The sequence below is a fragment of the Aristolochia californica genome, unplaced genomic scaffold (assembly GCF_029961685.1).
Source record: "Aristolochia californica isolate CCGP_79_NKW_82.1479 unplaced genomic scaffold, dmAriCali1.0.hap1 SCAF_5, whole genome shotgun sequence".
Taxonomy (NCBI): Eukaryota; Viridiplantae; Streptophyta; class Magnoliopsida; order Piperales; family Aristolochiaceae; genus Aristolochia; species Aristolochia californica.
The window spans coordinates 988,081-1,114,642 of NW_027182214.1; the positions used below are offsets into that span (position 1 = coordinate 988,081).

A 126,562-nucleotide genomic window follows, 5' to 3' on the forward strand; every position below is an offset into this window, starting at 1 on the left:
CCTCGGCAATTCAGACTCTACCACAACAAAGCTCTCGGGTCTTTTACACAGGCTCAAAATCTTCTCTAGCAACCTTTCTAGACCCCTTTGTATTGAAGGCGACTAAAAAATGGTCATCAATTGGTGTACAAACCACGACCATCCCCCATGGCGTCATTGAGATATGTTCAATGAAATATATAATTTAATTTCTCCTTTAAACTGTAAGTGGAATCATATTCCACGATTTACTAATTACCTAGCAGACTCCCAGGCCAAGGCGGGCATCTCTCTCCAACACTTTGTTGTGGAGTCAAGTCCCCAACATTAGGTTTGTAATTTTCTTTCTTTTTCTTATCAATATATGCACCATTAATTCAAAAAAAGAAGTCATATCAGGACTCGCAGGACTCGCAAGTTTGGTGACCAGACTCGGTCTGAGTCAAGGGGTTGGCCCTTTATAGAAGGTTCGAATCTACCCCCCCACCCCAACCCCTATGCTCTGGTTTTGAGTCGACCCAATTGTGTCTCGGGTTGACTCAGCCATGGTAATAAAAACATTATCCACAGGTTCGTTTTTGTCCCAATTTTGGGTGGTTTGACTCAATCAAGTTTTCCATTTAACCCGCCCGGAGTGCACCCTGGTTGAACCCTCCCAAACGGGTCACTCGACCGGTCCGAGTGGAAGATCAAATACGAATAGGATAAGAAAAAAAAGAAAAAAAGAAAAAACGAGAAACGAAAGCAAATGAAAACGGCAACGCCTACTCCCCTCGTCCGCTCGCTCTCTCAGTGTGGCTTCCAGGATCGCCTTCGCTTCTCGTTTTACAGTTTTTGCACTTAACAGGCGAATCTTCGCTATCGAACACAACTCTCAGCGACGTAAAGTTTGATTCTTCGTTAACCTTCCTTTTCTGGATTTTTTTTCCTCTTCTAAGTCTATCATTGTTTTATATTTTTCCTTTTCTATCGAAGTTTACTTTCTCTGGATTATTCATTGTACCTGAAGATTCGAAAATGCAATTCTTTGATACCATTCAGGCTTGTAAGCTAATGCAATCACTTCACCTATGCTGTCATATGTTGTTTGAATGTGTGTAAAAAATTTCGTTTTATTTCTTGGAAAACTCATATTTTCCTGAGGAGTATTTTAATCGAAAATGACTTGTATATGAAAAGTTTACAGAATGGTCATGGAAGCATTTTTTTACGATTGAGGGGTGAACTCCTTGCAGGCGGAGCTCTAATGGGGGCTCTGAGGCTGCCTTCCCTGACTCACACTCTCTTCAGCTCTACTTCAATTTCTCTTCGCTCTCCGTCCTTGTCTATTTTCCGTTTCCCTCGAAAGCTGTCAGCTTCAGTTGCCAGCAATTTATCCACGCAGCATCAGACCCCAAAAGTCAAAGATGCCAACAAAGACAAGGAGGGATTTATAACTCCACGTTCGGAGGACTTCAATGCGTGGTATCTGGATGTAATTGCTTCAGCTGAACTTGCCGACTATGGTCCTGTCCGTGGGACCATGGTTATTCGCCCTTATGGTTATGCTATCTGGGAAGCTATACAGGTAGCTTTATGCACTACTTAGATTAGTTTTTTTCTGGAAGGATGTATTAACCAATTCAATTATTTGTTTCTTTGGTTTTTGCTCTTGTAGGAGTATTTGAATGTGAAGTTTAAGGAAACTGGTCACAGCAACATGTATTTCCCTCAGGTTTGGCTGCTTTATAGTTTTCATTTTCTAAGTTTTGACTTAAGGTAGGTTGGGTGCTTGGTAGACTATATTACCCTTTCTTCTTATTCAATACTGTAGTGAAATTTGAACAGGGAACCATGTTAAGCCCATTCTTCATGAGATTCTGAAGTTTGTGTTCTTGGAGCTACTTTGGAACTTTTTTAGTTTTTGATGAAGAGAGCAAAGGTGGACCTGGTTATAATGGGTCTTATAATCTCTTTTGCATCCCACATGCAGTTTATACCATATTCTTTCATAGAGAAAGAAGCCAGCCATGTTGAAGGTTTTAGTCCTGAATTAGCACTCGTCACTATTGGAGGTGGAAAGGAACTTGAAGAGAAACTTGTGGTAAGCACCTTTGGAGCTTCAAAATCTAATGCCTACCATCCCGATTGTTTTTATTAATGAAATAACACCTATCGATTTCTCTTATATGCTTGTGATTGCTGATTCTAATTCGTGAATGCTTCTATTCTTTTGCTATTTGAGGGAAACAGGTCCGACCTACCAGTGAAACAATTGTGAATCATATGTTCACTCAGTGGATCCATAGTTACCGTGATCTTCCACTCATGGTGAATCAGGTGAAATCACAGTATTGCACATTTCTGACTTTGCACCCTTTTTAAATGGTGAGTTATTTGGTAATTTGCAGTTTCATGTTTCTAGTGGGCAAATGTGACACGGTGGGAAATGCGTACAAAACCATTTGTGCGGACCCTTGAATTTCTGTGGCAGGAGGGCCACACAGCTCATGCAACTGCAGAAGAGGCAGAAAAAGAGGTTTCTGTGGCTATCATCAGACTTCATTGTTTGTTGTTATAACATTTTTTGGTCCGGAATCGTCATGAGAGACTTGTAAATTATGTTGGTGTTGCTTTGCTCCAGGCACTACAAATGATTGCTGTCTATGAGAAATTTGCTTATGAGCAAACTGCAATACCAGTTATTACTGGGCGAAAGTCGAGGGCAGAAACATTTGCTGGTGCTTCTAGAACATATACAATTGAAGCGATGATGGGTGATCGAAAGGCTTTACAAGCAGGAACTAGCCACAATCTTGGCCAAAATTTCTCTCAAGCATTTGGCACTCAGGTTGTCCCTTTACTTTGTTATTAATCTGTTTTATTTATTTTAGTTTTTGCTGGTTCAGAAAAATATTAAGTCATGATCTGCTTTTATTTTGAAATGGCAGGTTAGAGAACTATGGAATAAAACAGAGGAAAATAAAATCTATTTTGATTACAGGAGATAGGTGATTGTTTTTGTTTTTTTGTTTTATAAAGATGTATTTATATTAACAAGAGAAAATTACAAAGGAAGAGGGAGCAGATCCCTCACAACAAGAGATTGCAGGGACGCTCCCTGTTTGGCTAGCACATCTGCAGCCGAATTTGCAAATCTCGGAATGTGAGACCAAATACAAGAGAGTAGTGAGGCAATATAAAAAATCTCCCGAAAGATGTCCCAATGGCGCCACGGTGGAGGGGAAGTACGCTCACACCATCCAATGACCACCTTCAAGTCTCTTTCAATGTGAATGAGACCACTACAATTGTCTCTGAAAATGCGAAGCCCATTGAGGAGGCCATAGAGCTTAGCCGACGTAGAATCAGAAATGCCTAACGGGCCGGCATAAGAGAAACATTGATTGCCTGATAGATCCGAAATAACTCTCCCAAAACTAGCGATCCCCGGATTGCCGAGAGAAGAGCCTTCAAAATTCAACTTTAGGTAACCAACTTCAGGGGGGGGTCCACTCTTGCATTGCTGGAGCCTTGATCCCAAAGTGCATCCTTGCCAAAATACTCCAGTTATCACGGATAGAGGTTCCTTTGAATGAGGGAAAAAACTTCTTAGTTAAAAGCCAAGAGGATATTTGCCTTGACACCCTGTTCGCTACTCTTACTTCTGATTAACTTTTAGCATCGAACCTCCTTCGATTGCGCTCATTCCAAAGCCCCCACGGTACGAAACTGGCACAAGCGGAGATCATGAATTTTTCAAGACCAAGAAGGGGGAAGCCAACGGTCGACTTGCTGAAAGAGATCAGATCAGTTGATATACAAAATTGCAGCCCCAACTTGCATAGAACAAAGGTCCACACAATCCATGAGAATGAGCAATGTAGAAGAATATGACTGGAGTTTTCAGCTTCAGTGTTGCAAAAAGGATAGAGGGGGTCAATAGATGGGTGTCCCCTTCTACTAAGCACATCAGCCGTGAGAATCTTACTCTGGCAAGCGCTCCACATGGAAGAATTTTATCTTTGGAGGTGTGCAAAGACACCCTACAAAGTGGATATCATGCTCCCTTTACGTTGAATCCCAGCCATTAATGTAACTGTATGCAGATGAAACGGAAAATGTGCCGTTTTTGTCAGGTCACCAAATAAGCTTGTCCGCATCGGAAGGTCTCATTTTGACAGAATTCGAGTCCAATAAACTACTCGCTTCCAAGGCCTTGAGTCTGAAAGGCCCCTTCGAGGGTGCAGGTTTAGGCCCCCCTCCCCCCCTCAAAAGCATCGGCAACTGACATCTCCCTTTGTGTAAAAAGGAGGAATAGATTCCTGAAGGAATTCCGCAAAGGCTCTTGCCTTGTCCACAAATCATTCCAAAATTTAAGTGATCTACCATTTCCAACATAGAATGTACTGGTTGAGGAATTTTTTTGGAGAAGTGGGTACAATGATCTCCATATTGAGGACAGTCATCTCCGATTTCCACCAGACATCCACCTTGGAGAGTTCCAACCCAGCTTGACACGAATCATATCTTTCCATATATTAGAAGAATTAGTGTTGAACTTCCATAACCATTTAAAGAGCAAAACTTGGTTCATTTATTTTGTTTTCCGAATCCCCAGTCCACCCAATCTCTTTGGTAGACAAACTTCATCCCATCTGACCAGGTGATATTTAAATGTATCACTTGATCCCCTCCATAGATACCTTCTTTTCATCTTATTCAATGCTTTACATACAAAAGTAGGGCAAGGCAAAAAGGACAAAACATAATTTGGGATGTTAGGTGATTGTTTTTGTTAAAATTGTGTTCAGGTCAACCCCAAATAAGTAGATATCTCTTCTCAAGTAATAAGCATGTGATCTTTATAATCCTAGATCTATGTTGAATGTTTTAACAATTTTCATCATTAGTATCTTTCAAGAATGTATGGTGTGTTGTTTAATTTGTTGGTTTCAAGTCAGTTTAAAGAGTCTGTTGTCTTGCATTAAAAGGCGCTGTTTCATTTGTTTTGAATGTTTTGATTTTTGTGTTAGCTAACTAATATCTGATTCTTTCTCTGCAACTGACCAGTATACTGATGAAAACGGACAAAGACAACATGTGTGGCAGACATCATGGGCTATCAGCACCCGTTTTATTGGAGGTATTATCATGACACATGGAGATGATAGTGGCTTAATGCTACCTCCAAGGATAGCCCCTGTTCAGGTAGAGATGCTGTTATCTATGTTTGGTAGACTATAGAGAAAATGATTGTTTCAGTCTGGCAATAACTGTTATCTTGTTCCAAATAGATGCTAGTCTAACCTACAGCTTGTTATGCATAGTTAAAGTCTGTTTTCATGTCAATAATTGAGTTGTATGAGGCAAATAACCATTGTAACAAAGTTGGTGTGTTCTGGATTTCTAATTGATTCAATATGATAGTTTATGTGGATTCAGGTTACTTATTGTATATTTTGGAACTCCTCAAATTTTGATTTATGTTTTAGTCACTGTTGTTTTAAGTGTAAGGAAAGAAACAGTTGGTCAACTCTTCATTCCATTTTGTTAAATTGCAATTTAAAAGTGACAGGCTTTTTTTTATTTTTTATTCTTATTAGGAATCATAGTCATTTTTTTCTTCGTTGATTGTGAATGCTTGTTGTATTTCATTAGTTGAAATTGGATGGATTGCGAACTTGCACCCTAGGTTTATTACACTTATTGATGTGTTTATCAATGTTTATTTTTTAAATGAATTTGTCAATGTTTATGAAAATAGAATGGAGTATACTTTGTTAAACACGTATCTTCTGGTTGGATCTATTATAAGGTGGTAGTAGTGCCAATCTGGAAGACTGATGAGGAGAAGACAGGGGTTCTAGATGCTGCAGCATTAGTTGAAAGAGTACTGAAAGGAGCTAGTTTCAAAGTAAAAATTGACAACTCAGAACAGAGGACTCCAGGATGGAAATTTAATTTCTGGGAGATGAAAGTATGTCATTCTCTCTATTTTTTTTCCTTTTTTTGTTTTTGTTTTTGTTTGTGTTTTCTTTCCTTGTGAGATAACAGCAGTTAACCAAAGAACTACATTACTCACACTCAATTGCTAGATTAGTTCGTAAGTTTGTCCATAAGCTAACTGTTATTTCTCTAGGGTGTTCCTTTGAGAATTGAAATTGGACCACGTGATGTTTCTAGTGGAACTGTTGTTCTTTCTAGGAGAGATATTCCTGGAAAGCAAGGAAAGGTTTTTGGAATTTCAATGGAGCCCTCAATTTTAGAAGTTGAAGTTCGACAAAAGTTGGATGATATCCAGTCAGCTCTTTTAGATAAGGCTACTTCATTTCGAGACAGGTACATATTCTATGTCAAAGACCTTGATACTATCAGATTAACAAACTTTTTATAAAGCTAGAAATAAATTTATGGTAGTTAAAATCTGAGTAGCTGGTTCAATATACACATCCTTGAATATTTGGTTGGCTTAACTGTTAAACATATAGGCTTTTGAATGAAAACTGCACCTATTACCTTGAAAAGGATCATTGTTATTTATTGTGTGAAATGAAAAAAACCTCATTGCTGATATTAATGGGGTTTCTTGATACAGTAACATTGTGGATGTGAGCTCTTATGATGAGCTTAAGGCAGCAATCTCTGAAGGAAAGTGGGCAAGAGGTCCTTGGTCTGCGAGGTATTTCAATCTCCACCTTTATTGTTTCTGTTCAAACCAAACTTCAACTGAAGGCACTTTTGATGGTACAGTGATGCAGACGAGTTAAAGGTGAAGGAAGAGACTGGTGCAACTATCAGGTGTTTTCCTTTCGAACAGCCACCAGGGCCCAAAAGATGCTTGATGACAGGAAATGCAGCTGATGAAGTTGCAATATTTGCAAAATCTTACTAACTAGGAAGTTGTACATGATTTCTTCTTCTGTAGGATATTTATCTGATTCTTTGGAGCTGAAGATCTACGTTTCTCTTTTTTCTTGGCTCCACATCCAAAAGACTTTCTTTTGTAATTTTAGTCATTGTCAATTAGTGTTATTAGAAGAACATGTTGTATTTCACTCAAAAAATTATTTAGTGTCACTGAGAAAATTTAATATATATGCACTGTATAATCAGAAAAAGAAAATAAAAGTTTAGTTGTGCTCTATATATGTGCTACAAGAAAGAGCCCCTTCATTTGACAACAGTTCTAGACAAGAACAATTACTATAGTTTCCTTGTTATCCATGAGTTATTTGATTGCAATGCTGTAGCAAGTAACCGGATAATTGAGGCTAATGTTTTATATCCTTCTTAGTTATTGCTGAAAGGGGTCTAAGAACATTTGGCTTGAAATGGGTTTTACTTTATGTCATTATTTTTTTTGCAAGCAAGGTATTTACAGCTTACCGTGTGTGTGTGCCAATAGGAAACTAGAAGAAAATAGTCCAAACTATTTTTTTTTAGTATTTGTGCTGCTTTTAGGGGCTAAAAAATAATTTTCACCTGAGTTTCTCTTGTTCCAAAAAAGTTTGGGAGTAGGAGAAAATAAGTTTCTTATTCTTCAAATAAGAAACAGTAGGAAAATAAACCAAGAAGGTACAAATTTAAGAAAACCTATCAAAAGATAAGTTTTTAAACAGAAATTTTTTTAATGAAAAAATACATCAAAGTGAGAATGAGTTTTCTATTATTTTGTTTTCTTATAGCAGTACAAATGGTTCCTTAAGAACCATAAAAAGGATAGATGATTTCATTTACAAAACATCATTCTGGCTAGTTATTCCCTAATTAGTCATCCCCATGATCAAATCCAGTCCCAGAATCTCTCTTGGCATGTACCCGATTTATTTATTTTTTTAGGGGGGGGGGGGAGACTTTAGAAGAAGTCCATTTGATTACTTTGAAGTCCCTTTGATAATTGTGTGTATGGGGCAGTCAAGAAAGGCTGAAAAGACCCTGTATGGGAGCTGCTTCTTTAACATGGGTCACATCTATGTCATCAGCAGGTTGATGGAAATTTCTCAAGACAGAGGATGGTTTTTCTATGCCTTCGCCCCAAACCCACTTGCTTTTGGAGATGCAGTTATCACATGACTTTTCAAGCAGGTTGGAAGGGGAAGGCCAGGTAAGGAATGGGTGGCTTAGTCTTAAAAGTTTTGTCTCCACCTTGTGGAAGAAGTTCTACCTAATCTTGGTCTGAATTTCTTCTGTGATGCTTTCAGAATTCTATTTTATTAACTCTGATATTAAAATAATTGATATATTTAAGAAAAAAAAAAGTTTTTAGGTATTTTTCTATTTTTTTCAATTATAAAATAATTATTAAAAAATATTATTAAGCTCTTTTAAAACTGCTTGCTGGTGCCAAACATGAAGTGGTCACTTGAGCTCCCAATATGCTTTATATGTGAAGGTACACAAGCTATATTTGATAGCTATCTTCTTTTGTCGGCAAAAAATGGAGGCAAACAAGATCAAAAGCATTTGATTTGTGGGAATGGTAGACATGAATGATTTTAGGTTTGAAATTTGTGTACTAGTGCCCTTTTTTGCTTTTCTCTTTAAAATTTACAATTTATTGCTTCCTTAGCTTTAGCTTTTGTCATTCTAATGGTTTTTCCTAACGATTGGATTAGTGAAGAAATAGGTAACAAACACCTTTGCAACATCTTTGACAATTTTAAAAGGCTATGTTGCCATTTGAAGTTTTAACCTAATTCAAAATTATTATCATTTCATAAAAATGGAATTTTTTTATTAGTTTAATAATAAATGTATACCATCATTAGCTACAAAATAAATATATATTATATTTATAAATGAAAATAGTTTAAGCAAAAAAATTATAAATATATAGTATAGAGAATGACAAAACTTCTCCAAACTTTTAAGGAGCGAAAATGTTATTATTAATTGTTGTTACGTCTTAATTACCATAACCAGCTACTCTAATATCGATTTTTCTTTTGTAAAGGTAACTTGAACGGAGGTAACATTGCGGCGGCCTTTTTTAGTTTCTTTTTGAAAAAAAAAAGTTACCTTTTTTCGTTCGTTCTAGCGTTTGAGTGCCTCAGATGATGTTTTAATTTCTGAAAAAAAATGATTTCAAAATTTTACACAATTAAGTTGCTTATCTAGGGTAAATTACTTCAAATTTTTAAATTTCAAAAGAAGATTGAAATGTTCGATTTAATCGAGTTTAATTTAACTAAGTCTCACTACTACTATTTTTCTACAAACCTTGTTACATACATTTTCTTCCACTCCCACTAACATTATTCCTAGGACAAACAATCTTTAGAGAAGATTCCTGATTTTTTTCCAAGTGGAGTGGCCTTTTTTCACTTGATTCACTCATGCACTTAGCCACCTACTTCCATTTATGACCAACCATGCATCACCCAATCTTATGGAGAAAATTAACCCCAAATTAGGGTAGGCAAGCACTGTCACAAATGTCCAATCATGGTCTTGCAAGTAGCACCCTCTTCACAAAAGTGGAGAGCCACTAAAGAATTTGAGTATGACATGGTTTGCTTTTTTATTGGATGATGGAATAAAATGGACCCTTTGATCCAATAACATTGGTTCCAACATGGGTACACAAAATGAATGGCCTAGATGAGAGTATAAAGCTCAAAAGTCTACCAACTTTTTAAAATGTGAAGTCCACCAATTTTACTCAAAATAATTATTTTTTAATGTCGAATATGGATGGATTTTGTATTTTATCAAGCCATTGACTCTTCTCATAGGTGGGACCTAATTAATATGTTTAGTGGTCAACTTTGATCACTCACATCATTCAAGAATTATGAAAAGGAGATTTTGTCTTAAGAAACTAAAAAATAATTTTTTTCATATCATTACTAGAGAGAAAAAAACTAAACTCAAGTCGATATAAGTTAGGTGCACCCGTTTTTTAATGTAACTGTTTAAATTTACGTAAAATAATTTTAAAAATTGAAAATTAATTCAAGTCCATAAAAACTGGGTCCTTCCTTCCAATTTTAGTTTAACTGTTAATTTACATAAAATAACTTAAATCCTATTTTTTATATTTTTTCCTAAACTTTTTATCCTTATATGAAAACATTAACCTATATTGCCCACATAATCGATGTTAACTATTTAAAAGAATAATTTTTATATAATATTGAAGCTTCCAATCCATACAACATGCCTTATATAGATAATATTCTATGATGCAACTCTATGGAGTTGGTCCCATATAATATTTTATTTCACCTAATCCCAGGGAAAGAAGGAGAGAGAGAGAGAGAGTGACCGAGTTTTCATGAATTATCCACATCAGTTGAGGTTCCTTGTCAAAGCAAATATTCTATGTATCATTGTGATAGTTTTTTTTTTTGAATGGATAGTGTGACTTGTAAGTGGAGCACCTGGTTTCCTTCAGTCTTCCCCACTACAAGCAATCCATTTCTCTCTTTCTTCTTTCTCTTGTATTATATGCATTTTTTTTCTCCTAATGCCACTTACTCAAGCTCACCATTCTCCCTATAAATGGATGACCCTTGTTCTAGGTTCATCCTCAAAGGCTCTTTGTAGTTTCACCTTCATAAACATATTATCGTCGCAGAGAAGTCATCGTCTTCTTGCCAACAACTTCCTCCTTTGCTACTTGGTCTCGACAATTGGTATATCTATTGAGTGTGTTTTTCTTCCTAAGCAATTCTTTTGAACTCATTTCTTTCCTCTCCTATTCTCTTTTAGAGTGTGTTTTTCTTCCTAAGCAATTCTTTTGAACTCATTTCTTTCCTCTCCTATTCTCTTTTAGAGTGTGTTTTTCTTCCTAAGCAATTCTTTTGAACTCATTTCTTTCCTCTTCTTTTCTCTTTTAGTCTTGCATTGAGCAATAGTTCATTCCATCAGTGTCAGATACCTAAAAACCGTATATTTATCTATTATAACGGGTCTATACTCCTCAATACATCACATGATATCATCTTAACATACTATATCACTATAGAACAAACATTTTTATTTTTATTGCATTAGCTAAGCTCTTATACACCTCATGATATCATCTTAACATACTATATCACTATAGAACAAACATTTTTATTGCATTAGCTAAGCTCCGCATGAGACTTTCTTCTTAAACCTAATCTCAATCGAGTCTCAACTAATGAGTTATTTGCATAAAACTATTGAGCGAGAGAAAGGAGAAAAGAAACCAAAAGAGAGGGTAACATCAGTTATTTTAAATACTTTTTTCTTCTAATAAAGGTATTCTCTTAGTGGATGTCTCAGTAGGATATGATCATCTTCCCAATAACCCTAGTCGGTTTTCCATGCAAGTTGGGAGAGGGGCCTGCCATGGAGAAAGATAAAGCAATCTTTGTGCATCAAAATGCATGTATCAATGGTATTGGAGTAGAGATAGTTGAGTGCTTAGTTGAAGAGTCTTACTACAAGATCTTTGGCATATTTGGCAAGTACATAAAGTTAGGGTTTGTTTGGGGTAGTGGGATTGGAAATGTGACCATTGATGGAATCCTATGCAATCTTCGATTTGTGGACATGAGTCCCCTAGCATGAACACTTCTATAGTCTCCATTCAAATAGTGTCTAGAGTGTTGGAGACAAGATTAAAAATAAAAATAAAAATTTAAATTTAAAAACAATGTTTTAAAATGAGGTTCGTTATTGTTGACCTGGGTCATTTGGAACTTGAGTCTTGTACTAGGGCTTTTGTGATCTATTTAATCGGTTTTAGAAATTGAAAAGGTTTATTCAAGTTATCGGTCCAACACTGAGGAAAATAAGTTGATTAGGGTTTTCTAGTTTTTTTTAGGAAAAGAAATTGAAAAAGGTGTTTTTAGGTTATTACTAACTTTATTTTTCTAATAAAAATATTACAATTAGATTAAGTAATTTTACTTAATTAGCATATGATAGTTTTCTCTACGAGTACTTAATTATTATTTTTGTATAAATGTAGAAGAACAGCTCAATTTTGAATTTTTAAAGATAAATTAATTAATTATATGATTTTTAATATTTTTATAGATTATAATTTTTTATGTCTTAAGTTTTCTATGATTATTTGATGATTTTAAGCAGTTATTTACTGATTTTTATGCACCCTTTTATTTATAAATAATATTTAAACAATAATACTTAGTCTGCTGGATACCAGGAACTGCAACTGAGAGTTCAATGTCTACATTGATGAGGTCAGTCTGGAAGGTGTTTCTGTTAATGTTCATATCAGTCTTCTCCAAGACTACGGAGGGCAGGCACGTTTCCAGGCCGAGCTTTCCCATCGAAGGCCACTGCTTGAGCTGGAGAGTGAGCGTGGAGGCCAACAACGTCCTTGCATGGCGCTCCGTCCCCATCCAGTGCTTCTTCTACGTCGAACACTACATGCTCGGTGGCCAGTACGATCAAGAAGTTAGCACGGTCGTCCAGCAGATTTACCAGTACATGGCGGGCATAGTTCCCGGCGACGACGGCAAGGATGTTTGGATTCTCGACGTCGACGACACCTGCCTCTCTAATCTCTGTTACTATCAAGGAAAAAGATATGGGTATTGCAGATCCGTCCCCGTTTCATTTTCCCTGCTTTCGTTCCAGGGCCTGTGTACAGGTGTTTGATGTATGGCCTATGAGAACATAAAAGTTTCTTTTGCAGGGTGGATCCGTTTGATTCCGTTGCTTTTAAAAATTGGGCGACGAGAGCGAGATGCCTTGCAATTCCAGCCGTCCTTGGCTTGTTTGAGAGATTGGTTGACAGTGGCTTCAAGGTCATTCTTCTCACAGGAAGAGATGATGAGACACTGGGCAAGCCAACCATTCAGAATCTAGAGAACCAGGGCTTTGTTGGGTATGAAAGAATCATACTAAGGTATGCAGCTACATTGCCACAATTCTTTTCTTCTCATGTAATCATTTGTTTCACAGCAAGTTTTTGTTGTGTATCAGGAAATCTGAATATAAAAGCAAGGGAGCTGTGTTCTTCAAATCTGAAATGAGGAAACAGTTGGCTGCAGAGGGGTATAGAATCAGGGGAAATGTGGGAGACCAGTGGAGTGACCTGCAGGGAGACTTTGTGGGTGATAGAACGTTTAAGCTTCCAAATGCCATGTATTTTGTTCCCTGAGCAGGGATACTGTTGAGGGCAACTCCATTGGTCAAAGGCCTTATTGGAGGGTTCTCACCAAATAAACGAGCTGATTCATATATTAGGACATATACATAAGATTCTGAAGTTGTTGATGCATGAAAGAAGGTGCTTCAACCAACACAATGGTCCATAGTGATTGTAACAGACAAATATGCAATGAATTTTCATGTATACCTTACCAAGGCAATACTGCACCTCACATGTCTGTATCTCTTGTAGGGGTATCCTCTCATGGGTAAATGTTATTTGACAGCCCATGATTAATAGTGATATAATGATAGTAAATATTTTTGTTGTGAATTTTGGGAAGTTGATTGGGATCTTCTGCAAGTTATCTTAAATTCTTTAGAATTTTGGCAGGAGATGAAAGGATTGGTACCAAGTTAGCAATCCTGTCCTCCTCCTCTATATGGTCTTTCTACATTAACAGGGAGCCCCCCTCCTCTATGTGATCTTTCTACATTAACAGGGAGCCCCCCTCCTCTATATGATCTTTCTACATTAACAGGGAGCCCCCCTCCTCTAAATGATCTTTCAACATTAACAGGGAGACCCCCTGCTCTATATGATCTTTCTACATTAACAGGGAGGCCCCCTCCTCTATATGATCTTTCTACATTAACAGGGAGCCCCCCTCCTCTATATGATCTTTCTACATTAACAGGGAGCCCCCCTCCTCTATATGATCTTTCAACATTAACAGGGAGACCCCCTGCTCTATATGATCTTTCTACATTAACAGGGAGCCCCCCTCCTCTATATGATCTTTCAACATTAACAAGGAGCCCCCCTCCTCTATATGATCTTTCAACATTAACAGGGAGCCCCCCTCCTCTATATGATCTTTCTGCAATTGAATCAGTTGAACTAAACCTTACCACCTTTTAACTTGCCAAACTAATTTTAATTATATTAGGTATTACTATAATGATATTAGATAAGATGGGCAATTGTTCATAATCTTTTTAAAAAATATAAATTGGAAGTCAGCTGAATTTAATCTACAATGTTTTGTTTATGAACTGAATGCTTTAAAGGTGGCAGACTTTGTCAATAGTGAAATATAGTGTTTTTTACAAGGTGTTGCCTGTAGTATCACTTTATCTAAAACTTTAAAAAATGGCCCATTGGGCCGAAACAGAATGCAGCCTACAATGGGCCCGACTTAAAAAGTGGGTCTTCAAGCTATGAAAAACCAGTGGGACCGTTTTATCAACGGCTGTGATCATCTTTAAAATCTCAAACTAAAAGCCACGTGCACGGCCACAAGTGGACAGAGTCACACGATTCCGTGCAGCTCTAGAATCATTTATTTTCCTAAACCTGTAGTAAGCTGGATTCGTGCTTGTTTGATTTGATTGTATGGTTGGTTTTTGTTTGCCTTCCCGATCTCTGTCTCTCGTATCCAAAACAGAGAACGGGAGAAGAAAGGGTAAAAAGGGTGCCTTGATTCCGACAAAAAATCTTTTGAGGTGCTCGTTTTGTTGGAGCGAAGATGAACGACGCCGATGTGTCGAAGCAGATCCAACAGATGGTCAGGTTCATCCGCCAGGAAGCGGAGGAGAAAGCTAGTGAGATCTCTGTTTCAGCTGAAGAGGTGATTGTTTGCTCTTCGTTCTTGGGTTTCTGTTTATTTTATAAATTTGGGTCGTTGCGTTTTTTTGTTGATGAACCGGTGTGATGCAGATCATGGTTGTTTTTCATTTCTGTTGTTATTGTATATAGGTAATTTTGTTTAATCCTAAAAACGGGGAAGTTTGCGTTTTCCTTTGTTTTTGCCTAATTGTTTGGGTTACTGACTCGAACCCACATTTTATGGGTTCTGTCCTCCGGTTATGGTCTTGTTACTGGTACGATTTCCTTTTTGGAGCAGCTAAGCTTATATTGCTGAAGTGTATTTCCTTGTTCGTGTTCAAGGTTGGGATCCTTTACGACGAACTTATCTAATCATTTTGTGTCTTCTGTGATGTACTCATTTAGTATTGGACTGGTTCAATTTTTCTTAATTGACGTAAATAAACTAAGTGTTTAGAAGAAACACTTTGAAAATGTCTTTGCTTCCCGCTGAATTTCCACTCTTGGTTTATTCGAATCTCCGTTCAGTTAGAGTTCATTATTTTTGACGGAGGTTGGTGGACCAAACTCTTACTAAAGTTGATATTCAGTGGATATACGCTTGTTAGTATTGAATTTATTATCAAAGGACTCGACTGAGCCTACAGCCCTGTAATATGGTCTAGCTCTGATAGTTGTGATGAAAGAACCTGGTTTCCCTCATCTTGAACTATTTGGTAATTTCTGGTGAGTAATGACCTTGAAATTCATAGTATGGTTGAGTGCCAACTTTTTGGAGTCCTCAAACCTGACCACATTCAATAGATTGTACACGTGTATCGCTACATGGCTCATGTATGTGGTTGTGCATGAGGTGCCTGAGAAGTACAGTGTCTTCAATAAGTGGGTTTATCCATTCAATCCAAGACAGACTTGCTAAATCTTTCCACAAAAGGGTTCAGTTTCCAAATTTTTTTCTGAGATTACTGAGGTTCTTTGTTGCAGAATAACAGATCATTTGGGTCTGGAAATGAAACAGAATTAATAAGTTTTATTTTAGTCCCCAGTTTCCTTGTGATTGTGTACATACATCAAAGTCAAATTTGCTTTTTGAAATTCTTTTCTCAAAGGCAAGTCTTAGTTTCATGTTGAAGTTCATTTGAAAACATGATGATCTTATGTTTAAGGAAAAAAGATGTGTAAGGGTAAGGATGTGAATGTCATGTGACTGTTTATCCATATTTCTGAACCACTTTGCTTTCTCTGCAGGAATTCAACATTGAAAAATTGCAACTAGTTGAGGCTGAAAAGCGAAAGATCCGCCAAGAGTATGAACGGAAGGAAAAGCAGGTGGAAGTTCGCAAAAAGATGTTAGTGATTGTTCTCCTATTGTTGACATATTTTTTCCACCACTATAATGACAAAAGCAGTAGTTGGAATCTTGAAATCCAGTAAGAGAATCAAATTTGAGAATATTTTACAGAAAATCATAGCATAGTATCTATATTAGGGCTTTGCACAGTATTTTTTAGAGAACGTCCTTTTAGATTCGGTAAAACGTTCTTTTGATTAATTTGACTATGGTTACTTGACCATTTTACTGCAATCTTTTATGTATGTTGCTTCCTTTTGGATATGTATTTCTCAAACATTCTATTATTCAATTTTCAAGGAGGTTTGGTGGGGACCCCAGTATACCCTTCAGGCCCTAGTATGGTTGAAATTACTTTTAGAAATTATTTTATTTTATTTTATTTTTAATTTATCTTTCTTGATTTTATAGATTTGATCAGATAGTGATCTTATCTATTTTGAATTTTAAATTTTAAAATTTCTCATTCCCAACTCTTCTCTCTTTCTCTCTACTTTCTTCCTTCTCTTTCTAATTCCGGCAATTAACCGACATTTGCATATGTCTATTAAAATTTGCTCCTTGTCCCGCATTAAGGTTGACTGTCAACACTTTCTGTAAGATGCATATGAAAGTAGTTTTATTGCCTCTGAAGGCTGGCAGATCGAATTGAGCGGTTGTAAGACTCTCAATAAATGATAGTCCCACATACATGATGAGGCAAATGCTGAAGAGCTCACCAATGAGAGTTCTGTGAATAACAGCTCTCTATGGGGTAGGAAAAAAATGATTCTATTTTTAGAGTATGAACTACATGGATACATTTATCAATCCGTCAGATCGTTCTTGGATTATGTGCTTGAATCTTTAAATTCTTTGGTCTACAATTTCTTTCAAGTATTAATCCATCTGATTTGGTTTTGCAATATGAGAAATGAAAAAAAAAAATTGACTTAACTTGCTTTGCAGTGAGTATTCAATGCAGCTCAATGCATCCCGTCTTAAAGTTTTGCAAGCCCAAGATGATCTTGTGAATTCAATGAGGGAAGCTGCTGCAAAGGAACTTCTACATGTCTCAAAAGACTCAAAAGCATATGCAAAGCTTCTAAAGGATTTAATTGTTCAGGTAATGTTGTCTTGTGATGCTTTTAGTGGTAATGATAGATGTGGTCCTCCAAGCCAGACACCCACTAAGAATGTTATTGCTTAGAAATGACATTGTTGAAAATCTTTATCTGGGAATTGCTATTGTGGAGTTCTGCCTGTTCTGAATGTGATAATTCTACCTTATAAACATAAGTAATATGGTGGAAAGAGAATTCTTACCTAAAGGAAGCAAAATCCCATTGCACCCTACTTAGTGGAATTCTTTTTTTTTTCTTCCCTCCAATGGAGGATTTACATGCTATCTGCTATGGGGAAAACTCATTCCAAACATATCATTCGTATTTAACAGACTACCGATGTTGCAAAGCTGGTGGCCTGAGTACTTTATTTAGGAACAGCTTACAAGTATGAAATAAGTCTATCTTCTCAGTTCACAAAGATCTTGAATGTCAAAAGAGCCAGAAATTATTACTAGTACGAAGCTACTCAACAGCTCTATAAAATGTACTGGTTCCCAAGATAGCCATGGAGCCACCATCTTTGTGCACATTCAGGATACTGTAACAGCTGGACCCATCTCCCTAAAACATCATCCATGAGTTTGACTCCACCAAGTTTTACCCAACTCTTTTTATTGTTTTATTCTGCAAAAACTACGGAACTGAACTTCCAAGGCACATTGCTCTATGTGCTTCATTTTCAAAGTGATGATTAAAATTGGTACGATCTTTCACCATGGATTTGGTGAAATACACCCTATTTAGATAGTTCACCATGTGATGCAACGTCCTAGTAATTGTAGTCTTGAATGGGAATACAAGGATCTTCATCTCAAACAATAGGTTATTTATTCTAGTTGCACATAGTCATTAGGTAATTATCCATTTTCCATAACAACCAAGTCTTTTCAACTATATTACTTGAATTAAACAAGTCTGTTCAATTAGCAAGTTCATAGGTTCTGCCTACATCCAGTTCAAACATATGCATTTGCAGCTTTTTGTAGTCTTAAAGTTCTTTCATTCATGAAGACTGGTTTAGGAATTCAAGCCCATGATATTTGGCACAATAGAAAATTCAAGTTGCATACATGTATGCATTCAGTGCCCTTTAGATTTTTTCATGAATTGATACATTGGTGTTAGTGAAAATAGTCTCATATAGATAAGTGTTATGAAAAGTTGTTAGTTATAAGGATGAGCAACAGACTTCCTAAATAGCTAGTCATTTTGGGTTGGAACAAAGACTCACTTTTAACATGGTATAAGGGCCAGATGTTTACATGGACTTAGGCCCAAGTTTATGCTCTATTGAGTTTGTACCCTTTATATGTGTCCACGTCTCAGCCCGTGTCCATATATGTAAGCCTAGATGTGAAAATGAGTGTTAGTGGGAATAATCCCATGAAAATAAATGTTAAGAAAAAATGTTCGTTTGTAAGATTGAGCAATAAGTCTCTTAAATGGCTATTCATTTTGGGATAGAATTGAGCCCAATCTTAACGTAGTATCAGAGCAGGTCATTTGCTTGGACCTGAGCCCAGTTTGTGCTCCGTTGAGTTGTACCTATTTGTTTTTTCCACATATCAGACCCATCATCCATATGTGTTAGTCTGGATGTGAGGGGGAGTATTAGTGGGTTGTGAAAAGTGATTGGTTTATAAGGTTGAGAAATTAGCATCTTAAGCTGCTAGTTATTTTGGGATGGAACCGGGCTCAATCTTAACAAGCGGTTTGTTATGTCTTTCAAGTTTCTAGTAATTTTATTAAATATCTAGAAAATTAGATCAAAGTAAAAAATATTAGGTTGAAGACATGCATTTCAAATAAAAACAGTTTTCGTATACACAAGATGCAGATGACTTTAAACAAATCAATCCAAAAGAGCAAAAAAAGCTGCCTTTCATCTGGTATGAAATAGACACCCAAAGAAACTGATGATTCCAGCAACTCTGGAAGCCAAGACCTAAAGATGAGAGTCATTTTTGTGTTGCTTATAAATGCATTATGGAACTGTGTGTATACTTGTATAACCATGCGGTCTAATGTCTATCATGTTTGGATATCTGTGGATGATAACTAGAAGTAATAAGTAATGAGGACATGCACTCAACAACTGAAGATTAAAACCTGTATAACAATAAAGTTTTGAGATACCCTCGTTTGTAATATGCTCTTTTGAGCTTTTGTCTTTATAAAAATCAGCATCAGTTAAAAAAAAAATAAAGTTTTGAGATAAATTTACACAACTGTAATCATAGAGAACCTGCAAGTGCTGAAGTATATCGTTGTTTGGAATAATGATGAAAGATTAATTTATGGAGGATTTGTGCGTGTAGACTTAACGTTCAATAACTAGTTCAATCTTGAATACCTTCATTTCCTGATAAAGGTCTCTTATGGTTTTTTCCCCAGAGCCTGCTTCGTTTGAAAGAACCCTCAGTACTATTACGATGCAGAAAGGCTGATCTTGGTCTCATTGAGTCCATTTTGGAGGCAGCAAAGAATGAATATGCGGCAAAGGCAAAAGTTCATGCCCCACAAGTTACAATTGATACTCATACTTATCTTCCTCCTGCTCCAAGCCGTCAGGATGCTCATGGACTTTATTGGTAATTTCTAAGCTTAAGGAATTTTTATGGTGACTTTTAACTTTACATTGTTAAGTTCTTCGAAAATGGTATATTTCTGTCCTGAGAGATTTGTTAATCTTTAGAGTAGTCTTACCACATATTCATTAATCTTAGACTAGTCTTCAATGTTTTGTTTTCTGATTTCTTGAAACAAGTTAATCTTTATACATCTTCATTCAAAAAAAAAAAAAAAAACAAATTTGTCACTTTGATACATGTCAAACAAGTAAGATAACTGACATGATCGTGATTCTAACCATTAGAACTGGAACTTCAAGACTGCCTCTCCAGTGAAAGTTGCATTAGTGTTTTTTTTTTATAAAGATGTTTTAATAAAACAGGAGAAATTATAAAACTTTGGGGGAGTATTTCCCTTACAACCAGCGATTGTAGGGTAGCTCCCTGCCTGGCAAGTACATCAACCGCCGATAAAGTTGCATTAGTGTTGAACATGGATTTGTTCCTTTCATCTTTGTGTTCCTCAAAAATAGGATCTCAAAGTAGAAATAACAAGTTAATGAGGTGATGCATATCAGCATGTACTGGGTGGTACTTCTAGATTTTAACTTTCATATCAAATTTTTTATGGCTCCCAACTCTGAAAATAATTTTTTTGCTTTGTTTTGCTTTTACTAATAAATTATGGGACTTCTTACAACATAAAAAGAAGATATATGAAACATTAATTTCTGCGATGGGATCAGACCAGATTCAAGGAAACATACCTGACAAGAAATGTGCAGGCGTCTGTTCATTAAACTGTAATCTACTTACTGTACCAAGCCGGCTATCAGGGCTCTGAGTCGTGAGAAAGGCTTTTTTTGCCTGCTGTCAGCTACCTGGCAGTCTGCTTCCTTTATCCGGTTTTCTGTCTTTTAGTAATTGGAAACACCTTGCAATTCCCTTTATTTTCTTTAGGATATTGAAAAGCAAGGGATCTTGTTGTAATCAAGAATTCCTCATAGCAACTTACAAAGTAAAAGAAATTTGACAGCTTAAAATGGTGATCATTTTGGTCTTTTCCATCTCTGGAGTTTACTTTTAATTTCATTAGTAATGTATTTTCAATTTCAACCGGCTCTCGAGTTGCATTTCCACAACTGACAATCGTACCCTTTAACCATTTACAATGATTAAAGCTCCGGAGGAGTCGTGCTTGCTTCACAAGATGGGAAGATTGTTTGTGAAAACACCCTTGATGCAAGACTGGATGTTGTTTTCCGACAGAAGCTGCCCGAGGTACAAACTGCGTACACCTATTTCTAATTAGAGCTTCCCTTAATATTACCACAAATCAATTTACTGACACTGTTGATGATTTTTTGTTGTTGTGCAGATCCGAAAGAGCCTATTTGGGAAGCCAGGCTCATGATTGCTTGTGCGCTTTATGCTCCGTCTTCTGTAATAATAAATGATTAACTATTTTTCCCACATAGTTGATCAGATGTCTGCTGAAACTCTGATACCACCTTGCCATTTTTAGCAGTGAGATAGGCTTTATTATCTAAGGATGTAACTTTCTCTTGTATCAGCTTGTGCACATGTGGAGAGTGTTGGTGGTCCCCTTTCTCGATTTTTTTGCACTTCCAGCCAATGATGATTGGATTCAGAAAGCTTGCTGATTTAAATACTGATGAAAAATACTCAGTTGAACTTTCCTACTTGGGATGGATCATCATTACCTGTAATTAGGAACCTTAAGTTGACATTGGTTAACTGGGGTTTGGCAGTTTTACCTGGTTAATATGTTTTTGCAGTATGAACTGAATGAAGGGCATTGCCCTACCTGAAAGATTCAAATAACAGGTGAAATACTAAGTCTTGCTCCTTTTAAATTATGATGAAACTCCATTGTTAAAGAGTTAATAGCAGGTCCTAAGGAGGTCAGAGAAAGAACTTTCCTACTTGGGATGGATCATCATTACCTGTAATTAGGAACAAAGTTGACATTGGTTAACAGGGGTTTGGCAGTTTTACCTGGTTAATATGTTTTTGCAGTATGAACTGACTGAAGGGCATTGCCCTACCTGAAAGATTCAAATAACAGGTCAAAAACAAAGTCTTGCTCCTTTTAAATTTTGATGAAACTCGATTGTTTACAGAGTTAATAGCAGGGCCTAAGGAGGTCAGAGAAATAACTGACAAGAAAATTGTATGACAAGGGTTACACTATCAATGTTCACTCCCATAAACTCAACCTCAATTCAATTTAGATTGTGTTGAGTAGTAGGAATGACAAGGGTTTTCTGCACTGACTACAAACAGTTGTGATAATCTCATATTTAGTTCAGATAATGTGTAATTGAGTGAAGGTCTTGTAACTACATCTCTTCTATTCAGTGGAAAGCTATTCATCAACATCTTTCGAAGAAAATGATGGAAAATCATGTTTTATTAACATATAGGTTGATACTAATCAAATTTTGATGTGGGTCACATGATAGTATTACGGATCAGGTCTCAATATTTTTCATCATCAAGGTTTAATCTTCAACTTTACTTATTCTCATTAAGATTGAATTCGTTTTCATCCCAAAATAATTACTCACTTAAATACCCATTGTTTATCCTTCTAAATCAAAAACTTTTCTTAACACTATCCTTCACGTCTTTGATATCATGTTAAGATTGAGTCCAATTTCGTCCCAAAATTAATCAGTCGCTCAACCTTATACACTCATAATTTCAAATAAACGTTTTCATAACGTTTAATTGAAATTATAGTAAACAGCTTTGCCCTTTTCTTTGTATAACTTTTTCCAACCTTTTAATGCAGGAAGTAGAAGAAGAAATGTTGCTCATATATAAACGAAGAGAGAACAGTACTCTGCTAATACCCTTCAAGGATTCCGATTCTTAAGCAGCCCGCCCTTCTCTCTTCCCGACCTCCTCCTCTGCCCCCACCAGTCACCACTTCAGTGCTGCCCCGGGAAGTCGGCTACCTGCAACAGAGTTTCATCCATCTTCTCCGTCACTGACACAGGTAATTCTCTCTCCGCCATGTATTTTCCCCATCATCTTTCCTTCCAATTTCTGGGTTTTTCTGCCTACGCTTGCCTTTCTTTGCAATCATTAGCTCTATCGTATTTTCTTTCATGAATGTATCTGACCTTTATGCGTGCGTTAGCCTCTCACCATAAGCTTAGACAACAAAAACTCGGTTTTCTTACTTCTCCTGCTACTATCAATGTTTATAGATTCTCTCTTGTTTCTTGATGAGTGCAGATTGGAGGAACTGGTACTACTTGATAAATTAGACGTCAGGTTCCAACCTGTTATAAAGATTCATTGACTTACAAATCCTGTTGGGTTTTGAAATCCGAAATCACTACCTTTTAATTTTAGTTAATCCCAGGTGGAGCTTCTAGTTAATCGGAGTCCCCATCCAATGTTTTACTACAAGCATGATGGTTGTCTTTGTTATTTTATGATATTTCGATATCTAGATTACGAAAACAATTAGAACTTAGAAGATGTATTTCGATATCTACCACATATTTTCAAAATTTTATAGAAATTAGAAGTGATTGTTCATTGAATAGTTGGAAATGATAAATATATTCTTAACTCGTTCCTATTTATTTCAGGTAACCCAACGCCCCCTTCTATCATTCTGTCGCTCCTATCTCACAGCAATAGGACCAGCCTTATATTGCAGAATGCTCCTCAAGGTTCCCAAATTTCCACTCTACAAACTCCTCTCTGGCCGAACCTTTTCCCACTCCCTCTCCACCACTACTGATGACCGCACCCAAAAAATTGAACGGATCGCTGATGAGCTCCTCGACTTTAATAAGCTCGAACTTCATGACTATAATGTCCTCCTGAGACTCAAATTGGGAGTAAATAGGTATGGTCCTGTGGCTTCTGGTGTAGGTTCACCTGGTGGGTCCTCAACCTCAACGTCTACTGGTGCTGCACCAGCTGCGGAGAAGACGGCTTTTGATATAAAGCTAGAAAAATTTGATGCTGCTGCAAAGATTAAAATTATTAAGGAGGTGAGGACATTTACAGATTTGGGGCTAAAGGAGGCGAAGGATTTGGTGGAGAAGGCTCCGATTGTATTGAAGAAGGGGGTTACAAAAGAGGAAGCAAATCCCATATTGGAGAAGCTCAAAGAGTTGGGAGCAACTGTTGTATTAGAATAAACTTAATCCATATTTTATTTAGTTGTTATTTTGCTTTTGTTTCTTGTACCAGGGAATTGATAAATTCAGATGTCCCTGCACATGATCTTCCTTTTCTTCTGTTTTGTGCTTTTATGGAATTCAGATGACCTTGCACTTCATTTGAGATATTAATAGTTAGTCTGGTCTCCATATGTTTTTGGTTTCTATGTCTCCATTCTTTTTAATTATAGAAGGTGAGTCAAAGAATAGAATCTACTTGGCTCAGAATTGGATCAACTGCTGTATTAGGTAAGGTGTTTGGGTGGTACATTTGTACAGGTGATGCAGCTCTTGCAAGGGGCCACGTATTTTATGGAGCCATGTTCTTAGGAGTGCAAAATCTTAAGCGGATGGATTGGCTAACAAGTGATGTGGTTATTTGCTGTTTTCTTTTTCCTGTTTTTCCTTTGTACTGCTTTGTTTATTGCTTTTTTAGACATCCATGCCTATGTTGTCTTTAATTCTTATCTGATTTTTTAAATTAAATATAAAAAATCATTAATCATTGAACTCAGCCTGTTGCTGAACATGGAACAGACTAGATGTGAAACAAATAGTCTGAGTATTTCTGGCTCTGGTTCTCAGTTGTATATTCTTTTCCTTTTCTTTGTCGAATAGGTTATCTACTTATTATAGTCCCTTTTTTTTCCCTTATAGGTGTATTTGAACTATATAAATTTTATGAGGTCACAGAACAAAAAATCACAACAACCAGAAGGTAACAGTATAAATTTTATGAGTTCCGAGAACCAAAAATTCCAACAAACAGAAGGTAACATTAATTGACAAAGCGAATTGGGTTCATTTGCATTCTGTTCAACCGATTATGAGGATTCTCTGGAGTTTGTATGTGAACTTGATTTCCATTATGCTATGTGTCTGCAGAGGTGGGTGGGTGTAGATGATGAATGAGGATGAAAATGAACAAATCAAATCTCTTGAATGAGACAAGAGAAGAGTGGAATATCATGTGTAAGTGTGAAATCTAGATTCTTCCTTGTAATGGTGAAATCTATATTCTTCCTTGTAAGGGTGAAATCTAGATTTCTAAAGAAGAAACACCAAAAGTTTAGACAGTTTTTCCCTACTGATGCTGGGGTCTGAAAGCATGGGAAGCAAACAAGATTAGATACACTCACAGTCTATGCCATTAACAAAGAGTGTTTGTCCTGATCTATGCAGCTCAGGAGCCCACTTAACAAATGAAACACCCCACCTGGGGAGTACAAGCATGCGACCATAGTTCAAAAGGAATTGAAGGGGGCTTACCGAAGGGGTGCAGCACGTGGTTTAATTTGACACAAAGCCTTACCAGCTCTTGACAACAGGGAGGTACTGACTTTCATAGAGGTGCAGCATGGCAACCGTCAGCTTGGGTCCTGAGATGTTTGGTCGAGTCCTATAACAAGTGAACCCCTCTTTTTCTATTGCTGAGATATGCACCTGAGGTGCAGTCTTACACTGGACCTAAGGTGTGTGATGCACTCTCAATGGACTGCTAGAAATATACTGGAGGAAGGTGGAGAAGATGTCAAATGAGCATAGCCCCTATGGCAATTACAACAGGATGAAGGCTATAAAACCTGGTTCTGGTTGGACAGGTCTTCCTCCTCCCTCTCTTCAAGGGTTCGACTGCATAGACAGGGGAACCCAGTTTCGAGTTTCAACTGCGTGGTGCACTTGTGAGTCAGGCTGTGGCTTGGTGGTCTCATGAGGGTTCCTATACAGAGGTTCCTCTAGAGCCTCAGGTACTCAGAGAATAAACCCATTGTGATAGAAAAAAAAAGAACTACCTAGTGCATTTGGAACTGGTTCATTTGCAGACATTTGAATGGCAGATTTCAGTTTGTTCTTACTTATTCTAATAATCCATTTAAAAAGTTATTGAATATAAGCCAAAGGGCCAAGGAGTTTACTTGCTTAAAAAATGGGAGTAGTTTTATATTCTTGTGATCTAGAGGAAGATTTTTGTTTCATTTCTAACTGGCTTCAATGGTGATTTGTCCTGGCACTGCCTCACTCCCCTCCCCACTATTTTTATCTAAGAAGAGGAGAGACATCCAGTCTGGGTCGAAATCCTCTGCTCAATTATAATACCTTATGATGAAATTTTAGTATTCATATTAAAGTGAACTCTTTAAGATTAGAACAAAATCATAATAATGAAAGAGAGTTCCAGCAGGCAGCAGCGCAGGGAGGTGAAGACATGAATCTTATTATTTCTACTGGATATTTCCAACTCGAGCTATACTATGTTCACTCTGTTCTTCCGGATCTTTGCATTTGAAACATCGTTCTTTGATACTTCTAACTATTTTTATTCTGATTTGTCGATAGAGAAGGGCTTTTCATGTTTCCCGAATTGAGATTTATGCAAAACCGCCTATTTGGACAATCAGGCGTTTGATTGCTCTGCAATCTTCTCCTATAATAGTAAATTATCAGCCAAATTATCCATTTGGTGTATCAAAATTCCTGATGGACCTCAAAAATCTTCTCCCCCATTTCACAGTGCATATGCACCTGTGGAGAGAATCCAGTGCTCTTCACCAATTTTATTTGCTGCTTATATCATGATCCTCCTCCCACGAGGCATGTTTGAGTTCATAAATTGATGAGCTAAAGACTGCACAGAAGAATTTTCCTGATAGCCCCTTGTCTTCGGATAAGTACCGAAATTCAAAACACTGTCCCATTGGCTTATTTGTAAGTAGTTTTCCCGGGAAGGCATGACAATTCTGATACCAATAACAGCAAGCAATCATCCAACAAGCTGCAAGGAAGCAAAATAACCACACAGACAATCTAATCATGACAGCTTCCACAGTTTCTTTAAGCTCGTTATTCTTGAACTCCAGAGGTATGACTTAACTGAGGTTGTACAGCAGCAGAAGTAAATCATTTTAGCTTAACATTGATTCCCAAGGTGATTGCACTTGCCAGTAAAGTGAAGAAAGTAGCTTCTTTAAATGCCATTCATTTAAAGAATATAGATGCTGATGTAGTAGCAAGAAATACTAGCATTTGATTGAGTTTATTACAAAAATGATTAAACTTGGAGCTTAGTGATCAGCACCAGCAGTTGAAAAGATAACAAGTAAAATTTGGTAACAAGAACAGTAGAACTTATGGTATACAACATCCCCAATGTTTCAATGTTTCACACAAAGATATTATTAGGTTTGCAAGGGAAAAAAGTCAAGGACATTTGGTCATTGTGGTTAAAGTTTTTCTTGTATGTCATCCTCCTCAGATCAAACATCTCAAACAGCTTCAACTTTCTCAAGTTGTTTCAGACTCTCACGGTAAATGGGGCAAAAAAAAAAAAAAAAACTTTACTCCGAATCACCAAAATGGTGCTATGAACTACCTTTCTCTAGCCTCTCCATCTCCTCCCGGTGCTTTTGTTCTGCTTCCTGGATTTCTCTCTCTGCATCTTCCTCTTCCTCTTTCTCATCAAGAGCATCAAACTCTTTCTCTGCAGCCATGGCTTTCACTATAGGATCCCTTAGTTCAGATATTAACCCACCCCCAATTTGATATTCCGTCTCATCACCTATGAGGAAGAGACGCTGATCTGGTCCCGATGTCATGGGAATGTCAACTGCGAGAAGTTTCATATCATACTGCAAGAAAAAGATATCGATTGGGTCATAACATGCTAAGAAAGTCCAATAGATTCACATCTGACAAAGTAGAACGTTTTTTTACAAGCTGACTCACACTATGCTTTAGCAGGTTTTTTTAAATAAATGCTTTAGCATCCTTATACATGATAAACCTGAAAATTCATCCAGACAAGATATGCAAGTTAAATGTTGAGGTTCACAAAACCCTAGACCCTAAGCTGTCACAGACAAATATATAACCCAGTAAATTTTTTTAATTCAAAACAGAAGCGGTAAGGCCAAAATCTCAACCTGGATGCATCCAAATCAAGTTCACCTAAACATCACCAAATCTCAATTTTTTTTATTTGCCATTTTTTAAAATTATGGACTTGTGCTTGGATCTTGATAATAACTCCCAAATAATCAATCGATCCATGGTACACCAGGATGTGAAGTCTTCTGGGCCAAAATTTAATGCTTCGAAAGACCAACCGGTTAACTTGATTACAGCTGGAAAATTAATTGGAAATCCAGAAAATCAATGGAAGGATAAACCTGATATATGCAGCAATTGAAGTTCCAATTAATTACTACAGCAAAGTAACACTGTTTATATAGTGTTCCTCAGCAACTATATGCTCCTATCAGAAACTAAGGCAGTTAACGGAAGTTAAGTTTTAAAGCACACATATGGAATAACCTGCACATATTTGTAAAATGTTTCAAGAGCATTTCCCTTGAATTAGGTCATTTGGCACAGGCACTAGTTGTCCAACATACTAGATTCCAAAAAGGCTGAATTCCCCTATCCAGATTCTCATCTTTATTAGGATTTTTTTTTTTATTTCTTGCAAGGTACAGTCATCAACTAGCCTAGAAGTGGATAGGAAGCAAACCTGCCCCTTTTTCTTTTTAACTTCTACGCTGACAAGCCCCTTCCGTTCTGAACCTCGGATTGGGAAGATGAGAAAACAGCGTTTGCCACTAAGCCTTGGCTTAAATTTCTTGATCTGAGGTCCACCTCCTGACATAACATAAGCTCTTAAGTCAGTTCCAGACAATGGGGCTCCCATGACTTCAAGAATTGGGGCAGATGTGTTCAGTTTCCTCATAGCCATTCTATAAACTCGATCAGGATTAATTGTAAACCTCGAACGGATGTACAGACCCTATAAACAAAAAGGACAAAAGAATGTAGAAATCAAATAAGACAAGTCTTTCCAGAAACAAATGTAAACCGTAAGCTTAAGCAAAGGAGCAACAGCAGAACAAAAAGAATTAGTTTTTCAGGAGCAATTCAGATATTGCCAGGAAAAAAATTGTCACTGAAGAGAATTAACACCATTCCAAACAAACATTCAAATGTATTCATGCATCTAAAAATTAAGCAAATGCACTTCAGGAGTATTTTCCCCAACTTTATCAGATCTGATGGGTCAAATGCAGAAAAGATTTATAGGCTAATGAATAAACACAATCGTTTTTCTTTTGGATGGTAACATACACAATCTTCTACAGCAAAGTATTTCCTAAGAAACTTTGTTACCAAAGAAATTATGTTTAGCTCAATCATTTTGCATGTCAGCTATTATGTTGTTAATTAATTCAGCTATTGTAGCATGTGAAGAATCTGCCCTTAAGAACAAATAAGCAATCCAGTAAACTGAAATCCAGGGATTGATGCCAAATTACAATATGCAAAATTGCGTACTCAAAACTGAAAAGGGCCTCCAACAAGGAATTTACAACAAAAGTCTGGCTAGGTGAAAAACATGGTCAATTGTTTTCAGTAACACAGAAGAAATTAATGTGCCTCCTCAGCTATTCAGTTGTTTACATGGTGGAAAAGCAGGGAGAATGAAAAATTTGCTTCTCAGTATGGGAGATAAGTTGGAACAAACTGGTAAGAGAAGAAATTTGAGAGAAGAGAAGAAGCCTCAGCAGATAGAGACCTGCCACAGGGCTGGTTAGGGGTCAGAAGTCAACCCCTATCCCGATTTATTATTAAGTGATGAAATTACATAATAAATGACTAAATTGCTCGTCTCTCTATTACAGCCAATAAAACCCCCCAAAAAGTCCATACTTGAGAAAAAAAGAACCTAAAAACACTTGTTACTTCTATAGAGAGAGGAAACAACTACAAGCAAAATTATGCAATTACTTCTATAGAGAGAGGGACATAAATACAAGCCAAATTATCAAACTTCCCTTCTCCATTTGAATACGGTGGCTATCCACACTAAGTCACATTTTTCTATACAGAAAATTTTAGGGGCCTGCAATGAAGGTGAAGTTTTATTTCCAAAAGAAAATGATGAAGACTGACATCCCAAAATTCATCGAGAAAGAATCCCTAGCAAAAAAGTTCTTAGTCCCCAAGGGAGGACTAATACCTTAAAATAAATCTTAGTTTCTGCACCTCGGATTACCTCTTCTTGTCCTTCAAGCATAACTTATAAATACTTTGAAAATGTCAAACAAAAGTTACCCCCAGTATGGACCTGAAGGGCAAGTCATGTGTCATTTGAGGGTTTACTTCACTTATGACTACGCTAAGGCTTCAAGGAAGACATCAAATATGGCAAAAAGCAATCATCCTTTCAAACTATTTTCTGCTTGACAATGAATTTTGTCCATCTTTTGAAATGAGATCCCAAATACAATTTAAATGAGACACACAGGTTAGCTATTCACAACAAAATACCATAACAAAATTTTGAGCCACATATATCCAATCCTTGAATATCTTCTACTTCTATTGAGATATTTTAGAAAGTAAAAAATCTTTTAACACTGTGGAAATCCATAAGTCAAAGCACTTAACTTACTAAATTTAACAAGAAGGATTCATGCAGAAAAGTTATGGACATTATAGTTAGAATAAATCGACCTATTATCGTAAACGTAAAACCATCAATACCTGTATATTTTTTATGAATTCCTTCTATTTGTATGTATAACATCATTCTCAAAGAGAATATATTGGTACAACATAAACACCAAGAAATTAATCAGTTAACTGCTGTTCCCAAGCCTGGGGTAAAAGAAGATTGCAACAGCTTAACAGCTACTATAAAAACTTAGTCAAATTTAATAAATTTGAAAAAATCTTATGTCATCACGCGTGGTAATTGCCTTCTGCAAGATGTCAAATCAGGAGCTTGGCATGACACAGCGGAAGGCTCCCACTAAAGCAATGCATTCGAAGAGGTGAGGCAACAATGGACATTGCAAATGGTAGAGTACAATGGAGTAGGAGATACCTTTACATTGTGGGGACAAGGCTCCAATGTTGATGATAAAAGACAAATGTCTGGCATAATATTGGTACATTAAAGCTCTCATATACACAAAAAAAAAAAATGATCTAATCTGTTATGAATACCCACATTATTCTCTAAAGTTATTCTACATTTTGTTCCTGACAAATGAGTGGATTAGCTGAATAGTCACCAAAAGCCCACTAGTTATTAGTTGTTAAATGCAATTATGCTTCGGGTAATGAAGGAGTAAAAGTTGAAACTCACAACAAAGGCAACAATGGCTGACGCCAGAGCCAGAAATCCGTACTTCGCCAATCCCTCCGAAAGCTCCACAAAGGTACTCGCGATACCAAACATAATTCTCCACAATAAAATGCAGACTGCCAAAGCTGCAGCCCCCACAAATACTAGGGAATACCCCTTCCACAATGCTTCAATGTGAAGCCCGATGGCCTCCCTGTACTTTCTGAATGATGATCTAGCAGCAGACGCAGGCTTGTTGAAGATGGCTTTCGCAAAACCCACATTGATTTTTTTGGATTCAGACCTCCCTGAACAGAAAAATCGGGTCCCAAATGGATTTCCATTGGTCTTTCCACTCCTAACAGTTTTACAACACAGAACCCCGATTTTAGTTTCGGAAACCTTTGAAGGGAGTCTGGGTATTAAGTGCCGCGAATTAGACAAACCTGCTGGGTAAAGACCTGATGACGAGTTGGTCAGATAGCTCTTCAACGACTGGCACACTAATTGGCCATTTGGGGAGATGGGTTTTGAAGGAAGTCCATGAAACGAGGTTAAACGATTCGAATTAAGAAACCCAGATGCAAAATCTCCAGAAATGTAGCTTCTGATGGAACCTTGAAGGGACTGACTAACAAAATGGTAAGTAAAAGTGCCGCCGGGAGATGGAGATTTGGACAAAACCGAATCGAAGTACACTGTCCGAAGGCCCACGATTATTGCCTTTGCTTGTCTCGCCATTACAATTACCAAAGGAAATCAGAGACGAAAGAGCATTTGAATGAGGGCGAAGATCAGAGGGCTGATTTCTTCTTGTTCGGGCATACGGCCGTCTTTGCTTTTGACTGCAGCGTTATTATTACAGCGCATATTAGATCCTCTTCTAATTGGTGGCTTTGCAGTTCAGCAAAAAAATGAGAACAAAAACTGCATAAAAAGATTACAAAAATAATAGATGAGGAAGGAACATTGCAGATTACAGCAAGATACAGGGCAAAAAAATTTAAAAATATTTTTAAAATTACTAAATATTTAACTTAATTTTTAGGTAAATATAAATATTAAAAAAATTAAAGATAAAAGAAATTGAGAAACACCCATTTGGTTTGTTTGAAGAGGGAGATTTAGAAATAGATGAAATTAAAGTTTATTACAAATCTAATGAATACTCTTATTATTAATATTTTCAAACTAATAGAAGACACAACCTTAATTTAAGATAAATTTAATATAAATTTAAGTATTAGATCAAATTGCAATTGCAATGAGAGACTTAAATTATTGTCAAATATAATTTATTAGTTAAAATTATTTGTTTATTTAAATATAACACAATATTTATTAATAATTTGTGTTATTTAGTATCAATATTAACATAGAACTTAGTATAATATTAAATTAGTATGAGTAAGGTAATTTAATTTAAATTTATATCATATTTATTACTTATAATCGGTATTTAATGTTGATAACTAATATATTATATTTAATAATTACTATTTCGTATAATAATAATTTAATATAATATTTTGATTAAGGGTCGATCCAATACGAAAAATCATTTGGTGCGAAACATATAAAATAGCTATCTCAACCGTCCGATCATGATCAACAACTATCTCAGTTGTCCAATCATGATCGGACAACTAAGATAACCGTTTCACATATTTCGCACCAAATGATTTTTCGTATTGGATCAATCATATTAAAACGAATATTAAAAAATCACAAGTATACATATTACATACATGATATAACATCATATTTTATAACAACATTTTATCATGAAAATTAATGTATAAAATAGTAAAAAAATAATACTTGCATAATCAAAGATTTGGGCAAAAGATTTTTATAAAAAAACATGGGGAAAGTGTTTTTTTTTCTTTATAACCCTAAACAAGTAAGGCCAAGCGCATCCTCTTCCAAAGAAAGGACTTCTTTCCACGAGTCTTATTTGTGTAGTGTCTTTACAAGTTCATGCAAGAACCTCATTGCAAATGCTTTTTCCTTCCATCTGTGAAAAAGAGTATAATGCAAGGAGCCTCAGAGAACACTTTTTTTCTGTTGTTTGAACAGACCAGCAGAACCTGGATATTTATTGAGTTATACTCAAAAAACAGTACCAGCAGTTTCATATGTATCTACTTTCCTCCAGGGCACAAAACCCATTCCACTCCCTCTGCCTCAGCTCATAGAATAGAAATGCTCAACCACAATATCGTATTCTTTCTATTCCTTTCTGTTTCTTGCTGAAAATATCTTCCAACAACTGGAACCAATGCAGCATATTTCTCGCAGTGAGATCAATTTTCCTTCATTCAAACTTGTCACCAAAAGCACCTTCTCACCGGTTGATAAATGTGATAACTTTTTGTTCTTGTTCATGAAGAATTCCTCCTCCTCCTCCCACTTTTCCCTTCTGATCTTTTTCCCCTCACACATTTCAACTGCTTTCCACTACTGGGCATAGCAAAAATGCCAATCCGACCGAAACCCTTTTGCAAAGATCCCAAGAGAGTCTTTCCATTCGTTGATTTTTCCATCAATCCTTGCTTCATAACCACCTGCTCTTTCTCTAACTCGCTAAGCCTGACTCTCATTCTTGAGATCTCAAGCTTGAGCTCACGGTTCTCTCTCCGCAAAGACGCATAGTTGTCACGAGGAGATACGGCAGCACTAGGCACGCCACTGCTTATCCTCTGTGACAGGAAGGTATCACCAGAGGTGCCACCAAGAACATTCTTAAGGCGGAGCTGCTCAAAGTAGAGAACTCTCACTGTCATTTGGACTGGTAGGCGGTCATTTTGAGCTGCATGGTTCGATGCCTCTTGTGAAAGTTTTTGGCAGTCAATCAGCTTGCACAATGTGAGGCATTCATGCTCCATCAATGATGGGTGAGCCTGAAAAAGAGATCCATCAAAAGAATATGTCAGACAAACATCATTTGCATTTTTCTTGGAAAAGAACAAACATCAATTATTCTTTATAAGTTTTATATAGTTCCATAAGGTTCTTGGTCTCTCATCTTCTTATATTATAATACTGCTCAGAGTCATGAAATATAATTACTAATATGATCATAACAATCATATGGTAGGTTGTCGACATAGTTTGTCATTATCTTTTAGCTTTATGATCCTCACAGCTGGTAAGTTCTGAAGGCCAATACCACCTTGTAGGTCAGTGCATAAGGTTCAGTAGGCCAACTTCCATAGACAAGTATAGGCAAACATAATCAAAATAAGAAATTACCTTTAGATATATATCAATTGCTCTGTAAAGTCCATCATCCACAACACGAGCATAATCGGGTAACAGCTCAATAATAGCCATAAACTTCTCCAGCTTTAGATATGGATCGGGTGCAATCTCTGCAAGATACATATCCATCAGCCGGCCCACTTTCAAGACTGCACTGTGACTTGGAGATGCACCAAGACCCTCCGATTCATATCCATACTGTGGAGGTGAGTCTTCAGCATCTTCGTCTTCAACCCAATTAAGAAAATTCATCAATATCCTATGAACAGTGTCAATATCGAAAAGAGAATCTCTGCTGTTGATTGAGGGAATTAAAAGATCATCCAGTGAGACAAGATCCAGCTGGAAACTGATTCTTCTCTCAACCTCAAGTCTACATGCATCAGAGGACCCCATAACAGTTGCCATTCTAAGCATCCCAAATAGAAAACTGAGTGGGACTGAGGCATCTCTGTCAGCTGGTAAAAGACCAACGAGATTCTCCACTATTAATCTCTGCTCACTTTCCAAAACCACTCTAGGCTCCAATTTTGTCCCTGATGGATCCCATGCCCGACCTTTGCCAACATCATTCAAAGAAGTGTGAGCATAATGCAACAGAGATGAAGTAATGCTATCTGGTCGAACACCCATATTTCTCATAGATATGATTACTTGCTGGTAGAAATCAATTCTCAAAGAAGAGAGATCTTCAATCCACCATTCTCCTGAATCAGCTTTTGGTTTGCCTGGCCCACCATGACATTCCAAGTGAGACAGACCTGATACCAACTGCTCTTTGGTTGCATTCAAGGCGATGGCTTCAACACATCTGCCAACAATACCCACTTCCTCTGCAACAGGAAGTAAACCTTCACAGGAAGCTAATACCTCAATAGATTTTTCAAGACTTTCTGCCACTACATCAGTTAAGTATATCTCAGTACGGGCTATCAGGTTTCCTTGTCCATAATCTTCGGTCATTTCCAGAAACTCAGCAGCACATCGAAGGGGCCCAACATTTGAGGATGAGATCTCAAAATTTGCACCATAGCAGAACTTGGCTGCTAGTTCAAATGTCTGGGCTCCACCAGGTATGTTAAGAAGCTCCAATTTGGAGACCTTTGCATCCTTGGCATCTGCTACCATTTTTCTGATCTTTCCGCTCCAGGATACAAGAGGAAACTGCTAAAATAAACTGAGTTGATACACATGGAAAGGCATTTTCCTAGGTAAACAGAACTCCACAACTTGGCTTCAATACACCAAGAAGCATTTTGAATTTAAGAAAAGCAGTAGTTTTTTTGAGAAAACAAAACATCAAAAGAACATTCAAAGGGATCAAATCAAACTCAACAGGGCAGAGCGCAATATAAGATTTGGAAAATGGAAATCAAGAATCAAGATAAAGGCCCTCATCACGTACAAAAAAATGTTAATCTTGAAAACACTTTTTAATTATTCAAACTTCCAAGGGTGACTTACAAAGCTCACAATAGTGAGAAATAGTCCCTTCCAGTCAGTTATGGGCATGAAAACACATAGGGTTGCCTGATTAGAATTGAACGCAGTCAAGCTTACTGCATGAGCGCAATTTAGCCATTAAGTTCCTTCTGAACGTAAATATGGTCAACAGTACAGGTCTGAAATACTCATCTCGGTCAAAGCGTTGACTCGGATAACTTGGTCTTGAGGTATCAGATACCAATAGCCAAAGATATGCAGCAAAAATGAATATAATTTTGCAGCAGATGATTGACATTATCTTGTTTCAAAGCTTGCATTCCAAATTAACAGAAGTTCTTCTAAATAGAGAACCTGACCTGATGCAACATAAATGACTGCCCATCAACATCAACAGTTATGTCACCAGCTACATCTGAAAAGATCCTGCATAGACCGAAATGTTTTTCAATAGTTGCCCATCAATAACACATAATCCCGTGATCTAGCAGGTCGTGAATTTTAAAGAAAAACACCAAAAGTGAATGAATAAAACGAGAGGTAGATGAAAAAGTTTCAGCGCACCATTCATGTCAATCTTCAAGTGCTTTTCGGAGTCCATTTTAATTTCTATCAAGGCAGAAGGTAGCCCCACTCCATTCTACATGTACTAGACATTCTAATACGTGAAAAGATAACTCTAGAATTCTCCTATATCTTCCTTTAGAACCAACAAGGTAATAACGAATTTTACTAACATGTTCTCGAATCTTAAACAAGGTTTATCGCACCATGAGAAAACAGTGTCCCAGAATTAAGTTTACGTAAATGCACTTCAAGACTCTCCTAATATCCCAGAAATTTCCAAACTAAGAGAAGTACTCATGTTTCATCCAAAATTTTGATTTTTGAATGCTCACTCTTTTTTTTAAATCCTTGAATGATTAAAAAAATAGAATACGGTCAGACCACTCAAACAGGAAGAAAAAAAAATACTTTCACAAAAATGTAAAGGATAACAGAACTTCCATCTTCATGATTCATCCATTCCAACAGGATAAAAAGTGCAGATCAGGAAACCCATACAATGTAAAGAACAGAATTCAGAACATACGATTCAACATACGAAAAAAAAAAGAATTCAGAACAAATAAGCAACCCATTACACCTTTTAGTGGAGGAATGGGAGGAATTTGCATTCGCTGAGCGCTTGAAAGAGGGGAAAGAATGGTTTTCGGACACCATTTCCTTTCCTCTTTCCGCACTGTCTGGACTCTGGACTGAGTGACAAAGAAGCAATGTTGGAGGGAATATGAAGAGGTGAGGAATTACGAGAGGAGCCCTGTTAGTCTATCCAATTTACTATATACTGCCCTTTTTTCATCCATTCTATGTCTTTGGATTCTAAAATTAAATAAAAAATAAAAATATTTTTTAGCATTAAATATGAACTCTTTGGTAACTGAAAATATGAAAAAAGTCAGTAAATTAAATTATTTAATAAATTCTCATTTTTTTAAAAAGTCAGTGAATGAATTCCATTTTTTTTTTGCACGATACATTTATTTTTATACTTCATCGATATTTATATTAAGTATCTCATTGGATTTATATCCATGAAATTATTATACATAATGTCTCAAAAATTCGAGAAAAATCCCTTAGATTTACATTATTAATAGTGATATTTTTTCATTAAATTAAGATCGACCTACGAACAAGCCCTCTGCCAAAGTTTTAAAACATGGTGGATAATTTATAAATATTAAAATAACCCCAAGAGAAACTATTTACATTTCATCGTTAGCAAATACGACCCACACTCTATTTTCATTAAATAATAATTTTTCATAATTTTGGTCTCATTTACGTACCGTGAAAAGGGCAAAAATATCGTAAAATTTTCTCAAATATTTAGAAAAATAAAAATAATATTTTTACAAGAATATCGTTTACTTTATTAAATATAAAATAATATATTTATCTCTATTTTATAGTTAAATTTTAATAAAATTTAAAAATATTAAATCAACATCAAGTTTTTAAGTTATTTAATTAAAATTTAATAATAAAAATAAAAATTGAGTTCACCAATTTTTAAGATAAGAGTCAGGTTTATACTTTTTTCAAAAAATAAAAAATACAAAAAGGGCAGTTTGGTCAGTCCATAAAAATAATGGCATATAAAGTAAATTACCCCCAAAAGGAAGTCTTTTTGTTTGTGTAGTATGATGTGCACGCAAATAATAGATGAGACAGGGGCTTGCACGGAACTCAAGAAAGGCAAAGCCAGTCCAAATCCGCTACAAAAGTTGGTCGTCAGGATCGGGTTTGTCAGGATCGGTCAAACCCGAGACTGATTAAAGCGACTTAAAGGAGGGGGTGCCCCACGTTGAAGAAAAAAATTGGCTCCGGTTGGATTAAAGCGGTCCTCTCCCTTGTCTTTCAATATCGTTTGGGAGGGGGGACCCTTTGGGTCACCTCACTTAAAGCCTGTCTAATTTATTTGAACCAAACCCAACGCAACCCAACCCGAGTTATAAATAGGTTTACCTAGAGATCTGATCCAAAACAAAAAATTATTTGCTATCTTAATCATCTGATCATGCTGAACAAGTTTTTTTTTTTTCAAGAAACAAATCAAATTTCGAACCCTGTAAATTTTCACCTGAAAATATCATATCATGCCATGAAAAGCCACCAGAGTAGGCTTCCGGTGGGGCACCACACTGGTTACATACTTGCAATCGTAGGCTGTCGTCTCTATCTGCCCATTTCTGATATTATACACAACGATCTTGTTCATCCCCATTCTCAGCTGTAAGTTGTTCTCCTCGAACAGCAGGGGAGTGATCTTTTCTTCAAACTCCTCGCTTTTAATCGGAAGAACCACCTCCTGCTTCCTCCATTCATCCCTTTCGTAATCTTCCAACACAAACGCGATCAGTTTGTTTTTCACAACCGATGCTAGGCACAGGCGGTCGTCCCAGACAAATTTTTCTTCGAGGGATCGGACGTTGAAGCGGCTTAGTGGAATGGATTTGGAGCGGAAGACTTCGGTCTCCAGGTCGAAAGTTGCTATCTCTATTGAAGACTGGAGGGTCCGGAAGAAATGGCTCATGGTTCCAGTTTTCAGAGCGAAGTTACAACGGAGAATGTGTCTGAGCAGGGTTGGGACTTCGATTTCTCTTGGCTGAAACGAAGCTTCTGTCTTGCCGACTTTAAGCACCTCGCAGACGTATTTGTCCCGTCCCGGGGAGTAAAAGAAGTTGGCGATTTTGTATTCCCCGGTGGAGGGGATGTAGCAGAAGCTGGGTTCAAGCGATGTACGGTGAACTGGTGGGAGACGGAGAGATTTGCGAATGGCTGGGTTGGTGATGGTAAAGGATTTGTCGCGATTTTGGAAGCACATCAGTCCGTTTGAGACACCGGCGCAGTAGAGATACTGTCCTCGGTTCAGGTCTCCATAGCTGACCATGACCAGTGGGCGTAACGAGGGAGCTCTGCTCGTGTGGATATTGAGGAAGGTGGGTTCGGAGGCAATGCCGCGCCAGAGCTTGCAGACGGTCTTGAATCGAAGGACGTCTCTCACGGGCAACCAGCTCAGGATCTCCAAGACTATTTCGTCAGGGATATGAGGGCACCCTGGTGCTGCAGTCGTGGTATCTTCTTCCTTCTTCTCTGTTTCTCCTGATGAGTTCTCCTCCATGGTTGATGAATTTGGGCTCTTTCCTAATAGATAACGAAGCCGCCATGCATAGAGGATCCAAACTTCTTTAATACGCATCCATGCTTTCTTCTCAGGAAGACTCCACGTTTCTGCTAACATATTTCTTCGGGAAACACAATCGAAGTAATTCACTTTTTGCAATTAGAAGAAAACTTCACTAAATCTCAAATAAACGAACCAAAGACTTTTACTTTTTCATATGCAACGAGAAGATTATGCAAAAACTCGTATGGAAAAAGACGACGGTGAATACAATTCATGAATATGTTTTGTTTAGTGGGTGGAGGTACTCTGAAAAAATTACAGTGTGAGATGATTAAAATATGTGCTACTCTGATATTGAAAACGACGAGATAGGAGGTACCCAGAAACAATTACAGTGAGAGATGAAGAAGATTATTCTAAACCGGTATGGAAAACGATGAGATGGTGGGTACCCAGTGTTTGAAGATTCTTGGCCTTGATCAAAGGCTTCCCTTTTGTAAAGATACTGTTGAGGATAATCAGCCTTGATTAAGGCTCCTCCGTTGTAAACTCTCCGTTTCCGTTGTAATTACCTCTGATTTGTAATCTTCAACGTGTGGTGGTTTTTATCAGAAAAAAATTACAGTGACAGACGAAGAAAACAGGAAAGAATTCCGGGATGCTCTCTCTCCTTATGAAGTCAACTATCTTCAGAAGCACAAAACTGTAACACGCACAGAAAAAACAAAAGTAAAAAATCAAAAGAGAAGAAGTTGTCGCTCATACCTGAATAAACACCTTTCTTTCTTCTGCATCTTTTTGATTCCTGGTTATGGTTTTTATGGATTCTCTGCCGCCGTTTCCAGTGTTAAGAGTTCTTCCTTTCTCCGCTTGTCCAGAGGTTCAGTTACAGAAGGTAAGTGTTGCCGTAGGCTCTTCTGATTCTCCTCCGAGTATACAGGCTTTCTAATTCAAACGGCCGGTTCGACCTGATTGAACCGGAACCTATCTTTTTCCGGTTCTCACATAAGGAAAACGGTTTATTATATTTTTATGATTTTATAAGACTTTAATTTATTTATTTATTATTAATATTTTATTATCCATTCTTCATTCGATAGAGAAGTAATGGTTTGGACCGAACTGATGTGGTTCAATGTGTTTAAACTGGACCAAGTTGGACCAGACCAAATTAGAAACGTATGTAGCATTTAGAAGAAGAAACAGCCAACTCGAACAGAACCTCTGGACATGCAGAGCAAGGAAGAACTCTTAACACAGTAAAACAACTCAGAGAAGATTTATGTTTTTTCATGTATGTTACAGTAAAGTACACCACAGTTGATTTCGATCACCCTGCAATTGTTTCTTGTTCTCTTCATCTGTATTTTTTTCTGGGTAATCTTCTTCGTCTCTCACTGTAATTTGTCCAGGATACCTCGGTCTCATGGTTTTCCTTATCACTTTGGCACAATCTTCTTCGTCTCTCACTGTAATTTTTCCTGGGGACCTCCTGTTTCGTCGTTTTTATATCTGTATAAGCTTTGTAATTTTTTCTGGGTACCGCAGACCAGTTCTAGCATAAATTCTCGTTACGTATGAAAAAAGAGTCTTTGACTGGTTATTTTGAAATTGAGAATAAAATTTCTTCTACAATGGCGTTGGATGTGTTGGACTGCAACTGGAGATTTGACTTTTGATGTCAGAAGCAGGAGCGTAAACACGAGCATTCCTGAGAGCGGAGAATCGATGGGAATTACAGGATGTTGGAATTTGTGTTTCTATCGACGGTCCTTGTATAAGATCCGTGGGTTGTTTTCTAGTAGGTTCGAGCTGATTTCAACACAGGACTTTTGAACTTCTGTGCAATGTTGGATTATCTATGTAGAAAGAGCTCAGATTCATCAACCATGAGGAACCTCCCGTCAGAAGAAACAGAGAAGGAAGGAGAACAGTCTTCGCAAGCTGTGGTGCAGCATTACCTCAGAACCAGCCTTCATAAAAACCCACATGAGCAGCGGTCGGTCGTCACTGTTACAGCTCTATCACATCCACTGCGGAGTCCCAAGAGGCTCGTATCTCATCCAATGTGCAGGCACCCCTAACGGACTGGTTTGCTTCCTAAATCACGATAACTCCTTCACCATCTGCAACCTTGCCATTAGCAAATCTCTCCGTCTCCGACCAGTCCATCACCCAACACATAGGCCCAGCTTCTGCTACATCCCCCACACCGGAGAATACAAAATAGCCAGCTTTTATTACTCACGACAACGGGAGAAATACTTTTGCGAGATGATTTCAGTCGGCGAGACTGAAACCCCGATTCCCCCAAGGGAAATCCAAGTCCCATTCTCACTCCATCGACACTTCACTGTGAAAACTGGAACCGTGATCTATTTCATCCAGGACCTACGCTATTGTTTCGAGATAGTAACTTTCGACTTGGAGACTGAAGTCTTCCGCTCCAAATCCTTTCCCACTAGCCGTTTCAATGTGAGATCCGGGATATACCAGCACAAATTCAAGTTTGTGTGGGATGGTCGTCTGTGCCTGGGATCGATTGTGAAGAACAAACTGACAGGGTTTGTATTGGAAGATTACGAAAGGGATGAATGGAGGAAGTATGAGGTGGTTCTTCCGATTTCAACGGAAGAGAACAAGCCCTTTCCAAGTGTAATTTCCGTCGATTCTCTACTAAACGCTCAATGTATTCTGCTCCTGTCATTTCCATCCAAGGCCATGATAGATGGAGTAACTCGACTAAAATTCAAAGTTAACGAATCAAATACTATCTTTTTCACCTGTAGCTAAAAAAAATTAAGCTAAACTACTGTAATAGATGAAGAGACGAAGAAAGAATTCCGGGACAGACTCTTCTGATAAAATTAACTATAACATACATGAGAAGAAAAGAAGAAGAAGTTCAACGAGAAGAAAAAGTCCTTCTTACCTCTCTAAAGACCTCTACTCTCTCCCCTTCTTCATTCTTCTTTTTCTCCGTGTTGATTCCTGATTATTGTCTTCGTAAATCTCTCTAAAGCCGATTATAGCGTTAGAGTCTTAGGCCGGTGGTTCAGTTCAAGTGGGTGAAAGACTCTCGCCTGACTCTCATTCTAACAACATCTTGTTGGAACATAACCTTGATCCATGAAACCCAATAAAAAGAAGATTCGGATTTTCAGTGTGCTGGCACAATCGAGGTCGGCAAGAACCATGCGCTGGCAAGTAAGTAGGCAAAGGAGGTCGGCAAGAACAATGCGATGGCAAGGAAGTCGGCAAAACCAGAAAACGTGTTCGGCAAAGATGAGAAGTGTATGTGGTGCCGATTAAATCTTAATGTTTATAAATAAGATCGTAAACTATGTAATCAAGAATCCAGAAATAAGAGAAAAGTTCAGAGAACTTGTTGTCTGAGAGCGTTAAAATTTCTTTGTGCGAGAGAGTGTCAGTTATATTTCCAACAGTGGTATCAAAGCACAAAAAGAAGCAAGATCTCTCTGAACAACTGTTCAAGATACAAATCAAAGAAAATGATGAAGAACAAGGCTACGCAAGAAATGAGCGTGGTCGAGGAAGAGGCCGAGGCCGTGGATGTGGAAGAGGCCGCAACTATGGACGAGGTTGGAATAACAATTCCAACAACAGTTATGAGAGAGGTGAAACCTCATCAAGAGGTCGTGGAAGAGGAAACATGAATTCCAAGTATGAAAAATCTCATATTCAATGTTATAATTGCCAAAAATTTGGGCATTGTGCTTGAAATTGTAGAGTTCCCAAGATAAAGTTCGTTGAACAAATAAATTATGCTGAAGCAAAGACAAAAGAAAAAGAATCGTTGTTATTAGCATACAGAAATATCAATGAAGAGCAAGAGAATACCTGGTATCTTGACTCAGGGGCAAGTAACCATATGTGTGGAAGAAGAAGCATGTTCATAGATCTCAATGAATCGATAAGGGGAAATGTCTCTCTGAGAAATGATTCCACCATGGCGGTACAAGGAAAAATGTAACATTCTTATTCGTACAAAAGATAGTAGTCATCAATTAATTTCAAATGTCCACTATGTACCGAATATGAAAAATAATATCTTGAGTTTGGGTCAACTCCTAGAAAAATATTATGACATTCATATGAAAGATTATAGCCTTTTTATAAGAGATGACAGGGGAGATTTGATAACAAAGGTACATATATAAAAGAATAGAATGTTTCCTTTAAATATACAAAACGATGTTGCAAAGTGTTTACAGGCTTGTTATAAAGACACATCGTGGCTGTGGCATCTTTGCTTTGGGCATCTAAATTTTGAAGCTTTAAAGCTATTGTCCAAGAAAGAAATGGTGAGAGGCCTACCTCGAATTAATCACCCAAATCAAGTGTGTGAAGGGTGTTTATCAGGGAAACAATTCAGAAAAAGCTTTCCGAAAATATCAGAGTCAAGAGCCAAGAAACCACTCGAGCTAATCTATCAAGCCAAGCTCTTTAGGTAAAAGCAACTACTTTCTTCTCTTTATTGATGATTTTTCAAGAAAAGCATGGGTATATTTCTTAAAACAAAAATCAGAAGTGTTTGAAGTCTTCAAGAAATTCAAAGCTTCAGTAGAGAAGGAAAGTGGTAAAAAAATCAAAGTCATGGGATCTGATCGAGGAGGAGAATTTACTTCCAAAGAATTTCAGGAATTCTACGAAGTCAATGGAATTCGTCGACCACTGACAGTTCCTAGATCTCCCCAACAAAATGAAGTGGCATAAAGAAAGAACCGAACTATTCTCAATATAGTTCGGAGTATGCTTGAAAGTAAGAAATTACCTAAAGAGTTTTGGGCAGAAGCTGTGGCGTGTGCGGTTTATTTATTAAACCGATATCCAACATGAAGTGTTTAGGGAAAAACATCACAAAAAGTATGGAATGAAAAAAAGCCTGACATCTCCCACTTAAGAGTCTTTGGGAGTATAGCTCATGCATATATACCAGATGAAAGAAGAACCAAGCTTGATAACAAAAACGAAGGTTTTATCTTCATTGGTTATGATGCACATTCCACAGGCTATAAGCTGTATAATCCAGATAGTAAGAAGACAATAATCAACCGAGACATAGTGTTTGACGAAGAAGGATTATGAGATTTTGGATCTCATAACAGTGACTTCAATATCTCCCCTCCATCTGAAGATGGACCAATATCGGTCGAACAGAATGGAGAAATGCAACTAGAGCCTACGACTCCATCTACTACAATTACACACGAAGATGAGTCACCTTCGTCACATTCAAGTTGGAGCCAAAAAATCGCGCCACGGATACGAAGTTTTCGAGAAATATATGAAGAAACTGAGCCATCTGGTAATCTCACTATTTTCTGTCTTTTTGTTGATTGTGAACTAGTAAGCTTCCAAGAAGCTGCTCAAGAAAAGAAATGGCAAAATGTCATGGATGAAGAAATTAAGGCTATCGAGAAAAACAAGACTTGGAAACTCGTTCCATTCCCTAAAGGGCATAAACCCGTTGGTGTTAAATGGGTATACAAGACAAAGAGAAATACCAAGGGATACATCGAAAAACACAAGACAAGATTAGTGGCAAAAGGATACAGTTAGAGAGTCGGCATTGACTATGATGAGGTATTTGCTCCTGTTGCCCGTTTAGAAACTATAAGACTAATCATTTCTCTTGCAACTCAAAACAAATGGAAAATACATCAAATGGATGTGAAGTCTGCATTCCTAAATGGAGTTCTCGAAGAAGAAGTTTACATCGAGCAACCTTTAGGGTATAAAGAGAAGGGAAATGAAGACAAACTTTTGAAGTTAAAGAAGGCTCTTTACGGGCTAAAACAAGCACCAAGAGCATGGAATAGCCAGATTGACAAGTATTTCCAAGAGCATAGTAATACAAAAAGTCCATAGGAGCATGCCCTCTATATCAAGATAAAAAAGGAAGATGTGCTGATTGTGTGCCTATATGTGGATAATTTGATTTTTACATGTAATAATCCAAACTTGTTTGATGACTTTAAGAAAGAAATGGCCAAAGAATTTGAGATGTCAGATATCGGGCTCATGGCGTATTATCTTGGCATCAAAGTGAAGCAAGAAGAAGATGAAATTTTTATTTCACAGGAAGGCTATGCAAAAGAACTCTGGAAAAAGTTCAAGATGGAAAATTGCAAGCCAACCAACACACCGATGGAATATGGAATCAAGATATCCAAGCATGAAGAAGGAGAAAACGTTGATCCAACCTTTTTCAAAAGTTTGGTAGGCAGTCTACGTTATCTAACCTATACAAGACCGGATATTATTTATGCAGTTGGATTGGTCAACCGCTACATGGAATCTCCAACAACTACCCATTTCCAGGCTGTAAAGAGAATTCTTCGCTATTTAAAAGGTACTATGAACTTAGGCTTATTTTATTCAGTTTCTAAAAATTACAAGCTTATTGGATATAGTGATAGCGATTGGGGTGGAGACATAAACAACCGAAGGAGTATTACTGGATTTGTATTTTTCATGGGAAATACCGCCTTCACATGGATGTCAAAGAAACAACAGATTGTCACATTGTTGACTTGTGAAGTAGAATATGTTGCAGCTACTTCATGCATTTGTAATGGAATTTGGCTCAGAAATCTATTGAAAGAAATAGGCTTAATACAAGAAGAGCCTATCAGAATCTATGTCGACAACAAGTCAGCCATTGCTCTAGCAAAGAATCCAATATTTCATGATCGAAGCAAGCACATCGACATTGTTACCATTATATACGGGAGTGCATTGCAAGAAAAGATGTGCAAGCTGAATATGTGAAGTTACAAGATCAAACTGCAAATATTTTTACCAAACCATTGACAAGTGAAGACTTCATAAGATTAAGGACTCTACTTGGAGTTACAGGATCAAGTTTAAGGGGGAGTGTTGGAACATAACTTTGATCCATGAAGCCCAGCAAAAAGAAGCTTCGGATTTTCGGTGTGCTGGCACAATCGAAGTCGGCAAGAGAGGTCGGCAAGAACCATGCGCTGGCAAGTAAGTCAGCAAAGGAGGTCGGCAAAAACAATGCGCTGGCAAAGAAGTCGGCAAAACCAATAAAGGTGTTCGACAAAGATGAGAAGTGTATGCGGTGCCGATTAAATCTTAATGTCTATAAATAGGACTGTAAACTATGTAATCAAGAATAGAGCGTAAGTTATATTTCCAACACATTTACTTCTAGAGCTGAACGAGCACGACAAGGTATCTCTATTCTCTACCAATCTACATAGACCCAAATCTGATGAGGCTCGCGGTTCTCATTTGCATCTCACCTGAATAAGTCTCTGCGTAGCACGACTGCTGAGTGTATGCGTCTCAGATGCGTCTAATTGAGAAAATCTTCTTGTTTGCTTTAGAACCTGTTTCTGATTCTTCTGCCCTCCTTCTCTAGAGCTTAACTGTTCATTCTCGCCTCTTAAACCTTCTCGTACTTCAGCCGCTGTCGATGAACTCTCACCTGCTCCGCCTAGCTTCTCTGCTCCGCCTAGCTTCTCGAGGTAAGCCTTAGATCCGTGTTTGTTTTCAGCGTCTTCTCTGCTGTATTGAAATGAAGATCAATAATTTTTTTGATTTATTTTATTTTTTCCGGTTGCTATCAGAATCTATCGTCAATACTTAATCAGAAGATTCCAGAGGAATTTTTCTGTTTTTCTGTCGCCTCTTTTGCCTCTTTTGGACAGGTGAGTACTTTCACTTCTTCTGTTCTCTACCGTTGCTGTTCTTTTCTATTTCCCAGGTTTTGCTTATGAGATTTTCCTCTGTTATATGTACTGTGATTTTTTTTTCAGTGTGTCGCTCTAAGAGATTTGTTGGAAAAAACGCCTTTTGTGGTCATCCTTTACTGCGTCCGAAGTTTTTAGCCTTTCCGGTTATCTCTGTCTTTCGCTTTCTTCAGCTAATTCTCCATGCCAGTCAGCCATATTGTTTTCCGAGACCCTAAAGAGGCGGTCTACCTTTCTGCGTTCTCTTCTCTTCTTTCTCTGTTCGCTTGAAGCTATTGGCTCCAGATTTTATTCTTCAGATTGCCCTTTCTGATGTTTTGAGATTTTTTTAATTCAAATTTTCCTGTTCTGGAAAATTATTTACTACAAAGAGACGGAAGATTCAGAATTACTATGTTTTTATCTGACCTGAACCTGTATTTCTAGATCAGCATTGAATTGGATGACTTCCCTTGAGTCACCTTTTTTCTGTCATTTGGTAGTTGGTACGTTGTCATTGAAATATTTGTACAGGCATGAACCTGCATTTCACCAACATTGGAATGACTTCCATTGAGTGACCTCTTTCCTGTCCTTTGATAATTGGTTTTTTGTTATCTAGTTATTGGTAAAGGAAGCTACTGCAGCAAAACACTAATTAGCTAACATAATTCCTGTTATTCGTCATCATTTCTTATCTGTTTTTCATCTTCTCTATCTTTTTGCTGTTGGATCCTTTAATCAATTTCAACAAGATGTTACCCGTCCATTGGATGGGCTTGTTTACTAGTTTGACCAATAGTCCAGTTGGAGACATTTTTAAACTTCTTTTTCTTTTCTTTTTTTCAATTGAATGTTGATTACACAAACACTGCTCCTAATACCCCTAGTGGGACGTGAGCCCAAGATCTCACACTATAAACCCTCCCATGTGGCCAATGAGCCCATGGCCCAATCCACATATTAAAAATCACAAACACCTGTAGTAACCAATTCCCTAGTTATTTATATGGTCACACTAACCAAAAAAAGCTCAATAAACTGTACTTCTCAAAGCACATTCGACTGCACTTTCCATAGTAGCATTATACTAACAGATAAAATACATTCTCTCCTTCCTCTCTGTTCCATGAAGAGGTTTGCCTCTTCCCATCCCTCTCAATGTCAGTAGAAAAGGTTGGGGGAGAAGTTGAGCCCCTCCCATAAAAGTTAGATTTTTTTAGTTAAATGGGAATTTGATCAAAAGTGTAATTTTTTAATTTTTCAGGTGGTAAAAGTGATTAACTTTAAGTAGAAATTGGAGAAGAAATATTATATAGAAAATATTCCAGTCACAAGTTTAAACATCGTACAAAAAAAGAAAAAATTAATGTAGGTACAAGTGTTGAGACCCCGCTGCATCCTTTTTAGTGTTACTCAGGAATGTTGCTGGACTTGTCCTTTATTAAAAACTCAAAACTCACAAAGGATGTTTTTGGTGCAACTTGTTGAGGCTCTGCCATTTTTGAAAACCTTAGGTGCTGAAAAGTGCACAAGCTAGAAGTTGCTTTTCAGATTGAAGCTACTCGCATGAAGTTTTTGGACTGGTATTTGAAGATTGGCGGAGTATCAGCCCTCATTGGAGCTTCAATGGAGTATTTCATGATTCGCACGGGTTTCTGTGTGAGGACCATCCTTTCTCTTCCATCCTTGTTTTTAGATCTAGATAATGTATTATTTCCTCTTTGCAACATTATACTTTCAAACTAAAAGGTCAAAATTTTTTTGGGACCATATAGAGCTGTAAAGAGAGAAACTTGAGTCTTACAATTATAAGGTGCATAGTTTGAAGATGCTTTGTTTTGAATATTTGATGTTTATTCTCAATAGTTTGGATCATGTGCATTCTACTTATAGTTCCTAGGCTTCCTCATCATAATTATTATGACATCTGTGACTTTATCATTGCTCAGCAAAAGGATAACATGTAAACAAGATATTCCATTCTGCGGAAAATGAATTTAAAAACTTGGAACACAATTACACTTCTAGAGCTATCATCACTGCTGCCAAAGAAAGCACATGTCCCCAAAAGTACTTCACAATAAGAATATAATTAACAGAATGGCTGACAGATATTTTCTCCAGTTATGCTTCTGATACTATTTCCTGAATCAGTTGGTAAATTAAATACAGTATGCAACTGCTACTATTTCTTGCTAAGGGTAAGAAATGTTTTACCTGAAGGATTTCACTTAGGTCCATGAGATCACATTACTAGTGAGATAAGAAAATAGATGGGTGATCTGTCTTGTCAGATGCTATGGCCCCAGTGAAGGTAATATTCTTCTGCTAGGTCTCATTCTTGGTCAGAAATACAGTGAATTGTTTTTCCCATTTGGTTCTCTGAACCTACTACTTTGTTCCATAAAATAAGTGAACTCTTTGGTTCAGTTCAATTGCTCACCAAGGATGGGCGTCTCTGTTGACTATCTGTTGGATAAAAATCTTAAATTTATCTTCAGCAGCCATGGTATCAGTATGAGAGCCCATAGCTTTCAAGTAGAAAAAAATTACTTTGTGGCTCGAGTCCTAAGCGCTGATCAGTTCGATTCCTCTTCGGTTGAGGTCTTTGGTTCAAGCCTATCTGGCGGTGCCTTGTAGGTGTCTATTTATTTAAACTAACGAAAAATAGTATCTACCCTCCCTTTGTTTCTAAAATTGAGCGATATAATCTCAATTTAGAACTTGAAAAGATAATGGTTGTCCAGGAAAATATGTTATCATTCAAACTTATTCTTGTCCATTTTTTAAAGTATTATGTTGGATATTTGCTGGTACACTGTCCTGTTCTTCCAAATAGATACACCTATTTAAAGACAAATTATTTGTTGCAAGGATATCTTCAAATAGCTCAAAATACTTCAACAAGTAATCTCAGGATTGCCTTAAAATAGTTAGTTAACCATAACGTCAATCAATGAACCAAGCCCTAAAAGAATATGTATTTTTTTATCAGATGGTCTCCTAATAAGATAAATGAGCATGAATCTGAGTTTTTAGGACTGCTTAGGCTATTCTCTTCAACAGAATGCTTGCTATTGGGAAACATGAGTGTAAGTTTTCTCTCAAATGTCCTTTCTCAAGTTCTTGTCTGACATGCATATGCATCACTTCTTCATGTGGTAATTGTTTTGTGATGGCTAAAATGAAAGGGAAGGAACACCTGGCTGCCTTATTTCTATTATATTGATTGTCACATTGTCCAATAATTCCATGTGGGCTTTGTCCAAATTGATTAGATACATTCTCATGAAGAGGCAACTGGAATCCAACTGGTTTTTCCAGTTGAATCTGCTTTAAGCGTGTGAGTTGGAAGTTCTATTAATTAGGCTTCTGTGTAGATTGGCTGGTGCTAATTTCTACAAGAAGATTATGAAACCTATGCTGTCATAATTGATCCAGGTGTTCTAAGGAGATTAACTTATTAACATGTTGTAAACCATCAGTTAACTAAAAAGCTGCTTTTTACATTTGATTTGAGGTGCGTGTCTAGAAGAATTTGAAGATTTTGACCTAACGTTCTCAACTAACATTTGGTTGACATTTTTCCTGTTTACACAGATGAGAAAGTAACAGTTCTTGAATCAGAAAAAAGGGCTTGGGAGAATAGTCCAGAAGGTCAAGCCATGAGAGAAGCCTTAAATCCTTGGAGAAAGCTTGATGAAGAAGAAAGAAAGCAGTCCTGACTTCATCCATCACTAGTGCCAGGTTGAAAAAAGATATTATGTAGGGGAATCATGAACTTCATTGGCTGTCAACAAATTGTAATAAGAAAAATTGTTTGAAGCAATTCCAGTATCAATATGTTCTATAACACAATTTATAGACTTGCCTGGATCCGCATCAAACTGATTCAGTGGGGCTAATCCATTGGATTTGTAGACAGAGAACTAGTAGTTTGTAAACTCGAAATAAGTAAGATATTAGCCAAAATTTCTCCTCAAATTGCATGTGGATGAAAACAGGAGTGAATGAAGAGGTAACAGATTACAGACCCATATTCCTTCAAATTCAGAATCGATTAGTTGCTACAATGCAGACCCTTGGGAACCAAATACTGGATTACTGAGAACCAAAACAGTTGAACATCCTGCTTCCAAACATCAATTTTCAGGTAAGTTTGTCCTTTGGACCGAAGAATAATAATGGTTCTCCAGCTCATTCAGACTGGCAGCTGCCTGTTCTCCAATCTTTTCCAACAGACGATCAGTTTTCTCTGCTTGCTGCTTAAATTCTGCAGTCCGTTGTTCAACATGCTCATTCAAAGAGGCAAACCCAGAAAATATAGCAGTTTGCTTCAGCTCTGACACCAATTTGAGGAGTGAATCAGCTGATTGGACCTGTCTATAGCAGCTACATCAATGAAAATATTATAGCCTGATAAATTGCTAATTCAGGTAGTCTGACCTTTGTGTATCTGAGTGGTGTTTAGGGTTTAGGGTGTTGTTTATGATTGTGGTCAGTGTGTGAATGAGCTTATCTGATGTATCCTCAAAGATCACGAGAAAATAAGAAACTAGAAGCTAGAATTCTTCTTCTTCAAACTTCTAAATCTGTATATCTTCTCAACGTTTGAAAACTTTCTCCTTAAATCATTTTCCAAGGACATCAAAAGCAACATTTCCACTAGGGGTGAATCTTTGTCAAGACGTGCACAAGGAGTTAAAGGGGTTGTTTTTACCACTCTGGCAGCACACATCTCCATCCGAAATGCTTCCTGTGAGTTCCTGAATGGTTGATCACTGACCTAGGAAAAAGAAACCGCATTCTTTTACTTTTGGAGCATGAAGTAGAACCTTAGCTAATATGAAGAAAAGTTTGAATTCCCTTCAGATATAGCCAAGTTCTTAATTGCATTATGAAGTCAGAAAGAAATGTCAATTCAGAAAGAACAATAAGGTTTCCAGGCAGATAATGTAATCTAAGAAGAGACAAGTAGAGACAACCTCACAGACCAATTCATTTCATTTGCCCCACCGGCTCCATATATAAAATCCTAAATCTGACTAGACAAAACAACTCCTCCAAAGCTTGAGAAAAGAACCCACAAAGCAGAACTCTTTGCAAAATTGTTAAAATTTTCATGAAAAAGATCATGTCGATTTCATTAAGTTCTAAAACATCTCGTTTAAGATTGAAAAAAAAATGGAGGTAATTAGAGCACGAAAACGAAAAAAAATACAAAAAGGTAAGCGCTTTCACGTGATTAATAACTCCAAATTGGCAAATTCCATTCTGGCAAAGAGGCAACAACCTAAGTTCCTCATTCTCCGACAAGAACTTAAGATTTCAATGCACACTCGATAATCAGATTCAACCACCATCAATACACATTTCTCAAACATCAACAAATCAAGAAAAATCCACTATGGTAAATCTGCTGAAAAACAACAAAACAAAACAGTTTACCCTCGCGCAATTGACCAAAGTACTGAAATTCTCGACCATGTTGATGATGTCAGTGTCGACGCGTTGCAATAGATTCTTCTGCTTCTGAGCTGCCGTAATTGCAGCCGCCGCCGTGGGTCCAGTTCCGGCACCCACGCCTATTTTGTTCATCTTGTCAACGGGTATTGCTTTCAAATGGAGGGAAGTGAGAATGAAATTGCGAAGTAAAAGATAAATACAGAGCAAAAACACCACATAAATATTATACAAATTTCAATCTAAATAAATAATTATTTCAATAATATTTTATTATTTATGATAATAATAATAAAATTTCTATTATTCACAGTTATTGCATAATATATAGTAAATAATTAAAATTAAATTTTAAATTTTTTCCTATAAATGCTTTCCAATGAACTTATTGAAAGCCTATAATAATTTTAAATAATTTTAATAATTATTTAAAATTTAAAAGGAAAATGAGGTGGAGTTGCTCTTCTTCTCCATTTCCATTTTTAACATAAAATCTTAGATTAAAGGCATAATCGCCTCCTCCCGCCTTTTCTCGAAAGGCAGGGGTTACTCTTCTTTTTATTTTCGATTTAAATACAGAGTTATCAAGTGAATGAGATCGATTTACTCGGCAAATAAATTGTGAATTTGATTTTGAGTTTATTAATTGAGAAAGAGACTTTCTAATTTAATTAGAAATTTGGGGTGATTTGATAGCGTTTTAAGTCCAAGTTTAATAGTTAGTTTTCCTAATTATAGACCAAATTATTATTTTTTTGTTATTTAGAGTGAGTGTTAGTAGAAAAAAAGACGAGGGACGCCGATTCTCTAAGCGAACCGATAAAAAAACAGAGATGATACCACCATTGCTAGTCTTACTCACACACAAATCAATTTTTATCGACATTGTGGGGATGACCCTAAACCTTAAACCCTAAACCCTATAACATCGGTCCAAATAAAAGAAAATTACAAAAAAAAAATTATAATTTTTAGTTAAAATTTTAATCTCCCATTTGCTCTCTAATTGGCTTCTCATAGTAAGTTCTTTCTCCCTGTATCATGGGGGGGATATAGTGGGTCTTATCTTATTTGATGTTGTAAGGAAAGCACAAGATCGAACATCTGCGATCTATTGACGGGTCCCTGCTTCACCTTAAAAGCGGAAAAAAATCAAGAGCTGAATTCCCGAAGACCTTCCCTAGCTCTCGGCAGAAACTGAGAATTTCCACGTCGAAATATGCTACCTGCCGCTTCTGTCGCTCCTTCTTCTTCCGTGTGAGATTTCCCCTTTTTTTGGAGAACTGTTAATTATAATTCCTTCCAATATGCGTCATATTTTGCAGCTCCAGTGGCAGCACTTTTATTTTTTATTTTTTATTTTCTATTTTCTGTGTCCTATTAATCCAGTTTTATTTTTATTTGAGCTTCTCTGGCAACAATTCTTTCTAGCTTGTTTATAGTCTCTTGTGGTTGAGAATCATGATTCGTCGATAGTTGGACAAGCTTTAATTCACATTAAAATAACTCCATTGGATATCGTCTATTGCAGATGCCGAGCGCAGTTTCTTGTGAGCCATTTTCAAATATCAAATCCAATCTTCAGTCCTTCCAGTCCGCACTATGGGCTTATGCGAGGTTATTGTGCTTCTTATTTTGTCAATATGTTACCTTTTGTTGAAGTTACAGAAGTTGTGATGCCCTTTTGAAATGGGTAAGGATATCCTGGTGAAGGAATGTACTTGCTCATGGGAAGATAAGTTGAGCCTATCATTTGCAGTAAGAAAACATGATATTTTAATTTTGAATGCCTTCTTCCTCATCAGGACACCTGCCTATTTGCTCATCATGATGGACAAAATTGTAAGGAGTCATATGTTACGAGTACATATGATGTTGGAGCACTTCTATGTAGATTAAACTAATTCCTCTATGGTGGACTGTTCCTTGTTCTTATTAAACTAATGAGAATATTCATGCAGCCGTGAAGCCTTGGTGGATGTAACTACCTGAATTAGTTTTTGCTATTGGATTTTGACTTCATTGCCCTTAGTTTGACTGTGTTAAGGCACAATCATCATGTTGAAAGTTGGGATACTTCTGGGAAATTTTTGATGAATAAATAAGCAATGCAATTGGGGAAAAAAAATTTCCTTTTCCTGAATGTCCTACTAGTACTGTGGAGCTTTTGCTATTGCAGCCTGGGTATATTGCAGTTGGTGGTCTATCAGAAATATTTCATTTTTGTTTAGACGTCTTAATAGGTGGGAGGCTTTTGTAACAGATTGAGCATCTAGCCTTTATTTGAATGTTTTTATCTTTGGCATGTCTCAGTTCTTTTATTTTTAATAACTTTGATCATCTCCTAGAAGACTTACCTTGTCAGGGCTTCTTGGTCTGTCATTGGTCTGCCAATGGCCGACTAAAGAAGACTAAAAGAGAATAGGAAAATGTTTTTAATTTTTTGAATGTTGAAATGCCTTGCCCTGGTGAGAGTTGAACCCAAGACCTTATACTAGAAACCTCTAATGCAGCCATTGTGCCAATGACTCAATTCAGACACATGTTGTACACAAAAAACAGAAAAAAAAGCAGCTGGAAAATCATTGTTCTATGTAATATTGTGGTATTCTTTCGTAAAAAGTATGAAAGAGACTGAAGATGGGGAGGCGTAACAGAGACCCAAGCATTAAAAGAATCTGATCTTTGAGTTTAACTGAAGACTAACCACTTTCTTCCACAATTGTATAACATTTATGGGTATAAATAATGTAACAGCATCCTCCTTATCCACTTATTTGGTGAAGAAGTATGCCTTCTAGTGATTCTACAGCTTTGTTTGCTAGCAGACTTAAGCACATCTCTGTATTTGTTGTGACTCATATAGCCAAAAGGTATACTGGTAATTTTTTCAGTCTGCTTATATGTGTTCATTTATATTTTGCAGTGGGTAAAAAGTCAAGGGTTTGTCCACTGAAGGCAAGTTTTTGGGATTCCATAAGATCTGGGTAATCTATGAGAATTATTTTTAGATTGATAATTTCAGCAAGGATCTTATATTTGGCTTTATTCTGGATCGCAAGGATCTTATACCAAAGTGCAGCTCATAATTTCTATTTGCATTTTTTATGTACCAATAAAATTACTTAATGTGATGGGCAACATTTATTTGTCCTTTGCTTTCCCTAGGTTCGTCCGGTCCATCCCACTCCATTATCTCTTTTCATGCATATCATGAAGGTGTATTTCTCTCTGTCACCCGGACACAACTTTAATTGCTAACACGTGAACTTCTATTATCATCTTATCCATTGCTCTGCACTTCTATTATCTTCAGCCCCTTCTTTTGATGTTTCTAAAGTTATTACTTGATACAGTCCACCCCATCTACAAGATGGTTAACTTGTTTCTGGACTAGTTCTAGATATTGATGCTTGGAGAACCCTGTTTTTCTCAAGAGTTCTAGCTAGAAGTGGTTTATGATCAAGGCTGATGGTTTGGTTGTAAAGATAAAGTTTATAACTTTTAAGCTTAACACATGAGTCCTTGGGTGTCAACAAGGTCAAGCTAGCAAAAAGTCAAGCATAACTGACTTATGCTTCTCTTCATGGCAAAAGCTTTTGAATGGGGCTTGAATTGGTCTTGGCTTGTTAGAGAACCACCATAAAATCCTGATATTTCTCTGCATGTTTACCTTATTATAGTTGTAATTAAATAGATACAAACCTCAGGACACACCATCAAGTTAAGCAGAGAAGATATGACATCTAAATTTCCTTCTTTCACCTGCTTCTTTACCCACAAAATTAAGCTACTGGTAAGTCATTAAAGTTACTTTTTGTCCAGTTTTCTGAAGAACAATAATGCAACTCAAGTTATTGAACCACCCACAACAACCTCAAAGGAAGAGGAACCTTTACCTCGGGAGATTGTACTTGTTGAAAGGACACAAACAGATGGTGCTACTGAACAGATAATCTTTTCTTCAGGTGGAGATGTTGATATCTATGAGCTCCAGCTGTTATGTGATAAGGTGAGAGTTTCATGTACAAAAGTTTGAAATGTATGTCAATATGTATGTGTGTATATATTTATGTATTTTATTTATTAGTATGGCTGTGGGTTGGATAGGTGAGGTACCCACCACAACTTTACCATTGGTGAAGGGGGTGTCTTTGGTATTGCAGACCCAGTCCAGTGTGATGTATTGAGTTTTTAACTTGTATAGTTTATAATATTCAATCATTAATACATTTTAAAAAAAGGAATGTATAGTGGTTCAAATTTGTCCAGGAAACTTCTAAGCTCTCCTTGACGCCTGACCCTCGCTCTATCTTTCTCTTTTTCTAAAATCTGAAACTCTGTCCCTTCGACTGTACTGTGAACTATATTGTGGTCTGTGGTCTACATGTGGACTCCTTGCTAAAGAGTGTTAACCAAATGTGTCTTGCTGTGAGCAATTCTGTTCACCTATGGTCTTCTAGGCCTTTGGCCTGTTTTTAGTTATTTGTTTTTCCTTTATTTTATATCTTGCCCTCTATTTTGTTGAGGGTTTCCTTTGTAACTTTTTCTCTTTAAAGATTTGCCTTTGAAAAAAAAAACAAAGAAAGTCTGAAACTCTGATCTCCTCTCTTCTGATGCTCTGAGCACCCAACCCTTCCATCCTCATGATCACTTTCTATCATCTGGAATGCTGATCTTCCTTGTGCTTTTTCCTCGGTTATGCCCCTTTCCCTTTATTTCTATCTAAAAAGCGAGTGTAATCTTCTTTCTCCTCTATGTCTTCTTTGGACTCTATTTGAGATTGAGATCATTCATTCTGCATTTGATTTTTAGTTTGCCTATGCTCCTCTAGATCAGAGTATGTTTAATCAAACCATTTTTTACGTTTTGTATCATCTAATATTTTTTGCCTCTCTTAGTGCAGATTTTGTTCAAGCAAACCATATTTTATTTTTGCTTCTATATTTTTCACCTTAGTTTGTGCTGATTTTGTTTTCTACTTTTCCTTATTATGCATAAAACTTGAATTGTGCTTTTAGTTGAACTGTCTTTTTCAAGTGACAGTTAATTAACTAGGGAGCTGATGCTCCCCATCACTGTTCATCCCTAGTGTGGATGGTTTCAAGCCGTTCCAAAAGGGTGGCTCATGATTTTAGTGTGTCAAACCGGTTTCAGGCTCGTAGTTGGTGGCAACCTTGCCAGCAGGGAGGGGTTGGGTTCAGCAAAGACAGCACCCACCATCCTAATGCTGGCTCTATGTATGCACATGTTTGTTGTCCTTATGTAATGTTACGAGTGCCACTTGACCATTGTGTGCATATGAATGGGTTATCATTTTTTTTTGTCCTTGTGAAAATTAAAGCGATCGCATGGCCTTTAGCTGTGTTTTGTGTGAATCCTCATCAAGTGTTTCATAGATGTGTTGTTCTTATGAACTTGTACAGATACTTACTTATCTTTTATGTGCATTTTGGTACATTTATGTTTCTCTCTTGTCTTCATCGGATATGAAGAGACCCACCTGACCGTCCAGACCTGTTGCATACTTATTTCTTACTCTGTAGATTATTATTAGTGACTCATTATTGGATTAACTAGGTGGGCTGGCCTCAAAGACCACCAGCAAAAATGGCTGCAGCATTGAAGAACAGCTATTTGGTGGCAACCTTACATGCGGTGAGGAAATCACCAGTCGGAGGTACTTAATTTTAGTCATCTGAGCATCGGCTGTTGTTTTGTTTAATTGGCTGATATCGTCATGCTTTCTTTTCTTATTTTTTTAAAAATTATTTGCAGCTGAAATGTAATGTTAATAAATTATGAACTTGGAGAAGTTATGTGACAGAAGGGGATGACCAAAAGCTGCTGATTGGCATGGCCCGTGCTACTTCTGATCATGCCTTCAATGCCACAATTTGGGATGTTCTTGTTGATCCTTCCTATCAGGTAAAGAAAAAATACATGGGAACCTGGACTGTTTTTTGCTTTTTTACCAAATATAGTTATACTATTTCAGTTTGTGATGCATCGTTATAATGTTACTATGATATAGTGTATGCCATCTCCAGCGGGATGTGAGAATTGCTCTTTTTCCTGAAATAATGGTTATTTTCCTAGTATGTACATGAGAATGTTCGTTAAGGTAAGAATAAGAAGTTGGCAAGTAATTGAATATTGACCTTTGCCAAAGAAATTGGATACAGTTTGTTCTTTTTCATACTTTTTAGGGGTTAATTTCCAAGGTGTCTCCAGATATCTTGTCTATTCGTTGCAAGTCTTAATATGTGATGTGTGTCTAGGATGTTTTCAAGACCTGGGTTTGTGAATTTAGTGCGTGTCCTGTTTGACATCTGCTTAAAATGTTGATTGCATGATTACATAGTTTAATATTATCCATATTTCTCTAATAAAAACATGGAGATTTTCCATTTTTTCTGCATTGTCATTTGCTGCCATCTCTTTTTTATATCCTGAAAGATGTGGTTATCTTCCAGGGCCAGGGTCTTGGTAAGGCTCTTATAGAACAGCTAATACGGGCTCTGCTGCAGAGAGATATTGGAAACATAACATTATTTGCAGACAGTAAAGGTATACTTCCTATGCAATTCTCCATTTGGCCAATGAGGATTGCTTCGTTGGACGCCACTTAAACATCTAAACAAGAACGTTATCCCTGAATCCCATTTACTTAAAAAATTAACTATTCATCTGTGATATATCCAAATGTGCATTTCATTGATGTGGAGAAGCTGTGAAGTGCATCTTTATGATAAACTACTGGCTGCTAAATATGTATTAGTTTGTTATGATAGTAAAGTTCAAATTTCAATGACTTTAGAGAGTGGTTTTTATTTGTAAGAAACTTTAGAGGTTACCTAATGGATATTGCTTCTTCCCTGCAGTTGTTGATTTCTACAGAAATTTAGGATTTGAAGCTGATCCAGAGGGCATCAAGGGCATGTTTTGGTACCCAAGATAATAGCCGCCTTTATCGATCAAACAAGTTTGGTGCTAGGATTTTATTAGATAACTCCATTTCTTTTGTACATGTAACAGGAAAAGTGTCAATGCTCCCTCTCCCTATGGGGAGGTTAGTCAACAAACTTAAAATTTGAAATTCATCTTCATCTTCATCTTCATCTTCATTCCATTCATCTAATGTTAGTGCCCCAAAATGAGAAAAATATGGAAAATAAGAGAATTAGTAAATAGTAATAGTATACTTAATTAAAATATAATATTTAAACATTAAATTAGGTAAAACAAATATTATTACTATACGAATAATTAATTTAATATATAACTAAAATATATTAATATATTAATTAATTAAATTATATATTATATTAATTAATGATTATAGTACATTAATTAATTGTGTACATGATTAATTATAAAAAAAATAAATAACATTAAAAATAACATACATGAATACAATATATTTAAATATTAATTTATTGATAATATATGGTATACTTTAACATAAAAAATAGTACCTTCAGGAAGTTGTACATGTGCATCTCTCTTGACCTTGCTGGGAGGATAGACCTCAACAGTATTGGACTTACTAGCAACACCCATATCCTTCCTTGATTGTTGTTGTTTAGGAACAACAGGCACAACTGAGTGATGGAATCTTGACAAGCCTGCAAAACAGATTGAAGGCATTTTAAAGAAGAACATGATGAAGATGATGAATTTCATTATTATGCAGCATATAAATCAACATAAAATATCCAAATTCTCCATCAAGATTTATAAGAATTTTTTGTCATTTGAAAGCAGCAGAAGCCAGATGAAAATAGCATACATTTACAGGGTATATGTTTTTTCAAATTCAGGATATGTTCCTACAGGAATCCTTTTCCTCCATTTTGATCTATCATAGCAAGTCTACTGTAAGATTGTTTTGTGATATAATCATGGTTTGCTACCCAAACAACAATTGTATACATGAGTTACCCATCATTCTCATCAGGCAACCAGGTATGGAACAAGACGGAGCCTTATGAACACCTGCCTGGTAAAATTGAATAAATAATGCTATTGTACATGAATAGATGTAATGTTGAAATGCAAAGTAATGAAAACTTAAGAATTTATATGAAAAAATGTTCATACTGCGCTTTTGCTCATCCAAATTTAGAACCATAACCCTAAATCCCACTATTATGCACAAATAACCCCAAATTAGGCACTGAAACTAAAATTAAATAAAATGCAACACTAATTTACCTTCTGAAATTTGGGGAAAATCGAACACGAATGGGGAAATCAATGCCGAATCGAAGTAGAAATTAAGCAATTGATGCCCAAATGTCAAAATCGAAGAAAATCGAAATCGAAATGGGGGAAATCGAACGAAATCGGAAGGTATTTTGGGGGAAAAGAGAATAGCGAGCGAGAGAGAAAGGAGTAGGAGGCCGCAAGGGAGATGAGAGGGAGAAGAGAGACAGAAGAAAGGGAGGCCAAGAGGGATAAAAGAGAGGGAGACCGGAGAGCGAGTCTGAGAGAAGAGAGGGAGTACAGACGAGAGAGGGTGTGTGGGAGAGAGGGCGAACAAAAAGGAAAGGAGAAGACCGAGAGACAGAGGCCGGAGTGCGAGTCCGAGAGAAGAGAGGGAGAAAAAAATGAAAATGAGACGAAAGCGAGAGAGGGGCGTGCGGGGAGAGAGGGGGAAAAAAACACGTCGAGGGTTTGAACCCCGACGTTTAATTCATCTGTATGATGGGCAAAAAATAGTTGGAAACCAGATTCCATAAATTATAACGTGGAGATGATGTTGAGCTTCATCTTAGTCATTGAGATGACTTGAAGTTTGGCGCTCCACCAAAACAACGTTAGGAGATGAACTAAATAATGCGGTTGAAATTCATCTCTTGCATCAAGTTGACTATAAGAAATCACTATCACTATCATTATATGAGAAATCAAACATAAAATTTGATTTTCATTTTCATCTTCATTTCATGTATCTACATGATCTTCATCTTCGAAATGGGTGTTAAGTGTGGACGAGTTTATGTCCACTGGAAAACAATTTCCAGTGTTAGTGCCCCCAAATGAGGAAAACGCAGAAAATAAGAGAATTAGTAACTTGTAAAGTATACTTAATTAAAATATAATACTTAAATATTAAATTAGGTAAAATAAATATTATTACTACACGAATAATTAATTTAATGCTTAACTAAAATATATTAATGTACTAATTAATTTAATTATATATTATATTAGTTAAAGATTACTATTTATTGTACATTAATATAGTAATTATATGGGTTAATTAACTGTACACATGATTAATCATAATAAATAAATAAATAACGTTAAAAATAACATAAACGAATGAACATCAAGAACATAGCTTCATCTTTTTTGTTTTACGAGGAATATCAGCAATATGAACAAATTTTGATAAAAAAAATTATTTTTTTGGACTAAAGAGCCAAAACGCTACTGAGCATCAGAACAGAAAGCTTGAGAAATTTCTGGTCTGGTTCTAATTTCGATCATCATAACTGCTCTCCCACTTGCCTTCTTCATTTTTTTTTCTTCTAGTGTCTGCTACAAATAATCAATCAGAAGGAGGAGAAAGAATAGTTCAAGACTCTGCAGAATGTGGTAAGAAGTAGCACCATTAGGAGCATGAACACAGGCAGATTACGAGCATTCACATTTGTAGATTCTGAAACCAACCTTAAGAGAGGAGCTTTGACATTACCAAACATGCATTAGAATTGGGACTTGCTGAAACAGAAAAATCTATAGTCATCTGCGATTGCTGAAGTAGTAAATTAAGAAAAAGATTTATGAACAGGCGGTGACAGATAGACCATGAGTTAGAAAGCTTCCAATAAGGCTTGTTCAAATGTACACAAAAAGAGCATATGAATCTGACATTAAAAATAGACCAAAAATACAGCTACTAAACTAAGTACATAAAAACAGGGCAAAGTCCCTAATCCTTGGCAAGAGGGCAAAGTCTCCCTGGCTATTGTGTTTTCCACTATCACAACTAATTTGTCGTACAGGGGGCAACCTTCACGTCTGTACTTCTCAGCATCTCTATGTTCCTACAAGAATAAAACATCCTTTAGACGTCTTGGAATAGATTTATACTAAAGCGGAAAATATAAAAAATATTTTATAGTACATCATGATTTACTGACCTTTATATAGTCAAGTCATACAGAATTACATGCAGTAACTGTTGTGTGGTTGCATCCCAACTGAACCCACTGATGTTTATACAGCTTGTTACCGTTTGGTATGTTTTCTTCCATGATTTTGCTGTCATCTTCGAAGGTCCAAATGTCATATGGTCGAGCAGTTGGTTGTATTCTTACAACCATGTATAATTTAAATTCGAGATGGTCCTCATGAAAAAAACTTTATCAGGCAACCTTTACCCGTCACTAAAACACAAACCATAAAAAATATAATACCATGTGGTGGATATGTATAACACCCGAATTTCTTCACCACATGGCAAAAACATTCCATAACACTTCAAAAATTCTCAACAACATTCTAAAATATTTCAAAATTAATCAAACTATTTTCACTACTTCATATGCACTAAACAATGCAAAAACACACACATCAAGTCCAAATTTCACCAAACACCCCTGGTAGAGCCCCATATGACTTCATAGTCACTACGAACTGTACCTCGTCAGTGATGGGGGTCGGGTTTCGTTGGCTAATGGACGCCCTTATAGGCGACTCAGCCTTGTTTGAATTGGACTAAAAACCCTAATAGAACCTAAACCCTAAACCATCAAACCCTAAAGTCCCTAAACCCTAAACCCTATCACCTACTAAACTCTAAACCCTAAACACTGATTTCAAAACTTAATACCCTAAACGCTAGACCTCCTAAACCTTAAAAGCCCTAAACCCTAAACCTTACACCCTAATTCTAGACTCTAAACCCAAAAAACCCTAGACCTTAAAAACACAAAAGCCCCAAACCTTAAAAACCCTAGACCCCCTAAACCTTAAAAACCCTAATCCCTAAAAATACCATAAATCCTTAACCATAAACCCTAAAACCTAATTCTAGGTCCCTTAAATACCGAGCACCAAACCCTAAAAATAAACCCTAACCCAAATCAAGAATTTAGACCATAAACAGTAGCCCTAAATCCCACAATTATGCACAAATAACCCCCAATTAGGCATTGAAACTAAAATTAAATCAAATAAACACTAATTTAATGGAAAAAAATTAGGGTTTAGTCATACCTTCTGAAATTTGGGGAAAATCGAAGCCGAAGGGTGAAATTGAAGCCGAATGGGGAAATCGATGCCCAAATGTCAAAATCGAAATCGAAATGGGGAAATCGAACGAAATCGGAATGTATTTTGGGGGAAAAGAGAATAGCGAGAGAGAGAAGGGAGTGGGAGGCTGAAAGGGAGAAGAGTGGGAGAAGAGAGAGAAGAAAGGGAGGCCGAGAGGGAGAAGCGAGAGAGAAAAATGGAGAGCGAGTCCGAGAGAAGAGAGGGAGGCACAGAGACGAGAGAGGGGGTGCGGGAGAGAGGGCGAGTCCGAGAGAAGACCGAGAGACGGAGGCCGGAGAGGAGAGTCTGAGAGAAGAGAGGGAGTAAAGTGTCGGGGGCATAGGGAGACGAGAGAGGGAGAAAAAACGAAAATGAGAAGAGAGCGAGAGAGGGGGGTGCGAGGAGAAAGAGGGAAAAAAAATAACGTCGGGGGTTTGAACCCCCGCGTTCCCTTCATCCGGATGAATGACAAAAAGGGTCGGAAACCACTTTCCATTTTTTTTATAATGTGGAGATGATGTTCCGCTTCATCCCCAACATCCCGATGACATGAAGACTAGCGCTCCACTAACGACGTAAACTGATGAACAGCATAATGCGGCTGATCTTCATATTCGACTTCAAGTTGACTAACCCCTCCTTAGGAACACTAAGGAACTTAGAATTTATGTGGGCAAGCATATTTTAATGTTTGACTTGAGTTTAACATTTATAGCACATTTTCCAGCCGCTATGAGTTATTAAAAATAATTAATAAATCATTTTTTTACTAGCAAATATGTTAGCAGGTCACTTAACAATTTTGGAGACCTATAACCTTCCAAATCTATCTCTAACATTCTAAAAGATTGAATTTCTGTTGTATGGCTTTGAATCCAATGTCAATGATTCAAATATATTATTTCTAATGCTCTAATGCGGTAGTCGAATCCACCCATGGAATTTAAGTGAAATCATAAGACACCCAGCTTTGTTTGGAAGAAGATACTCACCGCATCTACTGTGATCAAGTTTTCAACAGCTAGCAATTTCTCCAGCACCAAGAAAGGTACCTGGTTTTCCAACATAAAGATGTCTTCTAAATTATCGCAAAAGCAGGTAAAGGGTTTATAGATGACAAACGCTGGATCTCTGTAACCATCGCTCTCACGAATGGCAAACGTCCTGAAAAACTCAAGTATGAAGCAGCCATCAAGAATCATCAGCTCCAGGAACTTACGTTCGTCCCACCCTTGTGCATCTAAGTCCTTGTATGAATCCATTAGCTTATTCACATCATGATTCAAAGCCCTCTTCAAGTCATCTAGAGTTTTCCCTGAATTTCCAAGGAACCTGCGTAGAGCTCTAACCTTATACTCTTCCATTGGCTTCAAGTATGCCTGGTTGTGATGATATGGGCCAATTGAGACCAGCTTTGGCCTATACAAATTCTGGTCCCGTTCGACAAGATAGAAAGGTACTCTGGGTAAGAAGCACCTATCCCATTGTTTTGCCTCCACAGGAGTATCTAAAATCCTCTGAAGTTGACCCACTTCGATCCTCAGATGCTCACACCTCCGCGTAAGGTTTTCAGGATCGATCCGATGGTCGTTGTTTTGGGAAGCCATAGCGCAGTTAGGAGCACAACCACCTGGTATTCCCTTGATTAATTTCTTCCCTCTTTGGATGAGCTTTTACAGAAGAGCCTGACCAAGACACAGATACAATAACCTTTATATAGGCGATGGATTACTTCGCAGTTTGAGATTCATGTTTCTGGCACCTTCTCTTTTCCTCGTCTGCCTTGTTTGTTGACTTGACTACTGCACCCAGAAAGCCTCAACGAACGAAGCTTCGTTTGTCCCTGTGCTAGTCTTTCAATTTGCTTACTATGGTTCATCAATTCACCATCAGTGGGCTGTATTAGATTTCACCCTGAGAAGATCGAGTGTATATAATCAGAAAACAGGACTAAAACTTGACTTGCTGTGTTTCATGAATGGTGGTTGATTAATACAAGTCTTGTAACCATTACTCCAGTTTTTTCAATATTATATTCTCCCTTTGGTAAACTTCTTTTAACGGATAAAACTGAAGAAAGGAGGAATAAGTTTAAAAACTGAAAGCTTGATTGATCATTGGTTGCTCCAGTCTTTTCCTATACCTACTTAGAATTCTATACTTCTTTTCCTAACACGCGTCTTAGGTCCCATGCAAATGAATGCCGTGAACACCACGCATCACTGTAATTTTTTAGGGTCTTTTTCCTTCGTAGAAAAAGACCCAGTATGGCCTTTAATTGGAAGAAAGAAAGGAAAATGGTCTTGAAATTGATTAGCAATGTGACAGAAAGGTAGCTTCATTCTTATACTCATTGTCACCTCTCAACGGGTCTCATTATTATGAAAACGAAATTGGTTGAACTGAATGATTGAGCTGTGTCTCGGACTGGACATTCTTTAAAGGCTCACCAGAGATTGGAGAAAGCAAGCAAACTCGAAAATAATACACCACTTTCAATCTTAATTTCTTATTCACATCATCGGCTTAAATAGCCATTTTACAGAATATACATGGAAGAGTTATGAGGGATTAATGGGATTACGCAATCACCGGATTTACAGAATATTTACATAATTTCTCCTTAAGGGAAGAAATCTCAGAGTAAATCTTAACACTCCCCCTCAAGTTGGTGCATAGATATCACTTATGCCCAACTTGTCAAGACATTTGTTAAAAGATCGGTAAGACACTGCCTTGGTTAGCACATTGGCAAGCTGATCCTCAGATCGAACATGAGGGACTTCAATGATTCTTGCTTCTAACTTTTCTTTAATAAAGTGTCTATCAACTTCAACATTTTTAGTTCTATCATGCTGGACTGGGTTGTGGGCAATATCACATGCAGCCTTATTGTCACAATATAATTTCATAGGACTTGTCTGCTCAATATATAGTTCTTGTATCAGATTTTTGATCCATAATAATTCACATATTGCCTTGGAAATTCCCCTGTATTCGGCTTCAGCTGAAGATCTAGCCACCACCTCTTGTTTCTTACTTCTCCAAGTGACCAAATTTTCACCTACAAATGTAAAGTATCCAGAGGTAGACCGTCGATCTTCTATTGACCCAGCCCAATCGACATCGGTATAACCTTCAATTTTCAAGTCACCTCCCTTTTTAAATAAAATTCCTTTCCCTGGAGATGATTTCAAGTAGCGTAGGATACGGTTGACGGCATTCATATGTTCTTCACTTGGAGAGTGCATAAATTGACTAACTACACTTAGTACATAAGCTAAGTCTGGTCGGGTATGTGCAAGATACATTAACCTCCCAACTAGTCACTGATAACGCTCCTTGTTAGCAGGAACTTGATCTGAATGTATTCCCAGTTTCAAATTTTCTTCCATAGGAGTACTGACTGGACTACATGCTGTCATACCAGTTTCCTTCAATAAATCCAAAGCATATTTTCGTTGAGATAGACAAATTCCTTCCTTGGATCTGGACACTTCAATGCCAAGAAAATATTTTAATTAGCCAAGATCCTTCATTTCAAATTCTCTAGCAAGACGACTTTGCAATGATTTCTTTTCTTCTGGATCATTCTCAGTTACTATCATATCATCAACATATACAATAAGAGTTGTGATGACCTCCTTGTTATATTTCAGGAAGAGAGTATGATCTGAGTTGCTTTGCTTGTATCCGATAGATTTCATAAAATTCGTGAACCTTCCAAACCACGCCCTCGGGGACTGCTTCAAACCATATAGGGATTTCCTCAGTTTACATACTTGTTTGCATCCTTTGTTTTGCATAATGCATCCAGGAGGTAATTCCATATATACTTCTTCTTGGAGATCTCCGTGTAAAAATGCATTTTTTACATCAAACTGATATAAGGGCCAATCAAGATTCACAACCAGAGATAGTAGAATCCGAACGGTGTTGATTTTGCCCACTGATGCGAATGTCTCCATATAATCGATCCCGTAGGTTTGAGTATATCCTTTGGCGACAAGCCTTGCTTTGAACCTTTCAATGGTGCCATCGGCTTTATATTTAATGGTAAATACCCACCTGCATCCAACTGGTGTCTTTCCTACAGGTAGGTCAACCACTTCCCATGTTGAATTCTTTTGAAGAGACCTCATTTCTTCATTCATGGCTTATTTCCATTTAGAATCTTTCAAGGCTTCCTGCACACTATTAGGAATAGATATAGCAGATAATTGATTCACAAATACCTCATTTGCCTTTGACAATCTATGATAAGACACAAAATTATGCATGGGATACTGAGATTTAGAGGTGAGAAGAGGTTCATAATTGAGTCTAGGTTTTCCTCTTGTGGTTCGATGAGGTAGCACTCTTAGTTGAGTTTCGGAACTTACCTGAGGTTCAGACATGGACTCGGACTCAGAAGGCAGTTGATCCATTGGTACATTATGAAGGGGGGAAGATGGCGGCTGAGACTCTGGTTGCATCACTTCCATCTGGTCTTGTCTTTCTCCATCATGTGAATCATTTTGATGTCCACAGTTGTAATCGGAATATTGACCACTTGTAGTATCCAAGATATCCAAATGATGATAAAGGGTCTTCAATTCAATCCTGTTCTCCCCCTGTATTGAAGACTCGGGAGTAGAATAATACATGTTTTCTTCGTGAAATACCACATCAAGCGTGACATACAATTTGCGAGATGGAGGATGATAATAATGATAACCTTTCTGATGTTGAGCATAACCAACAAAAACACACTTGATAGCTCGGGGTTCCAATTTATGTCTCAATGACTTATGGAGGTGAACAAAGGCTACACACCCAAAAACTTTAGGTGGTAGATTCGGCACAGCAGGTGAACTTATGGTTTTATGAAGAACACTCAAGGGAGTCTGAAATTGTAACACACTCGAGGGTATTCGAGTGATAAGGTAAGGTGCAGTTGTGATTGCTTCACCCCAGTAACTTGCCGACATATGAGCTTCAAACAAGGAAGCACGAACAACTTCAAGAAGGTGGCGGTTCTTTCGCTCTGCAACTCCATTTTGCTGAGGGGTGTACGGACAAGTAGTTTGATGAGTAATACCATGATCATCTAGATATTCTTTGAAACTTTGATTCACAAATTCTCCCCCATTGTCACTTCGAAGAGTTCGTATTGTAGAATGATACTAAGTGACTATCATTTTTATGAAATTGTTTGAACAACGAACTAACTTCACTTTTGACTTCATTAAACAAATCCAAGTCATACAGGTGTGATCATCAATAAAAGAAACAAACCACCGTTTATCACTAAGGGAGGCTATATTTGCTGGACCCCACACATCAGAGTGAATAATCATAAAAGGTACTGGACTCCTATTCATGCTTATTGGGAATGGAACACGATGGCTTTTCGCCAATTCACATACATCACACTTAAAATGTGAAATAGATAATTTTTCAAAAAGTGTAGGAAACAATTTCTTTAAATAACCAAAGGATGAATGACCCAACCGTTTATGCCATAACCAAATATCAGAATCTGGTGATTTTTTCTTCATGAAGAACGCTTGGGCTAACTGATGAAAACTTTCTGGCTGCAGATCAAGGTAATAGAGTTTCCCCCTTCTAGTACCATACCCAACTGTCTTCTGAGTTCGAATGTCCTTAAAAACACAAAGGTTAGGCCAAAAAACCACAATACAATGCAGAGTACGAGTTATTTGAGCAACTGATAATAGATTATGATTGAGGGTTGGAACAACTAATACAGAATTAAGACTCAGATTTTCAGTGAGAGTGATAGAACCTTCTCCAATAACGTGAGATGGAGTACTATTTGTTGTAGATACGGTATGTTGTTCAGATGGTTTCATACTTTTAACATGATGATTGTCAAAGGTCATATGATTAGTAGCACCAGAATCAATTATCCATTCACTATTTCTACTAGGAGCGGAAGTATTAAGAACCTTACCAGATGTAGCGATTAAGACTGATGCATCCTCAGTTGTGTGAGAGGTGGAAGGTTTTTCTACTACAACAGAAGCATGATTATTTCATTTGGAGTTTCATTTGCGAGGCGCTTTTGTAGGATCCCACCATTCTGAATACCCGATAAGTTCATAACTGAGGACTTTATATGCCCAGTCTCACCACAGTGAGTATAAATGCGCTCTGGTTTGGTTGTTCCAACCTCATAGCTACGATTCTGAGATCCTGATGTTCGATTTGGATCACTGTTAGGACCAGTTGGTCGAGCTGTTTTCGGCTTAGCTCGACGTGCTACCATTGCAGATGTCTCAACACGATCAACTTCACTTTTTAAAGTGGTTCTACGAACAGAGTCACGACGTACATAAGCATAGGCTTCTTCAAGATCCAATATTGGGTCTTTTCTGAGAATTTCGCCACAGACTTGTTCGAATTCTGCATCCAATCCGTTTAAGAAAATATGAACACGCAGTCTTTCAACGGATTTTCTATAAGCAATCACATCATCAGGATCTTTCATTATAGTCCTATCACGATGATCAAGTTCTTGAAAATTTTCCACAAGATCACCATAATACGTTATGATAAAGGGCGACCAGCCTGTTTGGTGGAGAAAGCTCTCTGATTCAATGAAAATAATTGTGATTCATCTGACCCATCATAGAAAGATTTTTCCAGAGCATTCCATATTTCGCGTGCAGTACGCAGCCGAATATAGCGCTTCATCACATCTGGTGACATAGAGGTTAACAACCATCCCTTGACTTCTTGATTTTCAGCATACCATTTCGCATAAGAGGCATCCGTTTCTTGTGGGAATAGTGTTTTTCTCATAATATATTCGAGCTTTTCTCGTCCTACAATTTGCATCTCCATGATCTGGGACCATACATCATAGTTGACTTCGGTAAGAGTGACGCTAGTTGTAAAACCAGAGTTTTCGGATTGCACATGAATAATCGGTGTTGATTCCTTCGACATGATGAAAAGAAGATCGGCGGGGACACCAAAAAAAAAAAAAATATTGGTCTGATCCGTAGACTGATTCGGTCTGGTCCAATTCGCTTTCTAAAAACAAAAAATTGGTCCAGACTGGTCCGTAGACTGATTTGGTCTGGTCCGGTTCACGTTATTTTGCTGGCTGATCTTGGTCCGTTCGAGACTGAGTCACTCGTCAAATAAATAACCCGGACCTAAGTTTAAATAACCCTGCTTCTAACTTTCCCACTACTACAACTAATTTGTCGTACAGGGGGCAGCCTTCACGTCTGTACTTCTCAGCATCTCTATGTTCCTACAAGAATAAAACATCCTGTAGACGTCTTGGAATAGAGTTATACTAATGCGGAAAACATAAAAAATATTTTATAGTACATCATGATTTACTGACCTTTATGTAGTCAAGTCATACAGAATTACATGCAGTAACTGTTGTGTGGTTGCATCCCAACCGAACCCACTGATGTTTATACAGCTCGTTACCATTTGGTATGTTTTCTTCCATGATTTTGCTGTCATCTTCGAAGGTCCAAATGTCAAATGGTCGAGCAGTTGGTTGTATTCTTACAACCATGTATAATCTAAATTCGAGATGGTCCTCATGGAAAAAACTTTATCATACAACCTTTACCCATCACGGAAACACAAACCATAAAAAATAGAATACCATGTGCTGGATATGTATAACATCCGAATCTCCTCACCACATGGCAAAAACATTCCATAACACTTCAAAAATTCTCAACAACATTCTAAAACATTTCAAAATTAATCAAACTATTTTCACTATTGCATATGCACTAAACAATGCAAAAACACACACATCAAGTCCAAATTCACCAAACACCCCTGGTATAGCCCCATGACTTCATAGTCACTACGAACTGTACCTCGTCAATGATGGGGGTCGGGTTTCGTTGGCTAATGGAAGCCCGTGTAGGCGACTCAACCTTGTTTGAATTGGACTAAAAAACCCCTAATAAAACCTAAACCCTAAACCATCAAACCCTAAAGTCCCTAAACCCTAAACACTTATTTCAGAACTTAATACCCTAAACGCTAGACCTCCTAAACCTTAAAAGCCCTATACCCTAAACACTACACCCTAATTCCAGACTCTAAACCCAAAAACCCCTAGACCTTAAAAACACCATCAATCCTTAACCATAAACCCTACAACCTAATTCTAGGTCCCTTAAATATTGAGCACCAAACCCTAAAAATAAACCCTAACCCAAATCAAGAATTTAGACCCTAAATAGTAACCCTAAATCCCACAATTATGCACAAATAACCCATAATTAGGCACTGAAACTAAAATTAAATCAAATAAACACTAATTTAATGGAAAAAATTAGGGTTTAGTCATACCTTCTGAAATTTGGGGAAAATCGAAGCCGAATGGGGAAATCGATGCCCAAATGTCAAAATCGAAGAAAATCGAAATCGAAATGGGGAAATCGAACGAAATCGGAATGTATTTTGGGGGAAAAGAGAATAGCGAGAGAGAGAATGGAGTGGGAGGCTAAAAGGGAGAAGAGAGGGAGAAGAGAGAGAAGAAAGGGAGGCCGAGAGGGAGAAGCGAGAGAGAAAAACGGAGAGCGAGTCCGAGAGAAGAGAGGGAGGCACGAAGACGAGAGAGGGGGTGCGGGAGAGAGGGCGAGTCCGAGAGAAGACCGAGAAACGGAGGCTGGAGAAGAGAGGGAGCAGAGACGGAGGTCGGAGAGGAGAGTCCGAGAGAAGAGAGGGAGCAGAGCGTCGGGGGGCACAGGGAGACGAGAGAGGGAGAAAAAACAAAAATGAGAAGAGAGCGAGAGAGGGGGGTGCGAGGAGAGAGAGGGAAAGAAAAAAAATTGGGGGTTCGAACCCCCGTGTTCCCATCATCTGGATGAATGGCAAAAAGGGCCGGAAACCACTTTCCATTTTTTTAAACGTGGAGATGATGTTCCGTCATCCCCAGCATCCCGATGACATGAAGTCTGGCGCTCCACTAACGACGTAAACTGATGAACGGCATAATGCGGCTGATCTTCATATTGGGCTTCAAGTTGACTAACCCCCCCTTAGGAACACTTAGGAACTTAGAAATTTATGTGGGCAAGCATATTTTAAAGTTTGACTCGAGTTTAACATTTATAGCACATTTTCCAGCCGCTATGAGTTATTAAAAATAATTAATAAATCGATATGTTTCTAATGCTTCAATTTGGTAGTCGAATCCACCCATGGGTTCGACTCCATAGGATTCAGCTTCCTACATGGTTCTAATCCACTTTTAATTCCAAATTTTTTTGTAACTCCGGTTCGCATCCTTGTTGTTGTTTTTTTCATCTCATTATGGGTTTTGAACCAACCCATGGGTTCAACTCCTATTGTGTGCATTTTCCATACAAGGCTCAAAACATCTTTAATTCCAAAACATTTTTTAACTCAGGTTTGCATTATTTTTTCTTTCTTTACTTGCTTGTCCATTAGCATCCTATTGATTGGTTTCAAATATTTCCTTCTTTACAAGTTTCTTTTAGTCCTTGGATTCGAATCCACTTTGCTTATACGATCGGATCTAATAGAGGGTTCGACTCCTTATTTAATTATGAAGCTTTCAGTAAGTGGGATGCACATTCTTTTTTGCTTTTCTTCATTTAAATGGGTTCAAATCCAAGTAAGGATCTGAATCCATTTTGTAAAAATATTCTAGAAACACCTTGCTTGAACCTCTTGTTTTACATTCAAAATTCTCATTCAAAATGTAGGCTTGAACCTCTTGTTTTACAAATTTTACTATGTCATTTCACAATATTAGCCATTAGTATATTTATGAACTTAAAAAAGTCCAAAGCACAACAAATGGTAGGCTTTATTACGATTGTCACTAATGAAGATATTGAAGAGCTGAAGGCAATCAGCCGTGTGGACTGTAATAGGAGAGGGCTGAAAAGACAGTTTGGCAGAGGGTAAATGCTAAGAAAAGCACAGCTCCAATCAATGAGAGGACCATCCAAGGGTTATTGAAGTAGGTTTTGTTGAGGTTGTCACTCCACTCCCGGAAGCGTCTCTTCCATTTCTTTGTGTTGTCTTTGTAGTACTCATTTAGCTGCTGAACCTTGGGCATGATAACACTTTCTGCATCTACGGCCATTGGAATTCCAGCAATCCAGCAATTCCAGCAATTGAGACAATAAATCAATGAAAGAATGGACTAATTGCAAGAAATCAAGATGGCGTAGGCTATATGGATGATGATGCAAATACTAGGTTGATGACGTAAGCAGATTTGAGAAATTTCCTCAAATTGGGATCATCAAACACTTCTAAATCTCAACATTCAATCAAATAGAAGCAATAATCATTAGCAGTCCAGTCCAGATCCGGGAAAAACCTTCAAGGAGATTGCTGAAAATGGAGAAAAGATCCACAAAATCCAAAGAAACTTGCCCATGACTTGCGTTACTGCTCTGATACCATGAAAAATAGGTGATTTGGAGAGAAAATAGAAGAGAAAAAGGATTTATGGAAGAGGGGCAGCTTCGTTGCCTTGGAATTCGAGCCAGAAAGGCCCTTCCTGCTTCTTTATATTCAGGGTTTACGTGAAAATTTACAAAATGATAAAAATGCCCTTCAATATTCAAAATTATATATCTCCTAAAATATCTAAATTGAATGAAAAAGCAACTAGAGATAAAATAAGACATTCTCTATCTAATAACCATACTATAAGAGAAAAATGTAATATTGAAAATAGAGGAAATGACCAAAATACCTTTGAACTTGTATTTTAACACCTTATATTACCTTTTACCTTTTTCCTGGAGTTTGAATGTCTCGTATGTGGTGTTCTTTTTTCTTTGTCTGGCAGCTAAAGTAAAGGAACCTAGTTTTCAAATGAGGTTACAAATTCTTTATCTCTAATGAAAGGTAGTTTCGCTGGAACACCCATTTTCTTCCACCACCTAAGAAGACTAAACAAAAAGACAAATTACATTGTCACAATGAGAAATTAAGATACCTAGAATTGCTTTGATGGGAGCATTTGCCCTTACAGTAAAGTCTAGGTGATGTTGAGGTCAAACTACATCGTATGTCCAGCAAAGCAACCAAGTTGAAAGTTCATCGTGGTTAGCTAAAGGCCATACGAATTGTGGAAAGTTGATAGCGAGTTTGGCTAAGGGCTCTTTTTTGCCTCTCACTATAAGAAATCACTTAGGAACACTTGGGAACTCAGAAATTTTGTAAAAATATTCTAGAAACACCTTGCTTGCAGTAATATTCTCATTCAAAATGAAGGCTTGAACTTATTGTTTTACAAATAGTACTTTGTCATTTCACAATATTAGCATATTTATGAACTTAACAAAGCACAAAACACAACAAAAGTAGGCTTCATTACGATTGTTTCTAATGAAGACATTAAAGAGCAGAAGGCAATCAGCCGTGAGGACTGTAATGGGAGAGGGCTGAAAAGACAGTTTGGCAGAGGGTAAATGCTAAGAAAAGCATAGCTCCAATCAATGAGAGGACCGTCCAAGGGTTATTGAAGTAGGTTTTGTTGAGGTTGTCACTCCACTCCCGGAAGCGTCTCTTCCATTTCTTTGTGCTGGCTTTGTAGTACTCATTTAGCTGCTCAACCATGGGCAAGATATCACTTTCTGCATCTACGGCCATTGGAATCAAATCATGCATATACTTGAGTGAGTTAAGGATCCTCTCAGCTTCAGTCAATGAATGTATTCCAAGTAATCGAACATCTTCTACTGATTGCAGAAGACCTCTCATTAAAGAAAAATACGAAGGAATTTCTAGACTCCCTAGACGAAGATTTTCGTAAACTAAGAGATTTGCACGCTGAGTCTCATGGAGACGAAGTATATTAACTGGGAGATCAAGGACTCTATTCTCTAGTTTAATTCCAGCTGAAATGCTTTTGGTTTGGTATCCTTTGAACACAATCCCGGCTTTCTTGTATGTGCTTGCACTTCTAACTTCCAATATTTCAAAATTTGGAAGTTTTGGAATGGACAGTACACGTCTTCCTATAATTTTGGTCCAGAGTAAGTCCAATAGATGTATAGGATTGTCTCCTCTGTATAGTTCATGTGCCTTGGGAAGAAGATCGCCAAAACATTCATCCAAGTGCTCAACCTATTGGTAGATCGAACAAAATATCAGAAACAAATTTCAATGAAATCATAAGATACCCAGTTTTGTTTGAAAGGAGAGACTCACCGCATTAACTGTGATCAAGTTTTCAACAGCTAGCAATTTCTCCAGCACCAAGAAAGGTACCTGGTTTTCCAACATAAAGATGTCTTCTAAAATAGCGCTAAAGTAGGTAAATGGTCTATCGATTCCAAACACAGGATCACTGTAACCACCGCTCTTACGAAAGGCAAACGTCCTGAAAAACTCTAGTATGAAGCAGCCATCAAGTATCATCAGCTCCAGGAACTTACATTCATCCCACCCTTCTGCATCTAAGTCCTTGTATGAATCCATTAGCTTATTCACATCATCCTCCAATGCCCTCTTGAAGTCATCCAAAGTTTTCCTTGAATTTTCAAGGAACTTGCGTAGAGCTCTAACCTTATACTCATCCATTGTCTTCAAGTATGCCTGCTTGTGATGATATGGACCAATTGACACCATCTTTGGCCTATACAAATTTTCGTTCCGCTCGACAAGATAGTGAGGTACTCTGTGTAAGAAGCACCTATCCCGTTGTTTTGCATCCACAGGATTATCTAAAATCCTCTGAAGTTGACCCACTTCGATCCTCAGATGCTCAGACCTCCGCGTAAGGTTTTCAGGATCGATCCGATTGGCGTTTTGGGAAGCCATAGCGCAGTAAGGATCACAACCACCTGGTATTCCTTGATTAATTTCTTCCCTCTTTGGATGAGCTTTTACAGAAGAGCCTGACCAAGACACAGATACAATAGCCTTTATATAGGCGATGGATTACTTCGCAGTTTGAGATTCATGTTTCTGGCATCTTCTCTGTTCGTCGTCTGCCTTGTTTGTTGACTTGACTACTGCACCCAGAAAGCGTCAACGAACGAAGCTTCGTTTGTCCCTGTGCTAGTCTTTCAATTGGCTTACTATGGTTCATCAATTCACGATCAGTGGACTTGCTGTATCAGATTTCACCCTGAGAAGATCGAGTGTATATAATCAGAAAACAGGACTAAAACTTGACTTGCGGTGTTTCATGAATGGTGGTTGATTAATACAAGTCTTGTAACCATTGGTTGCTCCAGTCTTTTCCTATACCTACTTAGAATTCTATACTTCTTTTCCTAACACGCGTCTTGGTCCCATGCAAATGAATGGCCGTGAACACCACGCATCACTGTAATTTTATAGGGTCTTTTTCCTTCGTAGAAAAAAGACCCAGTATGGCCTTGAATTGGAAGAAAGAAAGGAAAATGGTCTTGAAATTGATTAGCAAAGTGACAGAAAGGTAGCTTCGTTCTTATACTCATTGTCACCTCTCAACGGGTCTCATTATCATGAAAACGAAATTGGTTGAACTGAACGATTGAGCTGTGTCTTGGACTGGACATTCTTTAAAGGCTCATCAGAGATTGGAGAAAGCAAGCAATACCTGTGCATTCTACTTTAGAGGTTACCTAATGGATATTACTTCTTCCCTGCAGTTGTTGATTTCTACAGAAATTTAGGATTTGAAGCTGATCCAGAGGGCATCAAGGGCATGTTTTGGTACCCAAGACAATAGCTGCCTTTATCTCAAATAAGTTTGGTGCTAGAATTTCATTAGATAACTCCATTTCTTTTGTACATGTAATAGGAAAAATGTCAATGCTCCCTATGGGGAGGTTAGTCAATAAACTTAAAATTTGAAGTTCATTTTCATTTTCATCTCATGCATCTACATGATCTTCATCTTCGAAATGGGTGTTAGTGTGGACGAGTTTATGTCCACTGGAAAACAATTTCCAGTATTAGTGCCCCCAAATGAGGAAAACGCAGAAAATAAGAGAATTAATAACTTGTAAAGTATACTTAATTAAAATATAATACTTAAACATTAAATTAGGTAAAATAAATATTATTACTACACGAATAATTAATTTAATGTTTAACTAAAATATATTAATGTATTAATTAATTTAATTATATATTATATTAGTTAAAGATTACCGTTTATTGTACATTAATATAGTAATTATATGAGTTAATTAACTGTACACATGATTAATCATAATAAATAAATAAATAATGTTAAAAATAACATAAACGAATGAACGTCAAGAACATAGCTTCATCTTTTTTGTTTTACGAGGAATATCAGCAATATCAACAAATTTTGATAAAAAAATTATTTTTTTGGACTAAAGAGCCTGAACGCTACTGAGCGTCAGGACAAAAAGCTTGAGAAATTTCTGGTCTGGTTCAAATTTCGATCATCATAATTGTTCTCCCACTTGCCTTCTTCATTTTTTTTCTTCTAGTGTCTGCTACAAATAATCAATCAGAAGGAGGAGAAAGAATAGTTCAAGACTCTGCAGAATGTGGTAAGAAGTAGCACCATTAGGAGCATGAACACAGGCAAATTACGAGCATTCACATTTGTAGATTCTGAAACCAACCTTAAGAGAGGAGCTTTGGCATTACCAAACATGCATTAGAATTGGGACTTGCTGAAACAGAAAAATCTATAGTCATCTGCGATTGCTGAAGTACTAAATTAAGAAAAAGATTTATGAACAGGCGGTGACAGACAGACCATGAGTTAGAAAGCTTCCAGTAAGGCTTGTTCAAATGTACACAAAAAGAGCATATGAATCTGACATTAAAAATAGACCAAAAATACAGCTACTGAACTAAGTACATAAAAACAGGGCAAAGTCCCTAATCCTTAGCAAGAGGGCAAAGTCCCCCTGGCTGTTGTGTTTCCCACTATCACAACTAATTTGTCGTACAGGGGGCAACCTTCACGTCTGTACTTCTCAGCATCTCTATGTTCCTACAAGAATAAAACATCCTTTAGACGTCTTGGAATAGATTTATACTAATGCGGAAAATATAAAAAATATTTTATAGTACATCATGATTTACTGACCTTTATATAGTCAAGTCATACAGAATTACATGCAGTAACTGTTGTGTGGTTGCATCCCAACTGAACCCACTGATGTTTATACAGCTCGTTACCGTTTGGTATGTTTTCTTCCATGATTTTGCTGTCATCTTCGAAGGTCCAAATGTCATATGGTCGAGCAGTTGGTTGTATTTTTACAACCATGTATAATCTAAATTCGAGATGGTCCTCATGGAAAAAACTTTATCAGACAACCTTTACCCGTCACAGAAACACAAACCATAAAAAATAGAATACCATGTGGTGGATATGTATAACACCCGAATCTCCTCACCACTTGGCAAAAACATTCCATAACACTTCAAAAATTCTCAACAACATTCTAAAACATTTCGAAATTAATCAAACTATTTTCACTACTGCATATGCACTAAATAATGCAAAAACACACACATCAAGTCCAAATTCACCGAACACCCCTGGTAGAGGCCCATATGACTTCATAGTCACTACGAACTGTACCTCGTCAGTGATGGGGGTCGGGTTTCGTTGGCTAATGGAAGCCCGTGTAGGCGACTCAACCTTGTTTGAATTGGACTAAAAAACCCCTAATAAAACCTAAACCCTAAACCATCAAACCCTAAAGTCCCTAAACCCTAAACCCTATCACCTACTAAACTCTAAACCCTAAAAAATAATTTTAAAACTTAATACCCTAAACGCTAGACCTCCTAAACCTTAAAAGCCCTAAACCCTACACCCTAATTCCAGACTCTAAACCCAAAAAACCCTAGACCTTAAAAACACAAAAGCCCCCAAACCTTTAAAACCCTAGACCCTCTAAACCTTAAAAACCCTAATCCCTAAAAATACCATAAATCCTTAACCATAAACCCTAAAACCTAATTCTAGGTCCCTTAAATACCGAGCACCAAACCCTAAAAATAAACCCTAAACCAAATCAAGAATTTAGACCCAAAACAATAACCCAAAATCCCACAATTATGCACAAATAACCCCCAATTAGGCACTGAAACTAAAATTAAATCAAATAAACACTAATTTAATGGAAAAAAATTAGGGTTTAGTCATACCTTCTGAAATTTGGGGAAAATCGAAGCCAAAGGGTGAAATCGAAGCCGAATGGGGAAATCGATGCCCAAATATCAAAATCGAAGAAAATCAAAATCGAAATGGGGAAATCGAACAAAATCGGAATGTATTTTGGGGGAAAAAAGAATAGAGAGAGAGAGAAGGGAGTGGGAGGCTGAAAGGGAGAAGAGAGGGAGAAGAGAGAGAAGAAAGGGAGGCCGAGAGGGAGAAGCGAGAGAGAAAAACGGAGAGCAAGTCCGAGAGAAGAGAGGGAGGCACGAAGACGAGAGAGGGGGTGCGGGAGAGAGGGCGAGTTCGAGAGAAGACCGAGAGACGGAGGCCGGAGAAGAGAGGGAGCAGAGACGGAGGTCGGAGAGGAGAGTCCGAGAGAAGAGAGAGAGCAGAGCGTCGGGGGCACAGGGAGACGAGAGAGGGAGAAAAAACGAAAATGAGAAGAGAGCGAGAGAGGAGAGAGAGGGAAAGAAAAAATGTCGGGGGTTCGAACCCCGCGTTCCCTTCATCCGGATGAATGGCAAAAAGGGCCGGAAACCACTTTCCATTTTTTTATATCGTGGAGATGATGTTCCGTCATCCCCAGCATCCCGATAACATGAAGTCTGGCGCTCCACTAACGACGTAAACTCATGAATGGCATAATGCGGCTGATCTTCATATTGGGCTTCAAGTTGACTAACCCCCCCCCCCCCCCCCCCCCTTAGGAACACTTAGGAACTTAGAAATTTATGTGGGCAAGCATATTTTAAAGTTTGACTCGATTTTAACATTTAGCACATTTTCCAGCCGCTATGAGTTATTAAAAATAATTAATAAATCATTTTTTTACTAGCAATATGTTTCTAATGCTTCGATTTGGTAGTCGAATCCACCCATGGGTTCGACTCCATAGGATTCAGCTTCCTACATGGTTCTAATCCACTTTTAATTCCAAAAGTTTTTGTAACTCGGGTTCGCATCCTTGTTGTTGTTTTTTTCATCTCATTATGGGTTTTGAACCAACCCATGGGTTCAACTCCAATTGTGTGCATTTTCCATACAAGGCTCAAAACATCTTTAATTCCAAAACATTTTGTAACTCAGGTTTGCATTATTTTTTCTTTCTTTACTTGCTTGTTCATTAGCATCCTATTGATTGGTTTCAAATATTTCCTTCTTTACAAGTTTCTTTTAGTCCTTGGATTCGAATCCACTTTGCTTATGCGATCGGATCTAATGGAGGGTTCGACACCTTATTTAATTATGAAGCTTTCAGTAAGTGGGATGCACATTCTTTTTTGCCTTTCTTCATTTAAATGGGTTCAAATCCAAGTAAGGATCTGAATCCATTTTGTAAAAATATTCTAGAAACACCTTGCTTGAACCTCTTGTTTTACATTCAAAATTCTCATTCAAAATGTAGGCTTGAACCTCTTGTTTTACAAATATTACTATGTCATTTCACAATATTAGCCATTAGTATATGTATGAACTTAAAAAAGTCCAAAGCACAACAAATGGTAGGCTTTATTACGATTGTCACTAATGAAGATATTGAAGAGCAGAAGGCAATCAGCCGTGTGGACTCTAATAGGAGAGGGCTGAAAAGACAGTTTGGCAGAGGGTAAATGCTAAGAAACCCATAGCTCCAATCAATGAGAGGACCGTCCAAGGGTTATTGAAGTAGATTTTGTTGAGGTTGTCACTCCACTCCCGGAAGTGTCTCTTCCATTTCTTTGTGCTGGCTTTGTAGTACCCATTTAGCTGCTCAACCATGGGCAAGATATCACTTTCTGCATCTACGGCCATTGGAATCAAATCATGCATATACTTGAGTGAGTTAAGGATCCTCTCAGCTTCAGTCAATGAATGTATTCCAAGTAATCGAACATCTTCTACTGATTGCAGAAGACCTCTCATTAAAGAAAAATACGAATGAATTTCTAGACTCCCAAGACGAAGATTTTCGTAAACTAAGAGATTTGCACGCTGAGTCTCATGGAGACGAAGTATATTAACTGGGAGATCAAGGACTCTATTCTCTAGTTTAATTCCAGCTGAAATGCTTTTGGTTTGGTATCCTTTGAACACAATCCCGGCTTTCTTGTATGTGCTTGCACTTCTAACTTCCAATATTTCAAAATTTGGAAGTTTTGGAATAGACTGTACACGTCTTCCTATAATTTTGGTCCAGAGTAAGTCCAATAGATGTATAGGATTGTCTCCTCTGTATAGTTCATGTGCCTTGGGAAGAAGATCGCCAAAACATTCATCCAAGTGCTCAACCTATTGGTAGATCGAACAAAATATCAGAAACAAATTTCAATGAAATCATAAGATACCCAGTTTTGTTTGAAAGGAGAGACTCACCGCATTAACTGTGATCAAGTTTTCAACAGCTAGCAATTTCTCCAGCACCAAGAAAGGTACCTGGTTCTCCAACATAAAGATGTCTTCTAAAATAGCGCTAAAGTAGGTAAATGGTCTATCGATTCCAAACACAGGATCACTGTAACCACCGCTCTTACGAAAGGCAAACGTCTGAAAAACTCTAGTATGAAGCAGCCATCAACTATCATCAGCTCCAGGAACTTGCATTCATCCCACCCTTCTGCATCTAAGTCCTTGTATGAATCCATTAGCTTATTCACATCATCCTCCAATGCCCTCTTGAAGTCATCCAAAGTTTTCCCTGAATTTTCAATGAACTTGCGTAGAGCTCTGACCTTATACTCTTCCATCGGCTTCAAGTATGCCTGGTTGTGATGATATGGACCAATTGAGACCAGCTTTGGCCTATACAAATTCTCGTTCCGTTCGACAAGATAGGAAGGTACTCTGGGTAAGAAGCGCCTATCCTGTTGTTTTGCTTCCACAGGATTATCTAAAATCCTTTGAAGTCGACCCACTTCGATCCTCAGATGCTCAGACCTCCGAGTAAGGTTTTCAGGATCGATCCGATTGGCGTTTTGGGAAGCCATAGTGCAGTAAGGAGCACAACCACCTGGTTTTCCTTGATTAATTTCTTCCCTCTTTGGATGAGCTTTTACAGAAGAGCCTGACCAAGACACAGATACAATAGCCTTTATATAGGCGATGGATTACTAGGCAGATTGAGATTCAAGTTTCAAGCACCATCTCTTTTCCTTGTCTGCCTTGTTTGTTGACTTGACTACTGCACCCAGAAAGCGTCAACGAACGAAGCTTCGTTTGTCCCTGTGATAGTCTTTCAATTTGCTTACCATGGTTCATCAATTCACCATCAGTGGGCTTGCTGTATTAGATTTCATAAGCTTGGTAAGGTCGCTCAAGTAAAAACATCGACGACACTGTGTTTCATGAATTCCGCAGAAAGAGCACGAAGAAATGGAAGACGTGCCATGAGTGGAGTTTCAACCTCAAGCAAAGCTACTTCAAGAACCCTTTGGACAGTACTAATACAAGTCTTGTAACCATTACTCCAGTTTTTTCAATATTATATTCTCCTTTTGGTTAACTTCTTTTAACGGATAAAACTGAAGAAAAGATGAATGAGTTTAAAAACTGAGCGCTGGATTGATCATTGGTTGCTCCACAGCCTTTTGCTATACCTACTTGTATTCTTTACTTCTTTTTTCCACCCAGGGTTTCCCAAGACGCGTCTTAATGTTCTTGAGATAATGACTATGAAGCATATCCATGCAAATGAATGGCCGTGAACGTCACGCATCTGTGATTTTATAGGGTCTTTTTTTCCGCAATAGAAAAAGACCCAGTATGGCCTTGAGGTGGAAGAAAGAAAGGAAAATGGTCTTGAAATTGATTAGCAAAGTGACAAAAAGGTAGCTTCGTTCTTATACTCATTGTCACCTCTCAACCCATCTCCGTATTATGAAAGGGAAATTGCTTGAACTGAATGATTGAGCTCTGTCTTGGAGTGGACATTCTATAAAGGCTCACCAGAGATGGAGAAAGTAGGAGTTGCATGAACCACACCGGTTCGCGAGCGGCTCGAGTTCGGTTCTGTTCCGGCTCGATCAGATTCGGGTTCGAGATCCAGATTATGTTCGTTTTAGTTAACGAGTTGAGTTTGACCGAACCATGGTTTTATTCAATGTACGCGAGTCGGCTCATTAACTTAACGAGGACCTGAGCACGGAGCTTCATCCTTTATTCTTCAGAACCGGGGATTCGGGGGATAGGGAAAGTCAGGATTCGACAGGTGGCAGCAGTTCGTGATTGAAAATGGGGATTTGGATGTGTGTGTGTGTGTGTGTGTGGTGGGGGAGGGGGGAGGGAAACAGAGGTAAGTTCTTTTATTCTTTATCTTTTGTTTTTTTTCATCGCCTATGTAACAGTGATTTTTTTTTCATTTTTATCTTTTGTATTCTATTATTTATCTTCGATCTTGCATTCTGTTGATTTTTTTTGTTTTTCCATTGTATTATTTTGTTGGAGATATTAAAATAGAATAGGGATTCGGCCACAAGAGATTTTTTTTCCTTTTGTCTCTGATGGCTACCCCGAATGAAGAAATCAAGGAAAAATACCAAGAAGTACAGAAAAGTGGATTTGTTTATATGACCCTTCCCTGTGGATATGAAGATTCCGACCAATTTAATTTGTTTTGCTAGTTGTTCAATTTTAGGTATTTCAAAACCTAGCTCCTACACATTTACATGAACTCAAAGTCATCACTCCACATTGGTGGGTTCCCATCGTCTTCTTTTTGAACAAACTGTACCTCCAGTAGAACCACTAAACACTACCCTTTTGTCGTTTCAGTTGGATTTTCTGTACTTGTATAATCACAGCTTCACATGCACATGTTCATGAATCTAATGTTAGTGTAATCTCATGGCTGGTGTTGTTTTTGTTGTTCGATTCTGAGATGGGAATACTTTCCTGTTTTAGCTTTTGGTAGTTTTACTTATACTAGTAAAGAAATTCACTTGAAGACGACAAGGCTATAAACAAGTAGCTATTCCCAAAGTGCATTTCTTGGGTGTAATTTCACTTGAGAGTATGGTTGTTTGTAATTTTAATTCTTGGGTGTACTTGTGCTTGATTATTGACTAAAGTTTTTGCATAATTATGCAATTTCTATTAATAACTTTATGCAGAGTGTATAGATAATTTTATATACAATTTATTTAACATGTATTTTAAGCAAAGTTTTAAATGTAGGTTGGAGCTCAAACTTGGTTAAAATTATTGGGTTCGAGCTCGATTACAATTTTAGGCTCGATGCTAGCCTCAGCTCAAGCTCGAGTTCGAAATATTTAAATCAAACCCGGCTAGAACATAGGCAGGTTCAGGCTTGGCTCGATTCGATGCCACCCCTAGGAGAAAGCAAGCAATACCTGATCATTCTACTTTCAGATCTAAGTCTTCATGGATGCATTACAAACCCAACACGGTGATCCATGTTAAGAGAATAACATTTTTTTTTGTAAATTCTTGTAATTCATTGTAATTTATGTTATAATTTAGTAAGTCAATGACAAACCAATCAAGAAATTGATTTATCTTGATTTCTTAAAATCAAGAGAAGATCTCTTGATGTGTTTGATTAACGCATATCACATAATTAGTTATATTAATTAAGAAATTTTGTTTCATTTATTTAAGGATTCATATGATCTCTTATTTACCAATAAATAAGCATAGAATTGTTATAAGAAATCATTCTGATTCAGTGAAAAACTCGTCTTCTAGTTCTGAGTTTTTTGTTTCTTTTATATCCAATTTCATTTTTGCATAGTTTTTTCACAATGCATGCATTGAAGACTAAGGTGATCCAAGCTAAGGTGATCCTTGAAAGAAAGTCGAAATTTCCATGATAATTGAACGCCGGGAGAGCTTTAAGTTCCTTATAGCTTCTTTTGTGTAGAAGGTGTGAAAAGAGTTTCCTTCTGGTCCAAACTCATCGTCAAAGTCTGTTTGATTGTGTCTAAAAGCACAAGTTTCATGTACTATGGGAGCTGATCTGAAACCTCTGTTTGCCACCTGAGCAAGTCATTTGTTACCAAATGACTAAAGAAATTCAAGAATGAGAAACCTTTCAATCGCATCAATGAACAGTTGCAGTTCCTCTTCTGTCCCATACACGTCATAAATGTTGTCAATTATAGAAGTCAAGGCAATGATCTTGCTCATGAACTTTCTCCCCATGGCATCCTGTGGCTCAAAAAACACTTCCAGTATCCATTAGTAGCACTCCATCACTCTTTATCTCTAACGAAAGGTAGTTTCGCTGGAACACCCATTTTCTTCCATCACCAAAGAAAACAAAACAAAAAGACAAATTACATTGTCACAATGAGAAATTAAGATACCTAGAATTGCTTTGATGGGAGCATATTGTCACGAAGCCCAAGCCCACAGCATACTCATCGGGCCCGTGACCCCTTTGAGGATACCTAGAGGAGGTTCTTGCCCAAGCCCTCTATGGATGGCCCAACCCATGTTCTAGAAGGAGGGATCTCTAGAAGCTCTCTAGAAGGTTCCGCACATACACCAAGTTGGGTTCGGTATATGCACTTGGGCATACACCCTTGTGTTGTATATAAGAGTCTAGAAAGGTCCATAGCTAGATGGTAGTGGAATAGTCTAGAAGGATCCAAACCATTGGATCAATGACAAGTGTATACAATCTACAACATTCATTGCTCCCCCTCAAAACTATAAATAGGGGAGAGTCCCTCATTTGTACACAACTCATTGGAGTGTAATACAATCTCTCTTGAGTAAGTCCCTTGAGTCCTCTTAAGTTCTCTTATTGCTTTCATGGGGCGAGTGAGTGTAGCCCTTGCAAGTAAGAGTGAGAGTTAGGCTGACTTGTGTCTTTGCAAAAGGAGTTTGCACACAAGTGCCGCACGGGTTAAGCAAAAGAGTTGTGACCCCGTGACAGTTGGTATCAGAGCTTCGGTTCGAGAAGGGGAATTGCTGAGGATTGTTGCTACGTCATGGCTAGCGATTCCCAAGTGACCAACGTGCCGGTGGAGGGCCAGTCTTCAAAGACGAAAAGAGATAGGTCAAGGGACCGTGGTCGGGAATCGGCTTTGGATGGTCGTATGTCTATATTGGAGGCTCGGGCCGGTAAGTTCGAACAAACTCTCTCTGAGTGTTTGAACAAATAGAACGCTTTTGTAGATGCCTTGCATAGTTTTGAAGCCGACATGCGAAGTGCAATAGAGGTTTTTAAAACCTTGAATGAAAGGACAACAGAGAAGGTTGAAAGCATGTCAGAAAGGCTTGAGACTATGGAAGGAGAAATGACTAACCTTCGCGAAGAAGTAGCTGAGCTCGAAGATGTTAAAATTCGATTGACCCTATTGGAGAAGGCGGTAGCTTCTGGGGGAGGGCTTGGACCGAGGGAGTTTGCTCCAAAGGTCAAAGTCCCGGAACCTAAGAGCTACAATGGGAAATGAGATGCCAAGGACCTCGAGAATTTTCTTTGGCAAATGGAGCAATACTTCAAAGTCACCAAGATTTCGGAGGAAGCCTTGAAGGTGGATACAACCACTATGTATCTCACCGACGATGCAATACTATGGTGGAGACGGAGGTACGGTGATGTGAACGAAAGCCGTTGCACTATAGCAACGTGGGAAGATTTCAGGAAGGAGATCAAGTCTCAATTCTTCCCAGAGAATGTGGAGTACTTAGCTCGAAAGGATCTAAAGCGGTTAAAACATACAGGGTCTATTCGAGAATATGTCAACCAGTTCACAGCCTTGCTGCTAAATATATTTGACATGGCTGAGAAAGACAAGATCTTCTTCTTCATGGACGGTTTGCAACCTTAGGCGGAGCAAGAGTTGCAAAGGCGGGGAGTTCAAGACCTGGCCACTGCACTCTCAACATCAGAGAAGTTGGTCGAATTCACAAAGAAGGTTGAGGGTTCAAACAAAGACAAAAAGGGCAAGCCTAACCAAGGCAAAGGCAGGGGAGACAAACCGAAGTACCAAAAGGAAGAAGGCAAGAAAACCAGCTATGATCAAAAGGGCAAAGGTAAGTTCGTCCCTCGTCGCTCTGGTTGTTTCATTTGTGACGGAGACCATAGAGCTTTTGAGTGCCCAAAGAAGAAAGCTCTCAATGCCTTGTTGGTGAACATGGAAGGCCATGAGGAGGAGAGCGAGAATGAGGAGGAGCCTAAGATGGGGGCACTTAGACTCCTCAATGCCATGAAGGGGCATGCTCATGTGGAAAAACCTGCTGCCCATTCAGTCAAGGACCTCATGTACGTAGACGTGTGTCTAAATGGCAAAAACACACGTGCTATGATTGATACGAGAGCCACTCACAACTTCATCTCAAGAGAAGAGGCCAAGAGGCTGGGTCTCAAATTGGAGAAGGATGTGAGTAGGATGAAGACGGTCAACTCTGAGGCTAAACCAGTGATTAGAGTTGCAAGGAGCATTGCCTTTAAGGCAGGAGAATGGCAATGCACCATTAACTTGACAGTAGTGCCCATGGATGACTTCAAGGTCATTCTCGGAATGGAGTTCCTTAGCTCGGCCAAGGTCATTCCTATGCCTAGTGTGTTAAGCTTTCTGGACGAGAAGGCACCTTGCATGGTCCCGGTGTTGAAGGATGGCAAGAAGATAGGAAATATGTTATCGGCTATGCAGTTGGTCAAGGGCCTCAAGAAGGGTGAGGTAACCTACTTGGCCACTTTGTCAGAAGAGAAAGACGGGATGCCCATGCCGCGAGAAGTCGAGAAGGTCCTTAGTGATTTTAAGGACGTCATGTCGCCAGAGCTGCCCAAGAGATTACCACCAAGGAGGGAGGTCGATCACCAAATCGAGTTGGAGCCCGGTTCAAGACCCCCTACGCTAGCCCATATCGGATGTCGCCACCTGAGCTGGAGGAACTACGGAGGCAACTACGAGAGTTGCTGGATGCTGGATATATACGACCGTCGAAAGCCCCTTATGGAGCCCCAGTATTGTTCCAGAAAAAGCACGATGGGACCCTTAGGATGTGCATCGACTACCGAGCACTCAACAAGGTAACCATCAAGAATAAATATCCGATTCCGCTCATAGCAAATTTGTTCGATAGGCTGGCTGAGGCACGGTACTTTAGCAAACTCTATCTACGATCGGGGTACTATCAAGTGCGGATTGCTGAAGGAGATGAGCCGAAGACTACTTGCGTCACCAGGTATGGAGCTTACAAGTTTCTAGTAATGCCCTTCGGCTTGACAAATGCCCCAGCTACGTTTTGCACTTTGATGAACAAGATCTTTCATCCATACTTGGATCGATTCGTGGTGGTCTACTTGGATGATATCGTGGTCTACAACCAAACGTTAAAGGAACACTTAGACCACTTACGAATTGTTTTCCAAGTACTACGGGAAAACTCTCTCTATGTAAAGAGAGAGAAGTGCTCTTTTGCCTTGAAGGAAGTCTCATTCCTTGGGCATTGGATTGGAGATGGGCGGATATGGATGGACAAGGCCAAAGTCCACACTATAATAAAGTGGGAGGTACCCACAAAGGTGACAGAGCTGCGGAGCTTCTTGGGCCTTGTCAACTACTACCGAAGGTTCATTGAGGGATACTCGTACCGTGCTGCTCCACTCACAAATTTGTTGAAAAAGAACGTCTCATGGCTATGGACGGAGCAGTGCAAGGAGGCATTTGAGGACCTTAAGGGCGCGGTAATGGCAGAACCAGTGCTCAAGTTGGTGGAACCAGTGCTCAAGTTGGCGGACCATTCCAAAACTTTTGAGGTACACACTGACGCTTCTGACTTTGCCATTGGAGGGGTATTGGAACAGGATAGGCACCCTGTTGCATATGAAAGTCAGAAGTTGAATGAGACGGAGCGAAAGTATACCGTTCAAGAGAAGGAGATGATGGCCGTGGTATATTGCCTAAGAACGTGGAGGCACTACTTGTTTGGCTCTCGCTTCATTGTCAAGACGGACAATGTGGCTACAAGTTATTTTCAAACTCAAAAGAAGTTGAGTCCGAAGCAAGTGTGTTGGCAAGACTTCCTGGCCGAGTTTGATATGGTGATAGAATACAAGCCTGGGCGGATTAACCAGGTTGCGGATGCATTAAGTCGGAAGGCTGAACTTGCCGCCTTGAGGCTCGACCACGTGGCCACGATAAGCAAACTTACTGAGACTTTGCCAGACCGTATACGAGAAGGGCTTACCAAGGATGATGTGGCCAAAGGCATCATTCAAGCTATTGAAGATGGGAGGACAAGGAGATTTTGGCAAGAGGATGGGCTTATCTACACAAAGGGGAACCGTCTTTATGTGCCAAAGTGGGGCACCCTCAGAAGAGAATTGATGAAGGAGTGCCATGACACCCTGTGGGCTGGCCACCCAGGGCAAAGAAGGACCCTTGCCTTGTTGGAGACCAGATACTATTGGCCCCGGATGGCAGACGATATAAACGAGTACGTGAAGACCTGCCTAGTTTGCCAACAAGACAAGATTGAACATAGAAAGCCGGGAGGGTTACTGGAGCCATTACCTATGCCAGAACGACCGTGGGAGAGCATCTCCATGGATTTCATATCAGCGCTGCCTAAGATGGACGGGATGGGGTCTATCTTAGTCGTGGTAGATCGGTTCTCCAAGTATGCTACCTTCATTGTTGTTCCAATAGATTGCACTGCAGATGAAGCAGCCCGACTGATCTTGAAAAATGTGGTAAAGTATTGGGGAGTCCCTAAGACGATTATAAGTGACCGAGACCCTCGGTTCACTGGGAAGTTCTGGACGGAGATGTTCAAACTCTTGGGGACAGAACGTTGCTTCTCCACGAGCTTTCACCCCCAAACAGACGGACATACAGAGCGTACGAACGCATTGCTGGAGGAATACCTGAGGCATTTCGTGAGTGCAAATCAGAAAGATTGGGTGAAACTTTTGGATGTGGCCCAATTTTGCTACAACTTGCAAAAGAGCGAGTCAACAGGCCACAACCCCTTTGAGTTGGCAACAGGCCAACAACCGCTCACACCATTGACAGTAGGGACCAGCTATGAAGGCAAGAGTCCCGTAGCCTACCAGTTTGCCAAGAACTGGCATGAACAGGCTGACATAGCAAAGTCCTACGTGGATGAAAAGAGGCGGCCACTTGAGTTCAAGGTGGGGGATCTCGTTATGATAAAGTTACCACCCCAACAGTTCAAGGCTTTGTGCGGTAAGCACAAAGGGTTGGTAAGGAGATATGAAGGGCCTTACCCCATCATCAAGAGAGTTGGAAAGGTTTCATACCAAGTCCAACTCCCACCATCCCTCAAGATCTATCCGGTCTTTCATGCAAGCATATTGAGGCCCTACCATGCAAATGCGGAGGATCCTTCATGAGGAGTTAGCAAACGCGCACCACCACTGATGACTTCGTCATTTGACAAAGAGGTGGAATACATCATCAGTGATCACGTAAAGAGACGAAGGGGAGTCCAGCCTAAGACGGAGTACTTAGTGAAATGGCGTGAATTGCCAGAGAGTGAGGCTACATGGGAAGAAGTTGAGGCGCTATGGCAGTTCGAGGACCAGATCACGATGTACAAGGAACGCAACGAGGACGTTGCGTAATTTAGGTGGGGGAGAATGTCACGGAGCCCAAGCCCACAACATACTCATAGGGCCCATGACCCCTTTGAGGATACCTAGAGGAGGTTCTTGCCCAAGTCCTCTATGGATGGCCCAACTCATGTTCTAGAAGGAGGGATCTCTAGAAGCTCTCTAGAAGGTTCCGCATATACACCAAGTTGGGTTCGGTATATGCATTTGGGCATACACCCTTGTATTGTATATAAGAGTCTAGAAAGGTCCATAGCTAGATGGTAGTGGAATAGTCTAGAAGGATCCAAACCATTGGATCAATGACAAGTGTATACAATCTACAACATTCATTGCCCCCCCTCAAAACTATAAATAGGGGAGAGTCCCTCATTTGTACACAACTCATTGGAGTGTAATACAATCTCTCTTGAGTAAGTCCCTTGAGTCCTCTTAAGTTCTCTTATTGCTTTCATGGGGCGAGTGAGTGTAGCCCTTGCAAGTAAGAGTGAGAGTTAGGCTGACTTGTGTCTTTGCAAAAGGAGTTTGCACACAAGTGCCGCACGGGTTAAGCAAAGGAGTTGCGACCCCGTGACAATATGCTCTTACAGGAAAGTCTAGGTGATGTTGAGGTCAAACTGCGTCGTATGTCCAGCAAAGCAACCGAGTTGAAAGTTCATCGTGGTTAGCTAAAGGCCATACGAATTGTGGAAATTTGATAGCGAGTTTGGCTAAGGGCTCTTTTTTGCCTCTCACTATAAGAAATCACTATGAGAAATCACTTAGGAACACTAGGGAACTCAGAAATTTTGTAAAAATATTCTAGAAACACCTTGCTTGCAGTAAAATTCTCATTCAAAATGAAGGCTTGAACCTCTTGTTTTACAAATAGTACTTTGTCATTTCACAATATTAGCCATTAGCATATTTATGAACTTAAAAAACCCCAAAACACAACAAAAGTAGGCTTCATTACGATTGTCACTATTGAAGATATTGAAAAGCAAAATGTAATCAGCAGTGAGGACTGTAATAGGAGAGGGCTGAAAAGACAGTTTGACAGAAGGTAAATGCTAAGAAAAGCATAGCCCCAATCAATGAGAGGACCGTCCAAGGGTTATTGAAGTAGGTTTTGTTGAGGTTGTCACTCCACTCCCGGAAGCGTCTCTTCCATTTCTTTGTGCTGTCTCTGTGATACTCATTTAGCTGCTGAACAATGGGAACGATATCACTTTCTGCATCTATGGAGATTGGAATAAAATCTCGCATATACTTGAGTGAGTTAAGGATCCACTCAGCGTCAGTCAATGAATCTATTCCAAGTAATCGAAAATCTTCTACTGTTTGCAGAAGACCACTCATTAAAGAAAAAAGCGAGTGGATTTCTAGACTCCCTAGACTCTGAAGATTTTCGTAAACTAAGAGATTTGCAAGCGTAATCTCATGAAGTGCGATAACTGGGAGCTCAAGGACTCTATTCTCTAGTTTAATTCCAGCTGCAAAGGTATTGGTTTGGCTTCTTTTGAACACAATCCCGGCTTTCTTGTATGTGCTTGCACTTTTAACTTCCAATTTATCAAAATTTGGAAGTTTTGGAGTAGACAGCACACGTCTTCCAATAATTTTGGTCCAGAATAAGTCCAATAGATGTATAGGATTGTCTCCTCGGTATAGTTCATGTACCTTGGGAAAAAGATCGCCAAAACATTCATCCAAGTGCTCAACATATTTGGTAGATCGAACAAAATATCAGAAACAAATTTCAATGAAATCATAAGATACCCAGTTTTGTTTGGAAGGAGAGACTCACCGCATTAACTGTGATCAAGTTTTCAACAGTTAGCAATTTCTCCAGCACATAGAAAGGTACCTGGTTTTCCAACATTATGATGTCCCAGAAAATAGCGGTAAAGCAGGTAAATGGTCTATCGATTCCAAACACTGGATCACTGTAACCACTGCTCTTACGAAAGGCAAACGTCCTGAAAAACTCTAGTATGAAGCAGCCATCAAGTATCATCAGCTCAAGGAACTTACATTCATCCCACCCTTCTGCATCTAAGTCCTTGTATGAATCCATTAGCTTATTCACATCATCCTCCAATGCCCTCTTGAAGTCATCCAAAGTTTTCCTAGAATTTTCAAGGAACTTGCGTAGAGCTCTAACCTTATACTCTTCCATTGTCTTCAAGTATGCCTGGTTGTGATGATATGGACCAATTGACACCATCTTTGGCCAATACAAATTTTTGTTCCGCTCGACAAGATAGTGAGGTACTCTGTGTAAGAAGCACCTATCCCGTTGTTTTGCTTCCACAGGATTATCTAAAATCCTCTGAAGTTGACCCACTTCGATCCTCAGATGCTCAGACCTCCGCGTAAGGTTTTCAGGATCGATCCGATTGGCGTTTTGGGAAGCCATAGCGCAGTAAGGATCACAACCACCTGGTATTCCTTGATTAATTTCTTCCCTCTTTGGATGAGCTTTTACAGAAGAGCCTGACCAAGACACAGATACAATAACCTTTATATAGGCGATGGATTACTTCGCAGTTTGAGATTCATGTTTCTGGCATCTTCTCTGTTCGTCGTCTGCCTTGTTTGTTGACTTGACTACTGCACCCAGAAAGCGTCAACGAACGAAGCTTCGTTTGTCCCTGTGCTAGTCTTTCAATTGGCTTACTATGGTTCATCAATTCACGATCAGTGGACTTGCTGTATCAGATTTCACCCTGAGAAGATCGAGTGTATATAATCAGAAAACAGGACTAAAACTTGACTTGCGGTGTTTCATGAATGGTGGTTGATTAATACAAGTCTTGTAACCATTGGTTGCTCCAGTCTTTTCCTATACCTACTTAGAATTCTATACTTCTTTTCCTAACACGCGTCTTGGTCCCATGCAAATGAATGGCCGTGAACACCACGCATCACTGTAATTTTATAGGGTCTTTTTCCTTCGTAGAAAAAAGACCCAGTATGGCCTTGAATTGGAAGAAAGAAAGGAAAATGGTCTTGAAATTGATTAGCAAAGTGACAGAAAGGTAGCTTCGTTCTTATACTCATTGTCACCTCTCAACGGGTCTCATTATCATGAAAACGAAATTGGTTGAACTGAACGATTGAGCTGTCTTGGACTGGACATTCTTTAAAGGCTCATCAGAGATCGGAGAAAGCAAGCAATACCTGTGCATTCTACTTTCAGATCTGTCTTCATGGGTGACTTGTAATGCAGCCATGACAAACCAATCAAGAGATTGATTTATCTTGATTTCCTAAAATCAAGAGAAGATCTCTTGATGTGTTTGATTAACGCATATCACATAATTAGTTATATTAATTAAGAAAAATAGCATATCATTGATTTTAAGGATTCAGATGATCTCTTATTTGCCAATAAATAAGTATGGAATTGTTGTAAGGAATCATTCTGATTCAGTGAAAAAACTCGATCTCTTTCATGTTAATGGCAGCCAGTTCATTGCCCAACACAGCCTTCCATTATGTTGTATACCCGTCAGCCTCAACAGAGCATCAATTGGGCAGTGTTTATCAAAGCTCTTGAGCCATACTTGTTCTTCACAGTTCATCAATAGAAAACTCATCATGACAAATGATTCTTACAAACTATTCCAAACGTCACAGAAGACCAAATAGCAAAGATGAATATAACCAAATGGTTATGTCAATAGACAAGCAATTTCCTTTCAACAGATAGGAGAGAAGAAAAATCAATACAATTACTGTCATCACCTATCTCAACGAGGCCTGACAACAGGATTACCACTACTTACATGGTCATTCCTTGAGACACCAGACAATGAGGCCGAAGAAGATGAGCCTGAAACCTTGATGGAATCAGTAGTCATTGGGTGGAACAGGGTTCTGTTAGATTCAGGCATCATGCGCCATATGCTCTCCAATTCCTGCACCACTTCAGCCATGGAAGGTCGACTATCTGTTTCATCTTGGCAACATCTGAGAGCCAAGGTCAGAAATGGCTCAATGCATTCTGATGGGTAAGAACCCTGTCGACTGTCAATTATCGAGGACATCAAACCAGACCGGTACGCCATGCTCACCTGAAATTAAGAATGTAAGAGCATAACATCTTCATTGGGGCAAAACTATGAGTAGCATCAGTTTCAGTACATAATGTATCTCTAATGTTTTCTCAATATGTTTATTAACTTGTTCCCTCAATTACCACTTTTATAAAAAAACAAACAAACTTGTTCCCTCGTTGTTTCCTTCGTTTTTTAGATCCTTAAATGTGTACCTTGCAAGTGCTTTAATTTTATGAAAAATGGTTCAGGAAATCTTGCCTGTGTTGAAATGTTTTCCTGGAAATTTCGACAAAATGCAGAAAAGTTTCAGGAAACGTGCTTCACACCACAGATAGACATAGCCAATCTGGGATGTGAGCTATGGAACCCAATACATATCTGGTCTCTCAAAACCTGGTATGTATCAGACCCTATGCTCTACAAAATACCTGTAAAGCCTTGAACGCTCCCAAAATGTGTTACACCCTGCATGTTATGTGTTACATGATGACTGTACCACCTTCCCAGAAATTCAAGACATATTGAATGTTATGTGCAATATAATGCTAATACACCAGCAATTGTTCCCAAGAACTATTTCTCGAGACTGGCATCATAGTTTTTGAGGTCTGATTACCATATCAATGGTAAGATCAAGCAAAAAAATGTACTCAACAGAAGGAAAGGAAAATCAAGCGGATTCTTAGTACCTCCCTAACAATATTCTTCCCATGCGAGATGGGCTGCATCCCAGTCAGTAGCTCTAAGAATACAATTCCAAGGCTGTAAACATCACTCTTGTCTGTCAGCTTATGGGTCAAGAAATATTCTGGATCAAGATAACCCTGTAAAAGAGAGAGGCAACAAGGATTAGTGGATGGCCATTAGTATAACAGAACAAGACATAATCCTAGTTCGATATATATAAACTGTAACTAATAACTAATGCCGGTGTATATGAAGATAACAAGTTATTATTTTCATACAGTAAGAAAATCAGTTCAGAAAATTCAATTATGTTCCATTTATACAGTAATAAATGTATACCAAGCTTTAAGACTCCAAACGTCTTTAGAAAAAAAAAAGGAATCCAATCCTGCAATCTCTTGTTGTAAGGGAATTGCTCCCTCCACCTTTGTAATTTTATCTTGTTAATAAAAATACATCTTCATAAAATAAAAAAAATAAATAAAAAAAAGAACAAAAGGAATCCAAACTTCAATTAAGGGCATCAAGTATTGAGAAACAATAAAGTCAAGCAATAAATTTCTACCAGCTGCATACAAATTCTGATAGCAACACTTACAGGTGTGCCTTTCGCAATAGTGGATACATGGCCAGGCACTGCACCCTCAGCATCTGCAACTGGAGCAAGACGTGAGAGCCCAAAATCTGCAACTTTGGCAGTAAACTTGGAGTCTAACAATATGTTGCTTGCTTTGATATCCCGATGAAATATAGGAGGATTTGCTTCTGTATGGAGATAGAGGATACCCTTGGCTGAGCCTAGTGCAATTTGTAACCTCATTTGAAAACTTAGAGGTTCTTTTAATTTAGCTGCCAGACAAAGAAATGAGAACAGCACATTCGAGACATTCAAACTCCAGGAAAAAGGTAAAAGACAATATAAGGGATTGACTAAACTGAGGCAATGGAAAGAGATAAATCAGATAGAAATCTAAGAAAAACTAAAAGACGTATAAATAAATGTAATGAACATAAGCATTCAGAAGATGAGCTTGCCATTCTCAGCATTAACGGAATCACTGAAAACAAACATTCACTTAATTTTGTTAAAAAAAAAAGAAAAAAAACCATAGCCACTAATAGTTCCAAGCTTAAAACAAATATACGTTGTTTCCCTTCAGCACTTGGTTTTATGAGAATGAAAGGAAATTCCGGTCAGTGGATTGTGTAATATACAGTGACCATGGCCCTTCATAACTTTTCAGAAAGTAGCAGGTAAGAACAGAAATAACTTCTGTCAATGTTCATAGTGCACCCCCACCCCAATGTAGGAATATTTTACCACTATTATGGACCTTCAGCGTCACTCAATGTCACAAGTCTATGAAGTACGTAAATGGACTCACCAGAAAGCTGATCTCTCAGAGTCCCATTTGGCATGAACTCATAAACCAGCATCTGCACATGACTCATTTAAAAAAAAAGCAAAATAAATCAGATACTAGTCATTTTCATCCTAATCTGAAACATTTTAGTAGGGCAGCAATAATTACTCTGAGAGAAAGCAGTATCCCCACAGGCTAAATAAACAAGACGCATCTTTATTAAATCTAAGATTTTGCATGAAGAATTAAGTGCCCTTCTTCATTGAAGAAGCAGAGAAAAAACACTCACAGAAACACGTACTTGCACAAACAATGAACGAGGAGATTGTTTAGAAAGTGAAAGATTTTGCATGAAGAGTTTAGTACTTTCACTTTAATAGTAATTAACCTGTTTTAACAAAGTGACTTGTATTACAAGAAACATGTGCTTAGTAAGTAAATCATGGTTTTTTTAATTTTATCTTCACATAACTGAGTCATATCTGCTTCTTGTTACCAGAAAATCATTAAAAAGACCTGAAGATAAATTAATAGCTTTGAGGCTCAGATAGGTGTTTTGAACCACATTTATTAATTACTTCAATATCAGTTGCTAACGTTACAGCATGGCATTGTTTTCTCAAAGACATCTTAGCTGAACTCGACTGTTGGGCATAAAATGAATGGAATAGTAATCATAAGACTGTCAAGCATAAGATGAATGGAATATTTTTCTCTCTAATAACGATATGTCAAAACACAATTATGAAATATACGAAAGGCACATGCTAACACTCTGAAACTATAGGATTTTTCCTTTTTCTGAAAATCCAGCAGTCCAAAATATTAAATGAGATACAAAAAAATAAAATAAGGTTGCGTAAGCATTGTGCGATTAAGGTGAAATCATAAAAGATGTCACTTTTTATCCCATATTCTTTGATTAGATTATATTCCAAATTTTCTAATTACAGCAAATGAGATCTGGGCAAGTTCCACCCAAGTGAAGAAAGTAATAAAATCTTTCAAGGAGAAATATTAAGCTTGGGGACAAAAAATATGCCCAAGTACCTGTTCACCTTTCTCATCACAATATCCCAAGAGAGAAACCAAATTCCGGTGATGTACTCGTGACAGTAACTGTATTTCAGTTAAAAACTCTTTTTCGCCCTGTAATGACCCAGCTTGAGCACGCTTTATTGCTACAGTAGTGCCATCACTTAGAAACCCTTTGTAGACCTTTCCATAGCCTCCTTCGCCAATTTGAGTAGAGTCACTGAATTTGTTTGTAGCCAGAGCCAGTTCTTTAAAAGTGAAACTTCTCACACCATCTACTTTAATTGAGGCATTTGACACTGCAAGAAATGTAAATAAAGAAATACAAATGTCAAGCTACCTATTTAGGAGGGCAATCACTCCATGGCTGCTAAAATTGAAATCAAATACAGGAAGTCATTCCTGACCATCTTCTGAAATAAAATCAACTGTACATAAATAAATCAGCTTGAAGAGAGAGTGAGTGGGGTTTCTTTCTCTACCACCAAATTGGTGGCTCCAACCCTCATCCACACATGAAGAGAGAGGAGGTGAAAGATGAAAGTCAGTAGGTTTAGAAAGGCAGATGTTTTTCTCATTTTTCAGGTAATTTCATTTTGAAATGAGTAGAGGTCTGGATCTATTAGGAATTAGTAGATAGATGATGGATAAGCACTGTTATAATGTAGGGAGTATGAGAAAGGAGAGTACTTTATCCGATGCACTGCACTCTATTTATATCTTTTTTATTCTGACAGATCTTCTTACCAATAAATACACTGTTCAGTTACTCTAGTTATTCAATTTGATGTAGATAAATTAACATTTTGAAAACACATGTAGATATATTTTAACAATCAAAAAAGGATGTAGATATGTAATATCCTTAAAGCAAGGATTAATTACACTCACCCCTTGGAAACAATTGCCATATTCAGTTACTTTAGGCTCATCACATTTACAGAAGAGTTAACATTTCATGTTCTTGATTAATGCTGGTATACCATACCACACTAAAAAGGACACAGAAAAATCTATGACGCATAAAGGATAACTTGAACCAAGATAGAGACCACTCTCTTTTAACTATATAAGAATTATTTAGTGGATAAATATTTTCTTTGACAACAAAAAAAGCTAGTGGGTTGCATAAAGTAAGACATTATTAAAATTGAAATGGTATTTCTTAATTTGTTCCACATGAGAATCAGAAAAACTTTATGTTGCCAAAGCATAAACCTAATATTATATTGCCGATACCAAAGTATCATCTTGAGCATTTTAAGGGTTTTTTAACATGATAATGCTTCCCTGTGAGGAAATTTTCAGGTACTGTAGTAATAATGAGCAGGGAAGAGCCATACTCTGACGCTTTCTTGACATGGATCGATGATTTTTCCTGTGCTTTCTCATGACAAGTATTGAAATAATGGAAGATACAGTGATTGCACCAACAACAGATCCCAGTACAATGCCCGCCACTGCACCACTGCTTATGCCTAACTTCGTATGCTCAGAAGATACTGTAATAAAGACAAAGAACCAGATCACAAGTTAAAAATGGAGCCGCTTTTCTAACTCATATGCTCTCAAACTTGCTCATTAGTCGATGAGTAAATTGATTGAAGGTCAAACACAGAAAATGGCAAGATTCTGATAGCACGTCATCATTTCTATAGTGAATCAGAATCCAGGTCAGGATACAAATAAGAACTCAAGCCAACCTCCTAATAACATTCTGACTATTGCCCAAAGGTACTATCAGTTGCATCTCATGGAGCATATGAAGAGATCTTCATCTATGAATACAATATGGTTGGATTGATTGGGTGTCATGCTATGTTTAAGTGCAGTAGAAATCATTATCACCAAGGCCTTGTTTCATTTGAGAGAAAAGAGACTGAAGAAAAGACAACAGGAAAGAAACCCACTTTCAGATGTTTGATTTGAGAGAAACCAAAAGAGAAGAAAATGCTTGTTGAAGGACTGACAATGTGGTGCTTAAGACATACCAGCTCTGTAAGGCGGCAGGAGTGTAAAGTTCAGCAATTCATATGGCCCAAAGACGTGGTTAGAAGGTAGTCTCCATCTTGAAAACAGACCTCTAATTCGTTGAACCTCACTATCATTAAACAATGTCATAGTAGTACCAGAAATATTAACTTGTGGGAATAACTTCAAGTGCATCCTTAGCCTTGGCCCTTCCTCCCAGATATAGGAATCAATTTTGAGTTGATAAAGATCCAAACCAAGACCTCTGGATAGAAAAGCCCGAAATCGCACCTCATATGGAGGAAAAGCAGAGATTCCAGGACTTTTTAACCGATATCCAATTCTAATAGGTGCAGCACAAAAGCATTGAGAATCTGGGGCAATATCAAAATTTTCCTCTACAGGGCATATTTGAACAGAACAACCAGCAATAGTGTTGGTTGACCCAGGTGGGTCCTCTTCACTCTGAGATCCACAGAACTGGCTTATGTTGAATTGATTTGAAGTTGTGCATACAGGATTTCCCCGCAGCCTGTATATTGATGTCACAAGTTATGACAGGAATCAATTACAAAAGATATAATAGAAAATTTCAGTTTTTTCAGTAGAAAACCTTTTTATTTGGGAAAAAAAGAGTAGTGGAATGCCACAAAAAGGAGCACATATGGGAAAACAACAAGGAATCAAAAAACAATAGCGGCTACCCTAAAAGCATGGCGATAGAATATAAATTACACAAGAATAAAGAGAAGAGCGCACAATGTGGTGAAGCCTGCAATATCCAACATGCACCAAGCAAGGGTCAGATATATGGGATCATAGGGTACATATATCCTTTTTACATTATGCCCCCCATGCATATGTTCCCCTGAAGCAGAAATGAGGTTCCCTCCTATGTCCATCCCTACCACATAGTGCCTCCCACTGTCTACTTCTACAACTCCACCCCCAATCCATTTAGTGGTGTGGATTGACCGACCCAAGGATCTAAAGCTAAATCAGACTCCTTTATCCTACCTGAACCCTATCTGTGCAATAAGTAGGTAGTATTTGGCTTTAGGTGATGACCTGATTAATAATTAGGTCAAGTTCAGGTCAAACACTAGGATGCGATTCATGCCAAACTTGGTACAGATATGTGGCCGTTTACACAAAAATATAAAACAATAAATAAAACTAAAAAATTAAAATAGCTAAGGACACTTGACATCCAGGTTCCTTCAAGAAATACTATCTTTTCTTTTGGTGAACAATTAGAAGTGAATTTTATTAGATAGAAGAGAAAAAGAAACAAGGGTAAAAATTGATGAAGAGAAGAAAAGGAAAACACAGCCAAAAAAGTAAAAGATAATACCAAATAAAAGGAAAACACTTTATTATTGTTGCTAATGTGTTAAATGTAAGAAAACCCTCCATGTGACAATTGAGCCAAAGGCCCAAGTCAAGTTTCTAAAAGATGTTCATCTAGAAAAAAAATAATTGTTACAATTATTTTTAAAAAAATTATTTTTAAAATTAACCAAGAATTTTATTTTTTAACTAATATGGTTATCATTTCCGTTATTAATAATGGCAACAAATGTACAATACAAGGAAGAGGCACCCTTTCACTTGGAAAAGCAATCCAAATAATAAAACATTAGTCTTACCCTCTTAATTTCAATCTAGCTGTTTCAAAGAAAAACATTATCGCATAAGAATTTTTCCATTTAAATTCATAATAGTAAAAGCTCAAATTACTTAAGAAAATTCAATTTTAGAGAAACAGAAGTCAAATACAACTTTTGCATATACACTATCTTTCTGAGAAACTGTTAACTGTTTTTTTTTCTATTTACATAATTTCCTTGACTTTAGAGATAATTCTTTCGTATTTTTTCCTTTTCAGGCAAGTTATGTCAAACCCAAACTCACATCATCCAGGTTTAGCTATGTATTATTGATCCAATCAATAAACAGGTCACATGTAAGTCTACATAATCAAGAACAGGCTCAAGACGACCCATCCCAAACCAGCCACATTGGCACGCCTACTCCCTTTGAACTCACCGTTTCTGCAGATTGGCTGACTTCTTAGAGAACTTCAAGGGCTTATGCAAAAGTATCTCCTTGTGTGGGAGTTGTGATCTGAGAGAAGATAAACTCGAAGGTTGACTGCTCAGGCAAGGGAGCTAATTGTGAAAATCGTGTTGCATTGAAATCTCATACTTTTTTTGTATGACTGTTCCTTAATGTTTTTCTTATAAAGGATGCTTCCTCTCATTGTGGTTTTCTTCCCTTTCACTATTTCTCTTTGTTTCTCTTTGTTTAATAAGATCATCCTCAGAACTTACCCCCCTCCCCCCCTAAGGCAGGAAAAAGAAAAAAAAAAAAAAACAACTCTATGCAACAATAGCTACATGGGGGATTTTCTAATGTGAGGTCATGGATTGTAGGAATGCATGAGGAATCAACATTCCGAGAGAGAGAGAGAGGAGTGCTATGTGATAAGTCAGTAAGGAAGATTTTGTGGAGAAACCTGAAAAGTAAATTATACTCTGCCCAAAAAACAAAATAAAAAACCCTCAGAAAGGGTTAGAAATTCATCAGCTTATTCTTTCTTTTTTAATTTTTAATTTTAAAGGAGTTTTATAAGGAAAGACAGGTATTTCATCAATTTATTCTTACAATGATCTTAAATGCATCAAGCAAGGATTATTGAAATACACAAAGATGCTAGTGCTAGAAAAGCAAATGAAGCAAACATACATAATGGTGACATTTGCTGGAGGATTAGGAGGACCTGAAATGTTTGAAAGCAAATTATTTTCCAAATTCCTGCAAGATCACAAAGTAAACGACAGTGAGTGATTTAGCCTGTCCTGCCTCCTCTTTAACGAGAAGAAGGCTTCTATTCTAGAGCTCCCTTCTAAAAAAAACTCTTTGAAAGAGAAATGCAGTTTGCCCACAATTATTTTAAAAAAAAGCTGTTCATACAATACTTGGTTATAACTATATGAGATGCAATTATTAAGAGAAATTACTAAAACACCTTTACTAATAAACCGAGTTTCATTAGTGAAATAACATGTGAAACTGCAATAAATTCGGGCTATGTTGTAGGCCCCAAAATAATAGTCCTTTCAGCAAATTAACAACATTACCTGAAAAATGTAATTTTTAGGTAAAGAAACTACTCAGGAGAGACAATGACTTTAATACACAGTATATTAGGTGAACCTCATTGTTAGAAAACACCACGAGAAGTAATTTAGTAATTTTACCTTGTTTGTAATTTCCAGTGATGACACTATCTTCCTCAGGATATATAGATGTGCTTTTTTTTTTTTTTTAAAATAGTGCCGAGTTATATTAAAAGGCTCAAACGGGCAAAATTACGAAGGGGAGCCGTCCCAAACAATGAGAGATTGCTGGGAGGTTCCAAATTTAGCTAACTTATCAGCCACAGAATTGGCTGACCTAGGAATGTGATTCCAAGTCCAAGAAATGGAAGATACAATATCTATAATAGAAGAAGTAATTGGCCAATGCCGCCAAGGGGGAGTGGCTGAATTAGAGCACCAACTTATAACCACTTTAGAGTCTCCCTCAATCAACAAATTCCCCTGAAGTCTGTCTTTGAAAATCTTCAACCTAAGATGAAGAGCATTCACCTCCACAGTGCTAGAATCTACAATGCCCACATGCCTAGCATAGGAGAAGATAGTTTCTCCACAGTAATTTTTGAACCCCCCCCCTGCACCAGCTGGACCTGGGCATCCCAAAGCACTACCGTCGAAATTAAGCTTTATGCAATCTCTAGGTGCATTAGCCATAATAGTTTTTTTTTTTTTTTTTTGAAAAAGATGTATATATTAACAGAGAGAATTACAAAGAAACATGCTAGAATCTGCAATGCCCACAGGCCTTGAACCCCCCCCCCCCCCCCCCCCCCCCCCCCCCTGCACCAGCTGGACCTGGGCATCCCAAGGCACTGTCGTCGAAATTCAACTTTATGCAATCTCTAGGTGTATTAGCCATAATAGTTTTTTTTTTTTTTTTTTTTTTTTTGAAAAAGATGTATATATTAACAGAGAGAATTACAAAGAAACATTAGTCATAATAGTTCCACATAAAAGTTGTTGGTTTATAAAGTTGAGAAATAAGTCTCCTAAATGGCATAGTCATTTTGGGATGGAATTAGACTTAATCTTAACATAGTATCAAAGCAGGATGTCTCCCAGTTGGGCCCTATTTGTGCTACATTGAATTGTACACTTTTTGTGTTGTCCACGTCTCAGGCTAGTTATCCGTATGTATAAGCCCGGAAGTGAACGGGAGTGTTAGTGGGGATAGTCATACAAAGATAAGTGTTATGAATAGTTTTTGGTTTATAAAATTGAGCAATAGGCCCCTAAATGGCTAGTCATTCTGGGATAGAATTGAGTTCAATCTTAACAAGGTGGATGAATATTATCAAACAAATGTCACACTAAAATAGATGGGATTGCTCTAATGTAGGCTGTTTGAATGAGGGACCTACCAGGTAGGACTGGTAATAAAGATTGCAGCTTGGTTGTCACACTCCAAAACCATAGGATTCTTAATTTCAAGGCCGAACTCCTTCAATGTTGATCTCACCCACAAAAATTCACTAATAGTGTGAGTCGTAGCTCGGTGTTTTGCCTTTGCACTAGACCGAGCCATAATATTTATTTTCTTACTCTTCCACAGTATTTTGCCTCTACATGGCCCTTTCGCTTGGAGCATCTGGTGTCACTTCTTTGACCTCTTTAGAATGCCTATCTGTCTGCTGCTGACCTTCTTTGGACTCATTCAGCTCTGACTTGGTGCCTCCTCTCCCCTCCTTGGTAAGTCAATGATGAAGTTGTGCCTCTCCTTTATCCCTTGGAGTATTTGGCTTGAGGACAACCCAAGGATCTTTCATCATGCTGCCACCTCCTGGACCACCACAGCTGATTGTATTTTGATGCATATCATTACCTGGCTCTGTTCCTTGGATGCGTGTTTGCCAACTTCAGAGGCAGCTCTTTGAGACATAATTAGGCCTTTGTTGCCAACCTCTCTCTGCCCAGACCGGCACCTATGGCTGCTTGGTTCTCCTCCAGTGAAGGTGCCATCAAGCTCAATATCAATGGCTCTTTCCTTGGGAATCCAATACCAGCTCGTTCAATGGCGTGTTCAGAGACCACTCGGGTCCAGTCTTTGCCTCCTATGTTGGGCAGCTTGGTGAGACTGACTCCACCACTACTGAGCTCCAAGGCTTGAGGTTGTGTTAAAGATTTTCTAGGATTGTTTCAAAGGCCCTCTCCTCGTGGAAGGCAATTCCTTTATTGTTATTAGCTAGTGCTCGGGCAAGGACCCCAGGGCACTTATGGTCATTGTTTTTTTAAATTCAGAATTTTTGTAATTCAGTTTGTTCTTGGTTACACACAATCAGATAAAAAAATTGTCTCACTGATTCCCTTCCTAACAAGGGGTTTGCCTCCAATTCTTCATTGTAAGAGGGTCCCCCTCCTAATCTGTTTCCTGACCTTTGAGTCTAATATATTAGCACTTTTTCCTAAAAAAAAATGGCATTTCAGAATAAGCTCTACTAGACGGGTTCACATAATTACTGTGGGACCACCTAATGAACCCAATATTTCAATAGATGTGTTAGGAGTACCCCACTGGCCCTCTAGTTTCACTCTGTTGTTATTTATATAGCATATGATATGGAATTTTACAAAATCATTGGGGCCTAGGGGTGTGTTTATCCAACAAATATTTCCTATAATCTTTGCCCACAATGAGAAGGTTCTTTTCACAAAATGCTCCATGTTGTAGCTTCATCAACAAGATGATTTTCTCTAATGGGAATATAAGCACTTCAAAAATATGGCAAAAACAAACAAGAGTTTTGAGTGAAGAAACGGCTGTTTGTGTTCTGCTTTTTAGTTCCAAAGAGCTATGCCAAATGCAGCCTAATATCTGACACCAGAACAATATAAAAAGAGATGAAAGAAGAAAAAGGAGAGAGAAAAAAGATATTTTTCTTCCAGGTCTTACAAAATAAGCTTTTCCACGCCACTAATATTCACATGGTGCCAAATGACAGACGGTACTGAACCACCCAAAAAATTGTTCTGCACGGACCTGCAACAGACAACTGAATCACAAAACTATAACCATAAGAGTTTAATATTGTATCAGCATCAGTTTTGCATTTTACCAATGCTTTCAAAGTAGAACATTTGAAACCAAGAGCCATTCTCATTAACTATACAAAATTAGGATTAAAATTCATTGGGCAAGTAAAGCTTAAAATCTAATTCAAAAAGCAATAGAGACCATGTATAATATTTATTTAATCAATAAAAAGTGAGAATAAAGGGAAAGAGTTCTTACAATCTTTGAAGTAAAGGAAGACCTGAGAAGTTCATATGAATAGGTCCTGTAAGATTGTTGCTTGAAAGGTCACTGTAGAAATTGTTTACGTACTCAATGCTTGCACAGCCATAAAAGACCAGAGGTACCAAATGAATTGAGCTAAGTTCGTGAATGCACTACATGATCCAGGAACCTCACTTACATTGTAGTGATATTAGCAGAAAGTTTATTTGATGGTATGCGTCCACTAAGTTGATTCCTGCTTAGATCCCTGAGATATGAATACCGTCCCCAAGTCAGACTCATAACTTACCATCCAATACAATCAGATTGCAGAAAAATAAAGTGTATATTTTAATCGTGACAGTAAAGCCGAAGAAATTTCTTTAAAAGCTTGCTAGCTCACAAATAGCCTAACTCGGGTATCTGACTAAGGTCTGGAACCGGTCCAAGAAGGCTGCAGTTCCTAAGACTCCTGCAAAATAAAATAAAAATTAACTTTTTTTTCCTTTTCGACAAAAAAAGATGGAAAATTAACTTTTCTTCCTTTTAAAAAAGAAGTTGGACAATATTTTACAAGTGTCAAATACTTTTTTAAGTTGTCAAATGAGGAAATTTTAGTCACATCACCATAAACATGGTTAAACACCATTATTGGACCCAGGGCGATTGTACTTAATTTTTCAAATTGACTTAATATAAGCAGAGGGAGTTACACCTGGACAGAAATATTAATCCTTTCTATCCCCTGCAGTATAGTCAATCTTTCCTGTTCTTCCCCACTCCCTTGTAGAAGTTAAAAAGAGAGAAATCAAGAAACAGACAAGATGACAGAAAGAGGAAATTTTCATGAACTTGATTGGGTCAGAATTTGACCTAAGCCCCCTTTAGTCAATTCGCTCAAGTAAATTAAAGCTGTGACAAAGATAAGCCGGACCAAAAAGCCATTTAAGTCACATGAATGTGAAATTACTATATTATCCCTCCACCTGAAAACATTAAAATCTGGACATTCTGCTTGAGATTTCTTTAATTTAATCTTTAAAATGTAGCAGAGCCATGTACAATCACAACAAAAAGAAATCAAAGATGGAACCCTACAGGTCCTTTGCATTCCTTCTTTGGTTTTTTCTATTTGCTGTAAATAACCACTGCATCTAATTGGAAATAATAAACTGAAATGTCTGATATATTAACAAGCTTAAACTCAAAAAGCAGAGAAAATGAAAACTAAAAGACACTTTCTAGCAGAAACTTATGGTCATCATTAGATAGAAGGAAAACAAAGAAAAGGCAAAAGTGTCTAGGATTCAAGAATGGAAACCTACAATTTAAGCAAGGTTGAGATGTTGGCATAAGAAGTTGGAACTCTGCTCCCATCAAATTTGTTGTTATCAAGTTGTCTGCAAAATATAGACAAGTACAATAAACACAATAATCTTGACACTTCAGAAATGACTAGGACTATGACAGAAGATCTCCAATGGAATATTCATGTGTCAGGCGAAACAAGATCAAAACATCATCTGGTATATAGAAAGATTCAACAGGAATGAAGAAGTCCTATATTTCTAGGATACCGCCGATTCAAATTATATGACATGAGATAAACCACTTATCCTAAGGAATAACAAATTCTTGGCTGAAGTCAGGATCAACGGTTAGTGGTAAACCTGTTTTGAGTTTCTGAACCAGTAGAAGTAAAGCTGAAGTAGGGAGGTATAAAAACACTTTTTTTCTTATTTTGGGGAACATAATGTGCTTAATATCGACCAGTAGTGTTTGATATGTGGGTAGAAACTCAAAACAGGGAATATATCAAAACATTAGCATGTTTCTATCAGAGATTCTGATGAAGTAATTCCGCAATTCCTATTAAAGATCACATTTAGAAAAAGCTGTGTCTTTGATTAGACATAGTTAAATAAGACTCCTACATGAAGCCTCCTCAGCAGTAAATAGTCAACCTACAATTAAGGGAGAGCATTGGTTTCACGCAGAAGATCACATCGAACCTTTAAAATTTATAGCTTTAAATATTCAAATGAATGAACAAAAAAAGTATATAGCAAAATACAAGCTGCTATTTTCCATGTTAAAGGAAAGAAGAAGCTGATATGTACAGGCAGGTGGGCCTCTTGACTGAGCTTTTCCAACAATGGCAACTTCCTTGGGTGGGACTTTAATGTCATACTTTACTGCAATGAAAAATCCCACCTTCCAGAAGAATCACTGCTTCCATGCGTAGCTTTTGTGATTCATTGGAGCCTTGAACTTGAAGAAATACCTACATCTGGAAAATCTTTCACATGGAGCAATAGGCAACAACCATCCATCCTATTCCGCCATGATCACTTCCTCACAAGCCAAAGCTGGTTGCAACTTTACCCAAACACCACTGTCCTGGGGAGCTTTTCCAACAATGGCACCTTCCTTGGGTTGGGGGTGAAAACCTTTCAGATTTGAGAATATGTGGCTGCAATCGGAGAATTTCCATCACATTATTGAAAGAAATTGGTGTTCCATGGTCCACAGGGGGAATGATCTCTTTGAAGTTGAAGCAACTCAAGTTCAAACTGAAAACCTGGGCCAAGGAGTCTCGTGCTGCCATCAACAACCGAAAGGAGTCTCTCCAAGTCCAAAATCACAATCTTGACTTGATTGAGGAAGGTAAACCACTAACTGATGTTGAATTCACTCTTAGAATTGAGATAACCAATGAACTCCAGAATATCATTTTCAAGATCAAATTTATTGGAAATATGGAGCTTGGCTCACTGAGGGATGGTAATATCCATTTTTCCCACGCTGTGGCATCCGCTCAGCACCAATTTAATCGGATAAATTCTCTCAACATTAATGGGCAGCTATCATCCAATAGATCGGAAATTACTAACACCATTTTGAGCTTTTTTGCAGACCTTTTCTTGATTGATTCACACGCCATTGCCATGGCTCCCCCTCAAAAGGCTATCCCCTCCTCTCCCAGAATCTTTTGAGAAGCTGTTCTCTCCTAAAGAAATTGAAGCCGCAGTCACCTCATTACCTCTTAACAAAGGCGGGGGGCCGGATGGCTACCATGGTGCATTCTTCCACATGGGCTGGAGCTTCCTCAAAGAAGACATCACCACCATAATGAAGGACTTCCATTTGGACATGCTCACTTTCAGAAGCATGAGAGCAAATCTCATTGCCTTGATTCCTAAAAAAAGCCAATGTGGAATCTCCCCGTGTCTTCAGATATATCATCCTCATTACAACTCCTTAAAAAATCCCACATCCTTGCAACAAAGTTGAATCCAGTCCTCAACGACCTTGTCCACCCATGCCAAACATGCATTCATTGAAGGGAGGAGAATCTTAAACTCAGCCATGACAGACCATGAAGTCACTCATTTGAAGGGGATCGGAACTGAGAGCTTCAGTCAAGCTTGGCTTTGAAAAGTTTTTCGATTGGGAGAAGCGGAGCCAGCTTGACGACATAATGCAGTGTGTGGGCTTTGGGCAGAAATGGAGAAACATGGATTGAGACCTGTATTGCCTCCCCCATATACACCATCCTCATAAATGGGAGTTATTGTGGGTATTTTAAGGGATTCAGAGGCATTCGACAAGAAGACCCAATTTCTCATTGTTGATCAACATCGTCGGAGAAAGCCACGTGGGACTCCTCCGCAGAGCAAGAGATACCGGCTGGCTGCCACTGATATCAGAATTTCCCTCCTTAGACATCCTGATTATTCAATTTTCAGATGATGATGCTATCTTCATAAATGGAACCCAAGATCAGCTCCTCAACCTCAAAGCAATCCTTGCAATCTTTGAGCTGACCTCGGGCCAAAAGGTGAATTTGGCACAAATACACCTTATATGACTTCAATCTGATAAAAAATATTTGTGATCTATCGTGGATCTAGTTATCCCAGTCAATGGTCCCACGAGGAAGACAGAGAGCATTGCGCCCACAGGGGCACGGTGTCTCTCTCCCCCTGCAAATGACCCTCCTTCTGCCCACCTCTTCGGATGGGACATGGCTCAGATCACGGAGACGAACAATCCCGTCCGGAGAAGCTGCAGCAGCATCAGCATCAGCAATAGAGAAACGAAGCGGAAGAAGAAGGAGATCAAGCACAGAGAAAAGATAGCGACCTGGTTTGGCGAACCATTATTAGCTGAACCTCGAGACGAAGGATAAGGTTAGATGAATTCTCCGAGTTCGATTTCCGAAATGGTAAAGCAATTGTCTCCTTCCGACGAACACGAGAGAAGAATGGGGATGCCATTCGCATCCTCTTCCGATCCGGCTTGAAGAAATCCTTCATTTCTCTCCCAGTCAGAGTTGCGGAAGCTTTTCTGGTCATTTTCAACAAGATTCGGACTGGCAAGACAGGTAGGAGCTTTGGAAGGTCACTTTTCACCGATGATCTGGAATTTCAACTCCATACTCAATATCACGGAGGCAATCTCGAATGTGCCATCAGTCAACGTCATGGATCAAGGATAATGGGTATGGTTTTCTTACCCCTAAGCTCTAAATCCGGCCTTGGATGGAAAAAAATTCCACCTAACCCTGCTATGAATCCTCAAAAAAAATATCCTCCAACAACCTCTCCCCTCCCCGATGCCCCCATCCAGAAAAAAGTTGACCCTTCATAATTACACCCCCCCTCCAAGAGCTAGCGACCAAGTGCCACCCTTCCACCCCCCCCCCCCCTAGATCTTTCAACAAGAAAAACACTATTCTCTTACCCTCCCGGCCCAAGCTATGACTAAGGGAGTACGCCGGCTATCCTTGGCTACAGTCATTTCTGTCCACCCCGCCAACAAATAAGAAATTGGATTCATGGAAAAGCCACAACAATTGAAGTTCATGCCACTACTCAGATTCAAGACAGACAGTGGCTTCTAGTTTTCAACTCGGCAGAAGACCAACAAAAACTACATAAATTCAAGAACAAAGTGGGATCTTCAATTTTGAGAATGGAAGATTGGACTTCTGGCCTCACAACCCTCTTTCGGGCCACTAGGTGGTTGCTCGAGGCATTCCCGAGGAGCTACGGTGCCGACACACCCTGGAATGCCTTGCTAGCATCTTCGGTGAACTCATCTGGGCAGAAGATCAGCCGGCGCTCCTCCACTGGGAGAGATTTCTCCTCCGGCCAAAAATTTCGGTAAGTGGAACTCATTACGTTAATTTTATCTCCGGCGAGATCACTACCTGGAGTTCGAAAACCTGGTCGTCCTCCCCGCCATGGTTTTTGACTCGCAAGGCCTCTCGCCGAGTCCAACTCAGCCTGGGTTGACTCAGAAGAGTTCAGAGTTAACTCTATACTTGGCTGGCCCCGAGTCAAATCGGAACCGAACAGGGACTCACCTAATGAACCAACAGGGACAGCTGTCCCAAACCCAAATTCAAAATTCAAAAACCAAAGAACCTCGGAATCACCCCTCGTCCTTTCACCTGCCAAATCGAACTTCCTTCCTCGCCCTCGGTCAGACCACCCTCCCCCACACCGCCACCTGTCAGCTAGGCTAACAACGCCCAACTCCCAAAAAATCCTCCCCCCCGCACTTTCCCGAACACCAGCCCCTTCAAATCCCTCAAATCCCGTGCCCAAAAAAGTTCGAAATCCCCACCTGTCCTCGCTCTGACACCTCACCTGCACACTCAAGCCATCCCCTCATCTATTCCAAACACGTCACCAGCCACATCAACCCTCTCTTCTCCCAAAAAAATCACATAGAACCCCCTTTCGCCGCCCTCGGTTAGATCACCCTCCCCCGCCCCGCCACCTGTCAGCTGGGCTAACATCGCCCAACTTCCAAAAAATCCTCTCCTTGCACCTTCCTCAAACGCTTTCCCTGCCCTGACCCTCCGAATCTTGAGCCCATCAAGTCAGATCACCAATCCCCATCACTCCTCCTAGAGCTCCGCCCCTTACATTTGCCCCATCCATGCCCCCTCAGCTCCTCCCTCCAGCTACTCTGACAACCCCTTCACCTTCTTAGATAACCTCATCTACCTCGAGCGCCACCCTCCCCAACTCTTCGACTCTTCCGCTACCTACCATAGCCCTGATCCCGAGGGATCCCTTCCCTCCCCCCCCCCCCCCCCCCCCCCTTCCCAATGCGACCTTACCCCACTCAAGTGTTGCGCCCTTTCCCCAAGACTATCCCATCCCTCCGAAAAGCCAAATTGCCCCCATCCACATCATCTCCAAACCTGCAACCTCTCCTACTCCACGGCCATCCAGTCAGAAAAAAGCTTTGAAATACCCGCCCATTTTTTGTGATCTAAATCTTCCTGATCATTCTATCTCTTTTCATGTCGAAGGACGGGAGATTGTCCCAATTGGCCCACCCCTGACTCTGGCATCTTCTACATGTCATTTCACACAAATTTGAAACTTCGTTTCTTCACCACCTCTGCCACACCGAGCCACCAAAACCCTAGCTCCCCAAATAGTCTTTTTAGTGCCGCCACTTAGAAACCCCCCACCCTTCTGTCATCCCCCCAGATTAATGATTGCCCAACTAACAACATGTCAAATTCAGGATCCTTCTCTGATGAAGGAGATCGACGTGACTCAAACTACAAGGAATGTCCAAATCTTATTGAATGGCACAATCACTTCACCCCCCACCAAATAAATGGCTGCCAACTTGTTTAAATACCCACTTCCCCCACATTTTTTGTCCAACCCCTTTGGCAACTGTTAAGCCCAAGTCAAATAATCCAATGGAGGCCTCAAGTTCTTCCAACAAACCACCCATCACCCTTTAGCTTTCACATATTCCAAAAGAACTCCAAAAAAAGGCCTCCCGCTATTCCCTTTGCTTCCACCTATTCCAGAAGAAAGAAGAAGAGCAAGGGCAAAGAGCCTAGCCCGCCAAAACCATGCACTCCCAAAAGTCCTCCGCCCATTCCCTCCCCTCCAAGACCTAATTATCTGGCAAACTTCTCTTTTATCTCCCAAAGTGAGGCTGCTGATGATTTCATCCAGTTCCTCAAAGCTCAAGAGCACAAGTATCCTCCGTAGGAATTCGAAGAAATGACAAAGTTAGCGTGGGAATTCTGCAAATATTACTACAACTCTCTCCACTGCCCAGAGGAGGATCTCACCCCACCCCCCTCAACGATTGTTCTCTCATGGAACGTTAGAGGAATCGGCTCGCGCTCTAAGCGTGCGGTTATCAAGGCGGCCCTTTTTGAATGTAAGCCAAACATTGTAATATTGGTCGAAACTAAGTTACAAACTTTTGATATTTCTGTCGCTCATGAACTTTGGTACGACTCGGACCCTGAATGGGCAAAGGTTGACGCGATTGGGCACTCTAGTGGCATTCTTGTCATCTGGAATCCAAATTCAGTCGAAGCCATTCTCACTCAGCTAGCCCAATTCTCCATCAGCATTCGCTTTCGTGACCGGTCCTTGGGAACCTTTTGGGCCCTAGTTGGCATTTATGGCCCAACTCACCACTGTGACCGTGCCTATTTCTGGGAAGAAATCCTCCTCCTCGACCAACTCTGGGACCTACCTTGGTTCCTTGCTGGGGATTTCAATGCCACTCTTCGATGCTCTGAAAAAAGCCCTCCCACCATTAGAACCTCTTCGACAATGAGAGCCTTCTCGGATCTCATTGGTAGCCTTGAACTCTCTGAAATCCCACTCTCTAGAAAAAAAATCACCTGGTCAAATGGCCAAAACCCCCCAATCCTCTCCAAACTTGATAGATTTTTTTCAAATAATGATGGCTCCATCTTTTTCCAATACGTCGGGCCAAGTCCTCAATAAAATTGGCTCTGATACCAGCATTGGTGGTTTGGAGATGGAAACTTCTCAAACGTCTCCCTCCTTTGGCACAACATAGTGAAGCTTTTTCATAAAATCAACCCTGCTATCTGGTTCCAAGTGGGGAATGGCAGCATTCTACGGTTTTGGCACAACACTTGGATGGGGCAAAAGCGTTTAAAGGATCATTTCCCTAGCCTCTTTCTCCTTGTGAGACATCCTAAATGTGTTATCTCTGAAATCACCACTAATGGAAGCAGAAACAGGCTGGTTGGAATCTTGATTTCCATCGAGCCTTAACCAATTAGGAAGCAATCTCTACCTTGTCCCTCCTCTCCCAACTTACCAACCTCTAACTTGTAGAGGAACAGCGAAGACATTCCCATTAGGAAACCAGAATCTGATGGTGAACTCTCTATATCTAGCTGCTTCAAACTTCTCCTAAATGATTGCCCGAGTGTTGTGTCTATTGCAGCTCAAGCTTGGGCCCTCTCTTCCCCGAACAAGGTGAAATTCTCTTTGTGGAGTGTTGTTGAAGTCAAAATCCTTACGTTGAACAATCTTTTTTTTTTTTTTGAAATGATGCTGAATTTTATTAAGACTAAAGCTCAAAAGAGCAATTTACAAAGGAGGGAAGTCTTCCCAAACAATGAGAGATTATTGGGAAGTTCCGAATTTTGCTAATTTATCAGCCAAAGAGTTGGTTGATCTAGCAATGGAATTTCAATTACAATGAGTAGAAGATACAATGTCAGCAATACTATTAGTGATGGGCCACCAAAGGGGGAAATTGTCTTTGGAACACCAACTTATAACCGTCTGCGAGTCGCCTTCAATGATTAACTTGCCATGGAGACGATCCTTGAAGATTTGGAGGCCGAACAGCAGAGCACTAACTTCAGCCATTATTAGAATCAGCAATGCCCATCGAACCAGTATAAGAAAGAATAAGGTCTCTATTGTGACCTCTGAACACACCACCTACTCCAGCCAGTAGGGGTGGCATCGAACCGAGCTGGTTCGCGAGCAGCTGGAGCTCGGCTCTTTAACGGGCTCGAGAGTCGGGAGAGGGGGGGGGGGGGGGGGGGGGGGGGAGGAGGATTTTCCGCCTTTGTCGCTGCTCGTCGGCTGCTAGATCCCCTTCCCTCCGATTTCTTCCTCTTCCTCCAATTTATTTGCCTCCGTTTCCGTCGCCGCCGCCTCCATCGCAGCCGTCCCCGCCGGCACCACTAGAAAATCATATTATTTTCTAAGTAAGATTTTCCTGCCAAGATGGGCTAGAAAACCATATAGAAAATTTTTGAATAAGTATTTGACGGTTGATGCTATAATACTTTTAGCTTGAGGCAATTTTCATAGCAATTTTGTGTTTGACATTTTATTTGATTAAAAATTTATCGATAAGTATAGTAATATATTAAATTGATTATTAATTTTTATTTATTTCCCTAGAAGAGGCAATAAGAGGTCCATTTAACTTTCTAAGAAAATTTTAAAATATTTCTTGTAATTTTCTAGTAAGTCTCTAATAGTAATAGGATTTTATTTAAAGTTTTTTTGGAAAAATGTATCCTAGAAAAAATATTTCTAAATTTTCCTAGAATATAAATTTTCAACTAGGGGCACTAAGGAAGACATAATAAATTTATGGCCAGATTCAAAAATTACAAAATAAGCTAGACAACATTTGGGGTAAAAAAGATTAATATTGGTGGGTTCTAATCCATTATCGAGATTCAATCCCGAACCTCCCCTATCATTCTTTTTTTAAAATGTATGCATAATGTTATAGATAATTTGTTTGACATATATTTTATGTAGAGTATTAAATGTAGGTTAACCTCGAGCTCGGTTAAAATTATTAGGCTCGAGCTCGATTACAATTTGAGGCTCGAGGCTAAGTCAGCTCGAGCTCGAGTTTGAAATATTTAAATCAAGCTTGGCTTGAACATAGGAAGGTTCAGACTCAGTTGGATTTGATGCCACCCTTATGCCCAATTTTAAGTAGAGGTCATGCCCAATTTTATGTAGAGGTCATGCCCAATTTTATGTAAAATGTATGCATAATTTTATATACAATTTATTTGACATGTATTTTTTGAAAAGTTTTAAATGTATGTTGGAGCTCGAACTCGAGACATGTAATTTTTGAAAAGTTTTAAATGAATGTTGAAGCTCGAGCTTGGCTCGAACTCGGTTAAAATTATTGGGCTCGAGCTCGATAACAATTTTAGGCTCGAGGCTAGGCTCGGCTCGAGCTCGAGTTCGAAATATTTAAATCAAGCTTGGCTTGAACATAGGCAAGTTCTGGCTTGGCTCGACTCGATGCCACCCCTACCAGCTTGCCCAGGACATCCAATAACACTACCATCAAAATTCAGCTTAATGCAGACACAAGGGGGAGGATCCCAAATGGCCATACTCGGAGTTCTGCTTGGGCCAGACATATGAGCGATCAAATTCCAATTTTCCCGAAGGGAAATCCCCGATAGAGTGGCAAAATCCTTCCTTGTATGAAGCCAGCTCGAGATGAGGCCAACGGTGAGAAGTCGTGTTGTCCGGGGTACTAGCTTTGGAGTTGAATCTCCGGTTGTTCCGCTCTAGCCAATTGCACTTACGCTGAACAATCTTACCAAGAGAGGTACCCCAACCCCCCACCTCCCCACCCACCCCCAACACAGCCTTACTTGTTACCTCAGAGGTGAAAGCATTCCTCCCAAAGGACGGTTTTCTGGCCTCCCAGAGAAACATCACCTCTTGGCTCTCCACCTTGAGGAAATTCCACCAATTTGAAGCTGGATATGTAAAGGAAAACTGGTCTCGAATTGCTTTCTTTGCATGCCCAAAGCCCACCAGAATTCAGGAATAGCTCCCTCTCCTGCCAGGCTCCATTAAGATTGTTAGAAAAAATGTCCAGGGGTATTTTGGTCATTACACTACTTCCAGAGTTTTATTTCTATATGTAATCTTGTTCTATGCATTGAATTATGTTAGTGGTTAAATTTTCATGTACATAGGATACATAGTTAGGGAGATATAAGGCGAATAAACATTATTGTATGTATAAGGGTATTATTGTAATTTTGATAAAACCCTATCTTTAAATAGAGTTGGGTATCGTGCACGACCCTCAATGAGCCTTCTTTTGGTTCTTTTCTCAATCTCTCTCTTCTCCTTCTCTCTTTTTCTTACTTCTCTCTCCTTCAACCACCAAAAACTTTAATTTTTACAAAGCTCAACTTTGACAGCAGCTGCTTAGGGAATCCAGGTCCAGATGGAGTCAGAGGAGTCTTCAAATCAAATTCAGACAATGCCCTCTTTGTAGCAACCCTTGGGCAGACTGTCTTCTTGGTTGCTGAACTTTCAGCTCTTGTGCAAGACTTAAAGATAGGTTCTAGGGCCACCTAGTGGCTGAGGGTGACTCACTTGCTGTCATCAATTGGTGCACCAGCGGCACCCACCCCCTTGGAGGCTTAAACCCCTTTATTTTGAAGCCTTAGATGTTGCCTCTGATGTAATCGATCGGATTCATGCATTGAGATCGGCCTATGGCTGACTCTCATATTCAAGAGGGGGTCACCCTTCAATCCCTCATTGTTAAGGACCCCCTCTCTTCCGCCTTGTAATTTCCTTGGCCTACGGGCTTTTAATAAAATGGCACCTTTCCCAACAAAAAAAAAACTGTTATGGAGGAACTCAGAAAGAATTGCATGGCATTAGAAAACATACAGAATAAGCAAATTGGGCAATAGAGAAAACTCTGGGGGAAGATGGCCAGATAGGTTGTTGTTGTCCAGCAAGCTGCAGAAATTATTTTTTGTCAGCAACGGAAACATGAAGATATCAATCTGAAACACCATAAATAAAAAGCAAAAATCCAAGAAAAACCAAAGTGTGAACAAACAGAAAAATGTATTCACTAGTGTATTAACAGATATAACATAGGCTACCAACTATCATACATGTGAATAACATGTGGCAATCTGGATAGTTCTGGTGGTATCTGCCCACTAATTGAATTGTTGTTCAAGTGGCTGCACACGACCAAAAAAAAAAAAAAAAGAAAAGAAATTATATTAAGATGTAGAATCAAATTGAAGAATGTAATTTGTCAGAACCCACTCACATATGGCTTATGCTCTTCAAGTTTGCAAATGATTTTGGTAATGAACCTGAGATGTGGTTCTGATCTATTTGTATTCTATTTAAATTAGGAAGATAACCAAGTTCATCGGGCAATGGACCTGTTAACTGATTTCCACTCAGGAGCCTGCATACATGGGTCACACACAATCAGTTTTCTTCTAATAGAAATGCTATAAGCTGATCAAAGTTTAAGAATCCAGCTAACAACAGATAATGATATCAAAATATTCAATAGCAGATCAAAACATCTTTCTCTAGACACCATAGTTTCCCAATCACAGAAGCCAATATAATCTGGTTCACCATTCTTCACTCAAAGAGGCCATGACACCACAAGATTTAATTTTATTTTATTTTTGGAATAAAGTTAACAAAGGCTTACTTTAAGATAGGCAAACAATAAGACCTCAACTATTCCTCTAAAATTAGTAAATAGTGGCTTGTATTTCTGCTGCCATTAACTTTTGGATATGTAGTAGAGGATCGATTTAAGACAAAGCAACCAAGACACCGACTATGTCCTTTATAGTTTAGTTGAGAAACAATGGTTGGAAAGACAGAAGCTTTTCATTAACCTAATTCCAAATGTTTGGACCATGATTAGAAGGTGCCTCCTATTTAAGCTAAAATGACACAATACAATATTTTTACTGACAAAATACAATACTTAAAATTATCAGCATACTACTGTCAGGTAACCTTTTTCCTTAATCATTTGACCATTCAAAACAACATGTCAATGTTAAGAAGGAAAAAAAACGACACTACTGATTTTTGTTTGAGCAAGCTATTTCACTTTACTTCCTAAATAAGGTATGTGTCTCTAGCTACAATGTGACATTAACTTCTTCTAGAGGGACAAGATGATAGGAAAGTAATTGATACCATATGACTTTTCGTTCTCATTTCTCGCAACAATATTGTTAAGGAATAGTCCCACATGGATTAGTGAGTACAAAGATCTTGATTTTATTAGTTGGGAAAGAGGTTTCCTAAGTTGGCTAGTCATTTTGGAATGGTCCTTGGACCCAACTTCACATGGTATCAGAGCAGGTACTCATATGTGGGCCTACACCTAAATTATCCACTTGTAGAGCCACAAAAGAGGGTCTACACCTAAATTATCCTCTTTTAGGGCCACAAAAGAAGGTCTACACCTAAATTATCCACTTGTAGAGTCACAAAAGAGGGCCTACACCTAAATTATCCCCTTGTAGAGCCGCAAAAGTGGACCTACATGTGAGGGGGAGTGTTAAGGAATAGTCCCACATGGATTAGTAAGTACAAAGATGATGAGTTTATTAGTTGGGAAAGAAGCTTCCTAAGTTGGCTAGTCATTTTGGGATGGGCCTTGGACCCAACCTCACAAATATAAATTACAAAAAGATCAGGGATTGTCCTTTTCTAACTTTCCCTCAACTTTGTGGGTAGGAAGGTTCAGCAGGTCCAAATGCGAGTGCTGATATGGTGGTCTTCGTATTCAACTACGGTGCAGTCCTACAAACTACTTGATGAGATTAATCAGATTGATTGCTAATGACTCCTCATATCCTCCAAGAACTGTTCAGGAACCTTTTCAGTGACAATAACTACAAAAGCATCTGTAAGTTATAGATGAACTATTTGGATGTGCACATGAATGTAAAGATTTGCGATAAATTTTTTGACATTTTTAGTAATTCTTAAAATGTTCATCATTAGATTGGTGCTCAGAAGTTTAGCAGGAGACCAAAACTACTCATGAATCAACTAAAGAAGTCTCCTCTCCATAATATGGACACTAAGAACCACCAAAAACTCCAATTAAGCAATGTTTGCTTGCTGGTAATTAACAAAATATCTTCCAGCACAAAGAAACTAGAAGCATATTTTGTTATTTTGAATGGTACCCCACAAAATACTTTAATCATCTAACAAAATTTAAGTTTAAAAAAGACAGCCAAAATATTAATGTTACACAAAGTCCACAAACTTTTCCAGATTTTTTTTTTTTTTTTTGGCATAATCTTGCCTGTATAGAAGCATGTTAAATCTAAGTGCTAGTGAAGACTATAATTTACAATGCATGTAATTATGAAACTTACAGGAGCTCCAGCGATTTAATACTTCCAATCTCCTTAGGCACATTGCCACTTATTTTATTCCACATAAAATCCCTTCCAAAGCACAGTTGAAGGTATCAGACAACAGAAATGATTTCAATCATGAATAATTATCTAATCAAATGAACCAAAATTGGCACAAACTAAACTGAAGTGATCCAAGATATTTTTCATGTTAGCATATAACTGAGTTATGACTTACAATATTTTCATATATGAAAGTTGACCAAGCTCAGGTGCTAAAGTTCCAGAGAGATTCTTATTTAACAGCAGCCTACAGAAAAAGCAAAAGAGTATGCATGTACTATGTAAGTCATTTCATAGTTTTTTTCTACTCATAGAAGGAAAATTATCAATAACTAGAAAGATGAGCACCACAACAAAAAGTAGTTGAATTTTTTTTTTCATAGGATTTATCTGTATCACCAAATGTTTTATTGTACTACCACTTTCAACAGCCATGCGAGCAATCAAACTCCTTTGCCATACTAGTGGGTGCCAACAGGGTAGAAAAACTGCTAAACTATTGTTATCCAGAAATTGCTCAAAACTTAAGCACGATCAGGAAGGGGGAGAAGGAGGGGGATCGCGTAACCATCTTCATCAGCAAAGAGGCCGGTCTTAAGCTACCCTACTTAAACTCTTTCTGAATGTTGGTGAGTAAAAAGCCCCACCATTCTATGGCTATAAATGTGCTCCATGTCTCAAGCTAGTTGTTTGAAATTGAAAGTTGTGGGAAAATAGTCTGACATAAATTTCCAACTTTGAAAGATCTTATACTTATTAGTTGGGAAGAGAAGTAATTTTGCCCAGTCATTTTGGGAGGAATAAATACAACTTTGCATGATATCAAAGCCGATCAGGGTCAATCTATTTGTGTTAAGTGTTGTCTGTGTGGGTTATGTGGGTTGTGTATCAGTTCTCCACATCTTGGGCCAGGTTTTCAGTGCAGACCTAGAGGTGAAGGGGACTGTTGGAGGGTAAAAATCCACCAATCCATGGTGGTACATGAGCTTCATGTCTCAGGCAAGCTATATAAGAGCAAGAGTTTTAGGGGGGAATAGTGTCAAATTGATTTGAGCTAGGAAAGATCCTATTCTGATTAGTTGGGACGATACCAAATTTCAACTACTCATTTTGGAATGAACAGGCCAACTTTGAGACTAGAAGACCCCTCTGTTGCATTTTGAGCATGACACCATTCTTCTTCTATAAAGGACCATAGATAAAATAGCTACCATCCCAGATCTTCTTTCTATCAAAGCTAATCTTAGGACAATGCCTAAACTGGTTCAAATCCTCTCTCTGTAGCATTTCTTAGCTAAGTTGTGCCACAATGAGTTCTAGGTGGTCAAGCTGCAGCCATACCCCTTCCAAGTTGCTAACTCACCTTCCTCCCCTGCCTAGTCAATGTTCAACGCCATATTGAAGCCATTGAAAGAAAAGACATCAGCAAAAGAACTCATGATAGGATCAGGAATCCTTTGACAAACACAAACAGGCATGTATGCCAAAATCTCAAGAAGGAATAAACCAGAATTCACTAGGTTGTGGTGTGGAAATAGATTAATCATGCAAAGGGATCTCCTTCAGGTATAACAGGTACCAAGAAGATTCTTGACTTCCATTGGTCTTGTTCCTGGCTATGCATCAAAAAATTGGGCGGGCATATGCAGGTTAAATTGATCTCCTTACATTGGCTTCAGGTATCAGTAACATTACTTTTTTTCTAAAAAATAATAAAAGTATAAAAACTTGGAAAAGGGGAACTAATGGCCTGAGGCACTAAAAAAAGAATCTGCTGCTGATTTGAAACCATTATTCCTGTCGATAGGGCTTCTGCCTCAATGGCCACATGGGTTTTCTAGTGTGAGGTGTACTAAGGTATAGGGTATAACATTCAAAAACCTTGACACCATTATTCCCAGACCAAATAAAATTATCAGGACCAAAGAAATAGGAAATGTAAATAGGAGAATCAAAGCTTACAGTTCCCTAACATGCAAATAGCCATCATTGAGTGATCCATTGAAGCAAATAACACCAGTCCAATTCCGAGTACATGGATCACCCTTATTCCAATCACGAAGAAACATCTGAGAGTCATTCAACTTCCCCTTGATAGCCCTCAGGGCATCAACTGCAAAATATACAACTGGTTAATTGAACTTTAGAACAAATATTAGCAATATAAGTGGCTGAGGCAGACCTAGTGATGAGGAATGGCTAGCAAACTGCACTCAAGGCAAAAACATAATCCATCATAGTGTGACGAGCTTTTACAACCATTGGTGAACGGGGTAAACGAACAATAGAGAACCACATAAAAAAATTCATCACATCCTGTGTGAAGGGACAATGAGCTCTAGGTAATTCACCTTCAGAAGGATCAGTAATCTGAGCTCCCACAAGCAGCAGAGTACAACCAATCCAACCAGCAAGAAAGACCACTAAAGCACATAACCTCAAGCCACACATCCTCAACTTCTAAAGCCTCAACCGGTACTAAACCGCAGCCCAGATGAATCAAAATACTCAAAATTTTACTTGAACAAGATGGTGCACACAAACAACAGAACACCTGCACAAGAAATAACTTCAAGAGCTCATCACTTCCATTTTCCCGAAAAGATCATTACCAATGCATTGTCTCCAGACCTCATGAACTGAGGCGATTTTCAAACTCTCTTTTCCTAATTATACGTGTAAATGTTTGTGACGACAATACTCAAACGGCAATAACAGTGATTGAATGTGTACCTTGTCCCAGAAGTGGGAAATTAGCAAAACCCACGAGACATTATCCTGAGGAAGCCGAAATAGCACAAAGGATATTTGATTGAAGGCAACCCAGTTGAGAAAACGACTGACGACAGCCTCCGGAAGCATTTTGGGGCGACTTTGACTTTTTCTGCAGTCGCGGACTTCTGAGTTTGATATTTTAACCTCCAAATAAAGGAGAGAGTGAAAGACTGTAAATGATGAGTTGAGATTTTTAACCGAAACCAATACTATTTCAGCTGGAATTAAACTAGAGAATAGAGTCCTTCGGCTCCCAGTTAATGCACTTCGTATCGATGAGATTGTGTTTACGAAAATCTTCACAGTCTAGGGAGTCTAGAAATCCACTCGTTTTACTCTTTAATGAGTGGTCTTCTGCAATCAGTAGAAGATGTTCGATTACTTGGAATAGATTCATTGGCTGAGAAGCTGAGAGGATCCTTAACTCACTCAAGTATATGCGAGATTTGATTCCAATCGTCATAGATGAAGAAAGTGATATCTCGCCCATTGTTCAGCAACTAAATGAGTTCTACAAAGACGACACAAAGAAATGAAAGAGACGATTCCGGGAGTGGAGTTACAACCTCGACAAAACCTACTTCAATAACGCTTGGACGGTCCTCTCATTGATTGGGGCTATGCTTTTCTTAGCATTTACCTTCTACCAAACTGTCTTTTCATCCCTCTCCTATTACAGTCCTCACGTCTGATTGCCTTCTGCTCTCCCTCACAGCATTTAAAGCAGTTAGCCAGGCGCAGGTAGACAAAAAGAAGCAAAGTACCAAATTTTATCATCCCCGGTTGGGGCCCTGTTACAATAATGGATGGACTTGCTAGTTATTGGAGTCTCCAATGCTTCGCATCCCAAATAATTGTTTTCTTGTTATATTTAAAAGGGATCAATGAGCTACTAATTAAAGAAGATGAAAGAAATTCACGAAGAGAAACCTTGAACAGTTGCAGTTCTTCCACTGTCCCTTACACGTCACAAATGTCGTCAATTATAGAAGTCAAGGCAATGATCTTGCTCATGAACTTTCTCCCCATGGCATCCTGTGGCTCAAAAAACACTACCAGTATCCATTAGTAGCACTCACTCTTTATCTCTAACGAAAGGTAGTTTCGCTGGAACATCCATTTTCTTCCGCCACTTAAGAAAACCAAACAAAAAGACAAATTAGATTTGTTTTGCCTTCAAACTACGTTGTATGTCCAGTGAAAGCAACCGAGTTGAAAGTTCATCCTGGTTGGCTAAAGGCCATACGAATTGTGGAAAGTTGATGGTGATTTGGCTAAGGGTTCTTTTTGCCTCTCACTATAAGAAATCATTATCACTATCACGATCACTGTATGAAAAATTCCTTAGGAACACTTGGAACTTAGAAATTCATGTGGGCAAGCATATTTTAAAGTTTGACTCAGTTTAAAAAAAAACTAGCCGCTATGAGTGCATAAGGTTATTTTAGCATTTTGTAAAAAAATTGGTAAGACTAAGCGTTATTAAAAATAATTAATAAATTATTTTTTTACTAGCAAATATGTTAGTAGGTCACTTAACAATTTTGGTGACCTATAACCTTCTGAATCTATCTCTAACATTTTAAAAAAATTGAATGTCTGTTGTATGGCTTCGAATCCCATGTCAATGATTCAAATACACTAATGCTCTGATTTGGTAGTCGAATCCACCCATGGGTTCGATTCAGCTTCCTACAGGGTTCTAATCCATTTTTAATTCCAAAAATTTTTGCGAACTCGGCAGATGGCAGATTGAGATTCAAGCTTCAAGCACCTTCTCTTTTCCTTGTCTGTCTTGTTTGTTGACTTGACTACTGCACCCAGAAAGGGTCAACGAACGAAGCTTCGTTTGTCCCTCCATCCACGATCAGTGGACTTGCCGTATTGGATTTTATAAGCTTGGTAAGGTCGCTCAGGTAAAAACATGGACGTCACTGTGTTTCATGAATTCCACAGAAAGAGCACGAAGAAATGGAAGACGTGCCATCGACGACACTCTGTTACATAATCTTTTTCCAAGGATGGATTACTTCCTTTTTCCACCCGGGTCTCCCAGGATGCGTCTTGGTGTTCTTGAGATAACGACTATGAAGCATATGGTGTTCATGCAAATGAATAGCCGTGAACACCACGCATCTCTGTGATTTATTAGGGTCTTTTTCCTCTGTAGAAAAAGACCCAGTATGGCCTTGAGGTGGAAGAAAGAAAGGAAAATGGTCTTGAAATTGATTAGTGAACTGACAGAAAGGTAACTTCCTTCTATAAAGGCTCACCAGAGATTGGAGAAAGCAAGCAATACCTGGTCATTTTACTTTCAGATCTGTCTTCATGGGTGACTTGTAATGCACCCACGACATACCAATCAACACATATCACATAATTAGTTATATTAATTAAGAAAAATTGTATATCATTGATCTAAGCATTCATATGATCTCTTATTTGCCAATAAATAAGCATGGAATTGTTATAAGGAATCATTCTGATTCAGTGAAAAAACTCAATCTTTCTCTTTGAGTCCATAGATTAGGCTTCTAGGGTCGATCCATGTAAAATTTCTTTGTGTTTTGTGTTTCAATTATATCCAATTTCATTTTTGCATAGTTTTCTTACAATGCAGGCTTCAAAGACTACTATGTATCCAAAGAACATATGTGAAGACTACCATTACTATGCAATATACCAAAATCTAATTGAGTAATTTGT

General features: G+C 38.4%; 16 protein-coding genes across 17 annotated transcripts; 6 read left to right on the forward strand and 10 right to left on the reverse strand.

Annotated features, from left to right (window-relative positions):
* Window positions 1-727: 727 nt before the first annotated feature.
* Window positions 728-7,118, forward strand: LOC137966107 (proline--tRNA ligase, chloroplastic/mitochondrial). Its single transcript, XM_068812595.1, has 12 exons — window positions 728-861; window positions 1,215-1,546; window positions 1,637-1,693; window positions 1,952-2,062; window positions 2,212-2,298; window positions 2,384-2,497; window positions 2,603-2,809; window positions 5,032-5,169; window positions 5,777-5,938; window positions 6,101-6,300; window positions 6,557-6,640; window positions 6,712-7,118. Exons 2-12 carry the CDS (start codon window positions 1,226-1,228, stop codon window positions 6,851-6,853), a joined length of 1,623 nt encoding a protein of 540 aa, XP_068668696.1. The 5' UTR covers window positions 728-861; window positions 1,215-1,225; the 3' UTR covers window positions 6,854-7,118.
* A 5,005-nt stretch (window positions 7,119-12,123) lies between these two features.
* On the forward strand, window positions 12,124-13,281 carry LOC137965030 (acid phosphatase 1-like). Its single transcript, XM_068811423.1, has 3 exons — window positions 12,124-12,494; window positions 12,599-12,811; window positions 12,889-13,281. Exons 1-3 carry the CDS (start codon window positions 12,124-12,126, stop codon window positions 13,064-13,066), a joined length of 762 nt encoding a protein of 253 aa, XP_068667524.1. The 3' UTR covers window positions 13,067-13,281.
* A 1,167-nt stretch (window positions 13,282-14,448) lies between these two features.
* LOC137965889 (V-type proton ATPase subunit E1-like) lies at window positions 14,449-21,262 on the forward strand. The gene is made up of 6 exons (XM_068812269.1): window positions 14,449-14,687; window positions 15,914-16,014; window positions 16,965-17,121; window positions 19,517-19,713; window positions 20,874-20,973; window positions 21,071-21,262. Exons 1-6 carry the CDS (start codon window positions 14,586-14,588, stop codon window positions 21,104-21,106), a joined length of 693 nt encoding a protein of 230 aa, XP_068668370.1. The 5' UTR covers window positions 14,449-14,585; the 3' UTR covers window positions 21,107-21,262.
* Window positions 21,263-23,393: 2,131 nt separating this feature from the next.
* LOC137966269 (uncharacterized) lies at window positions 23,394-23,882 on the forward strand. Its single transcript, XM_068812845.1, has one exon. The coding sequence runs from the start codon at window positions 23,394-23,396 to the stop codon at window positions 23,880-23,882; it is 489 nt and encodes a 162-aa protein (XP_068668946.1).
* A 2,969-nt stretch (window positions 23,883-26,851) lies between these two features.
* LOC137966071 (uncharacterized) lies at window positions 26,852-31,861 on the reverse strand. Its single transcript, XM_068812539.1, has 3 exons — window positions 31,045-31,861; window positions 28,411-28,683; window positions 26,852-27,529 (listed from the first exon to the last, which is right to left on the reverse strand). The coding sequence occupies exons 1-3, from the start codon at window positions 31,762-31,764 to the stop codon at window positions 27,263-27,265; spliced, it is 1,260 nt and encodes a 419-aa protein (XP_068668640.1). The 5' UTR covers window positions 31,765-31,861; the 3' UTR covers window positions 26,852-27,262.
* Window positions 31,862-32,870: 1,009 nt separating this feature from the next.
* On the reverse strand, window positions 32,871-36,977 carry LOC137965571 (BTB/POZ domain-containing protein At3g08570-like). Its single transcript, XM_068811838.1, has 4 exons — window positions 36,878-36,977; window positions 36,090-36,156; window positions 34,279-35,451; window positions 32,871-33,926 (listed from the first exon to the last, which is right to left on the reverse strand). Exons 1-4 carry the CDS (start codon window positions 36,952-36,954, stop codon window positions 33,408-33,410), a joined length of 1,836 nt encoding a protein of 611 aa, XP_068667939.1. The 5' UTR covers window positions 36,955-36,977; the 3' UTR covers window positions 32,871-33,407.
* Window positions 36,978-38,386: 1,409 nt separating this feature from the next.
* Window positions 38,387-47,693, reverse strand: LOC137966270 (F-box protein At5g65850-like). Its single transcript, XM_068812846.1, has 3 exons — window positions 47,688-47,693; window positions 47,072-47,113; window positions 38,387-39,346 (listed from the first exon to the last, which is right to left on the reverse strand). The coding sequence occupies exons 1-3, from the start codon at window positions 47,691-47,693 to the stop codon at window positions 38,387-38,389; spliced, it is 1,008 nt and encodes a 335-aa protein (XP_068668947.1).
* LOC137965573 (uncharacterized) lies at window positions 46,824-51,132 on the forward strand. Of its 2 annotated transcripts, XM_068811840.1 has the most exons (4): window positions 46,825-46,941; window positions 47,044-47,124; window positions 48,663-48,805; window positions 50,749-51,132. In XM_068811840.1, the coding sequence occupies exons 3-4, from the start codon at window positions 48,715-48,717 to the stop codon at window positions 50,871-50,873; spliced, it is 216 nt and encodes a 71-aa protein (XP_068667941.1). In that variant the 5' UTR covers window positions 46,825-46,941; window positions 47,044-47,124; window positions 48,663-48,714; the 3' UTR covers window positions 50,874-51,132. The 2 variants fall into 2 exon arrangements, with proteins under 2 accessions (XP_068667942.1, XP_068667941.1); XM_068811841.1 differs by lacking the exon at window positions 47,044-47,124 and having other exon boundaries at window positions 46,824-46,941.
* A 42-nt stretch (window positions 51,133-51,174) lies between these two features.
* Window positions 51,175-52,768, reverse strand: LOC137965572 (mediator of RNA polymerase II transcription subunit 22a-like). The gene is made up of 3 exons (XM_068811839.1): window positions 52,597-52,768; window positions 51,869-51,934; window positions 51,175-51,527 (listed from the first exon to the last, which is right to left on the reverse strand). The coding sequence occupies exons 1-3, from the start codon at window positions 52,744-52,746 to the stop codon at window positions 51,291-51,293; spliced, it is 453 nt and encodes a 150-aa protein (XP_068667940.1). The 5' UTR covers window positions 52,747-52,768; the 3' UTR covers window positions 51,175-51,290.
* Window positions 52,769-53,751: 983 nt separating this feature from the next.
* On the forward strand, window positions 53,752-59,709 carry LOC137965990 (histone acetyltransferase TAP1-like). Its single transcript, XM_068812419.1, has 8 exons — window positions 53,752-53,868; window positions 54,143-54,228; window positions 55,538-55,598; window positions 56,437-56,623; window positions 58,192-58,291; window positions 58,439-58,539; window positions 59,088-59,181; window positions 59,496-59,709. Exons 1-8 carry the CDS (start codon window positions 53,831-53,833, stop codon window positions 59,570-59,572), a joined length of 744 nt encoding a protein of 247 aa, XP_068668520.1. The 5' UTR covers window positions 53,752-53,830; the 3' UTR covers window positions 59,573-59,709.
* A 5,123-nt stretch (window positions 59,710-64,832) lies between these two features.
* Window positions 64,833-65,486, reverse strand: LOC137966271 (UPF0481 protein At3g47200-like). Its single transcript, XM_068812847.1, has one exon. It carries the CDS (start codon window positions 65,484-65,486, stop codon window positions 64,833-64,835), a length of 654 nt encoding a protein of 217 aa, XP_068668948.1.
* A 4,409-nt stretch (window positions 65,487-69,895) lies between these two features.
* Window positions 69,896-70,833, reverse strand: LOC137966273 (uncharacterized). The gene is made up of 2 exons (XM_068812848.1): window positions 70,557-70,833; window positions 69,896-70,452 (listed from the first exon to the last, which is right to left on the reverse strand). Exons 1-2 carry the CDS (start codon window positions 70,831-70,833, stop codon window positions 69,896-69,898), a joined length of 834 nt encoding a protein of 277 aa, XP_068668949.1.
* Window positions 70,834-75,276: 4,443 nt separating this feature from the next.
* Window positions 75,277-76,686, reverse strand: LOC137966276 (UPF0481 protein At3g47200-like). The gene is made up of 2 exons (XM_068812857.1): window positions 76,075-76,686; window positions 75,277-75,990 (listed from the first exon to the last, which is right to left on the reverse strand). The coding sequence occupies exons 1-2, from the start codon at window positions 76,684-76,686 to the stop codon at window positions 75,277-75,279; spliced, it is 1,326 nt and encodes a 441-aa protein (XP_068668958.1).
* Window positions 76,687-81,583: 4,897 nt separating this feature from the next.
* LOC137966277 (UPF0481 protein At3g47200-like) lies at window positions 81,584-86,149 on the reverse strand. Its single transcript, XM_068812858.1, has 5 exons — window positions 86,037-86,149; window positions 83,173-83,270; window positions 82,525-83,054; window positions 82,367-82,426; window positions 81,584-82,282 (listed from the first exon to the last, which is right to left on the reverse strand). Exons 1-5 carry the CDS (start codon window positions 86,147-86,149, stop codon window positions 81,584-81,586), a joined length of 1,500 nt encoding a protein of 499 aa, XP_068668959.1.
* A 6,382-nt stretch (window positions 86,150-92,531) lies between these two features.
* LOC137966280 (UPF0481 protein At3g47200-like) lies at window positions 92,532-94,734 on the reverse strand. The gene is made up of 3 exons (XM_068812859.1): window positions 94,704-94,734; window positions 93,328-94,016; window positions 92,532-93,200 (listed from the first exon to the last, which is right to left on the reverse strand). Exons 1-3 carry the CDS (start codon window positions 94,732-94,734, stop codon window positions 92,532-92,534), a joined length of 1,389 nt encoding a protein of 462 aa, XP_068668960.1.
* A 352-nt stretch (window positions 94,735-95,086) lies between these two features.
* On the reverse strand, window positions 95,087-123,584 carry LOC137965550 (probable LRR receptor-like serine/threonine-protein kinase At1g06840). Its single transcript, XM_068811816.1, has 20 exons — window positions 123,433-123,584; window positions 123,044-123,194; window positions 121,257-121,328; window positions 121,037-121,108; window positions 118,933-119,076; window positions 118,769-118,840; window positions 118,536-118,607; window positions 108,342-108,416; window positions 107,420-107,488; window positions 107,216-107,284; window positions 107,032-107,103; window positions 106,693-106,779; window positions 103,390-103,458; window positions 100,662-101,173; window positions 100,014-100,172; window positions 98,686-98,969; window positions 97,657-97,708; window positions 96,870-97,120; window positions 96,274-96,408; window positions 95,087-95,599 (listed from the first exon to the last, which is right to left on the reverse strand). Exons 1-20 carry the CDS (start codon window positions 123,530-123,532, stop codon window positions 95,276-95,278), a joined length of 2,841 nt encoding a protein of 946 aa, XP_068667917.1. The 5' UTR covers window positions 123,533-123,584; the 3' UTR covers window positions 95,087-95,275.
* Between the last annotated feature and the right edge of the window lie 2,978 nt (window positions 123,585-126,562).

Excerpts from the sequence above, each read along its gene's own strand:
- LOC137966277 (XM_068812858.1), bottom strand. The coding sequence starts at position 86,149 with ATGGGGAGAAAGTTCATGAGCAAGATCATTGCCTTGACTTCTATAATT. Across the intron at positions 83,271-86,036 it reads TTCATTGATGCGATTGAAAG|CAAGCCCACTGATGGTGAAT; the intron begins GTTTCTCATTCT and ends AATCTAATACAG. Across the intron at positions 82,283-82,366 it reads ACTTGATCACAGTTAATGCG|GTTGAGCACTTGGATGAATG; the intron begins GTGAGTCTCTCC and ends ATCTACCAATAG.
- LOC137965571 (XM_068811838.1), bottom strand. The coding sequence starts at position 36,954 with ATGGTGTCCGAAAACCATTCTTTCCCCTCTTTCAAGCGCTCAGCGAAT. Across the intron at positions 36,157-36,877 it reads TCCCATTCCTCCACTAAAAG|GATCTTTTCAGATGTAGCTG; the intron begins GTGTAATGGGTT and ends CGGTCTATGCAG. Across the intron at positions 33,927-34,278 it reads CAATTGATATATATCTAAAG|GCTCACCCATCATTGATGGA; the intron begins GTAATTTCTTAT and ends TCTCTTTTTCAG.
- LOC137966269 (XM_068812845.1), top strand. The coding sequence starts at position 23,394 with ATGCTCCTCAAGGTTCCCAAATTTCCACTCTACAAACTCCTCTCTGGC.
- LOC137965573 (XM_068811841.1), top strand. The coding sequence starts at position 48,715 with ATGAAGTTTTTGGACTGGTATTTGAAGATTGGCGGAGTATCAGCCCTC. Across the intron at positions 48,806-50,748 it reads CATGATTCGCACGGGTTTCT|ATGAGAAAGTAACAGTTCTT; the intron begins GTGTGAGGACCA and ends CTGTTTACACAG.
- LOC137965990 (XM_068812419.1), top strand. The coding sequence starts at position 53,831 with ATGCTACCTGCCGCTTCTGTCGCTCCTTCTTCTTCCGT. Across the intron at positions 54,229-55,537 it reads GCACTATGGGCTTATGCGAG|TGGGTAAAAAGTCAAGGGTT; the intron begins GTTATTGTGCTT and ends TATATTTTGCAG. Across the intron at positions 59,182-59,495 it reads ATTATTTGCAGACAGTAAAG|TTGTTGATTTCTACAGAAAT; the intron begins GTATACTTCCTA and ends TCTTCCCTGCAG.
- LOC137965030 (XM_068811423.1), top strand. The coding sequence starts at position 12,124 with ATGTCTACATTGATGAGGTCAGTCTGGAAGGTGTTTCTGTTAATGTTC. Across the intron at positions 12,495-12,598 it reads TATCAAGGAAAAAGATATGG|GGTGGATCCGTTTGATTCCG; the intron begins GTATTGCAGATC and ends TTTCTTTTGCAG. Across the intron at positions 12,812-12,888 it reads TATGAAAGAATCATACTAAG|GAAATCTGAATATAAAAGCA; the intron begins GTATGCAGCTAC and ends GTTGTGTATCAG.
- LOC137966273 (XM_068812848.1), bottom strand. The coding sequence starts at position 70,833 with ATGTCGAAGGAATCAACACCGATTATTCATGTGCAATCCGAAAACTCT. Across the intron at positions 70,453-70,556 it reads GAAGCGCTATATTCGGCTGC|GCTGGTCGCCCTTTATCATA; the intron begins GTACTGCACGCG and ends TCCACCAAACAG.
- LOC137966270 (XM_068812846.1), bottom strand. Across the intron at positions 39,347-47,071 it reads ACAGAAAAATTCCTCTGGAA|CATATCCCTGACGAAATAGT; the intron begins TCTTCTGATTAA and ends CCAGGGTGCCCT.
- LOC137966276 (XM_068812857.1), bottom strand. The coding sequence starts at position 76,686 with ATGGCTTCCCAAAACGCCAATCGGATCGATCCTGAAAACCTTACGCGG. Across the intron at positions 75,991-76,074 it reads ACTTGATCACAGTTAATGCG|GTTGAGCACTTGGATGAATG; the intron begins GTGAGTCTCTCC and ends ATCTACCAATAG.
- LOC137965572 (XM_068811839.1), bottom strand. The coding sequence starts at position 52,746 with ATGAACAAAATAGGCGTGGGTGCCGGAACTGGACCCACGGCGGCGGCT. Across the intron at positions 51,935-52,596 it reads CTTTGGTCAATTGCGCGAGG|GTCAGTGATCAACCATTCAG; the intron begins GTAAACTGTTTT and ends TCTTTTTCCTAG. Across the intron at positions 51,528-51,868 it reads AGATGTGTGCTGCCAGAGTG|GTCCAATCAGCTGATTCACT; the intron begins GTAAAAACAACC and ends TGCTATAGACAG.
- LOC137965550 (XM_068811816.1), bottom strand. The coding sequence starts at position 123,532 with ATGTGTGGCTTGAGGTTATGTGCTTTAGTGGTCTTTCTTGCTGGTTGG. Across the intron at positions 121,329-123,043 it reads TATTTGCATGTTAGGGAACT|GCTGCTGTTAAATAAGAATC; the intron begins GTAAGCTTTGAT and ends CTTTTTCTGTAG. Across the intron at positions 98,970-100,013 it reads CATGTCAAGAAAGCGTCAGA|TGTCAAATGCCTCAATTAAA; the intron begins GTATGGCTCTTC and ends CATTTCTTGCAG.
- LOC137966280 (XM_068812859.1), bottom strand. The coding sequence starts at position 94,734 with ATGAAGACAGATCTGAAAGTAGAATGCACAG. Across the intron at positions 94,017-94,703 it reads TCTGAAAGTAGAATGCACAG|GCTCTTCTGTAAAAGCTCAT; the intron begins GTATTGCTTGCT and ends TGTCTTGGTCAG. Across the intron at positions 93,201-93,327 it reads ACTTGATCACAGTTAATGCG|GTACATGAACTATACCGAGG; the intron begins GTGAGTCTCTCC and ends CTTTTTCCCAAG.
- LOC137966271 (XM_068812847.1), bottom strand. The coding sequence starts at position 65,486 with ATGGCTTCCCAAAACAACGACCATCGGATCGATCCTGAAAACCTTACG.
- LOC137965889 (XM_068812269.1), top strand. The coding sequence starts at position 14,586 with ATGAACGACGCCGATGTGTCGAAGCAGATCCAACAGATGGTCAGGTTC. Across the intron at positions 16,015-16,964 it reads GTGGAAGTTCGCAAAAAGAT|TGAGTATTCAATGCAGCTCA; the intron begins GTTAGTGATTGT and ends CTTGCTTTGCAG. Across the intron at positions 20,974-21,070 it reads TCCGACAGAAGCTGCCCGAG|ATCCGAAAGAGCCTATTTGG; the intron begins GTACAAACTGCG and ends GTTGTTGTGCAG.
- LOC137966107 (XM_068812595.1), top strand. The coding sequence starts at position 1,226 with ATGGGGGCTCTGAGGCTGCCTTCCCTGACTCACACTCTCTTCAGCTCT. Across the intron at positions 1,694-1,951 it reads GCAACATGTATTTCCCTCAG|TTTATACCATATTCTTTCAT; the intron begins GTTTGGCTGCTT and ends TCCCACATGCAG. Across the intron at positions 6,301-6,556 it reads GCTACTTCATTTCGAGACAG|TAACATTGTGGATGTGAGCT; the intron begins GTACATATTCTA and ends TTCTTGATACAG.
- LOC137966071 (XM_068812539.1), bottom strand. The coding sequence starts at position 31,764 with ATGGCGAGACAAGCAAAGGCAATAATCGTGGGCCTTCGGACAGTGTAC. Across the intron at positions 28,684-31,044 it reads CAGCCATTGTTGCCTTTGTT|GGTCTGTACATCCGTTCGAG; the intron begins GTGAGTTTCAAC and ends TTTTGTTTATAG. Across the intron at positions 27,530-28,410 it reads TTAAAAAGAAAAAGGGGCAG|TATGATATGAAACTTCTCGC; the intron begins GTTTGCTTCCTA and ends TTTTTCTTGCAG.